This window comes from Ornithodoros turicata, chromosome 2 (assembly GCF_037126465.1).
Source record: "Ornithodoros turicata isolate Travis chromosome 2, ASM3712646v1, whole genome shotgun sequence".
Lineage (NCBI taxonomy): Eukaryota > Metazoa > Arthropoda > Arachnida > Ixodida > Argasidae > Ornithodoros > Ornithodoros turicata.
Genome location: NC_088202.1, coordinates 39,859,725 through 39,963,285, shown reverse-complemented (window position 1 = coordinate 39,963,285; position 103,561 = coordinate 39,859,725). Strand labels below are relative to the sequence as shown.

The following is a 103,561-nucleotide window of genomic DNA, read 5'->3' as shown; positions in this document are numbered from 1 at the left end:
CTTCCTTACACGTAGCCTGAGTATCTGTCTTGGCGCCCCCAAAGCTGCAGAAACGCGGATGGTCATAGCTTATGAAATACCGATAGAAGTCCTCAGGACGGGAGAGTCTCTACGTCACTATTTACGCCTTATAGCTCATCACCGCCGTCACCCATCGGTAGCAAAACTTCATTGGCGCAAGCAGAGCAACCTCTACAAAATCATTGCGGAAGCAAATCCTAATTTCCCCTTGTTTGTAGTAAAGCCAACAGTCTCTTCGTTTCCCCCGTGGTCTCTTTCACTGCTCTCGATCTCCCTCGGCATTCCGGGACTCAACGTTAAAAAAAAAAAAAACTAAGAGCCAGCGTCAGTCCTTCGCCAGATGTCATTGGACATGCTGTTAAGCGTATACGCTGAGCACTCTGCCGTCTACACCGACGGGTGCTCTACCAATGTAAGTTCGCCGGCGCGTTCGTTATTCCATCGATCCAGGTGTCTCACGGATATCGCATGGCACACTGCACTCCCTCTACGTCCGCAGAGTTTTACGGCATCTTGTCGTTCCTGCGGTATGCTGTGCGCGAGGCTCCGCGGATGTGGGTGGTATACACGGACTCCAGGGCAGCACTGCAGTGCATTGCATGGGTGTGCGAGGTACATTAGCTCCAATTGTCACGGACATCCTCAGCGACGTTCAGGGTCTGGTGACGTAGGTCACTCCATCACTTTTCAGTGGTTGCCAGGTCACTGTGGACTAAGCGGAAATGTAGAGCCTGACAGAGTAGCTGCTGCTGCCGGACAATGCCAGGGGTGATACCGGATATGTTGACCCGTGGTGACGGGAGGGCATTCTTGTCAGTGATGATACAACCAATGGCGGCGCAACAATATCGCTGGGACATTACAGACAGGTCCCTGCTGCACGCCCTAGATCCAACTTTGTCGGTTTCCCTCCCATGCCGTTTGCCCCGCTGTCTCTCCTCCCTTCTGCATCGACTTCGCCTCAATGTAGCTTTCACCCCGCAGTTCAGATGCAGACTAGGGTATGCTTCAACCAGCTCGTGTTCCAACAGCGGCATTGTGGTAAGCAGTCAACACGTCCTCATCGACTGCCCTCTACAGTTCGGAGAGAGCAATGCTCCAGTCGCAACTGACCCGTATAAACAACAAACCGCTGAGCCTTGCTGCAATCTTGGGTCCTTGTTCTATAACTCTGTGCAACACCGTCAATGCCTGCACTCATTCTACCTGTTCTTGACGTCTACTAGCCTGCTTGAACTCCTCTGACCTCAGAGCTGAATGCGGAGATGTGGTCTTCACAGCACTACATCTCCAGTGGCCGACCGGATGAACTCCTATCCCCATCAGTTACGACGCACCCGCGTGTGTGATATCTCATTTGTGTGTGTCATGTGCGTGTACTAATGTGTATGCCTCATCTTTTTCATCCGTCATCCCACTTATATGTTAACCCACATGCACTGAGGTATGGTACCGCCATTGCTGCGAATCACCTCATCCCATCGTCATTCATGTAGTTGTCGTTGTTGTTGATAACAGGTAAAAACGCATTTCTTTGCTGGCAAACGATAAACCTTCTATGCTAGTGCTGTCTGATTACCAGCAGCAGCCCTAATCATGAGCAGTACTTCCGGTGACAGCACCACCTACAGAAGACGCACTGGCACTGGGCGCTTCTGTGGCACAGCTCTACTCCTTCCAGGAAGGGCACTACTCGTGTGAGCCTTGTGGCCCCCGCAAACGATCCCAGTGGTTTATCCGGAATCGCAAGCACGGGGGATTGCAAAATTATGGGATTCAGTAGTTACGTCATGCCAACATGTTCTCGAGCTGTGATAGGGACGATCATGGAATCTAGAGAATCTCTATGGAAGAGACTAGGATCAAGCGAGAAGTGAAGATGGTTTTTAATGGAACCGGGAAAAGCCCGCGGCCGGTTGCGCGAGATGCTGTCTTCTTCCTTGAGGCAGGCACCGATGGCGCTACAAGCCGCCACACACTTTTTCCCAGCGTTTCACGAGGGCTTGGATGCCAGCAGCGTAGAAATCCTTACCGGCGCGTAGCAGCCATGATCGGACCGCATTCTTGACCTCGTCGTCGCAGCTGAAGTGGCGGCCCCCAAGGAACGCCTTCAGTCGCCCGAAGAGATGGAAATCGCTGGGGGCGAGGTCTGGACTGTAAGGGGGATGTGGCAGCAACTCCCAGCCAAGTTCCTGTAAGGAGCGTGTCGTGAGATGCGCGGTATGCGGGCATGCATTGTCCTGTAGGAGGAGGACTCCTTTGATGATGAGGCCCGGCGTTCCGAAACTGGAGGTGTTCATGAATGATAGTGTTCAACGTTCCCACACAAAGGCCCATCTTTCGAGCCAGTTCGAGACATGTTATCCGTCGGTCCTTCAGGATCAGGCGCTCCACAAGTTGGATGTTCTCCGGAACTCTGACACTGGGCTCTGAGCCGCCCCGGCCGGGATCGTCCTGCACTGATGTACGCCCGTCTCGGAACCGTTTGCACCACTCAAACATTTTGCTGCGGCTAAGTGTATCGTGGCCATACTGAGCCTGAAGTCTTCTGTGAATTTCAGATGACTTTACGCCTTCATTCACGAGAAACTTCATGACAATTCGCTGTTCGATGTGCGCGCTCACCTCGTTGTCGGCCATCTTGTCCAGCACGTGTCTTCTGTTTTGCACAAACTTTGGACCACCACGTTGTGAACGCGGAGGCCTGTCCCGTGTGAAAATGACGAAAAAGAAGTAGCGCGAGCCATTTGTACACTCAGGAGACAGAAAGTCCCGCACTGTAAAAAAATACTGTGATTTCTACGGGCGTTTAGTAGTATCTGACGACGGCGTGTTACCGTAATCACAAATACTGCGAAAACTACGTAAAACGGTGGCGCCATCATCATGCGCCGGCCAAAAACTTCAATGCGGAGGCAAGGCCGCAAGGCCAAGCCAAGTACGGGTCATTGCCGTCATTCACAACAGCCGGACGCCGAACATCGTGCGCGGACGATCGTTGAGGAAGAAGAACGAAGTGGTCGTTGTAAATCTCGTGAATGCACGTAGCCAGGTAAGCACATTTCTGTTCGCACATCCTGTTCTTTGCGATTTGAGCGTGGTGCACCGTATGCCTTGTTTTTGTTGAACTTATGGGACACCAGTAAATCGTGGCGTTTGCTGTGAGGCTTCTCCCTAGTTTCAGATCTACGTGTGCCATGCGTCCTGGCTCGTAGGGTGATCAAGGCGCTCTTATTGTAATGTATCGTTGCGGAAGGTGCCCTTGTGTTTTTAACACTCTGATGGGCTACGTTGACCACTGTAGACATGTACATGAAGCGAGCAGAATACCGTGTTGTCATGCATTATGTGTGTACACGGCGGCGAACTATGCAACACTCAGATGTCACATTTTGGGACGTTACAAGAACACATCAGGACGGTCGCCTCGAATCGATTTGCTCTCCAAAACCACGAAAGTATGTCACGTCCATTCGTGCTCGCGTCAGTTCACTACGAATATAGAGATAGTGTCACATATGAAGCAGCACATACGAGAGGGTCATGATCAGATGTCCTTATGAACGCTGCCAGACGAAGTTCCGTGCCGTCTCCGGGTTTTGTGCGCACCTTCATATGTTCTTCCATTGAAAAAATAAAACTGTGAGTATAATCTCCTTTCTCTTTGCAGTGTTTTGATGCCAGAGCTGACTGATGGGTGCACATGGCTCCTTCGAATGTTCTTCCTTTGAAAAAATAAACAGTGAGTATAACTGCATGTCAAATGCCCTGCTCCCTGTAACAGTTTCCTTTCTCTTTACAGTGTTTTGATGCCAGAGCTTACTGATGGGTGCACATGGTTCCTTCGAATGTTCTTCCTTTGAAAAAATAAACGCTGAGTATAACTGCATGTTAATTGCCCTGCTCCCTGTAACAGTTTCCTTTCTCTTTGCAGTGTTTTGATGCCAGAGCTGACTGATGGGTGCACATGGCTCCTTCGAATGTTCTTCCTTTGAAAAAATAAACAGTGAGTATAACTGCATGTCAAATGCCCTGCTCCCTGTAACAGTTTCCTTTCTCTTTGCAGTGTCTTGATGCCAGAGCTGACTGATGGGTGCACATGGTTCCTTCGAATGTTCTTCCTTTGAAAAAATAAACGGTGAGTATAACTGCATGTTAATTGCCCTGCTCCCTGTAACAATTTCCTTTCTCTTTGCAGGGTTTTGATGCCAGAGGTGATTGGCGCATTTTCATCACTATGTACATAGAAAATAAATCCCGATGTGACAAACATCACAATGTGTTACGCATGGTCATTACTTAAACTGCTCTCATTGCTACGACTGTATGTAGAAAAAAAAAAAAAGTGGGGCTCCAGGGATGGGCACAGCACGATAAGGGTACACGGCATATGCCAGTTAAAATTACTGGCCAATGCAGTTTTTTTAACGACCACAGCACAGTAATGCTACATGGCATATGCCTGTTAAAATTACTGGCCAATGCAGTATTTTTCACGGGCACAACTTATACGGGGCCACCGTAAAAAAAACGGCCAATGTTTGGCAGCCAACTTTCCTTGCATTTGCCCGTTTTTTTTACGGTGAAATTTTTTACAGTGCGGTTTGACTTGAACGCCCCTCGTACAAACGAGATAGCGGTCCCAGTTGCGCTTCTGTGATAGACAACGGCTCCATATACTTGCGAACTGGCGCCGGCAAAGACGTGTAATGTAAATTCCGTTGTTAATAGTATATATTTTAGCATATATTTTCGTTGTTAATAGTAATTGATGTGATACGTTCTTTCTTTGGTGACAGATATTGACAAAGTGTCTGGGGCTTGGTTTTCATAAAAGAAACGAGGGTCAACAAAATTAAAATTGTCATAAAACTTGGACTGAGCTTCGCCTAATTTTTTCCTCAATTCCATACTGAGATCAGAGATCCAGGATGGGATTTTGGAACCTGCCTGCCTGCCTTTTTTGGGTTCCTGTTCTGACAGGACTCTGGCGCTGAGACTCTAATTCAGCTGATTCCGAGTGTTCCTTTTGACCGTATAGAGGCAGTTAACGGTGAAATCTCTGTGGATGAAGTAAGTGTGTATTGTCATCAAGTATGAGAACTACCTAAGGAGGTGGCCCCTTTGACAGCGACTCTAAATTGCATACCAGATAACAGCGCTTCCTAGGGGGAATTGGTTTTTGTACGTGCCATACCATGCGAACAGTCTTGAAACTTCGGAAGAGTCGCTACGGGGGGCAGTACAGTCCTAGTGTGCTTACTAGAACTTGATATGCCATTCACCTTGACCATGATCAAAGAGTCGAGTCGAATCAAGCCAGCGGAGACAGCACTCCACAGACACGAACAATGACTGCTCACGGATGATATGTGCACGCAGACCGGGTCTCACTGCCTGGAAAATAGCCATGCTCCCAACATCTGAGCCACCGACGGCCAGCCGACACCAACGAATCCAAATTTGGAAATTTCAGAGATCAGCAATGATAACTGCTTCCGCTCTGCGCGCACTCAGTGCCGTGTATGCCAAAGGGAGTCTGGCCATTAGGAGGAGCCTAAAAAAGAGGCTCGACCTGTCAATCAAACGTAGGCGCATTTCATTGGTTGCTGTTTTCCATGGGAGCTGCCATGACACCAAATTTTCTCCAAAATGGATGATGGTTCTTGGAACGGCGAAGCGGAGATTTCGTGACAAAAAAATTTCACAGACTACTTTAATTTCATACTGTGAGTATATATCATCATGTACGCATCTGCAAAATCAGCTTCAACTTCCGCTCCGCCATCATTATTTACGTGAAAATGGGATGTTTCGTCGCTAACGTTAGGAGATCGTGATACCAGGAAAATAGCAAGAAAGACGACCCTTATACGTAGGATTTTGCATTATATAATTGCATTTGAATTATACATACATCTTTGCTCCTTTTTGATTCAATGTGCTTACATTACGTGATATAAAACTTCATACCGGCTGTCGTCTGCTACGAAGGCGCGGCGATTGTACCGCAATTCTGGCCAATCACTTCTGCCAGCAACCATTTCTGCTATTCTGAGCCTTCCCAACATGCCTCTCTCCGTGCAGATGGCGTTTATAAAAGTGGGCGCAAAATCCGTCGTTTTGGTCTGTCACCAGTGATATCCGTTTCAATCCAAATCCATCAATTTTCTCCAAAATGGTAGCGCCCAGTAAATAAGGGTGAGGTATAAGTATTGGATGGATGTAACAATAGACAACTGTATTTCGACCTGTGATTGGCTAAATACCTCAAAAAGTGGGTGAAGCCTCAGATATAGGCAGGTCCCATTAATGGCCAGACTCCCTTTGGCATACACGGCACTGCGCGCACTATACCGGCAGCGGCTCCTTGCGGTATTTTACGGTGGCTCAATCGGCTGCTGGGAGCCCAAATATTTCCGCCACCCTACTCCACAGCAAAAGCGGACTATGGTGACAGCACATTCTCTCTGTGCTGTGGTAAATCTCCGGGCCTGTCGGTCTAACTGCGGAGTTTTATATGCTTTTTATATGCCCTTCGCTAGTGCCAGTGTTGATGTGAGTTTTTAACTGTGGGTTTGCAACCGGTGTTGCCTCGTATTTTCACCCTTTTGCAAACTGTTCTGATTGATAAGATCTTTGATGATTGATTGATCTGCTCTTGCAGTATGCCAATATAGGCGACAGGCTTTACAAATGGATTAAAATGTGTTACGCTGCTGTGCAGTCGCGTCTCGTCGTAAACAGTCGCTTACAAGGCCTGTTTCAGTCACTTGCTCAGTTCGACAGATCTGTTCCATGTCACCCCTTCTCTTCGCTGTATATATTGGACCGCGTTGTATGTCTAACATAGCTGAGCTCGGTAGCTCAGTCGGTAAGGTGTCGACTTCCTGAGCTCAAGATCGTGTAGCAATGTGGCCTACTACGGTAACGGCCAAGAACGGTCAAAAGGCCAACCGGTCTCGGCCAATACCGGCCGAGGACGGTACCAATGTGGGGGAAGTAAATTTTGCTTCCAGCACCGTGTGGCAGAGATTTCTGGGGCACGTCAAAAGAACTCCAGGTGGTAGAAATTATCCGCAGACCTACCCTGCGGCACGTGCAACATGTCGCCACACTGGGCAGATAAACCTTACATGTAACATCGTGGTACTATTAGTATTATTGGCTAACAGGCTTATGCGGGGTTTTGTGCGAGGGCCGCACGCTATCAAGGTATTGGCATATGCTGATGATGTCTATTTTTTCTTCAAGTCCAGGGGAAGTATGTCCTTCTATTGCGCACATTGGAAAGCTCTGTGCCGCATCTGGCGCCAACGTTAGCTGGACTAAAAGTCCCGGCACCTGGATTGGACAGTGGCGGGAGAAGCCCGTTAGCTTCAAGGGACTTACATCGACATTAGTGCCTCCTCTCTAACTTAGCGTTCCTCTTAGCTCTTCTCGTTGTGCAGCTACTCAGTCACACCGTATAGCTAAATTGCGTTGGGTCCTGGGAAGCGGAACTTTCGGCTTTTGCCCGAGCTCGAGTTTGTAATATTCATCTGGCTCCACATGTGGGATACTTTCTGCAAACCATGTACTCGGACACAAACCATGTACTCGGACACAAACCAGTAATATGCACCGTGTTTTGGCTACTCTCCTTAGGAATTCCTCCCGCTAGCGCATTCCGTACCAGTGTAGGATACACCGCTGTGCTTCTGGGGTTCTACAAAGGAGTAGCTACGGCCTCGCACCTTCTGCTATTGACGTTGACTGGACGTGTTGACAGCGCCACACATTTGTGCCAATAAAATGCCGCGCATGTGCCAGGAGCAGAATAAGTTCACGGGCTCATGAACTCGTGAGACATGACACATGACGGTCCATTCGAGAAGCTGCTGTCTTGATGGTTGACTGAGACATGTTGACAGCGACCGGTTAGGCTGTCACAACATCTTTGATTCTTCCCGTCGTCGTTCGTACTGGGCCATTGTGGATATGCTGTGCCCATTGCCTGTGTACCGGAGCCGTTCTCTGTCGATCCAGGGATATGTCCTGGTTCCCGTTATGCGGCTGCCTTTAGAATGTACTTCTTCTTTCCATTGAGCACCGGCACTGTCCCGTTAAGAGCATGGCTGCGTGATCTTGGGTTTTGGGTTCATTTTGACAATTTTAATTGTAAGATATGCCCTGAGGAGGAGACCCTATAGTAGAGCACGCCTTTCTGTTCTGTCGGGACGCAGTCTTCTGGAATGTCTTCCAGAGGGCTTTCCATAAAGACATCTACATGTGCACGCGCATTATAACGTTCCTTCCTGTTAGACCCGGGGAAGACCATCTGTGAGATGCTGTGACCTTGGTGTGCCTGTTTTCTGCAGATTTCTGTTTCAAGCATTTGGACGGTTGGTCGGCCTGTATCCTGTGCACAAGCTAACCAACCAACCGTCCAAAAGCTAGAAACAGAAATCTACAGAGAACTTCGGAGCTGCAGCAGAAAGCACCAGCCAACCAACCGACCGTCCAAAAGCCAGAAACCGAAATCTACAGGAAACTCCGGAGCTGCAGCAGAAAGCACCAACCAAACACCTGACCGTCCCAAAAGCCATAAACAGAAATACACAGAAAACTTCGGAGCTGAAAAAAAAAAAAAAAAAATGAAACGGATGGAAGATGAAGGGTGAAGATGCGTATAGGGTGCATGAGTTCGTCGGAGAGAGCAAAGTGTTAAAGGGGTCGTTGGGCAAGACCCGCGTTCTGCAGAAAGAGAACGGGGTTTGTTGCTTGAGCGGAACGTTCTGCAGAAGAACCACTGGAGTTGAGGATGTCCGCTAGCGTGCTCGAGCTGGAGCGAGGTAGATGGGCTTCGCGCGCAGAATGGTATGTTCGGCAGTTTCGCAGGATATGCTCGATTGTTTCGACGCAGCAGAAAACACCAGCCAACCAGCGAGCGCGCCAACCAGCTGGCCAAAAGCTAGAAACTGAAATATATAGGCCTGTTGCTCGACGTTTGGGGGCGCTCTGAACCATGTCCTTCAGCGCCACATATGGCCGACAGCGCGCAACTCGGTTGCGTACCCGCGAAAACCGATCAGTTTCAGAATCATGTTGCGTCTGTACTGCGGGTTTCTGGAAATAATGTCTCTGAGTAGAATCCCTGAGGGACTCGAACTTACGGAAATGAGAGGCGCTAATTAATTAAGCACCCTACGGATAAGAAGAAGAAATTGACCGTGACGTGACACTAATCAAGGAGGAATGTATCTCGCAAGTGAAAGACAGCGCCAACTACAACGTTTCTTTGAACACCATTTCCTCAAATCGTTTACATAAAAGTGGGCGTGATCGGTAAAAAAACCCTTTCGTAAATCGTAAATTCGTATTCCGTTAGAGTGTAGCGCTCCACTCTACGTATACTGCACGTGCATTCACTGGCACATGTAAACGCTTCCGGCGCTTGTTCTCAGTTCACGGCATGGGCGCTCTCAGGATTTTTTCCAAGGGGGGGGAGGGGCAAAGCGCGCGCCCCCTCTTTTCCTGGAAATGGGCGCTGCGGACTGTGCAGGTGTTTAGAGGTTCATATTATGACATCAGAGAATAAACATGAAGACCAATGTCTAAAAAGCCACAATTTTCACAAGTGACCTTGGAGCTCCAGGGGGCACCCCCTTTCCGCCCTCTCGGTGCGCCCATGGCCCATAGTGTCAAGCGACACAGCACAAGCTAAATTTAGCAAGTTCCTGCGTCTGCATACAGATAAGTGGTAGGGTGAGTGAATGAATCACACAACAACGTAGCGTTCCGATTTCTAGAGTCATACCCACAAATCCTGCATCATTACCTTACAGCAACACAAATAACGTGTTGGACTACGTCTGTTCCTTACCCACATAATGACTTAACATTTGTTACAAGTCTCACAAGCCCCTCGTACAGTGCGTCCCGCCAGTTGCACCTGTAGAGCTGGCACAACTGAAAAATGCGAGCATGCTGCAGCTGTTCGCTGATACGTGAACAAAAGTGACAAAAATTCGTGCGCCAGCAAACCACAGCAATAAGAAAAACCAACCATACGAGATACGCTGCTGTCACCCGCGCTTTTCACCTGTCTTTCTGGTATGGTTTGCCGGGGAAACGGTACTTCAGTCCGACCCCTCGTGTTCTTCGAGCTGTTAGACACACACGATCCACTAGTACGACTGCTGTACAACAGGGGCCTGGTCGGCGGTCGCCGAGCGAAACTTTAGTGGAACAGGCCTATAGAGAACTTAGGAGCTGCAGCACGAAACATCAACCAGCAATTACATTTTATTTAGGACTTATTTTTTTAAATTCCGTGTTAGCGCCGCGAAGCAACTGTGGCTATGCTATGAGCGGCGTACAGACGTGGACAGATGGAGAGAGGGCAGCAGGAAGGAGTGGGCGACAGAGGGGTTAGTATGCGGTATATTTTCCCTGGGCCGACTTCAGAGGGAACTGTGCAGACATTCGTCTGGAAAGTCTTCGGAAAACCCAGGTAAACCCTCAGACAGCACAGCCGGTGACAGGATTCGAACCCGTGTCACCTCCCAGTCTCGGCGTGGAAAGCGGTCACCCTAACCACTATGCCTTATTGGCTGAACGCAATACGATAAGGCTGATGCCCCAGAAAGGGGCCTCAAACTCAAATCGGGGCGCGGGCCAAACTGACCTTATACTGTGGAGGGCCACACAGAAAAGAAATGACGGTAAATATCCTAATATACCATAAAAAAGTACAAAATGAAACAGGAGCGGTGTAGTGGTAGTGGTGTATGTGGTACCGGAGGGTGTACACAATTCATTACTGAAAAACTCCACTTGACACAGCAGGTCGGGTACTGAAAATATAACAGATGGTTCAAGGAAAATGCGTACATAGGTCTTCAAGTGAAACGAATCAAACAACTCAGGTAAAAGGTGCTGACGCCAGGATTCGAAGCTGGGTTGTTTGATTTAATTAATTCTATGCGTTGGAGGCTTATGTGTTTGTGTCGTCCATGTTTGTAGCCCGCCTCGGCTAATTTCTCGTTGTTTACGTATAGGTCTTTACGAAGGACTATGATAATGTTCAGGGGCGCTGAAACTATCTCCTATTTACACACTGTATGTTGTCAACGGCAATCTTCAGGTTGCATAGCCTATCACAGTATCATGTACGAAAATGATAAGACAATAAAACGAAATCAATCAATCACAGTTTCAACTTGCAAAAAGAAACAGAAAATTAGAGAATTCGGGTTTGTTAATTTATTACGACTCCTCAAAATTAAAATACGGTGGCCTTTGTACATAACTGTTCCGTCTCTAGTTTTTTTCTTTCTTTTTTTTTTTTGTCATTATTTTACTTAGTGTGAGTATTAAGATGAGCCCGTCTTAATCCTCACGATAGAGAGTGGTAGAGTACCAAAGTGTACGAGAAGATCAAAGCGATGCTTAGCGCTAGCAGACGAGGCACAGAGAATGAACACACACGGCACAACACGGCAGAGAGGCACAAGACGGGCGCTAACACGCGCTGTACGAGAAGACCACGTTGCTGTGTCCATAATTTGCTGTGGCTCATGAGCCACAAGAAGTTCTCACATATGTTCTGCTTAACATGGACATGGGCAGCACTACGCCGGGCAAGAGCAAAAAAAAAAAAAAAAAAAAAGAAAAATTCCCACACATTGGTTTTATTAATAATTCTTCATATATTTTTGTTTTTAGAGTGTGTAAGATTCGTTCTGCTTGGTCAATGGTCAAGGGCCCTCGGGCCACAGAATTGGCCATCGTGTGCTGCCTAAGAACGTACTTGCTACTGTGCTTCCAGTACTTGCACTATTTCGCAGTGGGAACGCAAAGCGACAGATTGCAACTGTCCTCGCTTACGCTACAACGAAGCGACCTCTCGGCTGTGTGCGAGGCAGACGTGAATCTCTTCTAGATTGTTCGGACACACCCTCAGCGTGTACAATCGATTCCTATGCACAAACTGCGATCATTATCGTACGACGCGGAAGTTGCATCAATGTCGCAGCCCCTCGGAGCTCAAGATGGAGCACATTTTGCCCACGGCACCAGCAAGTCTGGTCTGCAGGACCGGTAGTGGCATATCACGTGCTACGAGGCTGTTGATGGTGAAAATTGCTTTAATCTACCATAATTGGCTCAACTGATAGGCTCGATAACGCTGAAAGCTAGATGAAGAGACTTGACAAGAAGGCATTACGTTACGCATCGTACGAGCATTTCCAGAACGTTTCATTCAATTGGAGCCTCCTCACTGCTCTTTGTCCTATATGACAATGTGCTTAGATAACGCACTGATCACACTGCGGAATGCTGCTGCTTAGGGTTGTTCAAGTACTGCGCTTATATAATCTACTAGTTGTATCGAAGGACATCAGTAGGTACATGTGAGATGCACTACTGACGATGTGTAACTAGTGAGCACTCTACTGGCGGTGCACTAAGAGTAACCGAATCATTCATTTAGACTTCAAAGAAACTCATATACAGCCGCATTAGGGCTACTAACTTGAAGCACTGCTAAATTTAGCTGGCAACAAGAGAAAGTAAAAATGCATATTCACAAGGGCACCTGCATGCACGTGCTGTTGTATATGACGTCACAACTTGACTGGGTATCGACGTTCGAATGCAACTGTAATTTGGGATCCTAGGTTACTATTGCAAATGTGGTATTCTTGCATCTCAAATTTACGTACTATATAACGCGTGGGACACAAGCACAGATTGTGAGCTTTGGAATGTCCTGACCCCTCTCAATTTCTGACGTCACATAGTGCTTCAATTGACCTTAGTGGATTGCCTGTCCAAGACCGACCCTTCCCGCTCAGAAATATCCTGGAACCGCCCCTGGTGTAGCAGGTCCTCATAGCTCCCCTGTTGCAAAGTTTCAGTCCGTTATATTACGCGGTGTACAGAGTCAACCTACACCAGTGCTGACCAGGGGCGGTTCCTTTGTCGGAGCGCGTAGTGGGGGAGGGGAGAGAGGGAAATCCAATGTATAAACGTCCCCCACCCCCTTGGATCCGCCACAGGAGCTGACCCTTACTAACCGTCCGGGACACTCGAAGGGGAGCAATTACAGTATTGGCTGAAGAAAAAGAAAAAAAAAAACAGTCATCACTTTTTAGCAAACGTCGACGCCTTTTAGCGGCTTTGACGTTGATGTCTCTGTGTTGTACGTTTTCACCCTTACGTGCTCTGGTGGCAGTAGGAGGGCATTCCATGTGGCCGGAGGTGTTTGCAGGACGTATGGAACCGCACGTATACTAGAAGACCATAATGTAGGGCTATACAAGATAACCATAGGGGGCGTCTGGTTTTCTTTTTTTTCTTCTTCTTTGTCTGCGTCATAACCTAAAACACGATTACATTTTTTTTTCATTGTAAAGCATTACGTCGTTCCTACCTGAAGCCTTTTGTTTGCCGGAATATGCGTAGGGTACCGTGTTGGCAACAATAGCGACAAGCTGGTAGCGGCCTAGCAACGAACACGACTGTACATGATGCAGGAGCTTTGTTAGGCCGATTTGTCGACAGATATAAGGCATCAGTGATGCCTTTTCACCTTTTTTTTTTTTTTTTTGTAATCAAATGGGTATAGTACATGGTATTCACACAGCCACAATCACCAGGTGTGTAAAATTCCAAATTTATAATCGCCCGCAAAAATGTTACAAGGAATAAATATCAGTCAGCAAAGCCCTTTGACGGACACTCACATTCACTTTCGTCGTCTGCCACCGGATGCTGTGCCACGGCCTTTGACTACTCTTTCTGAAGTGGGGTGTAGCTGGTGCTACGTACGTTCTGCATCCACCCTAGCACTCCACAGACATTTTCCCACCATGTTCGCAACCTTCTTTTTCTGTAGTCGCCACCAGGAACCTTCGCGCACTTGGTTATCCGCACATTACAATGGCGAACAATATAATCGTCATCCTGGAGTGCAACACAGACCTGACTCTGTGTTCTAATGCGGAGTATTTCCTTCACATTAAATTCCAATAATTTAAACGTTTGCCGATTTTCCTTTTGTTGTTTTCTTCTTTTTTGTTGTTTCCTCTCTGGCTGTTCACTTCTGCGTTTCTGGCATTCTTGGGGAAAATATTTGTGCCTGGAGACGCACGTTACTTCGTTGATGAAGTGTTTGGACACTTTGTGGCTGCCCGCGACTGAAAGTAAGAAAAAGTTCAGGAACAGAGGGGTTATTTTTCGTCCTGCTGCTACTCTCAGTATGCCTTTCGCGGTCCTCCGCGAACATAGCGACACCGATAACTATGCTACGTGTTTCAATGCATTGTACACTGCGCCTGGGAGGTTTGGACCCTGTCCAGCAAAACAACACTGTGATGAGCGTTGTCGACGTTCAATTGAACCACTCTCCGGACTAAAGATAAGGCATGCGGACGCACCGTTTGCTGAAATGCATAGGGCAGAAACTAGTGTGGTTAGCAGGCAAGGCAGGTGATTTTGCATTACAACATTTCCTCTATCTCGCGTTCGCCGATAACGGATTAAAACAACGGCACCTGCGAAACCTGGGTGCTCATTCGCTTTTCTATCTTTTTTTTTTTTTTTTCTGGTAAGCTCTTACGCTAGGCTGGGCTTGAATAATGAATGCTTAGCGTTCTACCTGTAAAAAAGAAAAAAAGAAAAACAAACAAACAAGGAAAGCAAGCAAAAGTTTGCCAGCTGAGCTGACTTCGTCGAGTATAATGGCCAGTTTTAGTAGATCAGAAGGTGCACACGATAAGGGTTACGAAAACACGATAAGCCAATCGCTTTACTCCTTCGAAGTTGATGACATAACGTTGCTGATCTTCGATACGACAGCTTCCTTTATCGATATCGCTTTCGCGGGAATGCTTACGATATACTAAAACTCCCTAATTTGATCATTTTTCTATGTTTTTTTTTTACTTTTCACTTCAAATGTACTGTTTCTATTTTGATTTATTTTTTAGCTGCTACAGATTAAAAAAACAAGGCTATCAGAGAAGCATAGATGCCGTTTTTGCAGGTGGGTTATATGCTATGCAGACATTCTCTCGAACAGAATATGTAACTACAAGATGACCAATTACCTAAAACTCTAAAATTAATTCTTTAAGGCTTTCGTGCAAAAGAGAGGTAGTAGAAAGGGAGAGAACAGTTAAAAGCCATTCTATCTTCTTCTTTTTTTTTTACGTCCTGGAACGAGTACATATGTGTTGAAACAGGAGCGCAGGGAGGACAGCGCTCATTCCACGTCAGAGGGTCACGTGCTTGGAAACGATGGAAATGATGAGAGCAGGTGCTCATCTGGTGTTCAGGTCAACCGCGTTGCGGATGCGGCCCAGAGTTGAGTCAGATGTCATCAGTGTCATTACTCTGGACCCCTATTTATTGACTCTAGCCCAGATAAGCCTCCGACGGCGAAGGTCATGCCCGCAGGAGGCGCGCTGTTTCGGTTTTGGCTTATCTGCATAGCAAAATTCGGCTATGGATATTTCAACGTATCCCCATACTCGTTTCAAGACAAAACAAAAATAAAACGACAACTGGCTTTCAGCAAGGACAGTCTCACATTCGGCTATCTCACTTGTGCACGAATGCCCCAAATTAAATACTTACTTAATGAATTTTAGGTAATAAGTCATCTAGTACTGACATACTCTCTTTGAGAGAATATCCACCTAGCCGAAATCTGAGTTGCAAAACTGCATACAGTCAACCCTCGATTTATGAACACCCTCGGTTCCCCGAAAAATCGTTCATAAATCGAGGGATTCATAAATCGAAAATTCAGTTAACTGAGTACTATCGAGCAAATGGAACAGTATTTCCGAGTTGGGATTGTGTTTATAATGTCATATATTGTGTAATTTTGCTTTTGACCACACCTTCTGCTGTATCAATCTCACAAAGAACAGACGTTAGCGCATTCACACTCTGTTTATTATGCAATACTAAATTGTTTAATTTTGCTTTGGACCATGCCTTCCGCTGTGTCAATCTTAGAAATAAGAGATGTCACCACATTCGCACTGGACTGTTCTCGGACTTTCTCCGGGATTTTTAACCTCCGTTTATTAATCTCCGGGTGACTGCGACCACCTTATTCATCAACTGAGGTCAGGAACACCTGGTCACACCTTGTGCGACCCCGGAAAACCCGTTTGTTGTTCCGATTTCGAGGGGTTAAGAACCGAGGGTGCAAACCTGGAAAATGTTTTGTCCGTTCAGGCGTCATTCATAAGACCACGGAATTATCCCTTTCTGTTGACCTCGGAGCGATCCGTTCATAAATTGAGGGCAAAAACGCTGGGCAACTCCTAGTTGGTTCCCAGAAATTCCGTTCATTATTCGAATATCGAGGTTCATAAAACGAGGGAAAAATGAATGGAAAAAGTTTGGTTCCCCGTGCTCGTGTTCATAAAACGAGGGAATTCATAAATCGAAGGTTCATAAATCAAGGGTTGACTGTATATGGTGCGCTCTCAAAGTATTTTTTTTTTGGGGGGGGGGGGGGGCAATCTACTGCGGCTAAGACTCTGTACATAGGAAGCGTCTGAATTCCCAAACTATAGAAGCGCCGAAAAACTACCCACGTTTGAGTAAAAATAAATATAAGTCAGCAAAGCCCCCTACTTACTCTGGATGACCTTTCCTGTTTAATAAACTTTCATTTCATCCCCCAGGAACGAACAGAAAACTAATGGCGAAAGCATTAAAATGGGAGAGAAATGAGCAAACTTTCATCCTTCTGCTGGGGATCCCGTAGTTCCCGTTTAGTTCCTGAGGCGCCACACGAGTCACACTATTGTGTTTCCAATGCGTAGCGCCCGGCCCAAAGCTGGAACCCTGACGCTTCTGAGACTATAACCTGAAATACGATTTCAAGCACAAATAACTCATTTGCTTCCCTATACTTCGAGGGTAGCAATTGGGCACTCGCAAATCTTAGATTATCTCGCCGTGGTCGAGAAGGGCAGTCGATAAATAGCAGCATTCGGGATATTTGTGCTGCAGAGTTCTCGCAGTTTAAGATTAACAAACGACAGTTGGAGCACACGACTGAAATATGCAAACTGTGGTTCGTTTTACTTTCACAACTGGACGAGGAAATAATCGACTCAGTGGCACAGTGTGTTATTCGAATCGTGACGACTTCCCGTTTCATCGAACTCCGGATTCAACAACAACAACAGGTAATTTAGTGATGATGAGTGGGGAAATTCGCCACATGAGGTGCGCTACCCACTACCCCAAGGTATAGTGGACAGGATGAGGATTCAAGACTCAAATGTTTTGCATCTGTTTTCTTAAACATGTTGTTCGTCGAGATATTTTCAAATAACTCTCCTCAGGAGAAGAAAGAAGAAGAAAGTTGCTAGCATTAGATGATGTTGCTAATGTCATTCTCGGACATAGTGCCGATGCTCAATCTTTTGCACACGGATGCGGTCAGCAACGCCAAGCGATACGTTGTGAAATATCGTGGTACTTTTCGATACCTGCTCCGTGCAACGCAATTATGAGATAAATGCAATGCGGCGACACATTTGACCCGTCTGAGCCGGCCACCGCTGAGAGGCGCATCTAGCGACGGGCGTTAGAGAAAAAAGTTTCTCCGGCGTCCGCGTACAGAGCAGCGGACTCCAGTGACTGCCGGACTACACGTCTCGTGCAATAAGTGACCGCGAGACGTTCGCCGCACTTTACACTGATCTATGCTGAATTCGCTAAGGTAAGTGTCTACAGGTTGCTCTTCTTGGATTTTTATCTCACTCAAGTGTGCACTTTAAATGCGTCTGTTCTGACGGGAATACAAGGTTCTGCCTTGATTCTGGGGGAATGAGTAAGGAGGTACCTATATAGCCGCCTGTGTACTCTATAGCGAAGGGGGCACCTCACGCTTGTGTGCATATACTATGTCATGACTTCTAAAGGTATAATGAAATATTTGTCCTCAATCACTCTATCACTTCTCTCCACTGATCCTCTTTTTTTTTTCTCTTGATTTTTCCATTCAAGTATAATAAGTTATGTCTTTGTGGCGAACAACCACCGAAATTTTTGTTTGTTTGTTCACGCAATTAACTCATTTAAACTAATTCCTTTTGTGGCAACTTAAATGCGCTCTTGTTTGTGGAATCGGGGACGTATCATATACCCCAGCCAGGGACACGTACACTGGGTTTGTGATACTTTCGAACAAGCCTACAGACGAGAAACTGTGAACACTTTCCGTCGTCCAGGTAGGTCAATCTCCCTTTTTTTATTTAGCTCTCGTACGAAATCTAGAACTGCCACTATCCCTTGACCGAATCACACCCTCTCTTACCGAAATCCTTAAGGAATAGCATTGTGGAGCGAGCGGTCCATTTGCTCCCAGTCTTTCATAAGCGCAGGAATGCGTTATTTCTTAATGTAATGTTCATGTTCTTTCTCAATGTGAGTAACTAAACCGGAGTCAGAATTCAAAGAAACGGGTTCCCCACGGCCATGCAGCACGAATTTTACATGAATGGTGCATTACAATACCACAATGTCCGCCCGTATACTTTAGTTCACGCCGACTTTGGGCTCCGGCTGCACTTACTCCACCGCCTCCTCTGTTCTAGCGATCTTCATAGTATGTATTTAGAGGTAAAAGCTAGTGTCATGTACGTGGATACGGGATCATGTTTTCATTTCATTTCGTCTTAATAGCTCACAGTCGCTTTTGAAGAAACACATTGCTTGAGGAGAGCGATCGCAGTTGTCTCGCGACGTGAAGCCCCGAATTATTATTATTATTATTGAGGAAAGCAACGTGGGGGAAATGCAGAAAGGAGACGTAAGAACACAAAAATACACACAAGCAGAACATTAAAGAGAAAACATACAGATAATGTCCGTAGCATTCCCGTTCACATAAGGCTCTAAGTTTTGCACGGCAGCTTTCAGTCACGCTAGAACACAGGAGCAAGTTCCAATCACGGATTGATGTCAATAACGGGGAGTATTTGAATTGAATGGGGAGTACATTGGTGCGGTATTAGTGCAGGTGGCAGTACATAAAGAAGTGCACAAGCGGTACATATGCAACAGCTTCAATAGAAGTGGCACCAACCGTGGGCACGTGTCAAAATAAGTACTGTAAACGTATTTTTATTCGCGATGTGTTAATTTTCACGAATTTCGCGACCGCTGAAGAATCGCGAAAAATTGTACTCGCGAACACAGCTTGACGTTTATCCCACGAAAGGAAACAGGCCCTGGAATCGCGAAATTAAATACTTGCGAATAAATTCTCAAATGACTGAACGCGCGATTCGCGAAAATTAATACATCGCGAATAAAAATGCGTTTACAGTACATCGGCTACCAAGTCAGTTGCTTGCGCCGGAACCTTTGGGGGCAGCAGAACGCCGGATGCGCAAGCAGGGCACAGCTCTTCCTCAGAGACAGACGACAAGACGTGAAAAATAGAAGACGCATGTAAGGGGCCACTGATAAATCATACGCGATGTCCTATACCTGAACCATTGTATGTAGTCTTACGAAGTCACATGTTGACTCGGAATAACTGACCTTCATTTCGCACACACCCATTCAGTGTCCTTGAATGCGCATTGCAAAGCTACTCATGTCCGTCATACGTCCACCTCCACGTACAATCTCAACAACCACGTCTCGTGTCCGAATTTGTTTGTTACTGTTTATGCAATACAGGCTGGAGTGAATTCATTGTCATGGCGCAACAGTTCACTCTTACACACCATAGCAGTATGTGATGGCATGCGATAAAACAAGTATAGTACTAATAAAACGCAATAATAAACAAAGTAATGATAACAATAACTAACACTCGCCCACCTTTTCTTCGCCATAGCTATGACAAGGAGTCGCTACTCGTAGTAGTCAGCTCGTTCAAAGAAGTTAAACAAAATGTGTGAGTCTCATACATTTTTTTTTATTTCCGTGAACGAACTGTTAGTAGTGGGTGGCGCACTCAACGAATAGTTTTGACGAAGTATCAAAATATTTCTCGCTAAAGTGAATTTCCCCGCAAACGTATGCTGGGCAGGATTGTCCGCTGCTGCGCCACGGTCGAAATATAAGCTAACAGGTCATTCAATTCGGAAGGTAGAGGAGCCGAATAATCGATCGAAGACCGTAGAGGGTGCACTCTCGGTAAATAATGCATAAGTTACTTTGAATCACACAAGCACCGCATGCTAGGAATTCGTGCGGTCACGCCATAAGGTTTGCATGAGCACATTATGACAACGAATACGTTGAGGGTAAGTGAGGCAATGAAGCAATTCGATGTAACTGTAAATAGGCTGTGATACAAGACGTTGATGTTCTGGTACAGGTATCGCGGGATCTACAGGCACACATGTTTAATCATTATAGTTATAGTTTCGTGTAAGATTTACCTACTTGAGAGGACTTATATGTTTGAAAGCGACATTGCGTTGGCACTGCAACCTTCCATCGTTACAAGTGGGACGAGTTGACGAATACCCCTGGAATGTCTCGAGTGTTTTTCACGTGTCGAGAGGTATACGCCTCGCGCTTTGCTAAGGTCGTCCACCGAAATACCGAACGCATCGGCATCATCGGTGACATAAAACAGCAATTTACTGATATACGTCGTTTGAAGGACACCATGTTGCAGTTGCCTACAGTTAGGTTAACCGCATATATCCTATACCATTGTTTTTACATATCTGCGGCTATGACTTCATCGGACTCTTGGTATCGGCCATCGTAGTGATATCTCCGTGTGCACTTATGTAAGTTTGATGCGCATAGCATCAGAAACGGAGAGGGCTGCCTGGTGCTTAGGTTTCCTATGGTGATACAGAAGCGGAACTAGAGGAACGTACGTATTGGAAGGACAGTATAAGGACTCAGACCGTGTTCATACTCTCCGCTTGGCTTCGTCCGTGTTCTCTTCGTTCCTTCTCCGTCGAAAGGTTACCCAAGCCAAAATATGTGGAGTTTAAAAGGAAAGAAATCCAGTTTTCGCCATGACTTTGGTTCGAAGACGCCGGGACCTTCTCAAATTCAACTAAGAGGTACCTCCTACGAGAAGCAATAGCATATCCAGCGAGCGAGCATATTCATAGCTGATACACCCTGAACAAACAAACAAAAACGATAAAACGAGTGTTTGCGAGAGTAGTAAGCGTCCAGTACTTATGCAATGATAAATTTTCAAAACGCGAAGCGGGAAGCGGGAGGATGTAGGACGCTTGAAAGGGTGGTGGTTCTCCTCTGTATTCCAAGACATCTTTCCATCTGCGTCACGTACTGCACCTCATACTCCACCCCTGGTCGAATTCTTATTTTCTTTCAGTTCTCTTTTTTGTTTTTCTTCTTCTGAGGTATATATAGGCCGTCCTATAGAACTCCTGGGGCCAGGAAAAGCAAGAGTCGTTGTAACAGGGTGTCCGGACAAGTGGCAGATGCTTGACCCGAGGCCAGCTCGGATAAGGGGAGGATAAGGAGGCCTCTGGCTAAACACATTTTTTGATAAGCCTCCCGCAATCGCACGCCCGTTCTGTTTTCCGGCCTTTCGCGAGGAGGAGGACGGCGACGTTTCCGGCTGCACATGATGGGGGCGCACGTGGTGACTGTGATTCCGCTCCGAGTGTAGACAACCATTTCGTTTATAATACATACACTGCTTGAATTACACGATGACGAAAGAGCACAGAATGTGAAAATACCGTTTCCTACTAAATGTTCTTTTCCTGCAGCATTTGCCGCCGGAAAATGCAGCTTGTCAAATCATGCTCGTCATGTTATGGATACGGAAATATAGTGGGCACATTAATGTGCGTCTTCAGGGTTTCATTCAGCTACATCTTTGCCACCCAGTAAGGCAGTATGTGACATAGTTTTTTAAATAGCTTTTTCTTCGATCATAACGACATAACACCTCGTAGGCCGCAAATAATTCCGCACGAATCCCCCGATGTATTTTCGCTGACTGCCAATATGTCAAACGAGAGGTTAGAGGAGGTAGCGACCCTCTACAGGAGTCTTGCTTGTCGATGACGGAAGGCCCAAAAGAGAAGGATGTGGTCGGGGTCCTTTCAACCGTCGCTTCAGTCCTGGGCTTTCCCTATGCTGAGCAGTATAAGCGTGCGTGTCGCGTGACGAGCCTTTGTCCAGGGGTCGCTACTACAACATGCCTCACCTTATGGACACGTAACGGTGGCTGCTCTTGAGATTTGCTGCAATACAAGAATGAGAAAATAAGGGCCGTGCGTGGTTGACGAACAGCTAGGCGATCCCAAGATGAAGCCTGGGCATGCATGCGTGAATACTGAGGGACAAAAGAGAAACACGTGAGGGCAGTAACATCTTTTTTTTTATTGCGTGTTAGCGCCGCGAAGCAACTGTGGCTATGAGCGGCGTTCAGATGTGGGCAGACGGGGAGAGGACCGCAGGAAGAAGTGGGGGACAGGGGGATTAGTATGCGTCCTGGGCCGACTTCAGGGGGAACTGGCAGTAACATCTGAATGGCGCGGGCAGGTGAAAGGTGTGTCGGGAAGGCACCGGGGCGGGGGGCGATAGACCGCTACAGACAAATGAGCAGGAAGCCAGAGAAGCGCGGGGGTGGATCACCGTGAAACAGTACACAGTAGATAATTTTACACATCTTTTAAGCACATGCTTGTCCCATGGCGCACTCCTTTTTTTACACCATGAAATGTCGGTGTTTTCTGGAACACCCTTTAATGAGGTGTATTCCTCATAAAACGCTCTTAAAGTTGGTGTTTAACAACAAAAACACCCTTAAAGGGGGAGTATTCTATTGGGAACACCCCTTAGGATGAAGTGTTTTCTAGCAAATACTCCCTCTCAAATAGCTAATGCAATGCGAGCTCCCGTGGCAGCATGCCGAGCCATGCAGTCGCACGTTCTTGCTTGTATGGCAACAACCACCCTGAACACAGCACAGTTACAGCCGTGGTTCCCACACAACCTAAACCAGAGCGCAAGGCGTCATGGGCACCCCTCGCTGGCCTACCAACACTGTGAGTGAGTGAGTAAAAAAATGGAAGCAACACTGTGGGACCAGCGTGAGTGACGACGTGAAGATCGCAGCATCGTAACGCGGTCCGTACTCGTGAAGTGAACGATACTGCGATTTTCAGACGATGCAGGCAATGCGCCCTCGGCACCCTCGGTAGCCTATATTGACGTGCCGGATTGATCATATACTGAAATACAATTTTTCGGGGTACGTTCGTTTAGCGTAGTGGGGCACAACACTACTGTGTTCGGTACGGTGTTCGGAGCACTACGGTCTGTAACGGCGACGGGTATGCGTCTTTGCAATTAACACGTACGCCTGTAACGAGTCAAAAATACCAGCTAAATGTCTGACATCCCTCCCTGTCAAATATTGTGTTTTTAACTCGAGTTATCGTCCATAATGTGATTACCTGCTGAGCGGAGCTGTCAAACCAATATAATTTTTCTTTCGCGAATTAAAACACCATTTTCAACACCATATTCCCAGTTCAAATGGGGTGTAGAAAAGCTGCATACGACGTAAACACCTTTTTCAACACCTCATTTTACACTCTTAATGATCGACATTGGAATTAAATGTGGTGTTTGTCGATGTTATGCCTTTAGTAATGCTCTTTTTACACCTTTGCTTCAGTCTGGATTGAAAAGGGCGTTTTTTTTAAATTCCGTGTTAGCACCGCGAAGCAACTGTGACTACGGGCGGAGTACAGACGTGGGCAGATGGAGAGAGGACAGCAGGAAGGAGTGGGGGACTGAGGGGTTAGTTACGCGTCCTCGGCCGACTTCAGGGGGAACTGTGCGGCATTCGTCTGGAGAGTATTGGGAAAACCCAGGGAAAACCTCAGACAGCACAGCCGGTGACAGGATTCGAACTCGTGTTACCTCCCAGTCTCGGCGTGGAAAGCGGTCATCCTAACAACTATGCCACGGGAGCTGGTAAGGGCGTTTTGATAAGAATACACCTGTTTTGAGCGAATAAAGTTTTAAAATGATTTACTGTGTAGGACGCCGGGGACAGAGTTCTTTGTGGCCTCCCTGCCTGTCTCCGGTAGAACAGTGGTCTCTGGGGGGGGGGGGGGGGGGAGGCGTAACTTTGGGCAGACGAGCGGTCTGCCTGCCTATAGCTGGCGGCATGTTGCTCGGGGGGAAGGAAAAGGGAGGGAGGGGAAAGGGAGAACAGTTACATTAGTTGCTGCTATGCATCACGTGTTTCTACAGTCGCCCTTGTGGGTCGACGACCTTGAAAAAGTCCAGAAGAGCCCTTTGGATGAGCTTCCGATGATGAGGTTGCCAGGTATAATGAGTCGAAGTGTGGTTGGTTACTGATTTGCCCGAAGTGAGGGAATACTCACGCGGCTTGGTTCCGGGATCGCCGGCGTCGAAGATGTACAAGGCGCCGTGTGGTTGACAGAAGCGTACCGCTGCCAGTGCTGAAGCATGGACAGCTCGCTCGAGCTTGCCGCCGCAGCAGAGACCTCGCGTCAGTTGAGCAAGATGGATTTGCATAATGTTTGTTTCTTAAGCGCGTTTTCTCTTTCGATAAGAGAGTACCTCGGAGCAGTGGCCTATTGGTGAACTCCAGCTGGTTTAACCTCTACTTCGCTATACTACCCCATCAAGTTCTATCTGCGTGATCAGACCAGCTTCCTTCTCAGCAAGTGGACGACCACTAGCTGGCGCATTCAAATGAAATTAATGCAAGCAACGACATGCGTACAACAAGTTGCATAGTGAAAAATTGCATACGCAGTCGAAACGCGACCAGCTCTCGTAGCTTAGTGGCTACGATGATGGCATACCACGCCGAGACTGGGAGGTGACCCCAGTTCGAATGCGGACGCCGGCTGTGCTGTCTGGGTGTTTTCCTTGGGCTTTCCTCAGACGTTTCAAGACAAATGTCGGCACAGCTCCCTGTGAAGTCGGCCCAGGACGCACGATGCACCGAGCAACATGCAGCACCACCGGCAGGCAGATCGCTCGGAAATAGCACGCCCCCACCACCACCACTAGTCTAAACGCGGCTTGGTTTCGCGACACAAGCTGTGATATCGTATAGAACTATACAAATATAGAATGAATTGGTAACTATACCAATTTGTTCACACGGACAGCACCACTGTGGAGATTGTTCCATAGGTGAAACAGTATAAGCAATACAAATTACATATATCAACTGTTTCCAAGCAAGGCCCCACGTGCACGTAGATGGAATGCGCATATTGGAGCGTCCAGTCATATTTCGGTACTTCTAGAGAAGCAGCTGAAGAATGTACTAGCCTTGCCGGTGTTGGTGAGTTTTCAGTGATCGACTCAAGACAGAGCGGCAATTCTTCCGGCTAATGAGAAATTTTATAAGATTGCAGCTATAGAAGCCTCATATTTATGCAAGTGTAGATGAGGCGTCAGCTATTAGAATCTGAGCGAAACCTGACCGGAATGTCCGATTAAATGCGCAGGTCACGTACACCACGGTTCCTCCACGAAGACGTGTTGACCACTTGTACCAGCCGAGAATATAAGTACACGACGAACAACCTACTGTACTAGCTCCACGGCAGCCCATCAAGAACAAGCTGCATTATGTTTCGGCGTAGTATATGCGTAAAAGAGACCTTCGGTTTGAAGGATGTCAGTATACCGAAGCGATATGACGGCAATTAGGATTATTTATGAGCGTTTCCCTGTCCTGCCTTCGGGTTTCAGCATCGTGCCATCGTGCAACCAAAATTGCGACTGAATGGATCCCGTGTTGCAGACGACATGTCCTATCGAACTGAGTGGCGCTGGAGGCATTTCACGTGGGAGTGATACGCGATAACGTGTTCTTCATTGACGGCGCTGCTCTAATATCATTATGGAGGCCCGCTTTATTACTTCGTGCAGCGTGACACTTAACGTGACGCAGAGTCCTTCGGGCGCTTCTGAGAAAAGCGGGGCAATTAGCGCTCGTTGAGTTGACGGCTATGGGTACTATAATGGCAGCTCTATGAATAATAATTGGTGGGCGTGTTCATGCTGAAAGGGTCAACTGTGCGGTGCCCGAAATACATGCATAGGCTGACATTTTCTTGACATTGCTGGTTTGGCTTCGCAGTACATTTGAATCCCATGAAGCGTCGATATAACCACATCTTTAACGTTGTATGAATTTCTACGAACAGGACAGCTTAAAAAGCCTGTACATGGGTACCGGTGAGTCAGTTAGTAGCCTGTCCGCCTACTGATCCCGAGGTGGAGGGTTTAACCCCGGCCGAGGACGCCAGCAACTTGATGGCAGTTTTCCGAGAGGGACGTTAAATATAGTATACGGTGTACCGTGTGCCGAGATTTCTGCGCATGTGAAAGGTCTCTCAGGTGGGCAAAGTTAATCCGCAGACCGACGACTGTGGCATCGCTCATGATCATTGGTGAGCGTAAGGGCTTGCGTTGGAAGTTCGGCGCACACGCAAGACATATACAGAGCTTGGCGCATTTATTTATTTATTTATTTATACCCTCAGGGCCAAGCACTACAGAGGGGAGTGGTTACATGAGATTAGCAATACACAATTGAAAATTGGCAGGATTAATACATATCGCTGAAGACGGGAGGTGGTTCCAGTCCAAACTTGTTCGGGGTACAAAAGAGTTACATAATAAATCAGTCTTGCAGAGCGGTATTCCCACCTTATGTTGATGATCAATACGCGAAGAGATAAACCAGGGTGCAGTGAGCAAATGTTCTTTTAGTATTGCGTTGTGGAAATAAATGGCGTGGAAAAGAGTGAGGCGTCTCCCTTTCCGATGTAGTGATAGAGGTTCAAGTGATAATGAAGCCTTCATAGATGTGACACTCGCTGTTCTGTTGAAGTTAGATAGGATAAAACGAGCCGCGCGGTTTTGAATGCTCTGAAGTTGAAGGATTAATGTGGAATGAGTTGGGTCCCAGACAGATGGTGCAGACAGTTTGGGACGAACTAGAGTTTTATATATCTACTACTAACTTTAGATCTACAGGAGCCATGGAAAAAATTCTAATATATCCGAGGGTTCGGTTGGCGTTGTTAGTGACATATTCAATGTGCGATTTCCAAGAAAGGTCAGTCGTTAGTAACACTCCTAAATATTTGCATGTGGTTACGGACTGGAGCTGGATATGGTTAATGCTGTAGCAATGGCTGGCATCTTGCTGCCGCCTAGACAAGAGCATATGCTTGCATTTATGGAGCTTAGGCTCCATGCCCTATTGACTGCATTGCGCAGTGCCACTACGCTATTTCTTACGTACGCGAAGGCGACAGTGTACGATATACTAAAACTCATTGCCCATCGTTTGCATTCCACCCTGCTGCTTTACTATCCCAGTGTCGAATGCACACATACACTGAAGACACGCACTAGCGAAGTGCTATTGATTGATTTGTAAGAGACAAAAAAATGGAGATGTTAGTCTCGAGCCACAAAGTGATATTCATTCCTTCTCCTGCGTTCACTGCTATTTCTCCTAGTTCTGATCCGAGCATATTTTTTGTTTCACGCGACATGGTTTGATTGATTGGCCTTTTGGCCTTTTCTAATGGCTCGCGGAACTGAGCGAGGTTGTCCAATACAGTGGAATACAGAACTTCGCTGTACTGATACTATCCGAAATGCAGTGAAGCCGCTGCCAACATATTTACAAATGGTAATGTGCTGCGAACCTCCATGCATTCAACGGAGTTTATATAAAAAAAAGGAGGTCCTTCAAATTGTATGAATTTGTGTAGTTTCCCTCTCTTTTCTCAATAGCGCGTCCTGGAGTAGCCAGTCGCGAGTAGCTCGAGACTAACATCTCAATTTTTTTCTTTTAAAAATCAATCAATCAATCAAGAAGGTCCTTCTCCTTTGCTGGCTGCTGTGTCTTGTCTATACTGCGCTGTTATACTTCGAGCAGAATTCTATGCTTTCGAATGAGCTCCGCGAATCGGAAGCCGACAAGTAATTATCTCACCTGTCCGGTTGTTCTCAATCAACCTCGAAACCAGCGATAAGGGCTATGAGCATGCGGCCTCAAAAACCAAGAGAATATCGCGATGTCTTTGTATTCGGTTGCTAAGCGCAGAGTTAACCTTATTGTGGCGAGGACAGCATAGAAGAGTCCACTATATTTTTTTTTACCTTGCAGTCGCGTCACCTGTTCCCACCCGCAGAAAACGAGTGTCTTATTTTTAGCGCGTGAATGCAACTCAAGTGCATCATTTGTATTGCGTAAGGCACCGGCTCCTCTACATATCTGTCAAAACTGTAATCGTCCTACGCTCCGTGTACATAAGGAACTGGCTTTCCTGAACGACGTACGCGCTGCAATGAATGTAATGGGTAGGGTCCGTCACCTTAGCGGTGAGACACGTCATCTTCATCATGTATTTGTTGTCCTCGTTGTTGTACAATAAGCTGATTAATAAAGGTGACGGTCAGCGTGAAGCAAAAACACCATTATAGCGAACGACGTCGGGGCGTGCAAAACGACAACCATTTCTTCCAGCGAAATGCTTCTGGTCCTATGACTCAGTAAAAAGCGAGAGGTGAATAGCTTGTGTATGTCTCGCCCTGTCAACCAACGTGCGTACTCGGATAGTGTTGCTCAATGATTGACCTTGAATGCTTCCACCACGAACGAGCACCAGTGGATCACGTCCTTCGGGGGACTGTCTTCCCCCACTTGTTGCTCGTTGTCCCACCGCAGTTAGTCCAACTTCCTCGCCAATAGCACTCTGTAACACAAAGTTCGACACAACGGGTACATGCGTTCGAACTGAAGGGCTGCGCACTCGCTTCGATTGGCATTGGCGTGCTCCATATTTCCTGCTTGCGCATAACATCCGCTGACGTCGGCGTCGTCTCAGCGGGCAGGCGAAGGGTCGGACCAGCCAGAGCTGTAAGTGCTTGCAAAGCCACGTCTTATAAAGGGAAAAATAAATAAACGCGCTGCAAAAGCGAATAATGCTTTTCTTGCAGTGCCCCGCTGACTAAAATGCAGTCTGAATTGGAGAGTTTCCAGAGCAGTGTGGAGAAATACATGCAGTGAGGCAGAACGATTCCCTTGCACTGGCATAAAAACCAGCAAAGGCGGCGGATTTGTCGACCGCATAAAGCGTGTTTCGGAAGCTCGAATGCGAGCTGAAAATATCTTCGTAGACTACTCAGTACTCAGTACGAAAGTAAGTATATTAAATATAACTGCGAACGGAGGGAATTCTGTTGGGCAGTTTCAGATGATGCAGCATCCCACTAACTGCAATTTCTGGTCGGTATAACCTAAGCTGCCTTTTACAAGTGGCCAGAAAACTTATTCGCTATCCTCGTTTCTTAGGTTGTGGGTTTTAACGTAAACATACTTTTTTGTTGTTGCCGTATTATTTTAGCCTGATAATTTTAATTTGTGAGCTATAGTCTGTGTGACGCATCATAGTCAATAGTCATAGCTATTTCACCGCAGGAATCACGTGCCCCACCTCAGTGTATCCGGGGTTTCCAACTCCACCACACTTTTTTAAAAATAAGTTATGAGAGTAGCATCGACGCCATTTTTGAAGTAGCCTTATCCGCCCAGGTGGACGTCCTCTCGAAGAGAGCATCTAAGCACTAGACGACTAATTACTTAAGATTTCTCACTTAACTCTTTAATTAGGGGAGTATATTTATTAGACGAAAAGGAAAAAACGGAGGAAAGGTCAGCCAAACGGGACGTCGGCTTGCTATTCCAGAAATAAATAAATAAATAAATAAATAAAGGAAATTAAGAAATGAGAAATAAATATAAATAAAAGGAATTAGGAAATAAACGATAAACTAACAAATGAAAGAAGGATGAAGTATATTAAAGACAAAGATGACAAGAAAAGATGACTAACAAACGGTGAAAGAGTGATGAGGTGGGTCACAGAAGATGACTTTAAAAGGAAAGCATGAGGTTAATGCGTTGAGGGTGAGAGTGGGACACTGAAGAATGAGATTTCACGACTGAGTTCACAGGCTGCTCATAAGACCTGAATCTCTCAAGAAAGTCAGAACTGCTTTGGTCAGACACCGCTGTGTGTGATCTCGTACTGGGCCGAGCAGAGTGGCCAGAGAAAAGTCCGTGCACCGCAGTAGCTCGAGTAGGCGTCGTCTCAGCGTGGATCGAGGGGTGTCGAATGTGTGACAGTCGAGGAGAAGTTGTGGTACATCAACTTCAACAGCGCAAGTGGGGCATTTGGGCGACTGGAGAAGACCCATTTTACAGAGAAGTAGAGGTGTCCTGGCGGCATTAAGGCGTAGTCGGTGTAGAATGGACGCTTCTTGACGCGAGCAGTGGTGTGTGGCAACGAAATCCATCGACGGGTCGATAGACCGGAGATGGTCGTTCAGTCGGACAGCGTCCCGTTGAAACTGCCGAGTGCCGTTATGACGGAGTCCCTGTGTCTGTAACCGACACGATGAGGCTGAAAGTGGTAGGAGACAGTAATTGGAGGTGCCGTCCCCATGTGCCCGACGTGCTAAGGCGTCTGCGCGGGTGTTTCCGTGCAGGCCGGTGTGACTGGGTACCCATTGGAAACACAGGCTATGACCAAAGGCTAGAAGTCGGTTGTATATTGCGATTATCATGGTGTCTAGGCCGCCGATTGTTCTGTAACAATAACTTGCTAGAACTTCTAGCGCCACCTTACTGTCCGTGAACACAACCCAAGCGCCAGGCGGTGATACCGCTATGTGGTTCAACGCGGTCAGCGTGGCGAAGAGCTCGGACTCAGTAGATGACGTTTCGTAGGGGAGCTTGTGCGCCACTTCAAGGTTTTCATGTGGCATATAAAAGGCTGCAGTGGATCCGTCTTGAGACACTGATCCATCAGTGTACACGGGGAGTCGTTGAGAGTACGCTGAGTTAAGGTGCTCCAGTGTAAGTAGGTGAGCAACAACGGGAGGTACAGAGTTTTTCTTCAGAAGACCAGGAATGTGGTCACATACAGGAGGCCTGCGAAGGGTCCACATTGGCGGGCATAGAAAAGCACTGATGGTGTGGTGGGGAGGTGCACTTTCAGGCGGTCAACAGCAATACCAATGCTAGAGTCCGGACAGTCAATATCAATGAGCCGAAGATGATGGTAAGGATGCTGTGTGAGGTACCGCGCATATATCCGGAGTGTTTCCACGTCTCGCAGGACGCCTGCTGGTGTTTCGCGTGCCTCTGCCAGGACAGAATAGGTCTCTGCCGTTCTAGGAACTCCCAAACAGACGCGGAGGCTTCGGGCCTGAATATTGAGAAACTCACGCTCTCCGGATATGCTGAGGCCGTGTAGAATAGGCAGGCTGTACCGCAGCCCAGAATCAACGCTGTGTGCACGTGACGGAGGTCAGCGCATGAAGGGCCCCACGACGATCCAGCAATGCAACGTACAGCATTTACAAAACCGCTGGTCTTGGTGGCTATTGATTTCACGTGCCGGGACCACGTCATGCCTCTGTCTAATGTCACGCCAAGGTACTTGCAATGAGGCACAAAGGGGCTTTTGGGCAAAAGTGCGATAGCAGAATAGCAGGAAACCCTCATTGAAAGCCACACTGTTCTTTTTTTTTTTTTAAGTCCTCACACGAGCACGTACATTGAATGATGAAATCGTCCAATTTCCCGATGCAAATCTGCTGAGGAGCGCATGACCTTCGTCGTCAGAGGCTTATCTGGGCGGCAAAGCGGTTGATCTGATCAGCAGATGAGCACATACTCCAATCATCTCCATCGTTCCAAAGCACGCGGCTCTCCGACGTGGAATGAGCGCTGTCCTCACTGCGCTGCTGACCCTCTCGTTTCAGGATTATTTTACAAGTAGAGTGTCCTTTAACGGGGATTGTCTCCCACTCTGCTATCTCACTTTTGCCCGAAAGCGCCTAGTTAAAGAGTTAACTAAGCAGTTTTAGGTAATTAGCCGTTTCTATATAGTTGTCACATATTCTCTTCGAGAGATTGTCTGCCTGGCCGTATAGCCCCCACCCCCTCAAAACGGTATCTATACGCTTCTTTATTTATTTATTTATTTGCTTTTAAAACAACTGGTGCACCTAAAAAGAAAACACCCTGTACATGACTGGGGATGAAGGAGGTGATACACACACACGCACACATGACATACCACTTGGAAAGTAAGAGAGAGACACTGTAACCGTTGCAGTAAGCGGTTCATCCAGTCGACCACACATGGTATATAGTGCTATGAACTTCGGTAAATCACATTGCTGTAACACCAGCGGAGAGCCAAAATCGTGCTGAAGACTGAGAGGTGGTGGGTTCGAGTCCTTCCAGCAGCTGTGTTGTCTGAGGCTTTCCCTGCCTCTTTTTTTCTTCCAAGGCTTAATTCCAGACGAATGTCGGCACAGTTCCCCCTGAAGTCGGCGCAGGACGCATACTAACCCCCTCCCCTGTCCACAACTCCTCCACTGTATATGTCAACCACTCCTTCTTGATGTCCTCTCTCCATCTGTCCATGTCTGTACGCCGCTCATAGCCACATTTGCTTCGCAGCGCTAACGTGGAGCTAAAAACACACACACACACACACACGCTGCTGTGACAGAAGAGCCGCGCTCTTTTAAAACGTGTACCTGAAACTAAGTGGGCCGGTGGCTGTCAAGAACTGGTGAAACGATTGCCGTCATGGTCACGGTTGCTCTTGCGCAAAAAGTAAATGAATAAATAAATAGAAAAGAACGAACGAAAACAATTATCAGCGCTATGATTTTTTGTGGTGGTGGTGATGGTAATGTCTTTCTTCAATCACTTGTTTGCCTGCCAGTGCTGCGGCGTGCTACCAGTGGCGGATTTAGGGGGGGGGGGGGGACCGTGCTCCCATACGGCTGTGTTCCCTATGTAAAAACCCTATCTCCTGGATGATGCTGTGCCGCAAAGCACGAAATTTCCTTAAGACCGCCCTCCCTCCCCCCATGACAGACCCTTAAATCCGCCCCTGCGTGCTACTCTTGCGAGATCGTGCATCCTGGCGAGTCTTCACGTGGAACTGTGCCGACAATTCTTATATGCAGACATCTAACGGAAACCCAAAGGGGAAAACTCTGCGACAACGCAACGGGTACCGGAATTAGACCCCAGGCCACCTCCCAGATCGGACGGGGACTATATCCCAATTATTCAGCGATGGATTCAGGCACATTTGCCCGTCCGTCGTCTTTCTACGTGAAAATTCATGAAGCACACATGATGCCAACGCGGCATGGTTTGTCATCGAACCGCATCATTCACAATTTGGACCTAGTGATAATATGCGAAACTGAATTGAATTGTCATCGGTCTTCGTGCACTTTTTCGTGGAGAGATGGTCTATACTAATAATAATAATGGTACTGTGATGTTCGACGTAAGGTTTGTCTGCGCAGTGTGGCGACCCTGCGTGCCGCAGGGTAGGACTGCGGATAATTTGGACCACCTGGGGTTCTTTTGACGTGCGCCGGAAATCTCCGACGCACGGGTCTATACTAGCAAATTCAAAATAGCTCGGTTCACGAGAATACCTGCAGAAGTCTAAGCGAGCAGGGATCGAGGGCCTTTCTAAAACGTGCGTGTTTCGTTGTCCGATAAGCTATCTATGGTCCTAAAGTAGCTGATCGTAGCGCTGTCTATTTTTATCGCCATGTGCTTACTGAAGCTACACGGCTCCTTGACCTCTTCCGCATGAACGGTTCTCGGTAGGTTGCAGCTGAATACGTTCATACCATTCCCTTGGGCGATTTTACGTTACATGCGGCGTTTACATGTCGTGTCCGTCAGAATCGAGACGTATACGGACTACATCCATCATACATGCGCGTTATGTACAGAAAAATCAGCTTCTGTGGATTGGGTTGTAAGTAGAGGTGGGACGAATCCAGAATTCGAATCTAAATCCAAGGAAGGCTCTCTGAATCCACGAATCTCACGAATCTCGAATCTTTCGAACCGTTTCTCATGAAGGCGTTGAAAAAGCCACGGGAACAAACACTTATACTGAAAAGTGTTTTGAAGTAGCATCAACAAATTAAATAATAGTTGGCTTTCAGGAGAAAACACTCCTATATACTTCTTAAACGTAATTTATTTAATATGTTGTTTATCGACTACAGAAAGCACATAAACTCTCAAGTCTGAATTCTTTCCACAAAACTAAGTAGCAATCGAAAGCAAAACCATGTTACTTTTAAACTTGTAATGTAGGAGTTCCTGCCTGACCTCTTTCAGTTCAGAGCTATGTAAACAAACAAACCAGAAAACACCCGCCGGCCAATCAGGCTCTCGCCGGGCTCCGGAGGCGCCAATTTTGAAAATACACAAACAAACGTGGTAGGTGGATTCGAAAGATTCGATTCGCCGTTTTGGGCACTAGGATTCGGTTTCCCGAATCTCGAATCCCTGCCTAGGATTCGAGGATTCGGTTAGCCCATCCCTAGTTGTAAGTAACCTATCAACCACATACACACATGAAAGACGACGATTACGGTGCCCACAGTTGTGAGGCCAACAACGGCTAGCTGTTACCATCATCGCCACCACACACATAAAAGAAACAGAGAGAGATGAGAGAGGATGAGCTCATTGATAGCCAATAATCACAAAGTGGCATGAGACTTCTCACTATGAAATACGGCAAATATGAAACATTATGGTTGACAATTATTGCTGTTAGAAAAAAGCCTACTGCAGGCAAGAAGGTAAACATCAGCGAGACCAACAAAAAGCAACAACAGCCCAAGCTCGAAGCACCGACAATACAACGTGCGCTGTGACCCACGTACAGAGTTCGTAAAGGCGTCACAGCGAAACTTGCACTGGAAAGGCGCAATGTTCCACTCAATAGAAGTTGAGCTGGCTATAGTAGAAACTCACAATGTCCTACCACAATGGGGATGGGGAATTCCGGGGATGGGGAATTTGAGTTATGGAGTACATGGGGTGCACGTTCGCTCTGATAGTAATTAGCGTGTAAGCATCCTCACATCGCTTCATTCTTGTATGTCCCACGCATTATCCGAAGAAACGAGCAGGCGGAGACGCGCGTCAGAAAAGACCTACTCATAAATTCTACTTCATGTCCGAAGTAAAGTACGTGTTGACCAAAGACGTAAGGGGCAAGCGCGCTTGAGTAATAAGTGTGTGTGTGGACAGAGTGTGTGAGTGAGTGACTGAGTGTCTTTGTCACTCATTGGTTTTATTGTAGATAGCCATTTGTGTTTTCGTACGTGATCTGGAGTAGCCGGCTCTCGTAATGAGTGCCTATTTCTCCACTTTTTCCTTTTCTTATCAACTCAAGTCAACTCAGTAATAAGCTTGTAAGTAACATTTCCTTGAGTACGAGGAGAATAAATAAGGCTAAGACAAGTTCGTCCCTTCGTATCTCTTGTCTTCGTGTCTCCTCCTGATACTCAGGGGAAGGTAACCTACAAGTTAAAGTACATGCTAAGAGGGATGGGATATGTTTGTTCGGGTGAATAATGAATAATAAAGGGAAAGGTTAGCCATACATTTGTCGGCTTGCTATTCCTAATGCGTAACCGCACTTGTCAATGTTCCCTCACTGCTCAGTATGAGATCGGCTATACTTACCCAGACCAGGGCTGAGTGAAGACATGCAATACCCGTTCCTTGAACGAATCTTACTCTACGGTACCTACCGTCTCCCCTCTAAGATGCACGGTGTTTAGACTTCGTAATTCATCGTTCAGCTAGCAGCAGGTGGAACACTGGAGAACCCGGAGCAACTACTGGTGTACTCTAAACTCTTCCAGCAGTACATAAAGACTGCCTCGGACAGTCAAGACTGTCGACCACTCAGCGTGGAGAAGGCGCTCAAGGACAGGCCAAATCGACAACAACAACACTCAATTTGCGCCCTGGTGCGCTTTCTGAAAGACATAGATCCTGTGACCATTTCGTTTCAACGCTCACAATATGCCAAGAGAGTAATTACCGTCCTGATACACCAAGTGCTCTGGAGCAGGTGGCTGCACCATAGCAGTCAACCTCTCCGTTTCTTTCTCTTCTCTCTCCCTCTCTTGTAGCCCCCATTTGACATTGACAGAATTCCTGAGGAGGGCTCGGATTGGTGTTCAGCTACACCTTAATGCCTGCCTATACCAGCTATCTACACTCCTACACTACACTCCAAGAAAAAAAGATATGATTTTCTACCCATTTCGGTAGAGCTGCATTAATTGCAACCACATTTCTACTTCAACCATACAGTTTTACCTTTTGGGTATAACTGCAGAGAAGAAGCAAACTACAGAAATCTCTCTGTGTTTTGCAACTACAGAGTAGAAACTGTCGTTCTACCAGCTTGGGTAGGAAATTCTACCGTTTTCTCTTAGAGCAAACGTGAGAGAGAGGAGCAAGGAACAGGGACGCCGCTGCTTATACCCGCGGGGGAGAGGTCGCGTGTCGATTGGCACGAAATGGTAGAAGTACCGTCCTGCTGCAACTGTGGGTAGGAAATTCTACGTTTTTTTCTTAGAGTGTAGACTATACAACATAATAATGTTGTTAGGTGTTTGAGTAATCTCAAGCAACATCATTACTTTGGTGATGATGATGATTTGAGTGCTTCATCGTCATTGGCGATACTCTACCCCATTGCTCGCGGTAGGGTTGTAACAGCCGTAACGGTTATCGCACAGAAATATGTAAGGGTTCGTGTCGGAAACCGCGTTTACTAAAAGTCACGTGGGATCCTTCGGATCAGCCGCCGAAAAGCTGACGATCAGGTCGAAGACTACCTGCTGTCTGAGATCACCAGCTTGATTCTCGCGAATTTAGTAGTCATCATCCACTAAAGGGTAGCCTCAACATTGCTGCTTATGGCTACATTCTTTGCCATGTCACGTAGTGTCGTTTTTGTTAGCCTCTTCAGCACCCCGTACTACTAACAGGGTCCTCTGGTCCGGTATTGCCATCTGTTGTGCAGTCACGTATTTGTGATGCCGTTTTGTTTGTTCGGCCTGCTGCTAAGCTCGTGTATTGTAATCCAGTAGGAGAACTACCTGTGCATGTAGTGCTGTTAAGTGTGTGTATTGTCATCGGGTACGGAACCAAAGAAACCCTTCTGGTGTGTTATCATCAAGCAGGAAAGCTACCTATGGAAGTAGACTCCTTCACACAAAGCAGTCTGGAAGCAGTCGGCGCTTGCCGAAAAATGCCGAAAACGCTCGCCGAGTATTTTTTTTGAAATGTGGCATGTTTCGAAAAACTCTGAATTACACTCTTGCACATGGTGCTACATGACGAGAATACCGATACCCGATTGAACTTTTCTTCCTCCGGGGCATCACATTTTCTTTTTTCGTTCACCTCGTTTCCAGGTGGATCGAATGCGGGGAATACCGCTCTGCGGAGCTGCCAGTTTCTAGTTCAGTAAAAGAATGTTCCTCTGTAGCACTTTGATCAGTGGGTCAAGAAGGTTCAAGTGCACGTGGAGTCTTCCAATAAAGGAAACGAAATTCTTTGCGCTCTCAATGTCCTCCTACCAGGCTGCTGTCTGACCACAGTCCTTTCCCCTAGTGATTATAGCTGCTTATTACATAAGCGAACACGAAGAGGGGAGTCAAGTCCTGTAGATCACATAAACAAAATACAGAAACCAACACTGAAGATCTTCAGTGTCGGTTTCTGTATTTTGTTTATCTGCTTATTACATCTAAAATTTCGAAAATATGATAGGACAGATCTTCCTGGAAACAGGACCGCAAGCGATGCTGCCCTGACGACCATTTGATAGGCCGTATTGCCAACTGTAGGATGGGACAAGCGAAAGCTTGCCCACATCACATTTCAAAAATAGTACTGCTCTCGCCCTAAAAGGAAGAGCAGGAAGACATAAAAGTGTGTGTATTGTTACCGCGGCGATCACCGCTAACGGTTACGCTAACGCTAACACTAACATTTGATAGGCTGCGCGTTCAAAGACACGGTCCATCCGGGGGCGGACCGCGTTATCAAGTGGCCCCTCTGCAGTATATGATGGACCGGCTCCCATTTGCCTCTCTCCTCCGCTTACGCGGATCTGACGGGTAAAAATGCCGAAAAACACCCGTCTAATCTCGCCAGGAGTAAATGCCGAAAACGCGGAACCTAACGATACTATATACGTACAACCAAATTGCTGGTGTCCAATCTGGTGTCCGGTCATACGAACGTGAAACGTACATTCTATTGTGACTATTCTATTGTGACTTTAGTACGTGCATGGTAAAAATATGTCAAGGTATGCCGCTGTTGGGCGTCTCTACTAGAAGACACCTGCAGATTAATCTAGGAAAATGTGCACTTGTTGCATGTTTCAATTTTATTTCATACTATATGCAAAGACATAATGGCTTACTAAGTTTGTGACTCAGTAATCAGCAATATGCTGTGGAGTTCAGAAGTGCATTGTGAGCTGGTCTCGAAAGGATTTGCGAAACGAATTGGACTGCTTTCTTTGAGTCTTTCCCATGCAGAGCCTTTTGTCCATGGTATCGGCGCATGTGGTTCCCAGCCATACAGGCCGCCTGGATTCTGACAGAACATCCCGTTACAGTACCTTACGTGCTGTGCGCATTTTTGTGACAAAAATACGAGGCAAAAAGACTAAGCAGTAGCAGCAGAGTAAAAGCAGATGTGAAGTATCATGAGAGAGATCACACTTAGCCTACCGTTGTGCTGTGCATACTCTTGTTTATTATTGTTGTTGCAGGGAGAAAAATACATGCCTGGCTGCAAGCAGCTATTTAGGGGCAAGTGGTCTCAGAACATCCCCAGTCCACTACAAGGAACTTTAGTACGAGATAGTAGAAAGGTAGAAAATCCAGCGAGCCAGTGAGGAGACCGATAAAAGGGATAGGTCGCAGACTAACTGGTGCATGATGATGAAGGAAGGAATAACCGAGAGGCACGGGACACAAAGACAAGCACAAGAGTTCTCAGAACTGAGAACTCTTGTGCTTGTCTTCGTGTCCCGTGTCTCTCGGTTATTCGTTCCTTCATCAGTGAGGAGACACAGGACGAGAGCCGCCTGGTTCCCCTACAGTTTAGCGAGCCTGGTTTTAGGGAAGAACGTTTTAGAGAAGAGGTTACACTTCAGCGAATTACGTTTCATCGAAAGGATGGAAATGTTCGTTTTATCGGAATACGTTTTCCGGCACACGTACCGTTCTCTCGAGCGAAGTTTTAGTTTTGGTTTCAACATGTATAGTGTTCGACTGTTCCACTAAAGTTTCGCCCGGCGACCGCAGCACCGATCATGCCCCTGTACAACTTCCCTACTAGTGGATCGTGTGTGTCGCATTTCGCGCCGTTTCGCTGTACTGCGATGGCATCTCATGCAAAGAAAATAAAGTCAGGTACACAATACTGTTGTATTGTAAACTGCTCTAACAGCTTAAAGAACACGAGCGACCGGATTCCTGCAGTAAAGTCGTACCGTTTCCCCGGCAAACCATACGAGAAAGGAAGGCGAGAAGCGGGGGTGACAGCAGCACATCCCGCTTGGGTTTTCCAGTTGTTTTTCCCATTGTTGTTAGCAAACAGCTGTAGTATGCTTGCATTTTTCAGTTGTGTCAGCTTTACAGGTGCAACTGCCGGGACGCAAGGCAACGGTTGCTGTAAGGTAACGATTCAGGAATTATGGGCCATGGGCGTACCGAGAGGAGGGCAAGGGGGTGCCCCCCCCCCCCGGGTGCTCCAACGTCACGTGTGAAAATTGTGGCTCTTTAGACATTGGTCTTCACGTTTATTATCTGACGTCGTAATATGAACCTCTGAACACCCGCACAGTCCGCAGCGCTCATTTCCAGGAAAAGATGGGACGCACGCTTTGTCCCCCGATGGAAAAAATCCTGGGGACGCCCATGTCATGGGGGACTGAGCCGAAAGTCACAAGCGCCGGAGGTTTTTGCATGTGCGCGTGAATGCACGTACAGTACGCAGAGAGGTGCGCTACACTCTACCGGAATACGAATTTACGACTTCTGAAAGGTTTTTTTTACCGATCACGCCCACTTTTTTGTAAACGATTTGACGAAATGATGCTTCCGTTCAAAGGAACGTTGTAGGGCGCTGTCTTTCACTTGCGAGATGCTTTTCCCCTTGATTAGCGTCACGTCGCCGTCAATTCATTCTACTAATCCATAGACGTGCTTAATTAGCGCCTCTCATTTCCATAAGTTGGAGTCCCAAAAGATTAACCAATTTCCGGAAAGCCGCAGTGCAGACGCGACATGATTCCGAAACTGATCGGTTTGCGCGAGTACGCGACCGAGTTTTGCGCTTTCGGCCATATGTGGCGCTGAAGGACATGGTTCGGAGCGCCCCCAAACGTCGTGCAACAGGCCCATAGTATGAAGGTTGTTTGTTTGCGCTTTCGTCTTTTCTTAGTCATAGATTTAATTGCTCTGTCACTGGTAGAAGGGTACCGATATTTGAGAATGCGTGCTCATTTCTGTTAGAACGCAAATATTTCGCGACAAGTTTAGTTCAAAAGCATTTATTTAAAATGATACGCAACGGCCGCGTATAGATACTCTCTCGTACTCATTTCGTTTCGATTACTAAACAGACGGCGTAGCGAATCTTCTCTTTTTCTCGCGGCCAGCCTCTGACTCGGCACTTCCACGCCGCGCATCAAGGTCTCAGATTAACTTGCTCATTCACCAGGACAAAACATTGCCTTTGAAATTCTTCCTTACAGGGTGATTCATTTTAATCTACACATATTTTTAAAAATACACGCGTTGGTCTATGCCGTGCGCGACTAATATATTTGTATTCCGAGCTGAATTGTATATGTATGGTATTCACTGTACACGCGGTATACATCATGTGACGAAACTGCGCACACATGGATGACCGTCATCGATCTCTTCCGAATTGGTCCCTTACTAATTTTTGTCTTCTTGGTTCCTCCTGCTGTTGTCTTTATGCTCCCACCTCTTAAGCGCGTATGCTGCCCCTCGGTATAATTTTTAACGTTACGTGACTTTGTTCATGCGTAGTTTAGGTTACTTCGCTAAAAACGTAATTCTCTAAACCGACTCTCGCTAAAACGTAACGCGTCGCTATTTCCCCTAAAACACGGGTCTGTAAGAAGAAGCCTCTGAAACGAGGCTCGCTAAACAGATGGGCTCAGGGCATAATAATGGGCTCGTCATAATGCATTGTCCAGTGTTTGAGAAACATAGAAGAAAACTTCAAACGACACTGGAAAAACTTGACAACCGTCCATTCAGCTTCTACAAGATTCTTGGACCTTGGTCCAGTCCTCAACAACAAGACAAGGCCATGAAAGCATTATGTGCATTCTTGAAGAATAGCGGCATATCGAGCCGCTACTAAAGAACAAGTGTAAACAAAACACAATAGTACATGTGATGCTCACTACAGAGTGTCATATATGATAGTCACTGCCATATTGGCGAAACTCACAAGAAATGGAGCTGCAGGCGCCCTTTTGGACAGCCACCAAGTTCCAACTCCCGCTCAGTTAGTGAAGAAGAAGAAGGGCTCAGGAGCCGCCTGTATTTCGAAGAGAGTGTGTCCTCCTGGGCACTGTTTTGTATGAGACAGTTTGATTGAAAAGTACGGGACATACATGTACGACGCAGGTTATACGGAACACGCGCATCGATGCTATAAAGTTGGTTCATTACGGACGTAGAAGACTGCTTAACTTACCTCTACCACTTCACCACTTTACAACACTGAATTTCAGACGAAAAGCTGCATTATCATTTTGAGCTCTGGCCTCGCATGGGCTAAGGCATAGTGCGTTGAGGCTATTGATGCAAACCTGTCGATAAATTGACTATCGATACTGTCGATAGTTTTTCAAAACTATTGATAGTGTCGAAAAACTATGGATAGTCGACTATCGATAGTCTGAAAACTATCGATTGTTTACCATCGATAGTTTTACGATAATTGACTACCAATAGTAATGTTATTTTGTTTTTCTGTACAATCGATAGCTAGATTTGTTCTCGATGCTTTCGCTTCCGTCTTTCTTTTCGCACTGGCACATTGACAACGAAAACGGAATCACGTGTGACACAAGTTCTTTCCGTAAACTCTGTAACGTATGAATGATGCACCACAAGCAGCGAAAGAAGATGCTCACCATAAAATCGTATGCACTCATGAGACTGCAATGCCAGTCAATCCAGTGCAGAGAGTATCACGTGATCCTGCGGTTGGTTTGTACGGTTTGTACGGCATGAGAAGCTCAGGGTCTGCGTCGGACGGAAAGCTGCTCTAAGTTGTATTGTAGAACTTGTATAGGAGTGATGAATTTTCTCTTTCTATTTTTACCTGCTCCCCAATAGCTTTCTGACAACCGACTATCAATGGTTTTCCTACTATCGGTAGTTTTCTTACTATCGACAGTTCGATTTTCATACGACTATCGATAGTACCGATAGTTTTGCATCACTAGTTAAGGCACTATGAACTACACTAAGGTATTGATGTTGGTTTGTAGGTGACGCGAAGCAGACCGAGCCATGAGCAGCGGGAGGTCCTCGGAGTCTATGCGGAAGGTTGGTCTGCAAGAGGAAGATGAGGAGGAAAGTCTGAGCGAAGAAGGACCCATAGAAGTGCCCAGCCCTCCCGACGGCGGATACGGCTGGGTTGTGGTATTCGCCTCTTTTATCTGCTTCGTTATCGTTGATGGCATCATCTTCTCCTTCGGTATATTCCTGCGAGAGTTTGCGCACACCTTCAATGAGTCCAAAAGCTCGACAGCATGGGTTGCGTCGATCCAGACTGGGTGCTACCTCTTGGCAGGTAAGGGACAACTACTGCTACGTCTTAGCACAGAACTGGCCTAGTCTTGTGCTGTAATATGCTAGCCTTACAGGAACTGTAAAGTAAATGGTAAATATATAGAAACTGTATTCCCGATGCTCTAGATGCATAATGTACAACATAGTTATTACTATAGTTACTATAGTTATTACTCAGATGTCAGAAATACGTTGATGCTCGAAGGGCATTAGAGACGAGCCTCTCTCGTGTTGACTCCCGAGCCTGCGACAGAAAGTGTTAGGTCATCCGTCGTCCGACAAGGCGCTAAGGCCACTTGAAGACTTTCTGCATAAAACCGGGCTGATGGACATTCTATGACACGCTGAATGTGTGATGTGCCCTGCGTGTGCCCCCCGCGATTCCGACATTTTACTCTCACTTGGTCGAAACTTTTGAACTACATGTTGAACTCCATTATCATCTCTGTTCTTCTCTGGACATCATCTCTTTGTTTTTTTCATCATCTCATCACCTGTTTCTACTATCTGTGTGTAAGTGTGCTGGGGTAGCCAGTTCGACTTCGTCGAAGCTCACATCCCCATTTTTTTTCCTTTATCACATCACATCACATCACATCACTATGTTGTGCATTAAGCATTTTTTAGCAATCGAATTGCAAAGATCGCTGTGCGAAGCAAAAATTGCGGACTCCATGTACCAACAATGAGGCAACTCGTGCGCAATTTTCTGAGAACGCACTCAACTACGCTAGCCAGCTGCAATGTACGCTCCGCAGTGTGGTGAAACGAAAAAAAAAGAACACGCCGGTCGTCGACGATGCACGGTGAGAGCGCCCCGGCACACTACAACGTAAAACAGGCACCCATGGGGAATCGGCTTGAAGGGACGCTTTGCACACAGCAGCGACAGAAAGGACACTGCTTTCGCCTTCTGGTCATTCCAGTAAGACTAATCACGCCTGGACAATGGAATGATGGCGGTTAGCGGACGACGCGAAAAGCGAGACGTCAACAGATGGCGCTGATGTTTCTGCCGATTACAGCTGTTTAAATCGAACTGCTCAAGAGTAGCCGTCATTCACCACAACAGGTTTCATCGTTTTTGAAATTTGTCTCAAATGCTTCAAATAGGACTTCGCTATCACGCGGTACCTACCCGCCAATCAGGACCGGCCTCCCACTGTTTTCCGTGCCGGACGTCTGTGGACGGTACGACCGGGAACTATCAATCGTTGAAATTCATTTTTATAAGAAGCATGAAGAACTGAGACGCAATGGCTTGTGTGTGTTATCACAAAGCCGAGTTATACATGGTGGTACACAATAACATGGTGGTTGTATTTCACTTTATAGTCCCTTGAAAGCATGGGTACAAGAACATCGAGGACCGGAACCGACAAAGTTGAAACCCAATTAATCAGGTTGTGCTTTGTGAACGATTTCGCAGGCCCCGTAGCTGCTGGTCTAGCGAATGCCTTCGGCTGTCGTGCGGTCACCATTGGCGGCAGCATCCTTGCAGCTACTGGTTTCATTGCTGCTGTATTCGCCAAGAACATAGTCCATCTGTACATCACCTTAGGCCTTCTTGGGGGTAAGTATGTACGACCAGTCGAGCATACAGAGAGCTTCGTAGGTCGAGGACAGCGATAAAAGGCAAAATTACTGTTTTACGTCGAAGTTTGAAAAAGCTGAACATTAGTCTTGGTGGGGTATGATAAATATGCTTCGCATCTCGCCACTTCCCTCACAAATAACCGACGACGACGGTATCCACCATTGAAGAGCCGGCCTCCATTTTCCCACTAAGTACATGCACCAATATCACATGTATTATCCGAACCCGTGCGAATACAAATGCCGCGTGTGAACAGCCGTGGACAAAGAGCCATATTGTATTGAACAACATGGAGCTTAGGAGTTCTTGCTGGTGCTCCAGCTAGAAAGGTACAGATCCCGACAAAGGTTTACGGAACACCAGTGCGGCGTATTTCTTGATCGGAGCGACACCCTAGCAGCGAACGGGAGTGGGCACACTTACTCAGAGGTGCGTGGAACAACCCAATCACCTGTCTGTAAGTCTACGAGCTCTCGTTTGCTGCAACGGTATCGCTCCGATGACGATATACACCACTCTGGTGTTCCGTGAACTTTTGTCGGGACCTGTACCATTCACCGGCCGAGCACTACATTACTTTCAGTGGAATTAAGAACTGAACTATTTACGTGAACAGTGCAAAGTATACGATAAATAAGAAACCCCTTTTTCATCACAGGTACGGGGTTCGGCCTCATCTTCCTTCCTGCTGCTGTCACAATCAGCTTCTATTTCGAGCGCAAAAGGGCATTCGCCACGGGCATGGCCGTCTGCGGTTCGGGAATCGGAGGCTTCCTCATGGCCCCATGCTGCCAGAAGCTCGTTGAAGTGTTCGGCTGGCGAGGGTCCTTGCTCATCCTCGCAGGACTAACGCTCAACTGTTGCGTCGTGGGAGCTCTCTTTCGACCAATCGAAGAGCCGGAACAAAAGCCCGAAACGCCTCCAATGAAGCCTCTGCTTATCCGAATCAAGGAAGCCAGGGATGCCATGACAAAATGGGACTCTGAGGAAAGTGGCATCGACGAAACTTTGCTCTCACAACAACGAAAGCGGAAAAGGAGCTGTCCTCCACCTCGAATATTACACGACGTCATGAGCACGGAAGAAAAAAGCTCCTCAAGCTCGACAACAGGGAGTAATAACAGCCCTCCACCACCTTACTTCGAGACGGTCGGATCTCATCAACAATACAGCTGCTGCCATAACAACAACCAGCTTAGCACGAACTACAGACCGCAAAGAAGGTTCTCATGCACGAAATACCGACCAAGGAGAATGACAGCTCCAGAGATGCGTCCATTTTACAGACAAGATATCCTGTTCAGTGCAAGCTTGATACGCATTCCTGAATATCGGTCGCAGAGGAACTCGTACCACCAAAGTATCGCCAACATACCAAAGCCTGCTGAGGGGAAGAAATTGGGCTGCCTCTCATCAGAGATGACAGACACCTTCAAACAAATGCTCGACATTTCTCTGCTTACAAGCCCGACGTTTGTTCTGTTGGCCCTATCAGGCTTCTTAACCCTTGCAGGGTTCTTCATACCCTTCATGTACATAGTTGACAAGGCAGTGTTATCAGGGATTTCCCCGGAAAGTGCAGCGTTCATCCTGTCAGTGATAGGGATCACCAACACGGTCGGTCGTGTCTTCTCAGGGTGGGTGTCCGATCGACCGAGTGTCAATGCACTGTGCATAAACAACGTGGCGCTAACAATAGGAGGGATCGCGACTGGACTTTGCCCGTTTTTTGACACATACGTGCTCCTCCTCGTCTACAGCGCCGTGTTTGGCTTCTCCATAGGTGATCAAAGTTTCGAACTGCCACTGAGATTTCGTGTTGCAGTATAATAACGTACCGTTCCGTTGCAGCATGCTTCGCGGCCCTACGGTCTATCATCGCAGTGGAAATGTTCGGAGTGGAGAAGCTCACAAACGCCTTTGGGTTACTGCTGTTGTTCCAGGGAGTGGCGTCGATAATAGGCTCTCCAGTAGCGGGTGCGTACAGAGACCAATTATTACTTATCGCGTGCGTAACTGATACACTCTAAGAACAAAAAAAGAGTAAAACGGGGAGTAATTGTAGCTTCTAGTCCCCTAGATTGCAATTACTCCAAATTTTAATCCCCTGACCCCGAATTTTTTTTTTGCTTTAGTGTTAGCGCCACGAAACAACTGTGGCTATGAGCGACGAACAGATATGTACAGATGGAGGGAGGACAGCAGGAAGGAGTGGGGTGACAAAGGCGGTTAGTATGCGTCCTGGGCAGACCTCAGGGTGAACTGTGCCGACATTCGTCCGGAAAGTCTTCGGAAAACCCAGGCAAAACCTCAGACAGCACAACCGGTGGTACGATTCGAACCCACCACCTCCCAGAGACGCCTTAACCCTCTCGGCCATGCTGGTGGCCCCCGAAACTCCCCAAAACTGCAAATATAGTCACTGAACTTCGCGAATGGTCTTTTGAATGCAACTCTACGTAAATAGTGTGTTCTTCATGAATTTGATTGTATAAGGCTATAGAACTTAGCTAACTAGCAATTTTCCACCCGTACATAGTAACAAATAGTTAGCCCTTCTTTCTTAACAAATCGTGCCCTATGTATATGTCGCAAGATTTTATATCACTCGACATATCACGGTTGACAGTTTAATTCAAAGTATTTTCATTCATGCACGTCAAGTACGTACCTGGGACTGTTAGAACAGAGGGTGAAATGCAGCCCCCACGCTGTGACATTCATTTAGTCCCGTGCATTTACTCCCTAAAGAGACTAATTTTTGTAACAATGCATTTAGTCCCCAAAAGGAGTAAAATTGTTCCTTGTTTTCTTAGAGTGTATAGTTATGCAGGTAGAATGCTGTTTCGAGCACTTGGTACCAACACAAGCTAGAAGACACATGCCTTTCTCTTTGTAGGTCTTTTCTTCGACATGACCGGAACCTACAACGCTTCCTTCTACATCGCTGGCTTCGTTATTACACTTTCTGGAGTAATGTGTTTCCCCTTACCGTGGGTGTCCAACTGGGAACGCAAACGAAAAGAAGGTCCACTGCCAGAAATTATAACGACGAACGACGATGAGAAATCGTTACAACGGAGCTCAGCAGTGTCAGTGACAGTGACGTAGACGGCAACACCATGCATCAAAACATTAGCCATCAATCTTCTGCGTAGCGAAGTACGTGAAGTGCACCATGAAGTGAACAGAGTGCCTCGATTAAGGAACCATCGTGTGGCTAGCGTTCGTCAGCACACGTGCTGTGTATTGTCACTTCACACAGGTGCGCCTCTTTCGACAACGTGTGCCATCAACTGTCGTGCACATCTGCCGCAAAGTGGCGGTCATAATCGACGAACTACGGACTCGTGAGTGTTCTAGTGTATTCGCCAACGTGTCTGCAAGGTGAAATATGTCGTCCGGACATCAAGCTAGAAGCCTCGTAGCGTACGGAAAAAGACACCTCAGTGCGCAAATAAATAAAAAAGAAAGAAAAACAAACAAACAAACAGCAATTCAAGAAAGCACAGCATGCACTCGCATTACCGTTCACATTTGAATCATTACTTAGGTGTCTGTTTTGAACAGTATTTTATTTGCTGTTGACCATGTGTTAATTCTGGTGCCATGGCTTAGGAACAGCGCAAGTTTTGTAGCGCGCACATTTGTCCGGAAGCTAGTGTGGAGATGGAGACGCGCCAGAATACAGCAAGTAAGTGAATACCACAGCGACTAATACGATAAACAGGAAGACATTGAGGGTAACGCAAAATTGCAGCATTAGTTGGGGCTCACAGTACAGCCTGCCTTCGTCAGGCTTCACAAGGAGCGGCTGCGTTGTTGATATCTGGCTAGACAGGATACTGCTTGCTTCAGCGTCGTATCTCCCTGTATTGGATTGTAGAAGCGCCCTCTGAGTGTCTGGTAGAGCTCGAATTCGGGTGTTGCTAAACGAACCGTGATAATGAACTGGTTTATGAGAATCGGCGAGATGTGGCCCTCCGTCATGCACGTAGCACGGTCTGTTACAAGGAACAGTCACTCCTTTGGTGGTCTGTGATCGATCAGAGGCTTCGTGAAGTACGTTAACGGCGTTAGACAGTTTATCCCGGTCAGCTGCATTTGGCAGCCGGGATGCGTCCGGTGCCTCGTAGAGTACAATTGGAGTGAGGTCATCGGAACGCTGTCCACGTCTTCTGTACTGATCTGACCTAGCATGAAGCAAATGACGGGCATTGAGGTCAGAGGTCCTGTAAAGAATTTCAGAAGGGCTCGTTTTTGACATCGGCCAAATAGCGAGCGCGTCCTTCCAGGAACTTCTTGTAGCCAATACTGGATAACTAGTGATCTGCCTGTTCCTCAGATCTACGACGTCACCGCTGGTAGACTCGAGAGGAGAATATGTGGGTTCCGTGGATGTACTACTAGAAGGAACGTTTTTCAATGCGGTTCTTTCTGTATTTTGAGAGGAAATGTCGAGTGATGTAGTTGACAAACTACTGAATGCAGCAGCGTTCGTCAACGAGGTTGCCGAGAATACTGTCGAGCTGAGAGATTTTGAAGCGGCGGAAACATTCACCTCTGCTTCGGTGAATGATTCGCTCTTGTGCTCTTGAGAATCATTCAGATAAGTGGCTGGCTTTTCGACAGGGTCGAAGCCCGTGGACACGGCAGCGTCGTGATCGCTGCTGTCCATAGTGGCCTTCTCGTACTTTGGTTGCGACAACACTTGTTGTAATTTGATGACGGCAAAAGCACGGACGCGGTCATCTGCAGTTTCCAATGGAATTATATTACATGGCAGCGACTGAATAAAAACGGGAGGAGAATAGTTGGATATGTGGTGCTCGCCCACTATCACCTGCGGATCTTGGCCAGCCGACGGCGGCGGTGGGATTAAGGGAGGTGATGGCACTACTGGCGGAGATGGTACCAACGGCGGAGATGGTACCAACGGCGGTGACGGCGGCGGCGACGGCAGTACAAGCGGTGATAGCGTTGCTGGCCGTGGCGACACTACTGATGGAGACGTTGCCAACGCTGGGGACGGTATTTCCTGCGTGGTCGACGGTGCCGTGGTCGGAGAAGGCAAGACGTCCGTTTCCGTTAGGCTAGCGTACCGGTCAAGGCCGGAAAAACGTTGAACCGCACAAGAATAGCATGATTGTTCATTGCAATGCATGGACATCGGCTCGCCGTCAATATTGTTTCTCCCGGCTTCGTTGGACCACTTTCCCCTTGAGGAACGGTGCTGCGTGGTGGTGGCACTTTGCATGCGGTGGCCGACCGAAGGGATAGAACCGTAGCGATCAAGGGTGTCGCGAGACATGAAAGATGACAGTTCCTTGGCTGCGCTCTTCCGAGCAGCGCTGCACTGTATATAATGCTCCAGCAGCGTATCTGATAAGGATGCCTTCATTGCTTCCTGCTGTTCTTCGTCCATCCTGGTTAATTGACTGACCGCAGCTGAACCGTGCTCACGTAGTGCACAAAGTAGTGCATGCAACGTGTACTTCTTCTGCGTCTTCACATGCGTCACGCGGCATATGGTACATGTGACTCAGCAAACTAAACATAAAGACGTAATTTCACTCTGAGCTATGAAAAATGCTAATAAAAATGACCAGGCACACAATGCACGGGAGAAAAGGCATTTTTAAGAATTCACACTTATACGTAAAATAAGTAAAAAGTGAAAGAAATAAAAACGCTCTCGTTCAGTTATAGGCATTGCCCTAAATCATGCATATATGGGCGCTAGTTACCTGGCATTCAGACACTTTTCTTCTTTTTTTTTTAAGCTGCTTGCAAGACACCACGGAAACACTTTCACATACAAATGTGCGAGTAACCAGGCCGCCATTCAAAACACTGGTTGTTCCAGAAAGATGGCTCTAATGACCGTCTCCATCTGTATCTTACGGCTAACTTCCCTGGTAGGCAAACAGAGCGCCCGCCTGGCGGTTGGAGCTCCTCGAAAGACGGTGCCGAAAGACTACATGCAGTTGGAAGCGGTCCGTTAACCAAAATTGTTGCTGGATAGCATGGGTAGCACAGCAGCAAAGTTCCCGCTGTTAGCATTCGGTCGTATACCCAACAGGAGACACATCAGGTTATAGTGGTCCACCATACGAACTGGTTCGTTCATAAACCCCTTCTTCAGACCTAGGGAGATCAAAATATGGTACACGCTGGTTCCGTTGGTAGCACATAGTTACAAACAAAGCAGAAATAAATATTGTCCACCATTAGTCATACATTTTGTATGTACTTGCAGAGACGAGCCTGCAGTTCCCACACCCCGTTTTGTTGTGGTGTGTCCAAAACTGTATGGCCTTTTTGACAATATCGTAAACTAATCCAGGAGTTAAGATAATTACAAGCGATTCTCTCAAAGAATTGACTTCCCAGTGAAGATTCTTTCTGTCTGGTAGTACCATGTAAGATTAGTAATTACTGTAAGTAGGGTTGCCACCTTTCGTAGTGAAAAATACCGGCTGATAGAGAGGTGGAATAGAGGGAAAGGAGGAAAGGCTCGTGGGAAAAGGGAAAGTGGGTGATGGGTGGACAAGACACACACATAGAGAGAGAAAGAGAGAGAGAGAGTGAGTGAGTGAGAGCGTGCTCGCTCAAGATAATACGAGGAAACATATGTTCCTGTGTGTGGCTGTATCATTGATGCTAGAAATAACAATGATAATAATAATAACAATGAATAAGAATAAGAACGAATAACTAAGAAAACGACTGGTGACAGCGGAGCTGGGTCTGTGCTCCAGATTTGTTCAAGCTGTAGTGTAATGTTGAAGGGAAAATCCCGTAAAAGCCCTTATGAAAGGTCTTGAGCCACAAATACCGGCAAAGGGCTGCCGGTATCACCTTCCTACAGGCAACCGGCCGTGCCGGTATAATACCGGCCTCGTGGCAGCCCTAACTGTAAGTGCGTAGCTCAGAGAGAGTGGGGGTCACATAAAGGAAAACAGCATGGCCAAATTCACTCGCGAGAGGATAAAGTAACGACCACATGAATGGAAAAGTTTAGCGCTCACACTAGCAGTACGATTCATGGCCGGAATTACCTGCAGCATCTGATACACGCATAGTAGTATACACTGTTAAAATAGAACTTCACCACATAGCACCTTCCTAGCCAATCGTCGTGATTCGTTCAAAAAAGGGGGAGCAGCCTATCTGGGACATGCATAATGTGTCCCAGATAGGCGCCTCCTCTCATTTTCGGCAAATAAGGACACAGAATGATATCATTCGGAACTATGGTTGGCTAGGAGAGTGCTATGCGGAGAAGTACTGTTTTAACAGTGTACACGAGAAGGTGTAGTCTAATAAAATATGCAATCAATGTTACAGAGTTGATAGCTTTTTTGCGTGGATTGGAAGTTCGGGGTATTTGTTCTATGTTGGATATCATAATACACTACAGTCTTAAAAATGAACTTCACCGCATAGCACGCTCCTAGCTAACCATCATCTGGAATGATATCGTTGTCTGCCCTGGGGGCTTAATCACTTCCATCGTTCGCGAGCCAACGAGGGGCGGAGCTCTCGTTAACACGAACACGTGACACGTTTCACGTGACCCGTTTTCGTTAACGGGACAAAGGCGTAATCTCTTGCTCGCGTAACGACCGACGGTGTCGTCTGCATAACGAATGTGTTCACGTGCTCACAGGCTTCATCGCCTACATGGCTCATGATCTGACGAGGCGCGAGGCACTCGGGTGCTCGAGCACGTGGTGTATGACGCGCTCTTTTCGTTAAAGTGACTGGGGCGTAATCTCGCGGTCCAGTTACGATCAAATTAGATCGTTTGCCTAACGAGTGGGTCTACCCACTCGTTAGAATGTGAAACATCTTCATTTGGAGATTTGCAGAAACGGAATTTCTGCAGAAACGAACATGTATTGCTCCACGACTGTGTACAAAATGACATGCTCCCCCTTTCATCGTATTTACACCAGTGGTTACATGAGGGCTGTGAGATATTCTCGAGAAGATGCAGATGAAGACGAGAAAGCAGACGAAGAAGTGACAACGACAAGCCATAGACAAACCATAGACAAACCATGCGAGCTATCCAAACAAAATTAAACAACCTCTTTGGTCGACAAGATTGCAGCCTCGTTGGCGCTGATGTTCGTTCAGGGCGGTGACATCACAACACGTAACGGCTCGTTACGAGCACGATAGCCTCAACGAAGAAGCTAAGCGAGGAGCAGAGATTGTGCCACAGCAGGGCGTCGATAAGTTTCTTCGTTTCGTTATTCGTAACGACTCGCTAACGTTGAAGCTGCCCAAGAAAGATGGCGGAGTGATTCTTCGCTTGGGCGATCACACAAGCAGCTAACTGTGCCCCATGGACGTGATGGCGTCAGGGTGCTTTTCAACTGGACGAGACAGATTCTGTAAAGTTCTTCCGTCCGCCAAGAAACGCTCTCCGCACCGTTTGTGAGGACTTGTGACTGTGTACTTCACTCCGTCTTGACAGCTACGGGTGTTGTGATGAACAACAAAGGCGAAATGGATGCATATAGTAGTGTTCGAATTGTTCTCTTTAATAGTACATTGCGGACATAGTGTTGATGTAGCAATGAAAGGAAGAGCAAAGGATTCTGTGGATTTTCTGAGGTCGATTGTCTTGAATAGTTCCATAACATTCTCTTGCTTCGCGGTGCTAACATGGAATTAAAACAGTTCATTGACGTTCTGTTCAAGCTCACTAGAAAACTGTTGCACTGCGAATTTATTTTATTTTATTTTAGGCGTCAGGATGCCTTTCAACTGGACCAGATAGATTTTGTAAAGTTGTTCCGTCCGGGAAGAAATGCTGTTCGCACTGCTTATGAAGCCTGACTGTAAGGCTGCGCGTTGTACTTCCATGCTTGAAGGAAAACGTTACATAAAGCGTTACATAAAGTTAATGAAATAAGTGTACACGTTGAGGAGAACGGACAGCCTCCTCCTCTTTCTTCTTTTGATACTTCTGATACCACTACGTCTTTCCTTTCTGGTCTCGGACTCCCACGTGAACTAGAACTCAGCACACACTAGCTCTCGTATCATACTTAAGACCATTCTCACGCGACACCATCGTCAGGGTAGGTAAATGATTTACAATTTTTTGCGCATAGCTCGACGATTATCCTTACAGTGACGTACATGTTTGTTAATTATTTTCACACGACTAGCGAGCCATATATTGAGACGGGAAGAAAAAGAAGATGACGAACGAGCCTGGGAACGAACATTGGAACTATGGTGAGCTCACCATATTGGAACGCAATGAGCATGTATGGGAGCACGAGAATGCGAGCTATCGGAACAAATGAAACAGTCCTATTGGTCAGAGAAGATGCAGCCTCGCTGCCAGCCTGCTCTTCGCTCGCACATCGAGACTGGGAGGTACCCGGGTTCGAATCCCGGTGCCGGCTGTGCAGTCTGGGGTTTTTCCTGGGTTTTCCTCAGACGCTTTCAGACATATGTCGGCACAGTTCCCTTAGAAGTCGTCCCAGGACGCATATTCCCCAGGGCGTCAGTCGTGACGTTGCCCACATATGTGAGGCCGACAACGGCGAACCCTTTCACCACCACCACCACCTGCTCTTCGCTCATGGCGGTGACATCACAACGCGTGAGCGCTCGCAACGTGCAAAATAACCACAAAGAAGAAGCTTCACGAGGAGCACAGATTGTGACCACGCAAAGCATCGATAAAGTTGCTCGTTTCGTTAGCCTGAACGACTCGTTCAGCTGTCTCGTGCCGTTAAGTTGAACGTGTGAAACGATTAAGCCCCCTGATTTGTTGATAGCGGGAGGTGTACGCCTTTTTTGTGACACGTATGTTGTTCACAATTGTCACAAAAAAGGCCCAAGCAGCACAATGTACTGAAGGTCGAGTGCAATGGGGGTGGACGGGTAGGTGAAAGGCTTTGAATAGACCCGTTAAACTAACGAACATTGATAAGACACATACCGTCCACTCCCATTGCACTCGACTTTCAGTACATTGTGCTGCTTGAGGGCGTACGCGTCCAGTTTTCAGCAAATCAGGGCAGTTAACGATATCATTCGAGATAATGGTTGGCTAGGAGCGTGCTATGTGGTGAAGTTCATTTCTAAGAGTGTAGGTCAACGAATAGATGCTTCAACTTAACTTAGACTGTCTGTAACCTAAAAGGGAAATCGAGTTTCTGTTCAGTGAGCGCTTGCAGCTTCGTTCGCGCTGCAGCATATTCGTGTTGCCTGTATTTGGAGTTTTATGTTATGGTCCACCTAACGGAAAACTTGCACAACATTTTGCAAAAGGTTTGTACTGATAAACTGCCTCATTTCAATTCGTTGACCACAGGCAGAGAAATACAGTGATATCATTAGCGCACCACACTGCTCTCGAGGTTTGCAGAATACAGCAACTTCAACTTAGGATCCCTACTGATAACTATGCCTCTAGTCTGCTTCTAACTCCATTCTTGGCGACAACGCAGTTTCCGCGTATAACATTCGGTCTTGTTTTCACGTACCTGGACCTCTTGCCAGAAAAATTGTGCGCATGTCATCAAGTCGCAGCGGATCGTATCCGTGACTCCCCTTATAGAAACTCGAATGCACAGGCATCATTTTGTCAGGATTCGACATCTGGAACGGAAAGCAACATTTTAAAGACTCATCTGCAACATTAACAAGCAAAAGAAATTGCACCATTGGACCAACTGGACCATCGTGATTTCGGATTCAGGAAACATTTGATGATTCCTGCAATTTAGAAGGCTCTCCATTGGAGAGGTCGGCGGGGTTTTCGGCGCAGAATTTACTGTGGTGACTTAATTTATATAGTCTGACTTAATTAATCATTAATTATAAATAAATTAAGGAATGTGCTGCGGTGACTTATTTGAGCGAATTTATTTTATTCGTTAACTTTAATAGTGAATGACGAAATTTTTAATTAATTACACTAATTAAAGTTATTTAACCCAACGCAAAACCACAACACGTAAACGTCACACGGTATTTTTTAAGCGTCATAGCAAGACACACGGAGATTTGCCGTACCCTTTTGATGACGTAGCCAACATCAGCCGTAAGCACCAGAGGTTGTGTAAGATAGCTCCTTTTCAAGTGATACAACCTCGGCAGGTGATTCTTCTTGAAGACATTTAATCCCTCGATATTAGCGGATTTTAGCGAATGATACACCTGTCAGGAAGGAAGAAAAGACGGTACAACTCTCGGCAGCAATGCGTACGATAATAATTATTGCGTAATAATAATTGCGCACGATTAGAGTTCCCAGTTTTCTGTGCTTCCTGAAAAGCACTGATAAACGTAAGCCTGTAGATTTATTTATTTATTTTTTTTTTCTTGCGGTCCGTCAGAACACGTATAGTATTCCGAAGATCACTGCAGTGGGCCCTTCAAATTACTTGATTTTATTTCGTGTAGCCTCATCTTGAACCGCTTGGCAGCGAGCAACAGTGGTTTATCCAGAATCCCAAGCATGGAGGGGTGTTAAAAAAAATGGGGACGGGGGGTCATTATTATAGTTACATCATTACAGCTTAACATATCATTTTTGACATGTGTCTCAAGCTCAAATCGCAAGGGCACCCTCTGTGGGACGTACACAGGTGAAAAAGTTAGGGGGTGTCACTGAACATTTGGGGGGGTGGGCGCTAGGGGGTGTAGGGGGGTCTGGATAAATCACTGGCGGGCAGGACAAATGGGGCTACCCCATTGTTGCAACAAGAGGAGCGGCGTGCGATGTTACCTGAACCCCCTAATATGTACCTGACGATCTCTTACAACATCAGGTTGTAGCAGTTGCTACTCTAACGAAAACATGTAGATTGTATGTTGCGTTCACTGTATGCATAGGGAGTGCCAGTTTCGTTTCTCGACAATTTGCGCCGCGTGTCTTCACGCTTAAAGCATTACCACAGAAAACCTCCGATTCATAGTCAGCGAAATAGCCACCGATTTTCACACAACTAAACACCGGAAACCAGAAACCGTAATCCCGATGTGCCGAGCACGAGATTAACCACGCTGCAGACGTTCTGCACTTCTAGCGGGGAATAAGGCGACAGCGAGCCAATTGCAATAACACGCAAAATGCGGCAAATAAAATATGCCTTAACACCAGGTTGACATATGTATCGCGCAAATTAGCAGAAAATGCGCGTACATTTCTTAGCGTCAGCAGTCTACTGTGGGAGAATCGAGAATCGACCAGGGACAATATCAGTTTCCTCCATATATTGACAATTAACGGATCTTTTGCAAGCTTATTTCCACTGCGGTTTTCGAAGTTGAATCTTTCACGTAGAACTACGTCCTTGCGGCATATGGGGTGGCATGACCGGTGAAGTTGCGTCACGAATTGGAAGTAGCGTAAAACACTCATACTTTCACAATTATTCAAAATGTCACAGTGAGTGAGGTGGCGTTATATAGATAACAGATAAAAGTATCCGGTGGTAAGGCATGAGTCATCGGTAATGGCTCGGGGTGGGGGTGCGAATGTCATCAGTTGGGCGTCAGTTGCCGGGCGTAGCACACCTTGTTCATTCAGGAGCCACCATCAGACACACCACAACACAAAATGCGAGCGACAACTTGATGCTCCAACTATCAACACATGTTTACTGCTAAAAGAATTCGTCTACATATACAGGGTGTTTGCTCTAACGTGTACAGAAATTATATTTAAAGCGAGCGAGCGATAAAAGAAAAGCTAGTGGTGCTTTTCTGCTACTTGAGTAAGAAACAGGTACTGCTTCACTAGTAGCACCTGTTTCTTAGTCAAGTAGCTGAAAAGTAGCGCTGTTTCTCTTTTATCGCTCGCTTTAAATAACATTTCTGGACACGTTAGAGCAAACACCCTGTATATACATCTGTTGACTGGAGTTCCTTGAGCAGCGAACATGTGTTGGTGGTTGATTGATTGACACACACACACAAAAAAAAGAGAGAGGATAATGTTGGTAGTTGGAGCAGCACGTTGACGTGTGTTTCGTGTGTTGTGGTGTGTTTGATGATGGCTCCTCAGGGAACAATGGACGCTTTTACCAACTGGCACAAATTCCGGTGCTGACATAGCACACATACCATGTGTCGCAGAAAAAAAGAAAAAGAAAAAGGGAGGTGCCAATCGACTCAGTTTGACGAGCTATTACTGAAGGTATTCACGTTCGGTATACGGAAACAAAAAAAAAAAGCGAATTTGAAAGTTATGCAGGAGGTGTGATTATTCTGACAATGTCGGCGTATACATGGAGAAAATGCAATCAGAGTCAAAGAAACGTGTCTCAGAGGAAAGAACGAACTCCAAGGAATGTGAAACGGTGCCATTCTCAGCTGCAGAAGGTTTTTGACTTTGTAGACAAAGAGAAAAAAGGAGGCCGCTCACGCTAACTGCCCCATTCATGTGTAACTTTACGTGTAACATCACGGTACCAACGTCATCATTTATTATAATTATTATTATTAAACGAAAACGAAAACTAGTCAAAATGACTTCAGCCATCATGGATAACATGTCCGTAGTTCAAGGTCAAACCACAGCGTCTGTGACCCCGAGGACAGGCACCGCAATCATTCTTAACTCAATAATTCAAACGTGATGGCGCTGTACATTTCTGTTTCCTGTCTCCTTGATGATAGTCATGTTAATAATACCAACATAGTTGGTAGGTAATGGCTACGTAGTGACGTAAGAAGTCCACACAGCTGCTGTTCGACCGAACATTCTACGTCACGGGAGTGACGTGCAGTTAATGGGCACGCCAGAATCGCTTGGGTAAGTGCACTCCTTTGGCGACAGTTTTCTGATTACCGTATCCTCCAGTTTAAAGTGCGCACTGACGTACAAGTCAGTCCCCTTTGGATGCAAATGATAGCAAAACAAGCACCACCATGGTCATATAATATAACAATTATAACGCCCATCTACATCAAGACAGCCAAAGCTAATTCCTTTCCCCCTTTAGTTATATTTAATAAACACATAAAAACTAATTTAGTCGTGTTGCATACCTTGTCAACCTTGTCTGGATATGGCCTGAGCATTGCGAAGGAACCGCCATCCAACATGTTGTGAATGTCGTTGTAGTCGATAAGGGGTTCAATGTCGATAACCTTGGTGCCTTTCTTGACGTCTGTGTTGGTCATACCGTGGTCTGACACTACCACAAGGCTTACCTGGTATTATGTATTAGTTAGAAGTCGAGCATGTGACAGCTACACGAATTACGAAAGCCTACTTACCTGATGCTCCATGTATCTTCTACGTATTTCATTCTGGAGGTGCAGGAGTAGCGAGTCAATATCCCTTAAGGATCTTCGACGTTGTGCGGAGTCTGGTCCCGAACTATGACCTATGAGAAATGAAGGTCGTATTAATCAAGCACCATCCTTAGAAGCATCGGGGGTTTTGGAAGGAAACCCATTGTGCAGAGACCGCGCTTTGTGACGTTAAAGAAGGGGCAGAGCTGCAATCCACGCTAACGTCGTGCACTTCTCTACAACCTGTGTTCTAACGAATTTTCTAGAGTGCTCGCGTCCTGGATTGATCTCGAGCTCCTGACTTGTGGGCAACACACATTACACTGAGACAAGGGGGCGACTGCCGGATATCATGTGGCATATTACAGAAACCACTTGGCCTGTCATGTGCCAGTCGCAGAATTTCCGTGCGAGAATTTCACAAAAAGCGCGCCTACGTCACTGGTGAACATCCAACAGCGCTCAGGAGAAGTGAAGCAGAAGATAACTCAATCCATGTTCTTGCATGTTTCCCAAGCAGCACAATGTACTGAAAGTCGAGTGCAATAGGGGTGGACAGGTAGGTGGAAGACCTTGAACGAACTGGTGAAACTAAAGAACATTGATAAGACACATACCGTCCACCCCTATTGCACTCGACTTTCGGTACATTGTGCTGCTTGGGTTGTTATCATTAAATATATCCCCTCCCCCATGTTCTTGCAATACCGCCGCGTAGCCTACTGCTGCTCTAAGAACCTCGCATCCCATATTCCTCGGCACGTGCCATCGGCAAATGCGCTGCCCTATCTCCCTCCGTGGAAACACACGATCTCGAACTCGGCACGTCAGTAAAGAGCATACAACTTGTCACACATCACTACGAACGTTATGCAATGAAAATGGTGATGCCCACAAACGGGGGCTGATGCGCTTCTAAAGATAAGAAATGTTGTTTCTTAGCGTGGTTCAATGGCGCTCGTTGACGTCATAATTAGCTTTATCCAAAGTTCTAGCAGAACAACCATACAGGATGTCCCACCGAAAAAGGGCCAGGGGCTAAAGAAAAAACGGAGTGCTCTAGACAAGTGGAACCAACTGTACGTGCTTGGCAGTCGTGTGGTCTATCCAAAAATTTTTTTTTTCATCGACCCTTGTCAATTACTGAGCAGTAATTCATTTTCTATCTTTTTAATTATCGGTTTCAGCTCTAAGATGTCAACGAGGAAGTTGTAGTACATGTAGAAAAACACACAACTGAAGTGGTTCGAGGCCGCTATGGCTTGTGGTATCGTTTTTTCCCGGGTTTAAAAGTCCGGCAATCCGGCACCCGCGCGCGACGATTCCAGCGCCCTCCGGCGTACATTGACCTTGAGATTAGCGCTTGGAGACCATCCTTGGGCTGCGTCACATAATAGCAAGATATTTCACCTGTTTCACGGCACACCTATCAGAGTGCACTGCAATCGTCGCGCGCGGGCGTCGAATTATGGGGACCGCTCTGTGGCGCGCGCGTCTTCTGAAACCAATTTTTAAAACCGGGAAAAAACGAAACCACAAGCCATAGCAACCTCGAACCACTTCAGTTGCATCTTTTTCGACATGTACTACAACTTCCTCATTGACATCTGAGAGCTAAAACCGATAATTAAAAAGTTAGAAAATTATTTACCGCTAATTAATTTACAAGGGGCGATGAAAAAATATTTTTGGATATATCACACAACTGCCAAGCACGTACAGTTGGTTCCATTTGTGTAGAGCACTCCGTTTTTTCTTTCGCCCCTGGCCGTTTTTTGGTGGAACAACATGTATATGTCTGCATATGAGCTCGTGCTGCTGGTCATTCCTGGATAATTTCCTTTGTTTTTTTTTGTTTTTTTTTTTGTGGACCGCTGGCGTTGTCTACAATGCCGATCGTATGGTTGGTACAAAGGTTTTCTCGAAATGGCGGCCCTTCAGGGCTCAGTCTACAAAGGCCGCCGTACTGCTTCTCGTGTGACGCAGGTACGGATGAAAATCAGGACTGACGAAAACTGCACGGTGCACTCAAGCACGAGGAGCAGTGAGCTAGAAGTCCTGTATAGAGCCGCGCGAAAGGCAGTGGATGAAAGAAGAAGCAAGGCGAGTTATGACATAACTCTTTGTCGTCGTGAAGACAGCGCTAGGGAAGAAGGAAGATAATCTTTTGCATAGCTCGTGTGTCGGGAAGGTACAGGGAGTCATTTTTGTCGGCACACTCAAACGGTCGCTTGGTGTAAAATTACCATCACAGTCACGTCACCGACATGGGTAACATTACTTTTAGGTCAAGCAGCCTTCTATATACGCTGTTTCAGTGCTCACCAACAGTTCTCTTGCAGCGTGTTAGCGTATTTTTATTGTAAATTTTGTGGTGCTTCTTACACGGCATAGTGCCTGATATATCCGAAGTCGGAATGCGCGGTATTGGCTTACGTTACAAAACGACGTAGAGAAACAACAGTCGTGTTGTGTACATATGGTTTGGTCACTGACCACGAGTGTCGCAAATCTGATGTGCATGCTGACATTTGCTATAACGTGTGGCTAGGTCCTGCCTAGAATGCATTGCGTTGCATTGGTTCATCTGGCACGTTATAGCCTATGAACAAGATAGTGGTAGGGCACCGCTGTGGAGGCAGTGTGGTGCTTGGAATACTGCTCGCCGTAGTTGGTCATCACTACAGGACTGCCCTAACACCCTTCATCCACGTATCGTACTCATTAGAATCTTCCTGGTATCAACACGGACATTAACTGCAAAGACAAATCCGCGTTTGGCAATTCAGCCTTGGACTAAGGCCACAGGCAGAGGAGCACACCAAACCTCAGCCACATCACTTCAGCTTTCCGGGATCTTCCATCGTCCCCGATGAGAGTTCATCCAAAGGGCACAGTCTTCACTATATTTGGTTGTCCATGCGAATACCATCGTGCGGAAAACAATTCGGCCCCTTACCATCACAAATTTTACAACATCTCCGAGGACACCAACGGAACGCTCCGGGACCCATCACTGAAAGTACGGTGCTCGGTTACTCCGAGGACTCGTCAGACGGCTCACAGCGCCTCCCCTGCCTCCTACTGAAGCCGGTATGCAGTGGTCAACTCCAGGCCGCTAAGCCACCTTATGCTTAGGGAAGGACCTCCTCAAGCATCCAGCAGTGGACCCCTTGCTAGCCACACGCTTCAGTACCAGTAGCGGTACGCCGCTGTCGACCGAACGGCACTACTCGCGTCACCCACGCCAGCGGTGAAAGAACCCGCTCCATGCAGGCCTTCTTCCTTCCAAGCAGGGCATGCAGGCCTTCTCGCAGGGCTTCCGAATGGATCCTCGCTACTGCTTCAGGTTAGGCAGCTAGCCAGCCTCTGGCGTATTACAGGAGGCACCGCTACGGCAGTTCCACCGGGAATTCGCAGGAAAACCATAGTGAGATTTTTCGCCTGGCCGTCTGCTTTAGGACGGTATCAGGGATTTTCCCAGCTCCCCCGCACCTCATAATACCGCACGAAAAATATTGCAGCCCCCCCCCCCCCAAAAAAAAAAATTCTCCCAGAATGTAAAAAAAAAACCGTAAAAATAGTAAAAATATCCAATATGGGTGTCACACCACCCCTACGGGACAGCAACAGCCCCCAACACGAAAATCCTGGGAATACCCCTGGATGATCCTTCCCAGAACTTCCTTGGCGAGAACCTTTTGAGACCACCACCTCGTGCTTGTCGTGATACTGCTCTCGCACTGCCCCGAGGGACAAACAGCTTCAGCCTTCCATGCCGCGACACCAACTACCTTATTTCTACCACCACGTGCCATGCTGTACTCATTCCTTGTTGGTGGTATTGCCGGGAAACACAACTGCAATCTGCAAGTACTTCTCTGCGTCTGAGGAGGACCTGATGCAGCGCCCCGTCGACCGCCGTCCGCCAGCACGCTGAGCTCTATTGGAGAAGCAAATTGGACTACGAGTGTACCGGAACGGACTAAGGTAACAGTCTGACAGCCTCACCAGCGCATCCCGCCCTCTGAAACATCACAGCATTGCCGAACAGAGCTCATGTAAGCGAACACTACCTGCAGAGGCGGACCCTTCGTCTATTTAACTTCACTGCACCCTTCCTTTGAGGAAACAAAACATGTTGTTAAGTTTGGAATGATGAGAAAGTAAGTATGACAGCAGAAGAGATGCAGCTAAAGGTACTGTTTATAACACAAGAATACCGGAATGCTAAGGGCTCGAATCCTCGGGCCCCAAAACTCATGATGGCGATCGCGATGGTGAGGGTGTTGATTCTATCCCACGATACTTAGAATCAAATATTCACGTTAAGCGCATGGTCGTTAGGGAAGCTGAGGTATACTACTATCCTTATTGAAGACAGGAAGTTCTCTTTAGCTGATATCAAGACACGTACCATGAGCATCAACACCTTCGTAGTATACCAGACCGAAATCCAGGGTATCATTATGGAAGCTGTTTAGAAGGGAGTCAAAGACCAACCGCGTGTCGTTGCTGACACTGTTCCATCCCCAGTAGTTCTTGTATGGAATGCACAATGTGGGCCGTCTGCCTTGGAATTCCACCTGAGAAACCGGACCGGCATTAGTTAAAAGAGAGTAACGCACAATATAATACTCTGTACGTAATCTACATGGACAGCCGAATGTCAATATTCCCAATACGTGGCTATAACTATACTCGAATCCTGTGTACTCAGACTGTTGAGTCTTATTGTGTATCGTGTAAGGCACTACCCGTGTTCGTTAGCGCCGCGCAGTTCCTTTTACCCGTCGATCCCCGCAAACGAGGCTTTCAAGTTTACCTTATACATGTCCTATAGCTAAGGTAACGTATGTCTTTGACGAAATAAAATCGACGAACACAACACACCTAAGTGAAATGGTTTGTCAGTCAATGGTTTGCGTGTGTTTGGTGTCAGTATGATACACACTGATCGTCTTGTAATGGCGCTGGAGACAGCCTTTGGTCGATACTGCCATAAACAGCTTACGGTCGTAAAGGTTGTGACAAAAGTTTACGGAGCACGGCAGTGGCATATTTTCTTCGTCGTAGCCACTCGCTGCTAACTATCAGGACAAGATCGAATAAGAAACGGGCGACCAGCTATCCTATCCATCTCTCGGCATGTCTGTCCGCTCCTGTTTGGTGCTGGGGTGTCGCTCCAACGGAGAAATGCGACACCCCGGTGTTCCGTAAAATTTTGTTCCAAGCTGTACAGCTTGACAGCATTTAATTATACCGGAAGATCATCGCCGTGTCATATCGAAGAAATCGCATGGTTTTCAGCTCAACTGCGCGCGAGTGCAGGCGTGCACAAAGCTTCCTGGAGAACGAGAAATCTACCAGACTGCGTGTTCGGTATTATGACTCCTGCGACCAGACAGCACAGGAAGCGGCAAGTGAACACAAGAGAAGCTGCTATACAGTGGCAGTTTCATCAAACTTCCACTGCCTTTCGTTTCAACTGCGTCAGGTTCATGAAATGAGGGGTTCAGTAAGAGGAGAGGAACCTTGAAAACGATGTTGAGTTATTCATTGACTTCGTCATCGCATTTCACTGGAAAAAGAAACGTAGTAGCGCATATTACACCGTAAATAGCACACAATCACCTGGCAGCCGTCCCAGTAGTACATGGCTGTCCGTAGGCCATTCTTCTCTGCGGTGATCCATATGGGCTCTGCATGTTGCCACCAGTGCGGTAGAGATGCGTTTGGGTGAGGAGACATCAAGAAGAAATCGTTGTGCCTTTCGTCGTACATGTAATTCTGCACAAAGCCGTGATCTTCGCCGTACAGACCTAGGGTAAGGTGGGGCAAGATGAAACAGAAATTTGTAATTGAATATGAAATTTATATTTTTCGTGTTTTTCAAAAAAAAAAAGAAAAGAAAAGAAAACTAGCCATATAGGCACATTCCCAGGGGTCTAGAGCTTCTAACCTGTAGATGCAGAACTGATTTAGCTGGTCTAAAATAAGCACAGAACAAGAAATTCAAAAATGCAGATTGTCTCATTTTCCCCAACCCTCGGGGCAAGACGAGACATCGCGTGGGGCAAGATGAGACACGCCGTGGTAATGTACTATACAAATCAGTTTTTGCAATCCAAGCAGACAAAGTAAAGCCCGTAGGCCCCTACGCAACCGCCTTGAGCCCACCACCCACATGATGTGCAATAAAACCACACAGAACCCGGTACTATTATGCTCCGCCGTTCTTTGCAAACACGGCGCCGCCAGTCTGATGTGTCGCTGGTCGCTCGCTTTTGCGTGCGCTTCTCCTTTGCTCGAAACATCCTAAGAAACAAGAAAATTTGCTGCAAAATCCAAGGCAATATGCAAAAAAGAAATCTCTAAGGAACAAGTATAAAGCCACCCAGTAGCTGACTTACCAGTTTCTAAATTACATTAAATTGTCGCGTCTTGCCCTGTGCATGTCATCGGATGCACTATTTTTTTCTGTTGAGCACCTGATAACCAAGAGTGCCCATATTTTGCATATATCTAGATGAATGAATAAAGAACAGGATGTTGACTTACACTGACAGAATAAGCCTGCGAAACGCTACTGCACAGATGAAAAGAAAAAGGACTGCAGAAAATCGCGCCTGTTTTGCGGGGCTTTACATTCCAGGCAGGAGTAACAGATTTTTTTCTCTTCAACGCAAACACCAATCCGAACAATTCTCACATGCAATAAAGCGGACATATACAGAACCACCTATGAGTAAAGTTTCAACCGCATGGGGCAACGTGTCTCTGAGACAGACGGCGTCGAGCCAAAAATGCCGCGTCTTGCCCCGTGTCTCATCTTGCCCCACCTTACCCTACACCGAAACATGACAATAGGCTACTAAATGTTCTCAACCTGTAAAGCCTTCGTTATACTGTACAACGTGTGAATACGTCATTAGGGGGTCAGTGTATTACACGTACCCCTAGTAAGTTTTTCATTTTTGGCTGCAGCGCGTTGTACGAGAAACAAGCCCTCTTGCACAAAAGCAATGATCGTAGCAAACCTCTAGCGCAAGAGAGAGAAAGGCATTTGATCTGCACCCTCTCTGGTAATCTCGCTACTCTTTCGGAGAGCCTGTAAGAGAATGTGTGAGGTGCACGTCACGACGTCATAGGGCTGACACGGGGGGTTGGATGGGAGTGCCCAGCGCCGTGTATAGGGAGAGTTTGGCCATTGGGCGGAGCCTGATGACGTGATATGTCATATGACGCCACTCGACTTCTCCGTGGCTCCGCCCTCTCGCATTCCTTCGGGCTTGGTCGCCATTCTGATCCTAATTCTTTGGGTGGTCCCTGGGAGTGCCGACCGAGTGCCCCTTCATGGCTGCAAACTACGCTGCTCCTACGTCACTGCGTACGTCACGGTTGCCGATCGAACCTCACCACCAAGGAGAAGCCTCTCCCTACAAGGCTAAATTTTCAGTGTGTTTTTTAAACTTGCGCAATTATGCGAGAGCGTTCAGCGAATGTTGTGCAGGGTCGTTCCTGATAAAATGCCCGCGTGGTTAATTATTCAGGGTTTCGACCCGGGCAACCCAAAATGTCATGTCACTGGTTCTTTAAAACTGGCGTCCCACAGAGCCCAAATACGGTCGCGTGAGAGTTTCACAATCTACGTGCTCTGTCGAAACCAAGTGCTTCAGGTTACAAGAACTCAAATTACGCCTGGTACGTTCTTTCGGAATCGACCTCCTATAACTCTATGATTTTAGCTAGCTCATCTGTTTGTACAGTGCTGGACAAAAGTTTACGGAACGCGCGAGCGGCGTATTTTCTCTGGGCAGAGACACCCTAGCGGCGAGCGGAAGCGGGCGAGTCCACGCGTTCAGAGGGATGAAAGAGTGCGCTTGTGGCGACCCACCGTGGTAGTAGTGGTAACTTTGCTTTTCAGTGTAACGAACGCCAAAATGGTTTCGTTTTCGGTCTGCTGCACCGAGCGCGAGTGGAAGTCCCTCCGCTATCGGAGAGATAACAGGGCGCTAAGATGAACTGAGGTGACAACGGGCTGCATGCCTAGCTTTTTTTCTTTTTTTACGCCTCAGCGTAATGCAGCTGACATGGCCTGCGCAGAGCCCGGACCTAAACATCATCGAAAACGTCTGGGGCAGCCTGAAGAATAGAATGAGCAAGAGACGGACGCCTACAAGGAGCAAGGACGCACTCTGGGAATTTATAGAAGCAGAGTGGTCCTTGCTACGTGAAGACGTGGACCTTGTCCGTCGGCTATACGATTCCCTTCCTGTGTGTATGGCCCCAGTTATTGCTGCGAAAGGGGGCCGACAAAGTATTGAGACAGTATCGTATCCCCCTGCCTCTTTTTTTTTGTGTGTGTGTGTTCAAGGGTATGCGCTCTTTTCTTCTGTTTTTGTCTAATAAAAAAAGAAAAAAGCTAGGCACTGCGAGCCCGTTGTCACCTCAATTCATCTTAGCGCCCTGTTATCTTTCCGATATCGGGGAGACTTCCTTCCCGCGATAGCCACTCGCGCTCGGTGCAGTAGACCGAAAACGAAACCATTTTGGCGTTCGTTACACTCAAAAGCAAAGTTACCACTACTACCACGGTGGGTCGCCACAAGCGCACTCTTCCATCCCTCTGAACGGGTGGACTCGCCCGCTTCCGCTCGCCGCTAGGGTGTCTCTGCCCAGAGAAAATACGCCGCTCGCGCGTTCCGTAAACTTTTGTCCAGCACTGTACTTTCTGTGTGTAAGCGTACTGGGATAGCCAGTTCGACTTCGTCGAAACTCACATCCCATTTTTTTTTCTTTATCACATCACATCAGATCACAACTTCAAATACAACACAACGGCTGTGTTTTTCACGGGTACTAAGGATAAATACATGTACTGGAATAACTTAAATACCTTGGAGAGTACCTCACAAATACTTATAAAAGTCAGTTGTAGTATCTAACTTAAATACTTTCTGGAAATACGACTTGTACTCCTAAAGTGCTTCCTTCCGTTGATTTCAACAAATTTCTTTTGGCGACAGGAAGGCCGGGAAAAGACTAACTTGTTTCTTTTTTCCTGGCTGGACTTTGTGTCACTTACATATGCATAGATTTCATCTCCGGTATTCCGTGGTACTCCTGTCCTTCTACGGCAATGGGTAGTCTGCGGAAGCGGGCGGCGCCTCAGTTTTAATGGGTACGCGGGACAGTGTGTGAGACTGAAGATGATGTTGGTGAATGCTTGTGGTTTGGAGAAGTCAGTGAGGAGAATCGGCGTCTCACAAAGCCAGAGCAAGCTGATATGTTTATAATTGAAAGAAACAGTTGATTAAAACGATAGATGTGATTCAGGGTGGCTTTCTGGCTCTTTTTGGATCGTCCAGCATTGGGTGTCTACTGCACGAGTCGCGCTATCGTGCCGTACGTCTGTGGAGGAGAGCGAGGGCGAAAGCATGCGCACCGAGGAAGTATCGCGGAAAACACAAGAGTATTCGAACGAGTATCCGTTTTTGTCTTCACTTCCTTTCTATTTGTTTGACAGTGAATTTCACAAATTGTAACTTGACGGAAAACAAAGAGTTACTTTTAGTCTCACGTAGTAGTAAGCGTTACTTGAGTATGTAGTATAGTACTGAAACAGTTTTCAATGTTACATTTTTGCCTGGTACGCAATACTCAGCCCAAAGCGAAGAAACCGAACGTCCTTTGTCAATTTATGGGGTGGGGAACTCTTTCACGTTCTTTCCTCCAAAGGGAAATATTCTTAGGACTGGTGCACAGAGGCGAAATTTTTTATCGATCAGCTATCGCAAATAGATGTTAGCATTATTCATTTCTCAATAACACCATAGGGATTCTATCAAACGCAAACAGTAGCAAGCAAAAAATCTAGGAATAGACGTCAATATCAGTGCAAGCTGGTTTTAGACAGACGTTATCTAAGCAAACGAAAATTATCATCTGCGGAAACAATACTCAATCAAAACGAGAAACGTTGCATTTAATGTATTTCAAATCGGACACAACTATCATGCATACATTATTCTCAACTCATAAAATATCAATCGAGTGAACATCTGAAGCAAAGAGAGAAAGTCAAGTTTATTCAGTGATAGAAAAAATACTAGTTCAAAAACAGAAGCAAATTTATAATTACATCATTTTTTAATGAAAACTCTGCAACGGTAATTCCTACAAGTAGAAGCCGCAAACAAACAACTCATCTGAAAGTCACTGAAAAGGTTAGCCAGCCATGTTCTCATTTATTCTTTCAAAGCGTTTCAAAGCGTCGAGGTTAGTGTAGTTTCCCTTTCTTTTATTAATAAGGCGTCCTGGAGTAGCCAGTCCCGAGTGGCTCGAGACTACCACCTCCATTTTTTTTATTTTAAAATCAATCAATCAATCAGGTTAGCCAGCTGTAGGACTCGAACCCACATCTTCTGGATTGGCGGTCCAGGGCTCTACCAGGCAAATTGAGGCTTTGTATGTATTTGTCCCTCTATGGTTGTTCCAGCCTCAGAACATCATTTCTTTCAAACTCATCTGAAATGCAAATTATTGTAAAAGCTTTCTATAGCGGAAATCAAAGCACACACCTCAAAAAATACATTCCCATCTAGTAGAATATTTTTATTAATATTAATTAATGAAATTAAAAGACATCAAATAGTTTAGTATTATTATTGGGCGCTTGAATCCAGCGTTGATTGATGCACACGATATGTTGTAGCCGTATTTGTATTGCTGCAGCAACTTGCACTTTGTTGCGACGAACTTGCACAATCTCTTGTTGATGTTTCCTTTCTTTGTATGAAAATTTTGAATGGCGTACAAGAGAGTATTAGACGAAAATCGCCCGATGGTCCACCGCAATTGATATGTTCCTTGAGTTTCAATATGTGATGATACATCAGACCTTGTACGACAATATTGAACTTCTGCTCGTTCGACATCATTGCAAGAACTGATAGAAGAACATAATTCTGTAGACGCTGTAGTGTAACATATCACGTGATAACATTTTTTATGTACTTTCCAATTCAAGTCTTAGGTGTAATTTCAACAAATCCGTAATGAATCGCGAGATAGACTGCTTGTATATGATAATTTGATGTGATCTGATTGCTTGCTTGATTAATGTAATGCCCGTTGCAATGATTACAATTTCATCTGGTCTAGTGTATATCAATTCTTCGTTAGCAAACCTCAAAAACTCCACCATCAATCCCAGCGGCCCTTCCGTTGTTGACTTGCAAATATTTTTATAACTATTGTAGATTCGGCATACAAGTTCTTGCACCTTCAATTCCGTAATTTGTGCCATATCTCCGAATACGACCATGTCTAAGACGTATTGAAATGCTGTGATAATAGAATCATTTCGTTGCTCTTCTTTTTCGAAGCAGCTTTTTATCATGTCCTCCCATGACCTATGGTAACAAGTCGAAATCCATCCATCCCAGGGTTAGGCTTTCGAGTACCACCTTCCTTTACGCGACAAACGACAACTGTCCTACATAGGCTACGGCTCAATGTACCGTACAGCGCACGTCTCCTCTTCAAAATCGGAAAGCGAGACTCTCCGAACTGTAGTGAGTGTGGCGTTGTAGAGGATGTAGAACACATCCTTCTCATGTGTAGAAATACGTCGATGCTCGAAGGGCAAGAGACTTGCCTCTCTCGTGTGGACTCCCGAGCCTTCGACATCACGAAACTGTTAGGTCCTCCATCGTCTGACAAGGCGCTAAGGGCACTTGAAGACTTTTTGCATGCAACCGGGCTTATGGACATCCTATGACACGGCGAATGTGTGATGTGTCCTGTGTGTGCCCCCGGCGATTCCGCCACTTTACTCTCACTTGCGCGCAGCTCTTGAACTTTTGACCTACATGTTGAACTCCATTATCATCTCTGTTCGTCTCTGGACATCATCCCTTTGTGTTTTCATCATCTGATCATCGGTTTGAACTTTCTGTATTAAGTGTACTGGGGTAGACAGTTTGACTTCGTCGAAACTCATATCCTCATTTTTTTTCTTTATTCACATCACATCACATCACATCACATCCATCCATCTCTTCGCCGAAAGTTCCTTGGTCTGTATTGTAGTGTGCTTCTACACTTAATTAAATCATATCGGTGCTCATTTTATTTATTAAAAAATTATTTAGTTATCAAGCTTAGAATGTTATTAATATCCACCTGCCGTGACAATTATGAAAATCAATTTACAAAAAGATGTGATGAGTAAGAAAAACGTGTGCTTTCAATGATTCTATGTACAAGATCGCCCTAGAGACCTCCCTTCCCTAACTTGACTTGCCGGAACGAGTTTATGGTTTTCAACTATACATTGTGTACGAAGACCATTGGGGAATTTCCCTACTCCCTGCGGGCGTAACCTTAACGAAAGTGTGTAAGAACTTTATGGCTAGCGGCTCCCCTCTCTCACTTCGAATCCACTAGTGGGTCCTGAATGAAAAAGACGTGTTTCTGTGGCTATCACGGGGAGACATCCCATGTCATCATCACTTCTTCATTTATTGTTGTCGTTGTTGTTGTTGCGCTGCGTGGTTAGGAAAATGTTTGCCTAAATTAATTACTGCTTTGACTTTGTTTCAGATGATCACTCAATTGATATTAATATTAATTAATATCAATGTATGTATCAATGTATATCTGATGTATCATCACATATTGAAACTCAACGAACATATCAATTGTGGTGGACCATCGGGCGATTTTCGTCCAATACTCTCTTGTACGCCATTCAAGAATTTTCATACAAAGAAAGGAAACATCAACAAGAGATTGTGCAAGTTCGTCGCAACAAAGTGCAAGTTGCTGCAGCAATACAAATACGGCTACAACATATCGTGTGCATCAATCAACGCTGGATTCAAGCGCCCAATAATAATACTAAACTATTTGATGTCTTTTAATTTCATTAATTAATATTAATAAAAATATTCTACTAGATGGGAATGTATTTTTTGAGGTGTGTGCTTTGATTTCCGCTATAGAAAGTTTTTACAATAATTTGCATTTCAGATCAGTTTGAAAGAGTTTGAAGTAATTATAATAAGTAAATATTCCTTTTGCAAACTTAACCAAAGCAGCACAGATCACACATAAACATAGATCCAAATCACAAAATGTACCTGAGGTTTTCATTAGCCATACCTATTCATAATGTCACAGCATATGAGATACTACAAGTGGAAAGGGCATAGTTGAATTTTAGAAGGTTTTAACTCATAATGAGACAAAACGCAGACTCCACACCAAAGATCATTTTCTTGTTTAAATTTTCAAAGTCAAATCTGTACACTGTTTCTTACAATTGTTTTTAAGATATAGATTACAAAGCTGTCTATATAGTCACAGATTGTATACAAGATATTTGTTTGCGCATTAATTGATAAAATTTATCAGATCTCATTCTGGAGCAGTAGAGACTATCACACATCAGTAAGTGTTTAATTAAAATTTGAACGGGTGCCGCAATTTACGAACTGTGTTGTAGAAAGTGTAATTTCACAATACGCAAGCTTTAGCAGGCTCACTTTGACACGCGAAGGTCGCGTCATTTGATAATAGATTCCTTTCAACATATACTGTCCAATAGGCGGTATGCAAAATAGCCAAACCAATCGGCACTGCCACCAACGGACCGCCATTATACGGAGAAAGCTTGTGTGCCATCCAAAGCCGCGTCCAAATCCAGTTCTCTTTGCTGCTCCTGCTGCTTCATTACTTTCGATTTGCTCCTCGCGTTGTACTTTCTGCGTTGATGGCAGCATGCCAAAACCTCACTTCCTCTGTTCTGGCGGCAATGAGAACTGGACGACAGATTTGTCATCGGTCCCGTCAGTGAGCGAGGTGGCGATACGGGACTACTATGACGGAAAATCAGGTTCATCCAGGCAGTTGCAGAAGTCATATAACTTCGCCGCAGAGTCATACGTGGATTGCAGTACCATCATGACGAATACCGCAGATATCAGGTAAGAACGCTCAATGACAACCGTGTGTACTGTGCAATAAGTGCAATATGTATTACGCGTTTGTGGAAGGACCGGCGGACGATACATGTGCGGTTAAGAGGGGTTAGTCGGAAGGGTAAATGTATGACGCCTGCTACTTCGGCACAGTATATGCATCAAAAGAGTGTAGAACAATAGCTGCAGGCCAGGTTTATGCGTGAATTTGTGGAATTAGATATTCCCAAGGACATTACAACCAACGTGATGCCAATGTAGATGAACTGTGACTAGCGATTTACCACTATGCGCGCAAGCATGCACCGCGCTTGATTAGCGTAATTTCAAAGATTAACAATCACGACGAAGTGCTCTCAGAAATCTGATATTGAGGTTGAACGAGTGCCATTCAAACTTGCTGAACCAAACAAAACTAATTTTCTAGGTCTGGCAAGGTATACGTTCGTGGCAAGTGCTACAGGAGCCAAAGCAAGAATGGTACACCTTATGTCACATGTCTTGTGCTGTGCCCAAGTACTGGGTTGGTGGCAGACTCATGGTGCCAGTGCCCTGCCGGTGTTGCTGGAGCATGCAGTCACGCCATGGCCCTACTTCGCACAGTGTCCCTCCTGAAAATGCATGGGTTTGACGAGTCTCCACCTGAACTAGCGTGCACAGAGCTCCCACAGCGTTGGCGCCGTCCAAGGCAAGCTGCCATGAGAGCAGCAAGTATTCAAGACATCGATTGGAGGAAGCCCCGAGAAGGAGGAAAGGAAACACCCACATGGTCTCGTCTCTTTGACCCACGAAGAGAGGACGACCGCGAGGAGAGCATGAACAGTGATGTCAAAAGCCTGGCTGAATGTCTTGTAAGGAAAGGCCACCAATTTGCTATTGTGCTCCAAGAGGGATCAAAGCTGCCATTCAGTGAAACAAAGTTTGGTGAAGCCCTGCAAGGTTCACCTGCCACGTATCAGCAGTCTCGCAAGCCTGCACAATTAGAAGTATGGCGGTCACAGAATATTGAAATAGTTACAGAAATGTGTGACCCAGATGTGCCCACAAGGATCAATCTGTTTGAAGATGCTGTCGCTGAGTATCGACTACCACCACTTCTCGACAAGTGCCAGGCAGATATCTTGAAGGTAATAGAGCTTTGGGAATACGTCTTAATATTCAAGCCACCAGGGGAGAAGCCCTTCTCACCGTATAAAGTACATTTTTTTAGTCTTGGTATTTATTGTGCCTGATTAGCCTGAAGTTTTCGGGAAATATTTTTTCTAAATTCGGGGGGTAAAAATCGGGTAAATAAACATGTGCACTAAATTCATGCGAATTCGGATGAAAAAAACTTCCAGTGCACTAAATTTGGGGAGAAATCGGGCTCTATTACAAACTAACTGTACTGGTTTGGTACAAACGGTGATGTAACTGCATTTGCTGCCAAACGAATAAGCTATTGCATTCCTACAGACATCCCAGTGAAGGCAATTTGCCGGGTAAAAATCGGGTTTCACCCTAAAGTGTCAACCTTCAATTCGGGGAAGAATCGGGTAAAACCTTAAAACTTCAGGCTCTACTGATTAGCAATCCACACATGATCATTGGTATATTTTTGGCTACGAAGCTAAGCTGGGAAACATATCACATAATGCTTGGTACGTTCTGTTTCATCCTTTGGTAACCATATCCATAAGCAACATAAGTACCGCTACTGAAAGTGGCATGCGATTGATTTTATCTTTTTGACTTTCAGGAAATTGTTCTCACAAGCGAGGACGCTAGAGCTCTTGAACAGAACACCCGTCAGCAAGCGAGCAGTAAACGATGGCTCTCTGCAAGGAAGTTGCGGCTTACTGCGTCACAATTTGGCAATGTTTTGCACCGCTCTCAGTGGACTGAGAAGGGACTGAACAACCTAACTGCTCAACGTGACCTGTCCAAGGTACGAGCTGTGGCATATGGAAGAAAACACGAGGATGTTGCCGCACAGTGCTATGAAGGTGTAATGAGACGACTTGGGCATGATGTCGCACTATCTACAGCAGGCATTGTGGTGGATCCAAGCTGCCCTTGGTTGGGTGCCTCACCAGATAGATTCGTGCATGACCCCACAGAGGCTAAACCTAATGGTGTGCTTGAGATCAAGTGCCCGTATACACTGAAGGACAGCGAGCCTTCTTTTGCCAAGAATAACATACCATATTTGACCCTTGACGACCAAGGACACCCAAAACTGAAGAGAAACCACAGCTACTATTATCAGGTGCTGGGGCAAATGGCACTGACTGGCTGTGAATGGGGAGACTTTGTTGTTTGGTCACAAAAGTGGCTGGCAGTTGAACGAATACACTTTGACTCAGAAGGCTGGATGTCTACAAAGGGGCCCCTTGATTCATTTTACTTCAGAATTTTGCTGCCCTACTTGGCATCACAAACCCAGAAAACACAACAGAGCGTCTCGGCCTAATGTGCAATGACTACAATGTGATATGATACATGATCAAATGACCTTTAGTACAAATATTTCCCTGTTTAGATATATATTTATACTGCATTCTTTTAGGACATATCTGTCCAATGTGATATTTTGTGCCAGCACTTATATTTAACATGCTGTGACCTCTGTGCTGTATTTTACATGTGACTGTGTACGTCCTTGGCCTCGTGCACAATGACAGTGGAATGATCAGAGTTGCACGTAACACTTTACTAGTAGTCAATTACTTTTTCCAGTAAATTTTAACGTAATCAATTAATTTTGTGAGCAAGTAATTTGCCAAGTAATCTGATTATAATTTTCGGTGATCAATTACTGCGTAACCGATTACTTTTTAACCTTCTGTCAACAATGGCAACACTTTTCAGCAAGCCAATCTATTCTTCTGTTCCACGATGAGTCCGACTGAAGCAATAACGCAGAGGTCACTGTGACGGCCATCTCTAGTCCACACGTGTTCCATGCACACCACAGTAATATGATAATCCCTTACAACCGCAACCTACTGGAGCAACAGTAAAATAGGTGACTATATTGATAAATTTTGCGGGCTGAACATAACAACAGTTACAAAACGAAGCAGATGTTTCGACGCCTATACGATCGTCCTCATCTGGGACAGTAGGCGATAAATTTAAAAGTAACGCGTTACATTTTTAATCGGTAACGTATTAAATTTTTTATGAAGTAATTTGTAACGGTAAATAATTACTTTTTGCATAGTAGTAACAGTAATTGTAATCAATTACTTTTTTTAGTAATGTGTGTGTACAACTCTGGGAATGATACATGATCAAGTGACCTTTAGTGCAAAAATTTGCCTTTTTAGATATATATGTATATTTATAGTGCAGTCTTTTAGGACATATCTGTCCAACGTGACATTTTGTACCTGTGTTGTTCTTAGATGTCCATGCTTGCTGGTAACAGTATCTCTCATAAAACTTTGTGGGAAAAGTTGATGCTGCTGCTTTGACAGCACTTTATGGTCCTGTTCGTAGTTAGATACCCTGTATATATTGTGCAATATTTTGGATGTTTTTTATTTGCTGGACATATCTGTCCAAGGTGATATTTTGTGCCGGTGTTGTTCTTAGATGTCCATGCTTACTGTTAACAGTATCTCTCATAAAAGCTTTGTGGGACAAGTTGATGCTGCTGCTTTGACAGCACTTTATGGTCCTGTTCATAGTTAGATACCCTGTATATGATATTGTGCAATATTTTAGATGTTTTTTATTTGCTGAGCATATCTGTCCAAGGTGATATTTTGTGTTTACTGTTTTTGAATGTGACTATCATTGCACGTCCTCACCCTCAAATGCAATGACTTTACGGAATGTGATATGACACAAGATTTACTCTAATCAACTACAAAAGCTTTATTCTCATGTACTGAACGACCCTTTCCCACATAAACGAGTTATCCTCCACAGCTTATCGCCTGCACTGCTCCAAGCCTCGTTAAGTTAAACACGGCTCCACACTGCGCATCCCGGAAATGCCATTCTAGCGACACTTGCAGAAGGTAATGAGAGAGAAGGTTTGGGAAACCACCATATACCCAGGTGAGGGGTCCCCAAAGCTTCTCTCTCATTACCTTCTGCAAGTGCCACTAGAGTGCCATTTCCAGGATGCGCAGTATGGAGCCGTGTTTGTTAACTCTGCCTGGAGCAGTGCATGCCAGCTCCATGCAAAGGTTGCCCCAGGTTTGTGACAATGTTGTTACAGAATAAAAAAGTACCATAAGTGGACAAAACAGTCCCCTGATCACAATGAAAATGCACAACAAGCACATTGAAAATAGTGTTTGTCCTTGCACAGCACACTCTAGTTGCTGTCGTCAACCAATGGACTTTGGAAGTTGGTTAGGATAACAGCAACAGTCCACATTTGATTTGCTACTGGCCCAAGGCTCAGTGGCACAACTCTATCAAAAATGTGAAATGACTTTACGCGCCGAATTCTACGTTCAATATGAATTCGTAATGACGCAATCTGTTTTGTTTCTTGTACTTGTGCCGCAGTGAACTCTTCATTACGAAGGAAAGGTGGAATATTCAAGTGCACTTTCTTTTTCTCCAGGAGATCAGCAATAGTAAAACCCTTGTCTGCCATGACAGAGTCCCCTTCTTCAAATGGCAGCTCAAGAAATCCACTCCTTATTACGCATTCTCTGTCAGACGTGCACCCAGTGAAAAGTTCTGACACGAAAGTTACCAGCCCATTTGGGGCTATTCCAACGAGTCCCTTGAATGTATTTGCACTCTTGTATGTCGAGTAGGTGCTAGATTGAAGAGCTAATGAGCTTGCAACTTCACACCTGACCTCTGTTGCGTCTAGGATGACCCTCGTGGTTGCATACTTTTCCTTGAATGCGGTGGGCATGGTGGTGTTCACTACAGAGCGAGGCTGCCATAGTGGCAACTTTAGTAGCTTCAAATACATAAAATTAAGCCACGATATGCAAATGCGAGATACTGTTGACTGCGAGACTCCAAAGCGGTCTGCCAAGTCTTGCTCAAAGAGACCCAAGCGGAGCCTTACAAGCACAAGGAACAACTCATTCTTTGTTGAAAGCTTCCGCATCCTGCCACATCCTGCCTGTGGTGGAGTGTTCCCTGGCTTTTTCTGTCGTGCAATGTTGGAGCCATTTTCCCCAGGGTCAAGATAGTCATGAAGAGCGTCAAAAATTTCTAGGTCTGGCAAGCCAGTGTAGAACTGAGTTCTTTCACCTGATATGCACAGAGAATGTACATCCATTGCTTTTGTGCAGTGGTCGTGTTCTTTTTCAAGCTGCATGAGTTGAAACTCAACCTTCTGCTTCTCTTGAAGTATCTCCTTCGCCCGTTCGTTTGCATGGCGCAGCTGACTTTTCAAAATTCGAACTTCTTCGTCTTTCTCCGCAAGTTGCCGCGTCAGTAACTGCACAATGGTACCTCTATTGCAGCTGCAGGTGTCACTTTGAGGTTCTTGCGTCTCCATGGGCTCGGGATCTTCCAAAGGTGACGAACTCACGTGACTGCATCCCTGAGCAGCAATGGCATCGGGATTTGACGCACTGCTACAGATGCCACTGTTGTTGTTATCTTCACTTGTTGCAACTGGTGCTGGCACACAGTTACCACTGCTGTCGCCAACCTCACATGTTGCTACCGCTGCTGGCACAGACAGAGCTTCCACGGCACAGCACGGCACTGCGGTTTCTTTCAGGCGGCGGTATCCATTTGCCACATTTGAGAGAAAGTCTGACGACAAAAAGTGCTTGGAGCAGACAAATGTTGTCTTCTTGATTTCCAATGGCACATTCTCGTTGCGTAGATTCACAGCCTTTATCCACAATGCCCTCCGATTTTCATCGTTCGGGAACCGGTAAAACGAAACCTGAGGAGCAAACAAACGAAATCGCATCAACCTGCGACACAGCTTGCATTTTGAGACTCACCTTATTTCCCGCCGCATCTCGATAACCTAGCTGTCTGCACCCAGACACGCAACACTGCGAAGGCATTTCTTAATAAGAAATAAGAGTATCACGCCGTACCAACAATCCGGGCGTCCGGATCATACGTACAATGGCGGACTGAGAGAACTTCGCGAAATCGACGACAGGTGGCGTTTCCATTTTGCATATGGTCTATTGTTTGAGAAATATACACACTGTGCAATTTAATTCATAAAATAAGATTTCGCCAAAAGATTAATGATCCTCTTTTGTAAGCAAAGATTGATGTAACATGCCTCTAAATTTCAACTAGCGATCCTTCCTTCTACAATTCTTTCCTTCGGATGGCAACGTTGTACAGAGTGCCGTCGTGTAAAATCTCTGATTGTCAGCGCTGATTCCATACGAGGATCCTTGTACACAGTGTGGAATATTCGATTCCATAGCAGTCGTTGTGTTCAATCTAAATATACTAAATATAAGCTGTTTTCGTTGCGATGCATAGAATTCATTACATTGATGACAAATATTACATTTATGATTTCAGTTACACACTTGTTTATTTCGATAAATTACAATTGTCCTATTCCGAAGTCTGAAGTTTTCGTTTGTTGCCTTGATTGATGAAATTAGAAGATATCAAATAGTTTAGTCTTATTATTGGGCGCTTGAATCCAGCGCTGATTGATGTAGGCGATATGTTGTAGCCGTATTTGTACTGCTGCAGCAACTTGCACTTTGTTGCGACGAACTTGCACAATCTCTTGTTGATGTTTCCTTTCTTTGTATTGTTAGGTTCAACTCTTTAATAGGAGGATACAATATGCAAGAGACGGGCGAGTCGCCCGTGATACAGGAGTTCGCTCTGCCCAAGCAGTTTCGACTGAGGAAAACTGCGTCAGCGCGTCAGACGTAACGCGAGCTTGCCTTTGCTTCTCAGCCTTTAGGTACGTTGCACCCTCACGTGGAGAGCTTCGGATACAATTGCACGTACACGTCCGGAGAGCACAGGGAACATCCAAAATGTATGAAGATTCTTGAATGGCGTACAAGAGAGTATTAGACGAAAATCGCCCGATGGTCTACCACAACTGGTATGTTCGTTGAGCTTCAATACGTGATGATACTTGTACGACAATATTGAACTTCTGCTCATTCGACATCATTGCAAGGACTGATAGAAGAAAATAATTCTGTAGACGCTGTAGTGGAACATATCACGTGATAATATTTTTTATGTACTTTCCATTTCAACTGTTAGGTGTAATTTCAACAAATCCGTAATGAATCGCGCGATATACACTGCTTGTATATGATAATTTGATCTGATTGCTTGCTTGATTAATGCAATGCCCATTGCAATGATTACAATTACATCTGGTCTAGTGTATATTAATTCGTCCTTAGCAAACCTCAAAAACTCCACCATCAATCCCAGCGGCCCTTCCGTTGTTGACTTGCAAATATTTTTAACTATTGTAGATTCGGCATACAAGTTCTTGCACCTTCCATTCCGTAATTTGTACCATATCTCCGAATACGACCATGTCTAAGACGTATTGAAATGCTGTGATAATAGAATCATTTCGTTGCTCTTCTTTTTCGAAGCAGCTTTTTATCATGTCCTCCCATGACCAATGCGGTGACAAGTCCAAATCCATCCATGTCTTCGCTGAAACTTCCTTGTTCTGTATTGTAGTGTGCTTCTACACTTAATTAAATAATATCTGTGCTCATTTTATTTATTAAAAAATATTATGTTATCAAGTTTAGAATGTTATTAATATCCATCTGCCGTGAGAATTTTGAAAATCGATTTACAAAAAGGTGTGATGAGTAAGAAAAACGTGTGCTTTCAATGATTCTACGTACAAGACCGCGCTAGAGACCTCCCTTCCCTAACTTGACTTGCAGGAGCTAGTTTATGGTTTTCAACTATACATTGTGTACGAAGACCATTGGGGAATTTCCCTACTCCCTGCGGGCGTAACCTTAACGAAAGTGTATGGGAACCTTATGGCTAGCGGCTCCCCTCACTCACTTCGAATCCACTAGTGGGTCCTGAATGAAAAAGACGTGTTTCCGTGATGTATTTGCGCTGCGTGGTTAGGAAAATGTTTGCATAAATTAATTACACCTTTGACTTTGTTTTAGATGATCACTCGATTGATATTAATAAAAATATTCTACTAGATGGGAATGTATTTTTTTAGCTGTGTGCTTTGATTTCCGCTATAGAAAAGCTTTTACAATAATTTGCATTTCAGATGAGTTGTTTACCAGCGGCATGGCCGAGTGGGCTAAGGCGTCCGCTCATTGGTGGTAACTAAGGTCGTGCTGAAGACTGGGAGGTGGTGGGTTCGAATCCTACCGCCGGCTGTGCTGTCTGAGGTTTTCCCTGGGTTTTCCGAAGGCTTTCCAGACGAATGTCGGCACAGTTCGCCCTGAAGTCGGCCCAGGGCGCATACTGATCCCCCTGTCCCCCACTCCTTCCTGCTGTCCTCTCTCCATCCGTCCACATCTGTACGCCGCTCATAGCCACTGTTGCTTCGCGGCGCTAACACCCAATCAAAAAGAAAAGATGAGTTGTTTGTTTGCGGCTTCTGCTTGTAGAAATTACCGTTGCAAAGTTATCATAAAAAATGATGTAATTAAATTAGCTTCTGTTTTCGCATTAGTATTGTTTCTATCACTGAATAAACTTGACTTTCTCTGTTTGCTTCAGATGTTCACTCGGTTGATATTTTGTGAGTTGAGAATAATGTATGCATGATAGTTGTGTCTGATTTGAAATATATTAAATGCAACGTTTCTCGTTTTGATTGAGTATTGTTTCCGCAGATGATAATTCTCGTTTGCTTAGATAACGCTTGTCTAAAACCAGTTTGCACTGATATTGACGTCTATTCCTAGATTTTTTGCTTGCTACGGTTTGTTTTTGATAGAATCCCTATGGTGTTATTGAGAATTGAATAATGCTAACATCTATTTGCGATAGTTGATCGATAAAAAATTTCGCCTCTGCGCACCAGTCCTGAGAATATTTCCCTTTGGAGGAAAGAATGTGAAAGAGAGAGAGAGACAGAGTTCCCCACCCCATAGATTGACAAAGGACGTTCGGTTTCTTCGCTTTGGGCTGAGTATTGCGTACCAGGCAAAAATGTAACCTTGAAAACTGTTTCAGTACTATACTACATACTCAAGTAACGCTTACTACTAAGTGAGACTAAAAGTAACTCTTTATTTTCCGCAATTTGTGAAATTCACTGTCAAACAAATAGAAAGGAAGTGAAGACAAAAACGGATACTCGTTCGAATACTCTTGTGTTTTCCGCGATACTTCCTCGGTGCGCATGCTGGGCCGAGCTCGGGCCGACAAAATACGCTAGCACCGCGGACCGGGCCGGGACCGGGCCGTTAAAATACGCCATCACCGCGGGCCGGGCAGGGCCCGGGCCGACAAATATGTTTCCGAGAGTCAGGCCCGGCCGGGCCACGCAGCTAATTCCACACAATGGAGATGCATTAGTTCATATCATCATGCGCTTGCGTCATTCCTGTGCATATTTTGCAAAGATAAGCAAGGGATACTGCATTAGGCATATGATTTGACCCTCTAGAACATTCTGAAAGCCACTTTACATTGCTCCTCACTCCTCACGTATTTCACAAGCACTTGGCAAAGCTTGGTGAGAGGGGTATGGTCTGGGAGAAGGAGTTTGTCGACAGCATCCTCTACCTCCGCAAAATCTCGACAGTGTAACGATAACGCCCATGCCCGAGCACGTTCTCTATTTAATTTGGTCTGGTGCGGTTATGGTGTTAAACCGCCATCACTTGTATGTTTGTCTTCTCTCCTTATAAATTTACTGAGAGATTTGTTTGCGAATCGCCAGAAACGCGTACGTCGCGGCTGGAAATACTATGCCGGGATCTACTCGCCGGGTCACCGGGCCGGGCCGGCCGGGCTCTATTTGCTTAGACTTCGGGCCGGGCCGGACTCTAGTCACTGGGTCACTGGTACGGGCCGGGCCGGGCCGCATAAAAATATGAAGGTCCGGGCCCGGGTCGGGCCATTTTTTGATGCGCCCGGGCCGGGTTGGGCCCGGAAAAGTCGGCCCGTGCAGGGCTCTAAGAGAGAGTTCCCCACCCCATAGATTGACAAAGGACGTTCGGTTTCATCGCTTTGGGCTGTATAGAGGGAGAGAGAGAGAGAGAGAGTGACCCCCCCCAGGCTCAAGTAGCAAACATTGGCTGTACTGTGTAAAGCTTGGCTGTACTGTGTGTGTTGGATACCTCTGTCAAGGTAATGTTTATAGTGCCAGAGTAGGACGAAACTTGTATATTGTTCGACTAGATTAGGTCGCAAGGATGATTTTATGATAGTCAAAAGATAGATTACTTCTATTTCAATTTATTAAATTTGTAATGTTTCTTGTTTGTTTCGATTCCTGCATGTGTCTGTTGTTTACATGTTGGCAGATGCGCCGTTTAGAGTGTTTCTCTGTATTCAGTGTTAAGTCCGTGCATATTTATCGTTTATCGTTTTGATAGATTGTTTTTAAATTATTTTTCTTTTGTGTACCTCTTGTTTACGTGTTCGATGGTGCATTGGTTTGGCTCTCTATTAGCCGTTGATCGTGTTTCTCATTATTTCCTTGCATGTATCTATTGTTTACGTGTGGATGATGCGCCGTTCAAAGTGTTTCTCTGCTATTCAGCGTTAGCTCTGTGCTAGTCGCTGTATTAAAATCGTCATGTTTCTCGTTTTGATAGATCGTTTTTCAATTATTTTCCTGTACGTGTCTCCTGTTTGGATGATGCATGGGTTTGGCTCTCTATTAGCTGTTGATCGTGTTCAGTGTTGCTCGTTGCATGTGTGCTATTCACGTCATAAGAAATTGATTAATTGTGTCGTGTTGGAATATTCAACTTAGCTTCCCATATTCTTTATTATATGTATTGCGTTTCCTCTGCTTCCTTTTTTTTAGTTTTTCTCCCGATTTAGCTTCCCGTATTCTTTATTATGTGTATTGTGTTTCTTCCGTTTCATGTTTCTGGTTGGGTTTTTCTTCTTCACAGAGAGTCACAACATAATTCCTGCCACTATTGGCTTTAAAATATTTAATCTTGTACTTTTGTGTATGGCTATCCTTTGTATAACTATACTTGCATGTAAAACATCCACCGCGCAGCTGTTGTAGCAGAAAAAATTACGAATGAAGTCGGCCCCGGTGTGACAGCACCAATGCTTGGTTGGGTTGCCGGTTTGCATGTTCCTACTTGTATGCAAACCCACCACCGCGTAACTGTTGTAGCGGAAAAATTACGAATGAATTCGGTCCAGGTGCTGTCAGTGTGCATGCCCCTACTTGCGTGTAAACCGCCTATCGCACCGTCTGAAAAAATTATGAAAGAAGTCAGCCCAGGCAGAAAAATTGCCAAAGAAGTCGGCCCAGGTGTGACGGTATCATCGCCTGGCTGGGATGCCAGTGTGCATGTCCCTACTTGTATGTAAACCATTCACGCACCGCCTGAAAAATTGCAAGCGAAGTCGGCCCAGGCAGAAAAATTGTCAAAGAAGTCGGCCCAGGTGAAAAAAATACAGAACGATAAGGGTACGTGCAGCCCTCCGGCTCGCTGGTATACACTCGGACAGCTCCTCACCCGCGTGTACCTACTTGCATGTAAACCATTCACGCACCACCTGAAAAAATTGCGAACGAAGTCGGCCCAGGGTTAAAAATGTGAATGAAGTCGGCCCAGGTGTTGTCAGGATGCATGCCCCTATTTACATGTAAACCACTCACGCACCACCTGAAAAAATTGCGAACGAAGTCGGCCCTTGCAGAAAAATCGCCAGAGAAGTCGGCCCAGGGTGAAAAATACACAACGATAATGACACGCTCAGCCCTTCGGACCGCTGGTAAGCTCTCGTACAGCCTCTCACCCGCGCACCACCCACCGCGCGCTGAAAAAAAATCCTGAGAGAAGTCGGCCCAGGTTGAAGAATGCCCGGCGGTAAACGAAGGCCCTCCGCCAACCCTACCGATCACTTCATAAGAATCTGATTAATTGTGCCATATTGGAATATTAGCTATTGTGCTTGATGTTACGTACATCTATCAGGACTTTGTAATTAAAACTCCTGTCCTCTATGGTGCTCACATATAATAATGTTAGACTTTTTATAATAAAATTTGTAATTTTTACTGTAATCGAATTGATTAAAAATATATTTTGATCAAATGTGCTATCCCATTTTAGTTCCGATTAATTGAAAACTTGTGTGATTACCGTTAATAAAAATATTGTGTATGATGTGTGATACCCCTTCAATGCTATAGCATCATACCTGTAATAAGTATAACCTTTGGTACATGCATCGTATTGTGTTTCTTCTGCATCAGGTTTTTGGCTTGGTTTTTCTCTTTCACACAGAGTCACAACATAATTTCCGACACTAATCAGTTTAATAAATATATATGCACTTGTACTTTTGTGTGTGGCTATTTTTTGCATGTCTATACTTGCATGTAAACCGCCCACCACGCAGTTGTTGTAGCGGGTAAAAATACGAATGAAATCGGCCCAGATAGAAAAATGGCGAAAGAATTTGGCCCATGCTGAAAAATGTGCGAGGGTAAGCGTGCACGGAGCCCTCCGGTCACGCGCCGCCCACCGGTAAGCGCCTCCACCCGGGCGCCGCCCGCCGGGCGCGGGAAGAAATACGCGAGTGAAGTCGGCCCAGGGGTCAATAAACGCGCCTACCAGTGGGCCCGCTTTTTCTACGACCAGACCAAATACTACTTGCACCCCAAATGGGCAACAGAACTTCACTTCTTCTTTCCCCCTTTCCAGCTCCATCTTCCTCTCCCCAACGAAGTCATCGCAATTCCCATAGTCACGGCACAAGCACCTTTTTTCCTGGCTGTGCAAAATAGTGCAATAGCCATGCAAAACAAGATGGATTTCCACTTCGCCTCGGCCTCGGTGGCTTAGTCGGTAGCGTGTTCGCCTTCTGATCCCGAGATCGCGGGTTCGAACCCGGCCGAGGACGCCAGCAACTTGGTGGCAGGGTATAAGTTGCTTAGACACGCCGTCTTCCGCGAGGGACGTTAAATACGGGGTGCCGTGTGATGAGCCTTCATCGCACGTTAAAGAACCCTCAGGTGGGCAAAAGCAATCCACAGACCGACCGCTGTGGCGTCGCTCATGATCTCAGTTGTCTCGCGACGTAAACACCCCATTATTATTCACTTGAAAAAGCCTCATTGAGGCTTGTGCAGTAACGAGACGTTTAGTCATGTGACTCGGGAAAACATATTGCCGCACCGGAGTTACAGTAGGAGGGCATGTCGTGAGTTGTTCCGGTATTCGTGATATTGGAAAAACACATGCTGTTACCTCATTCGGCCCGCATGTCACGCTTCCACATGTTTTCCCGAGTCACGTGGCTCAAAGGCTGCGCGTGACGTCACGTGCACGAGCCTCATTGAAAGAAGCCTTCATACATCATATGTAGGTTCCAAGAACTTGTTTACATTGTACTCTCTCTTTCTCTTAATGCGGTGGCGGGTGCGACCTTGTATAGAGGCAGAAGCGCCAACTAAAACCATGCAACATCACTGTCATCGCCGCACACACGTGAGCGCAGCACGTTCTGAAGAATTAAAAACAGACAGGGAAGCGAACCATCTTGAGAAATATGTAAGAGCGAGTACATGTACACTATTTTGTAAGTGACTCATCGTCTAGGTGCAATGCATGGCTGCGCCGCCGCAACCAACTAGGGCGCGCTTTCCTGTTCCTCCAGCAATCGTGTTCGCACGAGTAGGATATTTTGTATGATGACCATGTAGGGGTTTGACTGCATCGCACCGACGCAAGCGCTTGCTGAACTTATCCTGGACGAAAAATGCGCTTTGAATGAATGAAAATGCGCTTTTCGTTCAGGATAAGTTCAGCAAGCGCATTTTCAGACATAATTAAATAGCATAAACAAGTAAACGTAGGTTGGTAAAAGTTCGTCTCTTCTGTCTGCAGGAGTGGTGGGTCTCCCGATGGGGTATGTGCGTCCCGGGCCGACTTCACAAGGAAGCGTGTGGACATTTTGCTTTACAGCGCCTGAGGAAAACCCAAGAAAAACGTTGCCCAGATTGCAACCCGGTTCACACCTCCCCACTGGGGAGGGGGGGGGGGGGCGAGTACCCCATACCTGTCACGGGCTGACCCACGCAAATCGCGCAAATTCGAGGAGAAAATTTATGTTATGAGGCAGAATCATCGCCATGATCATCACTGCACCTTAGCGCGAGTTGCAACCATCCGCTTTCATTCTTCCTGCCCTCATTAAACGGCTTGCATTCACAGCTCTTCTCTCGGCCTTTTCGCTATCCCACAATATATGTATATATTGGTGTGTGTGGGGGGGGGGGGGGGGATGTGGCGATCGCGGAAGTTCTTGCAGTCGCCGGCGTCCATCTAAGCAGCATACTTGAATAGTTTTGAAATTATGAGCTTTTCAAGCTACTTCAAATCTCGTGACGCGGCCTCACCTGTCACGATACCCCATATGTAAACGCATTATTAGAAATTCAAACCATATTCTCATCTCTTACCTCGCTATATGCACAAGTATGCGTATGTGGGCGTACCCAGGATCAACGGGATGGGCTGGGGTGTTGGGTGGGGGGAGTGGGGTTTCGTATAGAGCCCCCATACCTTGGCGGTCTGGCTACGCCACTGGCCGCGGGAGCTTTTTCTTATTTCAAAACTGTTTGTAAAGCGGCTCATATGTACAAGAGTAATGCAAGAGAATGAGGCGCGCATACTATGTACATTTTAAAATAATAAGTATTGCACATGAACATTGTGTGGCACCTCTCATAATGTTGCATAATACGGGAGCTCGTAATAAACGGACACAAAAGATCGCATGGCGGTCCGCTGACATTTCGAGAAGATGCAGTCTTCGAGAAACTTCTAATATTAAAATCGCCATGATAATCTAACAAATAAACAACAACTTTATTTCAGGATAATGAACAAACAAATAAGTGCTATTGTTTGTTGCTGATTTGTTATGATCATCGTTATTTTTGTAATTCCAGATGACATCTTGATTGACTAATTTAAAAAAGAAAAAAATGGAGATGACATCTTCTTCACAGTATTTATGGGAGTAGTTACGGTATTTAAATACTGTATTTATATCTTGTATTTAAATACTCATGTTCAAAAGCATTTATGAAGAGTATTTAAACACCTCTTTCAACAAAGTATTTTCTATTTATATTTAAATACTCAAAAAACGTATTTATGCCCATCCCTGGCTAGTGATGCCAACTTTTCGCAAAAGCGCAATCAAGCTCACTGGTTCGCGCAGTTGGCGAACTTTTGAATTTCTAGACGGAATCGCAAAGGTCCGCAAACTCGACGCTTCTAATCAAAAGTTGGAAATACTGTTATTAATGGCGGATTCGTGTGATCATTTCCTGGCAACTTTTTTTGCCAGATCCTGAGCAGTCATGTCCGCTTAATTGTCAAAGCGAAGCAATCTAGAATGTTCGGGTGGCGCTTTCCGAGCGCAGGGAATTTGCCAACTAGCACTTTTTTTCGCCCGGCCTCTTTACGACCGAGCAGAGGTTTGCCCAGCTATATCCGGTGTCGTCACTTCCGCACTGTAACGGTGGCGAGTGCCCTCATTGGCCCGCACATAGTATCTCACGTGGTTTAGCAGAAGCCGAGACCCGAAGACGTGCGACCGCACTGCCCTAGGTGATCCAAGCGGCTAATACCGCTAGATTCCTGACACTCATGTTCGGGTGGCAACGATCACGTGATCCAGCGCGGCCAATTTTCGAGCGCTTTCCGAGCGCTAGGCCGTGTTGCCACGAAATGACCACCCGAATTCGCCATAAACGATAGCATTTCTTTAACGTACTTTTGGGGCTTCGGTGGCTCAGTCGGTAGTGTGTCCGTCTGTGATCCTAAGACCGCGAGTTCGAACCAGGCCGAGGACGGTGGCAACTTGGTGGAAGGGTGCATGTTGGGGCAAAAGTTTACGGAACAGGCGAGCGACGTACCTTTTCTTCGGTGTGACACCCTATAGCGTCTGCTGGAAGCGGCTGAGTTCACTGTTTCGGAGGGTTGGAAGGGTCGGAAGGGTGCGCTGTTATAGCGACACACAGTGGTAATTCCGGTGTCGCTTGGGTGTGCCTGGGAAGTGGAAGCTACCGCTGTGTGTCGCTAACAGCGTACCCTTCCGCCCCTCTGAAACAGTGAACTCACTCGCTTCTGGTGGCCGCTAGGGTGTCACACCGACGAAGAAATACGCCGCTCGCGTATTCCGTAAACATTTGTCCCAACCTGTACAAGTTTCTCAGACATGCCGTCTTCCGCGAGGGACGTTAAATGTCGATGAACGTAGGAGGAGCAGGCAAGCTAGCTGGAGTTGACTTGATGTTAACATTGCCTTGAGTTTGAGGGGCAACGCAGGACGAACACAGGACGAGACGAGCACATAGACTCACGAACCAGCAATGAAGCTTTAATACATAAAGTGCAAGAGAGGCAGGGTAAAAAGAAGGTGTACACTTCGGCGTCTCGGCGTAAGGAAACTGTTACAAGCAACAAGGAACGTTTGTAGTGCCCAACGTGCTGAGATTCACCGGCTGATCACAAGGATGTGGACCTTGTCCTACGGGAGTGACTTTATGTGCTCCGTGACTTTTAAAACTCGGAACTCGTATGTCACTATATAAACACTTTCGCCATAATTGGTATATGTCTTACAGACGTCTTATCGCTCCCCTCTAATGGTTCGTGCATCCTGTCAGGAACCACCCTAAAAAACGACACCCTTGCTTTTGAACACTCATGGTGTTTCCTTTCAACCTAGTACTGAAAAGATCTTGAACCGTGGGCCGAAATTTGCTCATAGTGTTCGCCCCACACGTGCTGCTTTAGCGTCCTCCATCCATAAGACTGTCTCCTAGGCCCCGTCTACCAGTGACACCCGAGTCTCCTTGATACAACAATGTTTGCAAAAGGTACACCTCGCCCTCAATCTTCCCTCGTTGCCTCTCCTAAAACCTACCACCTGGCAACTGAACATCAAGCGGGATTTAGCAAAAAACTTCGCCGTCCTTCTCGAGACCGACAAATCCTCCAAGTTCTTTATCTTACCCCAGTCAAACTCGGCAGACCTCGGCCCTCTGCGATGTTTGCGAAGTGGTTGCGGACACATCGCACCTCCTGCTGACCTGCCCCAAGTATACCAACCACCGGGCTACCCTTTTCCGTTGCCTCGAACGTTTCGGGCACAACCAGCTCACGCTGGCCGCACTTCTTGGCCCTGTGCCTCAGCACCAACAGTGGGCCGTCACAACTGCTGTACTGCACTTTTTGAAGTGCACTGGCCTGGCCTCTAAGCTCTGAGCTGCGCGCTCCCAGGAGTCTCACTTTCGTTTTCTTTCTCCTTTTTTTTCCTTTTTTTTTCCACACTCCCCGTATTTAACGAGGGTGTTGTATTTTACATTCAAAGTTTTCACTCAAGAAGCACTTCGTATAGGCATACAACAAGCCCAACACATCTTTAACCGAAGCCAAACACACCTTTATAGGATAACGAGCATAGTTTAACAACAATGTTTAGTTAAGGTGCATCAGATGTCCGACAGCATCTATGAGATGAGCCTTCGTTCGCTGATGTCTGCAAGTCGTTTCCCTCCTCGCCGCGCTGTCGAAAACGAAATTTCTCACTCACTGATTGGTGTCTACAAGCAAATACAACTAGAGATGCAAAATTTCCGGAAATGCGCTCAAAGCTCCTTCGGCATTTCTGTACACCATTGGACTTCGATCGTTATTGTGAAGGGGCTCATTATTTTATTCCCCACATCCCCACCAGCAATGGGGTAGAGTATCGCCTTTGGCGATGAACCTCCCCACTATCCATCTCAATATAAAGTTGTTGTTTCCGGAAATTTTGGATCGCTCGAAAAAAATCGGTTATTCTTTTCTTTTTATTTATTTATTATTTCTTAATTTTATTTATTTACTTATTTCTGGAATAGCAAGCCGACGTCTCGTTTGGCTGACCTTTCCCCCGTTTTTTCCCCCCTTTTCGTCTAATAAATATACCCCTCCGTCCACTCCGACATTATGTGAACGCGATGGTGATCGCTTGGAGCAGCCAGACGGAGCTCTAAGTTGGTGGTTGTTGGCGGATTAGAGGCACCTAAGGCACTGTTGGCGGGTTGGAACGCATCGAAGACACGGAAATTTACATTTTTTAAGTTTTTCGCCTGGAAATTTTGGGCAATTTTCCAACAGACAAGGAACAAAACCGAAAAGAAAACAGTTTTTTTTTTTTTCGAAATTTTCGGGTTTTTTTTTTTTCGGGGCTTCGCATCTCTAAATACAACTGAAGGCGAACAGCTTGGTCACATTGGTGGGGGCTCGACTTGACAGTCGAAAGGAAGAATTCAAGTTGCGAGTTGAAGTATTTAGGAGGGGGTAACCACAACTTCCAGACTAATGCAGCGCTATTCTCCCGCGGTCTCAGAAAAACCTTTGCCGAATTGTGCGAAAAGTCAACCAGAGGTTGGAACCACTGGTAAAACAAGTGACATTTTGATTTGAAGTACCAGCGATTTATCCACGTCCGCAATCAAGGGGGGGGGTTGCAAAACATGAGGGGGCCTCACTATTACAGTTACGCTGTAATATCTCTAGGTGTCATTGTCGGCATGTGTCTAAGGTTGAAATGGCTCAAGCCCTTCTGCAGGGGGTTCCCAGGAACGACAGGCAGGGGGGGGGGGGTGTTACCAAGGATTTGCGAGTGTTAGGCGGTGTAGGGGAGTGTGGATAAATCATTTGGAAGTACTGAGTCGGAAAATACTGAAAGTATTACATTGTTTGCAATGTCATTCACATGGCTTCGTGAAAAGGACAACACGAGGCACAGGCGCCGCGAACCTGGCTCTGACGCAGGACCACATCACTTCGTCCTTCTAGACGCCCTGCTTTTCTCGCCAAACTTCATTCGAACTTTGTAAGGTGTCCAGACTGCACACAGGGGCGGAGCCATTCCCTGCTGACGTCAATCAGTGATAGTAACGCCCACTTGTTGGCAGTCTCATTTCGCCTAATGCTATTGCACGACAGGCCCATGTCGCCTAATGGTAGGCACCCCACCCTCCCTCTTAATCCTAAAAATCGCACTAGCGAAGTTGGAATAGGCGAAATGGGACGTAACCCCTTATTCACTTTTGTTTTTACGTTGTATGTTTACATCTTTATATGATTTACTGTTACTGTTATCAATATTGTCACTTTTTATCAACCTTTTTCTAATCTGTGTTGCTTTGGAATACCGTTCCATTATTTGCAGGCACACACGTTCCTTTTTGCAGTTATTGACGCTATCGTTGACCGCTAGGAGGTTCGGATTACGCGCATCATATTCACTTACGCCGGGAAGCTGAAGTGTATACATTCTTTTTACCCTGTCTCTCTTGCACTTTGTGTATTAAAGCTTCATTGCTGGTTCGTGAGTCTATGTGTTCGTCTCGCCCTGTGTTCGTCCTGTGTTTCCCTCAAACTCGAGGCAATGTTAACATCAACGTTAAATGTGGTGTGCCTTGTGTCGAGATTTCGGCGCACGTTAAAGAACCCTCAACTGGGCAAAATTAATCCACAGACCCGACCACTGTGGCGTCGCTGAAAAGATCACAGTTGTTTCGCGACGTAAAGCCCCGAATTATGGTCGGTGTAACCGCATTGCATCACGCCGTTTGGAGACGGGGTCACAGCCCAATCTGCCGAATCTCAGTTCGCCGAATGCAGTTAAGCGGATTATCTTTAAAGGGAAAGGTCTACCCCTTTCGGCAAGCTGGGAAATGATATAGGAGCTTTTCGGCGAGTTGGGTATGATGGAAAATGACCTGTAGATTGGAAACGTGCGAGAATCATTGAATCCCTTAGTGAACAGTAGCTGGAGAACTAGAGATGATGTTGAAAGATGAAACCCACCAATCGCAATATCATTAGCAATATTTATGACGAAAACCCCCGACGACACTCTTAACTCGGTACCCTTTATTGTAACTTTTAGCAATGTGTAACCTTTATATAGACGTAGATTTCCCAATATCGTAGAGGTTACACGTTCGATACCTCTATTTAGAGGTTAAACACTACTTGTAACGTGACACTGGAGGAGCAATAGAGCTTACTTCAGTGTTCAACGGAAATCCAATCGTCGTAATTTATAAATATGCCCTTTATAGGAACGTTGTAACTTCTAAACGAATTCCGCGTTTGAATTTCTTTCGTTTGTTTTTCTTGTTTCTTTGCAAGGTAACCTATATGAAAGGTACTGCTCAAAAGTCACTGTGTTCTCGTTCAAGCCGCACATTCAATCATTCAGTACGAGAGTGTCGGATCAGGGTGCGTTATACGTTATTGTGTCTCTGCGTCTGTGCGAACTGCGGATCGTGTTCAGAATTGTGAAGAATGCAAAAGGGTCAAGTGACGGAACTCTATCAGGGTATTTCTACGGTATGTTCACTACAAGTTTACGTGGTTACGTTTTTGCTGTAGGGACACTAATCACAGAGCAGACTGTCTCTCTAACACGGTTCAACGGTTCAACACAGTGTGTACGTGTGTCTCTTACGTCCGTTATTTGCTTAGTCCTTTGTCACCCTTGTGTTTTATTTCTTCGTGTGCTTCTGATAAACCATAGCCGCGTCGCTGATGTGTCATTCTGACATATCAGAAAGGAATATAAATGTTTCCGGCGTGCTGGAGAGGAAGTTGCAACAACGTGAGGACTGCAAAGAGTATACTTGCTTGAAACTGAATGTCGTTCACCACAGCTGAAGTGTTGGTATCGTGACGTCCTCGCGCTCTTGCCTCAGCTGTAGTTCCAGGTTTGCCAATTAAATAATACATATGCTCCAGTTGCAATTATTTCTTTCTTTCATTTGTTGTGCATGTGAATCTGTACATGTAGTGATCACTCACTTTTCGTCACTGGAAGCCCTTAGATGAATTACGCATATTATAGCTATATGTTCCGGATGACAGTATGTGTTCTACACTGATGAGAGCTCATTTTGAGCACAATTTGTTCTGTAGCGTCTGTGAGGAGGAGAGCGTCTTAGAGACAGCCATGCCTGGCGAAACTGTAACTTTTACGTCGGTGTGGCGGTTAGGAGACAGTAACCTCTATTTATAGGTGATCTGTCTAACGTTTATAGAGGGTATTGCCCATAGGTTACAAGGTAACTTCTGAAATAGAGGGTCAAAATTTTGAAATTTTTACCCTTTACTAGAAGGTACCAGGTTTAGAGTGTAAGGAACGTTGCAGCACAAGCAGATAAGGCCACAGCTGAAGAGTTTAATAGGGAGACGATAAATTTATCCATGGCCGGAGCAACAAAGGGGGACATCTCTGTATCAAACTTCTCTTGTGTGTGATCTTTCTATATGTACCCTGGTTTCAGGGGTTTTTCGTATTGAATCCTTGCCAGCAGCTCGCATGTTTTCTCGACATTATTTCTTTAACAATGTGTGCTGTTTAGTAATTTGTTCATTTAGAGCAAGAAAAATATCTCTTCGAGACACTTCGGTCCGTCAAATTTTCTGTGCTTTTCATTTAAATATTTAAAGGTATTTTATTTCGGCTCCTAAACCTAGAAGCCGTAAGCTCTGCGTCACTATCTTGAGACGTCCTATTGTAGTAACGTTGTGGCTGGCTATGAGGGTGATTTTGAAGCCCTCTATAATTGCTTCTTAACCAATTACACCGAAAGCGTAATGCTTGTCAAAGGCAATGAAAAGCCCCGTGAGACATGAACGTACGAAGAACAGAACGTCCCACGAACAATCGAATTGGTTGGTTGTCGGCGTGTTAGTTACCGAGCATTCTGCCTGCCGGTGCGGCGGAAGACAAGGTTCACTGGGAGGCAGGACCGGCGAGAGGGGGGCGAAGGGAATGGAGCCCCGGGCCTCTTTACGGGCCTACCCGACCCAATGCCCGACAGTTGCAAACACCAGGAGACGTGAGGAGGGGCCCAAGCAGGACTCCGTAGTCATGCATCCCCGGGGTCCGTAATTTCTCTCACCGGCACTGCTGGGAGGACAGTGCGCCCTGGGCCACCTTTATAGGAAACCTTACCAACATCTGAGGAGAACCCAGGGAAAACATCCAGACAGCGCAGTCGGATCACCTCCCAATTTCGATGTGGAAGGCGATGGTCTTAACGACTAAGTCACGGTGGTAAGGTAAATTCGGCGAATTGTGAAGAGACATGTCGGTCATTCGGCCAGTCGAACCAGCACATTTGGAGGTCAAGGGACTACGGCTGTCTCCCAGCCTTCAATGCAGTCGGCGAGTTGGGATCCGGCAGATTGGGAGGACACAGGAGACTGAGAGGGGTCGTCTCACTCTCGCGATGAGCACTCTTCCCCTCGTTGGTTTCTTTATCGCGGCCTCACTGTAGTAGGGAGATTTAGCAGAATGGAAGGTATCTGCGATAACGGTCCGGAAAACATGATAAGCCAAGCACATGATTCCTTTGAAGTGGCTGACATCACCTTGCCTGATCTTTGATTTGACAGCTTCCTCTATCGTATAGTTTTCGTAGAGCGCTTCCGATGTGCTAAAACTCCCTGGTGCGTGGAGCACAGTTCTTCTCCACTACCCGCGCTATACCAATCTTTCCGGACCACACTTTCAGTGCCTCTAGATAAGCTGAACTCTCGCTAGTCACTTACTATGTCAGACTTACTTGCTCCATGGCCGAATCGAGCCCGCCAAAGCTCTGCCCTAAAATCACTTGTAAACTTTCTGCATGCCGAACTGCGGTCCTCACTGTGCAATGGGGTACAGTATAGCCCCTGGCGATTAATCTCCCCAATCATCATCATTAAAATAAAGTTGTCGTTGTTCCCTGGTGCGTGCTTCTTTTTGATTCGGTGTTGCGCCACGAACCAACAGTCGCTATGAGAGGCGCGCAGAGGTAGTCAGATGGAGAGAGGACAGCAAGGAGGAGTGGGGGACAGGGGGTTGGTGTGCCTCCTGGGCCGACTTCAGGGGAGCTCTGCCGACATTCACCAGGAGAGTCTGCCGGAGAGGCCAGGGAGAACCTTGGACAGTATAGCCGGTGATAGGATTCGTACGCACGACCTTTGCTGCCACCAACGAGCCGACACTTTTACCCATTCAGTCATGCCAGTGTAAAGGCGTGTGCGTGTGCAAATGCCTATACAAGCGATCGTCGGCGATAGGAGGAACTCAAAATGCAAGTCTGGCTGGTAGTACATGGTTACATACACGAAAGCCCCGCGACACGTGGAAATACGAACATACACACGGACAGTGCGGCAGATGCGCGTGTTGTCTGTATGTGTTACTACGTGTTTAGAGGGCGTGTGTCAAGCGTCGGGGAGCAAAGGTTAGGAATATGAACGGCTCGACTGTATTTGGCCACAAAAAAAGAAAAGAAAGAAGCCTACGAATATTCACAAAAACTGCAGTAACTTACTTTGTATTCAGCGGTGCACAGAGCTCCAGAGAAAACAAAATTACAAGATTATTGGAGGTGGCGTCTATCATCACCCAAAGCCAACGCCACGGCGAATGTTAAAATAATATTGCAGCAAAGTACAAAAAGTTAACAGGACGGTTAAGCTGTGTCGACGTCAGCTGTGTGTAAATTATTGTTTAATGGTTCTTATAATGCAATGGTTGAAATGGTCCATCATCATACGATGTCTGTGAGCCTTCGGAACCTGCGTAAGGTCGTGCCTCCGTAACTGACGCTGTAAAATGACACCCGCGTCCAGATTTCGAACGACAGATCCCGCGCAAATTGAGATAGGCGCGTGAGATTTTAAAACGTGATAGAGGGAATAAATTCTGTCGTCTGAAGTCAAGATCCCATTTGCGGACCAATTGACGGCCAACAATTCGTGTACCTTCATAACACGTCGTGCCGTCCACAATAACCGTAGCACGTCAGAGACAGTCGACGAGGCTAGGGCCAGGGGTATTCCCAATCTCCGTACCAAGTTTCATCAACTTATAGCAAGCAGCGAACAAGAAATGGCAGTTCAGCGTACTGGGAATTTTCGTCAAGAACGCCTGCATTACGCGCATTTTCTCCGGCCCACCTTCATACTGCTCACGTGCATTTTTCTTCTGTGGTCATGGACATATCGGGTGGGTCTGCCCTGCGATGTAAAGCACTAATTCATTGCCAAGCACATGAATTGCATGTTTTTTACTCAAACTCACTCCGTACGGAATATTTGGGTTGCAGGTAAAGCATTGTCAAAGCGTGTACCTTCGTGAGCCAGTCTCCGAGGCAGAGATCTGCTCCGAGGTAGAGTCACTAAATAGGGAGCAGAGTCGTGACACTGAGCCACGCCGGCGAGAGAATCCGCCATCTTGAGTCAGGCGCGGCAGCGTCGCCTAGCAATGGGATGCCAACTCCCCCTTCTTCGATAGAGAGCAACCCCCAGTCCAGCCAGCTCGCAAGCCAGGAAACAGGTTTTGTCTGGAGGTGACTCAACATGGACGGTGAGTTCTTCCAAGGGGAAACCACGGGACACGATTGGCCCAATCGCGGACACCGAATGACGACCCCGGCACGGAAAAGGAATACGATACTCTGTACCCCTATTTAGTGACTCCACTCCGAGGTAGCGCGAGCGCTGCCCCAATTCGGGCCGCCACACTTTGGCGAAGTTCGGTCTCCTTACTCTCCTCCGTGGCCGCGGAGCATTCGCGCAAGTACAGAGTTCGCAGATGTGTCGCCATTGCCGCGGGAGGTGCAGACGCGGTGTTCGAAAATGAGGAACGTAAGCGGCGTGTGGCCAACTGAGTTTACGTACGCAAACGCAACGTACGCAAAGGCGATTGCGTACGATGCACTAAAATTCAGTAATGCCAGGAAGGGTAGCCATTACACTTGGTCAGATGTTCAGAAATACGCAACAGTGACTTTAACGAGAAGTGAACGCACCTGCAGGCGAAAACCCTGTTTCTGCACGGTTCACATGGCAATCTGTGGTCGGGTTTGCCGTTGCGCCGCACGCAAATTATGTACGGTCATGGTCTGTGCCATTCGTCTGCGGCAACCCTATAGCATTTCGTACGTGTTTGGCAATCGGCCAAAGAGTACAGTGAGTTTTCATATTACTTTTGGGACTGACAAAATTGCATTTGAAATCGAATGCTAAGAATGCACGCAGAGGAAACTTTCAAAGAGGTTTGCTCGTGCAGCGTCCCAGTTGTGATCGCACCACGGGAGCTCGCTGGATGGTGCACGTACGTACGCATTTTCCGAACTTCCGCGAAATCCAACCTCGACGGGTGCCTGACATCGCTAATCGTCATATACAGTTGTGATCACGACATGCATTCGTTACATTCTTTGACACATTGCCGAAACCCCGTTTTGGGGTTTCCTCTTCATTTACAAAAGTAAGCTAGATTTATTTACTCGTCGAAAGCAAAAAGAAGTTACAAGAAATTAACAATCAGTTTGGAATAGTTAGAAGAATAAACGTGCAGTGGGGAGCACTGATGCATAGTTTCACATGTTGTGCTCACTATCATGGACCAATAAGAGCATTTTCCATGGTCTTGCTCGGTGCAGAAGCTCTTTTTGGCCATTCGTGTCAGATGGACACATTTCCGTTGGTGCGTCGAGAGGACGTGGTGCGTAGGAAACACATTTGTTGTCGTCAGATTATGAGAAATCTATATATAAGTGTGATGAAAACGGGTCACTAGGACGAGGCGCGTCCTTCCAGATGTGTTTGTAACCCCGTTATCTTTGCGTTTATCTACTGAAACACCTGTGATAAATGTTTTGGGGTGTAATATGATAATGTTGGAACCGCGCAAAGTAAAACAATTATGTTGGTCTCTGCTACCATTCGTACTTTTTTTAGGAAAAGGCACGCGGCACTACACCACTACACAAACTACAGAGGGGACCAGTGGCACCGAAAAACTGGATGACAAAAGTTTCGGAGCGATGATGCCGATAAACAGCACCATTATGTCGCACATTTGTTTGATTTCCAGCAATATCGCTAGTAAAAGGCACGACAAGTTAATTGACTGTTGACCGTCTCACGGATGAACGTGAATGAAACGATGTTTGCGACGAAGATATCCCATGCTCGACGAACATATTTCGACAATGCTGACAACATTTTTTTTTTCGGATTCGTGGTACGACGATTAGTTATTAAAATCAACGGGTAAACGACACATGTCTTATCATGGTCCACTGTGGCATATCCAAGGATTCAATTCCGCTTTGCCCTATATCGGGTTGCATGTTGGAAGAACAGCAATAAAAATACACCGATTGTGATAAATGGGGAAATTCGCCACCTGGGTTGTCGCCCACTACCCCAATACCAACGGGATTGCATAAGATGTAAAATGACAATCAGGGGACAAGTGGGGAGGGACCGTACACTGTTAGAAAAAATGTATTATTACGAGTGGTTGTCCGTTAAAACGGACGGACGCTCCACCGCTTCGTACGAGCGGTGCATAACGCCCGTTTCCACTGGAACAGTGTGAAAAGCAGTTTTTTGACGGTGTAATCATCTGTATCTTTATAGCACGTTCGTCCGTATGCTTCAGAAACGGGTAGAACGTCCGTATTCGCCCAGCGCTCTTTGCGTTACAGAGAGGGGTATTATCTTCGAAATCCTCCCACTAGAGGACATCACGGCTGTGCCGTTGACCGTTGGCCTGTTTTCCTTTTCAAATTTCCAATGGCGGCGACAGCGACAGACACGTATCGGTCTTTTTTTTTTTTTTTCTGCCGGACCCTGGTACTTGGGCCCTTGAACTTCTTCAGTGCTTGCGCCACCGAAGGTAAGTAACTGACCCTGTACTCATTGTTACTTAAATAGCACAGTGCTCATGAATGTGTATCGCAAAAACATGCCGGCAAAAATCAACATAAGCACAGACTTCTTATTCCCCAGGCTGTGGTTCGTCTCATGCGCGTTCTTATATCCTCACTCACAACCCGCTGAAGTGTAGGTATATTCAGAAGTTTTTTTTGTATTTTCCTAATTGACAAAAAACGAAAGACCGAATGTAATAACAATTACACCATACACAACTCGGCAGCATTAGTCAGCGTCTCATTTGCATGTCATTCTTGTAGTGCAGCAAAGCTTTGTCCTTGCCTAAATGATTGTTAGCGTCTGATTGACGTGATCGACTTTTTCTTCTTTTTGCAGACTTGGATAGATGTTCCAGATTTTAAGTAGAACTCCTTTTCTATTTCACATTACTTGAGTCCTGAGGAATGTGCCGCCGCAACCATTAAGCTCAGGTTCATACATTGTCGTTTCAGGTGGTGACATTTTCAGTCAGAGCACCTTTTTCTTGACGTGAAACGAGCGATACCCTTTGAAGCTGTTCGGATGTTCCTTGATGCTGCGATGCTTATGTTCTCTGCATACTTTGTCTTGAACATGAAACACCCATGATGAATGCGAGCTTCACTGGAATTCATTATTGAAAGGTACGTTCAATGACAAATGAATGTAATACTTGTCCACTTATTGTTCACCACCTGAGCGGCACGGTTTCTGACAATATCCTACAAAGCCAGCGTGTGTATTCCACTACTTATACGCATGATACACTATTTCATTAACGCTAACGAAAAGCAACATGTGCAGGCCATGACTAGCTGATACCTGTCAAAAGAATTCTGCACTGCGAGTATAGTGAAAATTTAAATCCTGCCACGATTTAGATCTGAATGAAATCGAATCCCAATTTAAACCACATTTATCATATCCATTGCCAAATCCAGAAGGCTGGCAACATAAAAAAATAAAAAAAAATCCTGGAAGAACAAGCCCACCTAGCCAATCTAAATCCTGATACTTCCACAGAAGTGGAATGCAATCAAATTTTGAATCCTTTATAAGATGCACTATTCATTCTGAAGCTAAATTTGCTTGCAAAATGAAGTTTATATCTAAATTAACTGGAATTTTTCCCATACTTGATTTTGATTTGATTTGCTGCATCCTTTCCAATAACCTCCAATTTGTGTGGTCAAATTCACATCCCTCATGTAGACTGGTATACATACGAGTATTATTCTGTGAAGCCAATGTACATATCATTGGCTAGTCGGCCACTGAAACTGCAATTCACTAACGGTCGAACGTTTATCAGTCTTACATACGACATTTGTATCTTACTTAAATGCTTCGTGTTTCTTCCTTTAGACATATCATGAACCAGCCAGAGGAGCGGGGCACAAAACAAGCCAGGAAGACACATTCAAGAAAGGCACTTCAGGTGATTGAGCTGTTGCGTCAAACGAAGTGAGCCTTCCAACAATACCAACTTGTTCAATAAATATTTTTATAAAGCACAGTTCCTGCACCTGTTGTGTTGGTAACAAGTAATCTGAGCAGCGAATGTTACATTGTGGATATATTCAAGTAGGGTTTCCAGCTTAGAAGAGACGTAGACGAAGTACATCGTACCGTATATCGGTCAGAGGCTGCGATGCCATTGTCTACATATTCTAATTGTCTACACATCTTTGTTTCTGTGAAGCATGTATATGCGGTCTCCGATAGTAGAATTGGCTATGGGTTGAATAACAGTACCTCGTCATAAGTACCACTCGTGTATAAGGAATGTGCGTCGTACAGGAGCTAGTGCAAACGCGTGGAGCTGTACAAAAAAGCTGGTACACTTCATTATAAAACAACAATCACTAGTAAAAAAACGGCACACCTTAACATTTTATAACGGAACATGTGCGGTAAATAAACAGTTCGCCGTACACCGTAGAACGGACCAATCTCTGCAAGTACGGCATCGGTAAAAATGCCCGTTTTTCTACGGCGCTTTCGTAACGTCTTGCAACGGAACATTTGTTCCTAAAGAAACTGTGCTTCGTTGATCAGGAAACGGACAAATGTATGACAATATCATATCGAGTAAATTTCCCGTTTTTCTACGGATTTATTTTTAACAGTGTAGCAGGGCCGCACATCAGGATTAAAGGACATAAAGGAAACCGGCGTCTTGCAGAAAATCCAGGAAGATCTGCAGGACACGACAGTGTTGCAGGATGTTGGTCCAGGGCCCAAGGACTGTCGCCAAAGTGAACGGAGCGGCAGTGATTTGCTTCAGTCGGTTTCGCAACCTTTCTCGTTGAACCCGAAGAGGACGTGAAGTGGACCTGAACACCAATTCAGTGTTCATTTTTCTCTCTTTTTTTTTTTAGTTTTGCTGGGAATAGCGAGCCGCCGTAGCGCAGGCTAACCGTTCCTACCGTTGTCTTTTTCTTTTTTTTTCATAATAAATATACGTACATCTACCCCCTTGAAAGAGGACACAGTCCACGATCACGCGCTGGACATCTTCTAGCACGGCACACTTGGAGCATAATATACAGAGACGGAGCCTGTGTATAATGGACAAAAAGGTGCGAGGCAGCTGATTGGCAAATTGAGGGATATAAATCGGGATCCACTCCTCTCCTGAAGGTCCTTGACGGGACTTCTTTACACCATATCGGCAAAGGGGGGGGGGGGGGTTTCCTATCCCCTTTGGAGAGTATAATAGACATTGTTGATCGCGACCCATTCGCCGCACTGTAGCCATGTCCGCACGGTGAAAGGAGAGTGCAGTTGTAATCGAAACTTCGTGCGAGACATTACGGGACATTTGGAAAGCGGAGCTCCGACAATGTATTGCCGGAAATGTTGGTGCGGTGCAGGACAACCACCAGGTTGCCATTATACTTGCGCTTCTGCCTCATTCATTTTCGTACATATGAATACACAATGAACGCGTCACTACAAGAGGATATAGAGGTAGCAAGGTTTTTAAGTTATGGGGCGTGATTACGATTTCTGACGAAGAACGACTAAACAGTCCAAGCACGAACACGATGAGAGAAAACTAACGGAATCATTCAATCGCTCATGTGACGTTTTGCCGCTTACCTGTCACGATGCTGTACCAATTGGGATATGAATTCGCCGGCATTACGGGAACTACATACTGAGCCTTGACCCCATGCTCTGAAAGGGCCTTGAACCCTGGAAGATGCTGTTCGTCCAGGTAGTCCCACCGAACGCCGTCCACCAAGACCAAAATCAGTTTGGGTCTGCGAGAGCCAAGCGAGGCCGTCCGACAAGTGCCCAGTAGTCCCATGAGCACAAGTACCCCGACTGCTGACAGTGCCATTCTTACTGACTGTCTGCAGGCACTTTGCATGGTAAGCTTTCAGCGGAAACGTTTTCCCTCCTGTTTTTGCCGTTCGACTCGACGTTCTTACTGCCTGCAGTAGATGGCGTTGTCTCCTCAGCGCTACGAGGAGATCACAACGTGAAACGTGCGTAGGCGCGAAGGCAGTTCCTTCACGTTTAAATTATGCCGCTGTTGCGGCCTTATTCTCCTGTCTTCTCAGTAGTATCGAGCTACATGTGAACGCAAAGTTCACCAAGTGAGGCTTCGGTGACGTGGTGATACATATCTGTTGTTGTCAAAAGGTACTTCGCGCATCAACAGTGGTGCACGTGATATTGCACGGGGGCTATTCCCTGCGCTAGAAAGCTCGGGCGTTCGGTGGCGTGTTTGGCAAGTATTTTATCAGTCGAGTGCTTCGTTTCTCGTGCCAGTACACACCCACATTCAAAAAAGGCAACTTTCCACTGCCCGTTAAGGCTTTGATCCCTGTGGAAGTGGGAGTGGCAGCGTATCGGCACTCACTAATGAGCGGGAGACGACAATGAAACGACGCAGCATCACGTGCAGGAATTTTCCCAGCACCTGAGCAACAGCTTCCCAGCAACAGCTGCGCTCTGTAATGTTG

General features: G+C 46.1%; 4 protein-coding genes and 1 long non-coding RNA gene across 6 annotated transcripts; 3 read left to right on the top strand and 2 right to left on the bottom strand.

The window, feature by feature from the left end:
* The first annotated feature begins 2,819 nt into the window (after positions 1–2,819).
* Positions 2,820–4,291, top strand: LOC135383382 (uncharacterized). Its single transcript, XR_010419841.1, has 5 exons — positions 2,820–3,073; positions 3,692–3,763; positions 3,956–4,027; positions 4,088–4,159; positions 4,220–4,291. It is a non-coding gene; the product is annotated as an uncharacterized LOC135383382 (long non-coding RNA).
* A 13,373-nt stretch (positions 4,292–17,664) lies between these two features.
* LOC135385310 (monocarboxylate transporter 12-like) lies at positions 17,665–47,960 on the top strand. 2 transcript variants are annotated; one of them, XM_064614545.1, is made up of 6 exons: positions 17,665–17,764; positions 42,546–42,850; positions 44,279–44,422; positions 45,105–46,229; positions 46,298–46,423; positions 47,346–47,960. In XM_064614545.1, exons 2-6 carry the CDS (start codon positions 42,568–42,570, stop codon positions 47,555–47,557), a joined length of 1,890 nt encoding a protein of 629 aa, XP_064470615.1. In that variant the 5' UTR covers positions 17,665–17,764; positions 42,546–42,567; the 3' UTR covers positions 47,558–47,960. The 2 variants fall into 2 exon arrangements, with proteins under 2 accessions (XP_064470615.1, XP_064470616.1); XM_064614546.1 differs by lacking the exon at positions 17,665–17,764 and adding an exon at positions 29,163–29,240.
* Positions 47,961–48,104: 144 nt separating this feature from the next.
* Positions 48,105–49,871, bottom strand: LOC135384548 (uncharacterized). Its single transcript, XM_064613745.1, has one exon. The coding sequence runs from the start codon at positions 49,869–49,871 to the stop codon at positions 48,105–48,107; it is 1,767 nt and encodes a 588-aa protein (XP_064469815.1).
* Positions 49,872–50,065: 194 nt separating this feature from the next.
* LOC135385311 (glycerophosphocholine cholinephosphodiesterase ENPP6-like) lies at positions 50,066–103,174 on the bottom strand. Its single transcript, XM_064614547.1, has 8 exons — positions 102,690–103,174; positions 64,364–64,551; positions 63,147–63,315; positions 58,712–58,821; positions 58,481–58,645; positions 55,499–55,642; positions 54,967–55,081; positions 50,066–50,593 (listed from the first exon to the last, which is right to left on the bottom strand). Exons 1-8 carry the CDS (start codon positions 102,961–102,963, stop codon positions 50,448–50,450), a joined length of 1,311 nt encoding a protein of 436 aa, XP_064470617.1. The 5' UTR covers positions 102,964–103,174; the 3' UTR covers positions 50,066–50,447.
* Positions 72,622–75,345, top strand: LOC135383381 (uncharacterized). Its single transcript, XM_064612858.1, has 3 exons — positions 72,622–72,723; positions 73,145–73,844; positions 74,456–75,345. The coding sequence occupies exons 1-3, from the start codon at positions 72,701–72,703 to the stop codon at positions 75,167–75,169; spliced, it is 1,437 nt and encodes a 478-aa protein (XP_064468928.1). The 5' UTR covers positions 72,622–72,700; the 3' UTR covers positions 75,170–75,345.
* Positions 103,175–103,561: the final 387 nt, after the last annotated feature.

Excerpts from the sequence above, each read along its gene's own strand:
- LOC135385310 (XM_064614545.1), top strand. The coding sequence starts at position 42,568 with ATGAGCAGCGGGAGGTCCTCGGAGTCTATGCGGAAGGTTGGTCTGCAA. Across the intron at positions 44,423-45,104 it reads CACCTTAGGCCTTCTTGGGG|GTACGGGGTTCGGCCTCATC; the intron begins GTAAGTATGTAC and ends TTTTCATCACAG. Across the intron at positions 46,424-47,345 it reads AATAGGCTCTCCAGTAGCGG|GTCTTTTCTTCGACATGACC; the intron begins GTGCGTACAGAG and ends TTCTCTTTGTAG.
- LOC135384548 (XM_064613745.1), bottom strand. The coding sequence starts at position 49,871 with ATGGACGAAGAACAGCAGGAAGCAATGAAGGCATCCTTATCAGATACG.
- LOC135383381 (XM_064612858.1), top strand. The coding sequence starts at position 72,701 with ATGACGAATACCGCAGATATCAG. Across the intron at positions 72,724-73,144 it reads ACGAATACCGCAGATATCAG|GTCTGGCAAGGTATACGTTC; the intron begins GTAAGAACGCTC and ends CTAATTTTCTAG. Across the intron at positions 73,845-74,455 it reads GCCAGGCAGATATCTTGAAG|GAAATTGTTCTCACAAGCGA; the intron begins GTAATAGAGCTT and ends TTTGACTTTCAG.
- LOC135385311 (XM_064614547.1), bottom strand. The coding sequence starts at position 102,963 with ATGCAAAGTGCCTGCAGACAGTCAGTAAGAATGGCACTGTCAGCAGTC. Across the intron at positions 64,552-102,689 it reads TTGGTACAGCATCGTGACAG|GTCTGTACGGCGAAGATCAC; the intron begins GTAAGCGGCAAA and ends ACCTTACCCTAG. Across the intron at positions 58,822-63,146 it reads CGAAGGTGTTGATGCTCATG|GTCATAGTTCGGGACCAGAC; the intron begins GTACGTGTCTTG and ends CATTTCTCATAG.